The sequence below is a fragment of the Chiloscyllium plagiosum genome, unplaced genomic scaffold (genome assembly GCF_037043375.1).
Source record: "Chiloscyllium plagiosum isolate Xiang-an unplaced genomic scaffold, Cpla_swu_hap1 HiC_scaffold_6, whole genome shotgun sequence".
NCBI lineage: Eukaryota > Metazoa > Chordata > Chondrichthyes > Orectolobiformes > Hemiscylliidae > Chiloscyllium > Chiloscyllium plagiosum.
In genome coordinates, this window is record NW_028270144.1 from 126451091 (window position 1) to 126595269 (window position 144179).

The following is a 144179-nucleotide window of genomic DNA, read 5'->3' on the forward strand; positions in this document are numbered from 1 at the left end:
TGGGTAAATGGCACGAAAGTGATGTTGAGAATGATCAAATCAGCCATGATCTCATTAAATAGTAAAGCAGACTAGATGGACTGAATGGCCACTTTCTATTTCTACATATAATGGTCTTCTTTCTAAAGGATCAAGTCCTGAACTTTTGTTCCAGGTCAAAAATCACACGACAACAGGTTATAGTCCAATAGATTTATTGCTCCAAAAGCTTGTGTTTTCAAATGAACCTGTTGGACTATAACCTGGTGTCATGTGATTTTGGTCCTTGTCCAACTGAGTTCAACACCGCATCTCTACATCTTCTTTAGCCAGTGCAGGACAGTTGTTTTGAACTATATGATAATCTAGGATAAATTAACCATGGATTGTTTCTTAACAATAGGGTGAAGTGACCAAATACTTGGTTAATGAGATTGGCTTTTGGGAATGTCTTAGAGGACACATGCAAAATTAGTGCAAGAGTAGGCCATTTGGCCCATTGACCCTGCTGTGCCATTCACTGTGTTCATTGGTTGATCCAATATCTCAATGCCATATAGCCACTCAATTACTAAACCCCTTGATGCCTTCAATATCTACAGATCGATTTCTTTCTTAAATATAACCCCCCCCCCCCCCCCCCCCCAGCCTGAATTCCACAGAGAATCCCACAGGTTGACCATCCTCAGAGTGAAGAAACGTTTCCTCAGCTCAGTCCTAAGTGGCCGACCATGTATCTGGAGACTGTGACTCCTTGTTCTGGATCCTGGGTAGGGGGGAAACATTATATAATGTTTTATACATTTAGAACAGATTCCCTCACATTCTTCTAAAACCCAACCCGACTAGGACTGCCCGCTTCCCCAAAAAAATCTTATAGATCAAGTAAACTACATTCCCCATTTGTGAAAATATGTTCCATCCTGCCATTCTCCCACAGTTGCACAGTTTGATGCTACCTCAAAACAGCACTTGGGGTTTATAACCGTATCTTAGAGCCATTCAAGGCCTTCATATCCTGAACCTTTCAAATACATTGAATAATACAATTATATTTGACCAATCTTTATACAAAACTAAAAAAGGAAAAAGAAATCTATGGCTGATGGAAATCTGAGATTAAAATGGAAAGTGCTGACAAAACTTAACAGGTCTGGCCACATTTGTGGGCTGGAGTACTTGGTACAGTTAACTCTCATGGACAATTAGGAAGAGCAAAATGATGCTCAGGAACAAAAGAACCAAATCCAGATCTAATTGAGCCGACTTGGCATAATATTTATAGAAACTTACAAGATTTCTGGGGGACTTGATTGCAGTCCTGAGGAAGGATTACACCTAAGACATTCATTTCTGTACCTTATGATGCTGCCTGACTTGCTGTGTTCTTCCAGCCTCCTGCTTATCTACCTTGGATTCCGGCATCTGCAGTTTTTTCGTGTCTCGGACTTGATAGGATGGGTGCAGAAAGGTTGTTTTCCCTGGTGGGAGAGTCTAGGATGACAGGGCATCATCTCAGAGTAACAGTCGCCCATTTAAGACAGAGATGAGGAGGAACAAAAACAGAAACTGCTGGAGAAGCTCAGGAGGTCTGGCAACACCTGACTTCAGTTCGGATGAAGGGTCACTGGTCCCAAACTATTAACTCTGCTTTGTCTCCACAGATGCTGCCAGGCTTGCTGAGCTTTCTCCAACAATTTTAATTTTTGATTCAGATTTCCAGCATCCACAGTTCTTTTTGTTTTATTAGAGATGAGGAGGGATTTCTTCACTCAGAGGGTGGTGAATCTGTGGAATTCTTTACCCCAGACGGTTGTCGTGGCTGGGTCATTAGGTATATTATCCATTTTGGCTGGAAGAATAAAAGAGAAGCATATTATCTAAATCGTGAAAGACTGCAGAGTTTGAAGGGTCTGGGAGTCCCAGCAAATGAATCATAAAGGTTAGTATGCAGGTACAGCAACTAATTTGGAAAGTTAATAGTGTTATCATTTATTGAGGGGAACTGAATACAAAGGAGCAGGTTATGCTTTAGTTACAGAGGCACTGGTGAGAGCACATCTGTTCACAATTTTGTTTTACAATATTCATTCATGGTATGTGGTTAGCTCAAGTTGCTCTTGAGAAGGTTGTGGTGGCGGTGATGTGCTGCCTTCCTGAACTGCTGCAGTCCACAAGCTGTAGGTTAGCTCACAGTGCTTGGGGAGGGGGAGCGGATTTCCAGGATTTTAACCCAGTGACAGTGAAGGTATGGTGATATATTTCCAAGTCAGGATGGTGAATGGCTGGAGGGGAGCTTGCAGGTGGTGTTTCAATATATCTGCTGTCCTTGTCCTTCTAGACACAAGTGATCATGGGCTTGGATGATGCTGTCTAAGGATCTTTGGTGACTTTCTGAAGTGCATCTTTAAATAGTACATACGACTGCTATGGAGCATTGGTGGAGGATGGAGTGGATGTTTGTGGATGCGGTGTGAACCGAGTGGGCTGCTTTGTCCTGGATGGTGTCAAGCTTCTTGAGTGTTGTTGGAGCTGCACCCATCCAGGCAAGTGGGGAGTATTCCATCACACTCCTGACTTGGTCATCTTATTTAAGGAACAATGTAAACGTATTGAAAGCAGTTGGGAGAAGGCTTGTCAGACTAATAGCTGGAACGTAGGGGGGAATGTGCCTCATGGGGAAAGATTGGACAGGTTAGAATGTATCCAATAGAGTTAACTGGAGTTGAGGAGTAAAATGGGACTAGACTGAAACAAAGATCCTGAGGGGTCTTGACAGAGTAGTTGTGCATCTACTCTTCATCTTGTGGGAGAATTTAGACCTAATTAAGACATCAGAACACCCCACCACACCCCAAATTAAGTTCCATTAGCCCCATTTGTACTGTCCTCATGCTCATTATATCATCGCCAAGAATTTGCAGCTCATCAAGTTAATGAGAACAACATTTCTGTGAAAACCATTTGCAATTTATTTGTTTAAAAAAAATAAAATTGGTACAAACTGCACCCACAAAAATAAAACACTTGTTCATTGAAGCCAACTTCGCACTCTGTTCTGGATCTGCCAATGTCTCTGCCTCTTTTTATATGTACTTGGGATCTCACCATGACCCAGTAGTTTAAAAACACAAGTCAGAGTTGAACCTGATGGTTTGAAATATGAAGCTCAAGCCCACATGTGTACATGGGGTAAAACACAAAATGGACTGTTACTGGGCAGTAAAGGATTCGGCAGATTATGAAATGTATAAAGATTCCGAGGGAGATCTACAAGGTGGGTGCTGAGAGAATATTTCCCCTTGTGGGGAGATCTAGCACTCTTAAAAAGCTCTCCCACTCAAGGTGGGGGTATTCTTTCTTCACGTTTGGAATTTTGTTCCCTGGCAGTGTCTGCGTCACTGAATATATTCAAAGCTGAGTTGACAGATTTTTGACCATCAAGGGTTTTGGGAGGCAGGAAAGAAAGTCTAGCTGAGGCCACAATCAGGTGAGGCACAATCCTGTTGAATGGTGGAGTAGACTCGATGGCCCAAATTGCCTATGCCTAGCTCATGTTCCTACGAAGGACTGAAACAGGATTACCAGTCCCAGTTGCTCCAATACCACATTCAACAAATATCTCCTAGTCCCGATAATCTGCATTATACACAGCAGCAGCACTCTAAGCTGGTGCAAGAGGCAGTGGGTCTGCTACACTCCGAGAGTTAACACAATAGTGGCTGCATGGATATTAGGGGTTCCTGCCCCCTAACGCTGGACTATGTTTAAAATTAAGGCACTGTTTTACACCCGGCTGTGATTTCACAAGCATTTACCCATCCAGATGCCATCTCAGTGTCAACTCTCAACTTGGGAGACTACGCTACATGGGAGCCAAGTTGACTAAACTCAGTCTCATCTCCACAAACCGGGAGGGACTGGCAGCAGTGGGCAGTCACTGGATCAAATGCTGGAATCCTGCCTGGAGTTGCTCCCCTTTCCCCCCCAACTCCACTCTGTCTTTGGGGTTGGGGTTCGGACTGCACTGTGGTACCTAGCTTGCGAGGCTCAATTTATTCAATACTGACATGCAACCTTCCAGAAGGATCTGGGCTCCGATCCTGGGCTGTGCTAATCCGTGAATCACAGAAGCAGGGTCATGGAGGCATTACTACGGTCGTCTGGGCCAGCAGGTTCAGAATTGAACCTTGAGCAAATCCTCATGAGAAGGACTGATAAGCCACAAGAATGTAACAGTTCCTGAGTCACGTACCATTCATATTTACCATCTTTGCCTGAACAGTTCAGTGCCTGAAATAGCACAGCACCAAAAAAAAAATTTGACAAGCAGCATGAGAATTCTCTCAGGGTCTGTTGATTCCAGTTGGTTCTGACATTCCCATTTCGCAGTTAGACTGCATGAGTCATGAAGCTGCTCTCCCAGGTTTCAATCCCTGCCACTTTCTGATGTTTTAATTCATGGCTGGGCAACAAACCCTGAGCAGATCCCATCAGCTGGTCTTTTAACCTCCTTCTCCAGCTCGGCTGAATCTTATTCCTCTCTCTCTTGTACCCCGACATTGCTGGTCCTCAGCGCCTGGCTGGTTTGGGCATCAGGTAGACCTTGACGTGTTTGCTGAGATTAATGGTGCCCTCGATGATATTGTCGGTCTGTGGCAGACCGTCCGTGCTGTCACTCCAGGCTGATCTGGAACCTGTAGCCAAACTGCACATTCTGCTTCTACTCGAACTGTAGGCCAGCAGCAGCTGCACCTCAATCTGACAAGGTTCTGGGGGACGGAAGGGAATAAATAAGGTAATCAAAGGCTCACTTTCCTCAAAGTTTTGACAAGACTTTTGATCATCACTCCTATTATCCTTAGACAGAATGCAAAGTTAACGTTTCAAAACCCTCCTTCAGAACTGATGGGTCACTGGACTTAACTGTGTACATAACTGATGCTCCTCATCCCTCAAACCATTCACGGGAAGACAGAAACAACAGTAGGCCATTCAGCCCCTCAAACCTGTTCCACCAATGATCTCACGGTTGATCTGTGGCCTAATTCCATATATCTGCCTTTAGCCTATATCCCTTAATATAGTCAGAGAGATGTACAGCACGGAAACAGACCTCTCGGTTCAACTCATCCATGCCGACCTGATATCCTAACCTAATCTAGTCCCATTTACCAGCACTTGGCCCATATCCCTCTAAACCTTCCTATTCATATACCCCTCCAGATGCCTTTTAAATGATGGATTGTACCAGCCTCCACCACTTCCTGTGGCAGCTCATTCTACACACGTACCACCCTCTGTGCGATAAAGTTTTCCCTTAGGTTCCTTTTAAATGTTTTCCCCTCGCACCCTAAACCTATATCTTCTAGTTTTGGACTCCCCATCCCAGGGAAAAGACTGTCTATTTGTTCTATTAATGCCCCTCCTGATTTTATAAACTTCTATAAGGTCACCCCTCAGCCTCCGACGCTCCAGGGAAAACAGCCCCAGCCTATTCAACCTCTCCCTGTAGCTCAAATCCTCCAACCCTGGCAACATCCTTGTAAAAGAATAACATTTCAATGTTTTTTTCATAGAATCCCTACAGTGTGGAAACAGGCCATTTGACCCAACAAGTCCACACCAACCCTCCGAAGAGTGACCCATCCAGATCCAATCCCCTACCCTAATTACTCTACACTTCACCTGACTAATGCAGCTAACCTATACATCCCTGAACATTATGGGCAATTTAGCACAGTCAATCCATCTAACCTGAGCATCTTTGGATTGTAGGAGGAAACTGGAGCACCCAGAGGAAACCCAGGCAGACATGGGGTAAATGTGCAAGCTCCACACAAACCATTATCTGAGGGTGGAATCGAACCTGGGTCCCTGGCGCTGTGAGGTAGCAGTGCTAACCACAGACACCATGCCGCCTGCTATCTTGCTTAATAAAAATTTATCTATACTCAAAGCGTTCCACAGATGCTGCCAGATCTGCTGAATTTCTCCAGCAAGTTTGGCTTTCCTATCAAAATTCCAGCATCCAAAGATCTTTATTAAATTATCTGAAGAGTTTCACATATTTGATCTGTCAAATTGTTTGATAATGTTTCCTCTAAGGGTCTTGGACCATTTTACAGGCACAAGTTATCATCATCAAGGGCATTAAGAGATGTAAACACACACAGCTTGGGCTTCGAGGGGAGCACCATCTCCACTGGGTAAACCTACTAGGGCTTCAAAGACCGTCTTCAGCACAGGGGACCAGAGGGAACATTGGACATTTTGGGTGAACTATATCAATATCACTGTTTGAATGATATGAACAGTGGGTGGAAATAAATTTCAGCAGAGGGTCAGTGTTTTGGGAAAGGAAGTCAATGACTGAGAAAAATAGCAGAGGACCAAATGACATCGGGTGCAAAAATCTTCAAATCTCTTCTTAGGAGCTTACAGTGTATGTGTCTGGAGTTAATCACAGGAACCAGGCAAGATCCTGCCCATTTGAAAGAAGGGTAGTTCAGAATGGGTAATAAATGCTGGCCCATTTTCAATGATGCTCAGGTCCCATAAAGGAATATAAAACCCAAAAAATGTAACCTCTAAAGTTCTCTTTTTTCTAATCCTGGCACCTTGTGCACCAACCCCTCCCCCACACCATCCCACTGCTGGTCATAGCGTCTTCAGAGCTTTTCTTATTCTTTCATGGGATGTAGGCATTGCTACCACGGAACTGAGCCATTTTGGAGGGCAGTGAAGAGGTGCCCACTTTGCTGTGGGTCTGAAGTCACATGTCAGCCAGACGACAGAAGGAAGGCAGACTTCCTCCCTTGAAATCACTCGTGAACCAGAGGGGCTTTTATCACAACTGATGACAGTATCGTGGTCACCCTCATCGGAGCCAACCAGCAATGCCCAACGCTCCTCAAGAGAGAATTTTTAAAAAGTGTAACCAAGCTTCCAGTCGCTCCCACCTCACATTTCTGACTTTGGCTCAGTGCCCATTCTTTAACATCAGATGAACAGCACCGAAACAGGCCATTCAGTTAAAACAGGTCTCTGCTGGTGGCAACATATCACACAGCCTCCTTCTACCCTTATCTAATTCACTCTACTGAATTCTTTGGGGTGGAGGAGTCCAGAACTAGAGGGAATAGCTTTAAGGTGAGAGGGAAAAGATTTAACAGGGACTTAAGGGACAACTTTTCCATGCAGAGGATGGTGTGTGCATGGAATGATCTGCCAGAGGAAGTGGTGGAGGCTGGTACAATTACAACATTTAATAGGTATCTGGATGGGTATATGAAAAGGAAGAGTTTAGAGGGACATGGGTCAAATGCTGGCAAATGGAACTAGATTAAGTTAGGATATCTGGTTGGCATGGATGAGTTGAACCGAAGGGTCTGTTTCCATGCTGTACATCTCAATGACTCCATTCATGGTGTGAGGGTGCTGCTGGTTTGGCCAGCATTTATTGTCCATCCCTAGGTGCCCCTTGAGAAGATGGGGGTGCCTTCTTAAACATGCAGTCCATGTGGTGTAGGTAGACCCACAATACCATGGGGGAGAGAATTCCAGGATTTTAATTCAGCGATACTGAATGAACGGTGATCTACAAGTGATATGAAATTACCAAACAAGTTGTTCAGTTCAAGGTTAATTCGGGACAGTCAACAAACATTAGCTTTGCCAGTGATGCCCACATCCCAAGAAAGAATAAATGACATCAACATTCAGCCTTCTCTTGGGTGGAGTAAAACCCTAGCTTGTTCTGTTTTTAACAGATATAATCTCTAGTTCTGCTATCATCCTTGTAGCTCCCCTTAAACATTTACTCTGGTGCCAGTATACCTAAGATTCTGGGAAAGACTGTATTTTCTCTATGGTAAAGGCATTATGCTACACTTAGGTTTATGTTGTAGTAAACAGGTTTACCTGTCCAGGCCGTGTGAGAGAGATAGACTTGTGTAATCAATCTGTGTCTTCCGGGCCCAGGATTGCGAAAATCAGCCGGTTTAGGGTGGATTATGTGTGCCTGCCCATCTGGATACATGATCTGCAGGTGACACCAAAGACAACTTCAGTTACATAGCTGCCCTGGTTCCTTGTTTGTAATAGAGCTGCTGACAGACTTGCCGTTTGCACCTGCTCTGCTCATGAAGAGATGGAAGAATTGTAGTATACCTTAAGAGATTAGAATTGACTGAAAAACAAACCTGTTTTGGGGATGAGAAGGGCTTATGCCTGAAACGTCGATTCTCCTGTTCCTTGGATGCTGCCTGACCTGCTGCGCTTTTCCAGCAACACATTTTCAGCTCTGATCTCCAGCATTTGCAGTCCTCACTTTCTCCTTGTTTTGGGGATGAGTCAAGATTAGAGTGGTGCTGGAAAAGCACAGCAGGTCAGACAGCATCTAAGGAGAAGGAAAATCAACAGAGCAGGAAAATCGACGTGATGCTGTCTGACCTGCTGTGCTTTTCCAGCACCACTCTAATCTTCACTCTAATCTCCAGCTTCTACAACCCTCACTTTCACCTTGTTTTGGGGATGATCTGTTTTTTGACAGAGCAAACTTTTGCAATCTGGAATGTGCTGCCTGAGAGATCAGTGGAAACAAATGCAACAGAATTTTTCAAAAAGGGAAAATAAATCTCAATGAGGAGGGACTGAAGAAACTGGACCTGTATTTCCTAGAGTTTTGAAGACTGAGGCACAATCTCTACAAAACTTGCAGATGTTCTTACAGTGTGAGACAGGGTAGATATTGTTGGGATGTTTCCCTTGACAGGTGAGTCTAAAACCAGGAGACAAACTATCAGAATAAAGGGCAGGCCATTTTGGACTGAGGAGGAGGAGGAATTTCTTCACACAAGAGGATGGAGAATCTTTGGAATTCTCTACCCTCAAGGGTTGAGAAGGTTCAGTTGCTGAATATGTTCAAGACAAAGATCGATAGATTTCTTGGCAAGTGGAGAACATTACAAAGAGAGACAATTCAAGCATCTGTCAGATGTCAGGAAGCCCTTCCTCACATTAAGGGGAGTGAGCGCCTGGAACTCTCTCCTATAAAAAGCGGATGAGTGTCCACTGAAAATGTGAAAACAACCATAATCCTTAATTCCCTCAGTATCCAGACATTTACTGACTTCAGCCCCATATGTTCTCAGCAAATGAGCATCCACTGTCCTCTCGGGTTGAGAATTCCGCGGAGATAAAGTGAACTACTGCTAATACGTGTAGTGGATGTCTCATTGGTTTCTGGCCACATACCTGCACCTTGACAGAGTTCTGGGGATCCTGTACATGTTCTAAAGTGGCATCAACATCCAGCGCTACCACCAGGCCAGAGGTGAACCTCAGAGGGTTGTCGGACTCTCCTGTCGGCTCAATGATGGTCGCCGAGGCTCGCTGAACCTACAGAACAAAAGGGTTAGCCCAGTACTGGAAGCAGGTGCATTCCCTGTCCCATTTGATCTCTCCCATCCAGAGTAGCAACTCATGGCTGCAAGACTACATTCATCATCTCCCTATATCAGTCACACCTAGAGGACCACACTGCTGACTGTGCAGCACTCCGTACGCACTGCACAGCAGTGCCAGCCTATGCTATACTGACCTTGTCTGCTGAGCTGAACCCCATCACCACCTGATCACGGTTATCCTGCAAACTGACGTGACACTTACTGAGTATGGATTACTCAGAGCTAGACAATGAAGTTTATAATACCAGAGTAAATACCGTGAGAAGTGTAACAGGCAAGCCTTTAGCCTTCCCTTTTCTAAAGGGAGGATATCCTAGACTGTAACACTCGTGTTCTGCAGCTTCTATGCAGAGCCCTGGACAGCAGTCTTGGGCAATAGCCTGCCACAAACATATTGTGTCTGAAGTGCTGTGGCTCATCCTGACTGCTCACCTTAATTTTCTTTTTAGTTCTGTAGAATCAATATTCCAGCCAAGCTGCGTGGCCGCACAGAGGTCCCGCGCTTGCTGGCCAGTGTATTACACACTGGAAGTTGATGCCATGCACGGTTGGAGGACTGCACACCCAAAGAAAATTAGAGGGAAAATGTAATATTGGCTATTCGTTGGTGAAACTTGTGGTGCCACGGCAATCCAATTGGACAAGTAATTCAGAGCCCCAGGCCAATGCACTCTGAACACGGACTCAAATCCTACCAAAGCAGGTGGAGAACTTTAAATCCAATTCTGGAAAAGAAATCTCATCTTAATGATAGTGACCGTGACAACTATCTTGTAAAAACCCATCTGCTTCATTAATGTTCTTTAGGGAAAAAAATCCTTTGTCCTTTCCTGGTCTGGCTCCAGACCACAGCAGTGTAGTTGACTCTTAACTATAAAGGCAAGGAAGACATCTGTCCAAGGGTAATAAATGCTGGTCTAGGATAGCCACACCAGCCAGCACAGAAATAGGTGATTTGGTCCAACCATCCCACCCTAGAGTCTATCTCCACTCAAACTCACTCCTCTCAGCACATCCTAATCCTCAAAATAAAGAATTGTAGAGTACTGAAAGTCATACTGAACTCAAAACTGCTTTCTCTCCACAGATGCTGCCAGAGCTACCAAGTTTCTGTTCTTACTCCTTCTAATCCTAATGTCACTGAATGTCTAACCAGCTTCTTAAGTGCATTATATCAACTCATTTCAACCACTCCACATGACAAAGTTCCACATTCACACCACTCTCTGGGTGAACATGTTTATCCTGAATTTTGGATAAGGATATCTCTTAATATCTGTTCATGGGCATCACTGGCGAGGCCAGAACTGGCTGCCCTTGAGAAGGTGTTGGGGATGAGCTGCCTTCTTGAACCACTGCAGTCAGTGTGCTGCTGGTAGACCCACAACGCCATTAGTAGGGGAATTCCAGGATTCTAACCCAGGAGCACTGAAGGAATGACAAATATACTTCCAAGTCAGGATGGTGAGTGACTTGGAGGGCAGCTTGGAGGAGATGATGTCCCATGGACTGGGAAGTTGCTGTTAGAGGAACCTTGTTGAGATGTTGCAGTGCATCCTGTAGCTGATACGCACAGCTAGAGGTTTGCTACTTCCCTCAATTAGAAATAAGATCTTTTATCTATTCTACCTTTCACAGTTTGAAAGTCTCAATAGGTAATTTCCTTAGTCTTGTCTTTTCTTGAGAAGAGAGAGACCCAGGATATTTATCCTCACCTGCGAGTTACAAGCTCAGTTTGGGCATCTTCTCAACAAATTCTACACTCCTTCTGTGCCCCTATAACCAGCCTGTTGTACTCTAACCAAGATTCGATGATAGGTTCAGTACAATGTTGCTGCTTTTAATTCTATCCCTCTGGAAGGAAATTCCTAAAGCCTAGGAATGCAAACCTGCTCTGGGAGGGTGAGCAGGAGGAAGCTGCTGTGCCGTAGGGTGGTCTGAAGGATCTTCACCATTTCCTCAGGCTTGCAGGCGACCAGTCTCGGCATAACCTCCAGCAGCTTCTCAATGAAGCTATCCTGTATATAGTGCAGTTCTGACGCAAAGTACCTGGAGGTGGTGAGGAAAACAAAATGATTAAAGTGCACTGTTGAAACAAACTGATGTGACTAGGGGTTTCTGGGGAGGCGGCATCTGGAAAGCTGTGGGGAAATCTGTAAAATCAAATCCAGGTCCAAGAAGCAACAAATCAAAATTAGGGACCCTGCATTTAGAAAAACAGCTTGCCTTAGGTAGCATCTTTAACATCACAAAACACTCCAAGCAGCTTCTCAGGATCATTATTAAAAAATAATTTGACGTTAGTCTCAAATATTTAGAACAAAAAACAATGCAGCACAGGAACCGGCCCTTCGGCCCTCCATGCCTGCGCCAACACATTTTGCCCTTCCATACTGAAACTGTCTTCACTTCCAGGACCCATGGCCCTCGATTTAGTTAAAAAGGCCAGGACAAGACTAAGGGCAAGTGTGAATGAGCAAGACAGAGCATGGTGGGGTGGGGACAAACATTTTAGTTCCCCATTTATTTTTTATTAAAAATGTAATTCAGGTTCTCAAATTGCGGCACTTCTTACCTGGGAAAGGTCTCAATCTCCTGTAGAAACGCCTCGCACATGTTTATGAGGGTTTCCATCCTACAGTGAACAACCGAACAGCAGGAAGTGAGTCATAGAGTCATACAGATGTACAGCACAGAAACAGACCCTTCAGTATAACTCATCCATGTGGACCAGATATTCCAACCCAATCTAGTCCCTCATGACAGTACCTGGTCCATATACCGCCAAACCCTTCCTATTCATATACCCATCCAAATGCCTTTTAAATGTTGCAATTGTACCAGCTTCCACCACATCTTCTGGCAGCTCATTCCATCCACGTACCACCTTCTGCGTGAAAAAGTTGCCCCTTAGGTCTCTTTCCCCTCTCACCCTAAACCTATGCCCTCTAGTTCTGGACTCCCCCACCCCAGGAAAGAGTGCCTGTTTATCCTATCCATGTTTCTCATGATTTTATAAACCTCTGTAAGGTCACCCCTCAGCCTCCGACGCTCCAGGGAAAAACAGCCCCAGCCTATTCAACCTCTCTCTATAGCTCAAATCCTCTAAACCTGGCAACATCCTTGTAAATCTTTTCTGAACCCTTTCAAGTTTCACAACATCTTTCTGATAGGAAGGAGACCAGAATTGCACGCAACATTCCAAAAGTGACCTAACCTGTACAGCCGTAAAATGACCTCCCAATTCCTGTACTCAATACTCTGACCAATAAAGGAAAGCATGCCAAACGCCTTCTTCACTTTAATGAAAATACTCGGGCATCATACAACCGCAGAGTCAAACAAGGCCAGTCAGCAGACAGTGTCTGTATCAGGTGACAGAGCTGTCCAGTCTAATCCCATTTTCCAGCTCTCGGTTCACAGCCCTGAGGGTTATGGTGCTTTAATTCTATTTGACGTGTGATAAGGGTTTCTACTTCTATGTCAGAATGCAAAACATTAGAGTCATAAAGTTGTACAGCACAGAAACTGGCCCCTTGGTCCAACTCACCTGCACCAAACAGATATCCCAATCTGACCATTTACCAGCATTTGGCCCACATGCCCTTAAACCCATCCTATTCACACACCTACCAACATTTTTAATGTTGTAATTGTACCAGCTTCCACTATTTCCTCTGACAGCTCTATCCAATCATGCACCAGCTTCTATGTGGAACAAGTTATCCCTTAGGCCCCTTTTTAAATCTTTCCCCGCTCACCTTAAACTGATAACCTCTAATTTTGGATCCTGCTACCCTGGGAAAAGTCCTTGGCTATTCACCCTATCCATGCCCCTCATGATTTTATGACCCTCTATAAAATGGTCACCCCTCAGCCTCCGACACTTCAGGGAAATAAGTCCCAACCTAATCAGCCTCTCCTCAGAGCTCAAACCCTCCAGTGCTGGCAACATCCTCAAATCTTTTCTGCATTCCTCTCACGTTTAACAACATCCTTCCTACAGAAGGGAGACAAGAACTGTACACAGTATTCCAAAAGTAGCCTTACCAGTGTCCTGTACAGCTGTAATATGACATCTCAATTCCCATATTCAGTGTTCTGACCAATGAAGGCTAGTGTACCAAATGCCACCTTCACCACCCTATCTACCTGCAACTCCACTTTCAAGGAACTATAAACTGCACCCCTAGGTCCCTTTGTTCGACAACACTCCCCAGGGCTCTACCATTAACAGCATAACCTGCCCTGATTTGTCTTCCCAGAATGGAACACCTCACTCTCATCTCAATTAAACTCCATTTGCCACTCTCGGTCCATTGGCCCATCTCGTCAAGATCCCGTTGTACTCTGAGGTAATCTTCTTTAGAGTTCACTCCACCACTTATTCTAGTGTCATCTGCAAACTTACAAACCATACCTCCTATACGTACACCTATTTATATAAAATGGGTACTAAACAAAATATTTATATAAAATGACAAAAAGAAGTGGACGCAACACCAATCCTTGTGGCACACTGCTGGACACAGGTCTCCAGTCTGAAAAACAACTATCACCACCCTCTGTCTCCTACCATCAAGCTAATTTTGGATCCAATTGGGTAGCTCCCCCTGGATCCCATGTGATCTAACTTTACCAACCAGTCTACCATGCAGAACCTTCTCAAACGCTTTGCTGAAGTCCATATATAGATAACCCCCCCAACTCTGCCTTCATCTATCTTCTTTGTCACCTCTTTAGAAAAACTCAATCAGGTTAGTGAGACTTCCTACGCACAAAGCCATCTTGATCCTCCTTAATCAGTCCCTGCCTTTCCAAATGCATGTAAATCCTGTCCAAAAACGTACACACTACAGATATCAGGCTCCCCAGTCAATAGTTCCCCAGCTTTTCCTTACAGCCTTTCTTAAATAATGCCTTGAAACAGGTAAAGGTGGATAAATCCCCAGGACCTGATCAGGTGTACCCTAGAATTCTGTGGGAAGCTAGAGAAGTGATTGCTGGGCCTCTTGCCGAGATACTTGTAACATTGATAGTCACAGGTGAGGTGCTGGAAGACTGGATGTTGGCTAACGTGGAGCTACTGTTTAAGAAGGGTGGTAAGGACAAGCCAGGGACCAATGAGCCTGACCTCGGTGGTGGGCAGGTTGTTGGAGGGAATCCTGAGGGACATGCATTTGGAAAGGCAAGGACTGATTAGGGATAGTCAATATGGCTTTGTGCATGGGAAATCATGCCTCACAAACTTGATTGAGTTTTTTGAGGATGTAACAAAGAGGATTGATGAGGGCACAGCGCGAGATGAGATCTATATGGACTTCAGTAAGGCGTTCGACAAGGTTCCCCATGGGAGACTGATTAGCAAGGTTAGATCTCATGGAATACAGGGAGAACGAGCCATTTGGATACAGAACTGGCTCAAAAAGTAGAAGACAGAGGATGGTGGTGGAGGTTTGTTTTTCAGACTGGAGGCCTGTGACCAGTGGAGTGCCACAAGGATCGGTGCTGGGTCCTCTACTTTTTCTCATTTACATAAATGATTTGGATGCGAGCATAAGAGATACAGTTAGTAAGTTTGCAGATGACACCAAATTTGGAGGTGTAGTGGACAGCGAAGAGGGTTACCTCAGATTACAACAGGATCTGGACCAGATGAGCCAATCGGCTGAGAAGTGGCAGATGGAGTTTAATTCAGATAAATGCGAGGTGCTGCATTTTGGGAAAGCAAATCTTAGCAGGACTTATACAGGTCCTCGGGAGTGTTGCTCAACAAAGAGACCTTGGAGTGCAGGTTCATAGCTCCTTGAAAGTGGAGTCGCAGATAGGTAGGATAGTGAAGAAGGTGTTTGGTATGCTTTCCTTTATTGGTCAGAGTATTGAGTACAGGAGTTGGGAGGCCATGTTACGGCTGTACAGGACATTGGTTAGGCCACTGTTGGAATATTGTGTGAAATTCTGGTCTCCTTCCTATCAGAAAGATGTTGCGAAACTTGAAAGGGTTCAGAAAAGATTTACAAGGATGTTGCCAGGGTTGGAGGATCTGAGCTATAGGGAGAGGCTGAACAGGCTGGGGCTGTTTTCCCTGGAGCATCGGAGGCTGAGGGGTGACCTTATAGAGGTTTACAAAATTATGAGGAGTATGGATAGGATAAATAGACAAAGTCTTTTCCCTGGGGCTGGGGAGTCCAGAACTAGAAGGCATAGGTTTAGGGTGAGGGGGGAAAGATGTAAAAGAGACCAAAGGGGCAACTTTTTCGCACAAAAGGTGGTACGTATATGGAATGAGCTGCCAGAGGAAGTGGTGGAGGCTGGTACAATTGCAACATTTAAGAGGCGTTTAGATGGGTATATGAATAGGAAGGGTTTGGAGGGATATGGGCCGGGTGCTGGCAGGTGGGACTAGATTGGGTTGGGATATCTGGTCGGCATGGACGGGTTTCACCGAAGGGTCTGTTTCCGTAATGTACATCTCTAGGACTCTATGACAACACATTAGTCTTCTGGCACCTCACTCATGGCTAGAGATGACACAAATATCTCAGCAAGTGGCCCAGCAATTACTTCCCTAGCTTCCCACACAGTTCTGGTATTTATCTAACTTTATACGTTTTAAGGCCTTCAGCACCTTCTCTCCTGGAACATGAACTGATTTCAAGACATCTCTATTTATTTCCATAAATACCCTAGCTTTCATGTTTTTCTCCACAGTAAATACGGATGAGACTTACTCATTTAGTATCTCACCCATTGATGATGCATTGAATTTGCTCCATTATTCAAAACGAGCAAGGCTGTAACTGCACCTTTCTCCCTGCTTTCTATATCCCTGGATTCTCTGAGAAACCTGTCTATTCCAGCCTTAAATAGATTCAGCATTGTAGGATCCACAACCCTCTGGGGTAGGTAATTCTAAAAGATTCACAACCCTCAGTGTGAAGTAACTTCACTGCATACCAACACATCAATTAGGTGTAGGAGCAGGTCACTTGGACCCATTGAGCCTGCCCCACCATCCAGTAAGAGCATGACTGATCTGATTACTCTATATTCTCAGCTACCCTTGACAACCTCTCTACTCCCCTGCTGATCAAGAATTGATCTATCTCCACCTTCAAAATATTTGAGGACTCTCTCTGAAAAGGTGGTGGAAGCAGAGTTACAAAGATTCAATGACTCTGAGAAAAACTCTCCCATCTCCGTTTTTAAATGGACGATGCTTTTTTTTTCAAAAAACAGCGACCCTTAGTTCTAAACCCTCCCATAATAGGATACACGCTTCCCATATCCACTTGCAAAGACCCATCATGATCTTACATGCCTCAATCAAGTTGCCTCCTACTCTTCTGAACTTCAGTGGACACAAGCCTAGACATTCCGACCAATCCTCATAAGGATTCTAGGAATAAAATTTCAATCCTGCCCATATCCCGAGACGATCTATCTGTGATTTAGATTTTTCAATCAGTAGAGGCAATCTCTCAGCATTTATCTTTAACAAGCCTCTCAATTTCTGCCAAACTTTCATGCTATTAGTTCCATACCACCCCCCGCTCCCAGCACCCCTTGGGTAGAAACAATTTCTCTCAACTTCCCTCCAATCTCAACAGGTTGATTCAATCAATGTGGCTGAGTAAAGGAAACAAGGGCACGGTGAACAATTGCTAATTTTGGACTGGGACTGGTGTTTCCTGATGAAGGGCTTTTGCCCGAAACCTCGATTTTCCTGCTCCTGGGATGCTGCCTGATCTTTTCCAGCACCACTCTAATCTTGACTCTGATCTCCAGCATCTGCAGTCCTCACTTTCACCTGGTACTAGAGAGAACTACTTTGCTTGTCACAGGGTACTGATGTACCTCAAGGGAACACAGGCGGGAGGAACAGATTGACGTGTGAAAATTATTGCAGTGTGAGGTAAAGGGAATATGAAATTCATTGGATGGAAGTGCAAAGCCAGCATTTGTTACCTGTCTTTAACTGCCCATGACTGATTGGTCCTTGAGAACATTTCAGAGGGTAAGAGTCTACATTATCTCTAGGGGTATGGAGTCACATGTAGGCCAGACCAGGGAAGGACAGCAGATTTCCTTCCCTAAAGGTCATTTGAGAACCACATGGCTTTTTTTTTAAAATGAGACTAACTTTTTTTCTAGATTTATTTTATTCACTCAGTGGATGTGCATGCCCCTGGCCGTGTCAACATTTATTACCAAGACGTATAGCTTTACATTGAGGGATAACAGATATAGGACAGATGACAGGTAGGTCCTTTACCCAGACAGTAGTAAGGGGATGGAATGCCCTGCCTGCAACAGTAATAGACTTGCCAACTTTAAGGGCATTTAAATGGTCATTAGATAAACATATGGATGATAATGGAATAGTGTAGATTAGATGGGCTTCAGATTGGTTTTACAGGTCGCACAACATCAAGGGTTGAAGGGCCTGTACTGCACTGTAATGTTCTATGTTCTAAGATGGTGGGAGTGAGCTGCCTTCTTAAACAGTTACAGTCCATGTGTTGTAGGTAGACCCATAATGCCATTAGGGAGGGAATTCTAGGTTCTTAATCCAGTGACAGTGAAATATTTCCAAATCAGGACGGCGAGTGGCTTGGAGGGGAACATGCATATGGTGATGCTCCTTGGTCATTCTCCTTGTTCACATAATGATGAGAGGTAACCTGACAAATTATGAGCATTCTGGGTAAGAGGCCAGAACCACAGGCACCGATGTAAAGTGATCAGGAAAGTACGTAAGGGAAATTTTGTTTTATTTCTTTTTACAGGTGATGGTTAGGATCTGAACATGTGGTAGAGGCAGATTTAATCAAGGCTTTCAAGAGCGATTTGGAGTGCACCTGAGGAGAAAAGATTAGTATTTTGTAGGGCTACAGGGAAGGGACGAGGAGTGAAATGGCCTCTTCCTGTCCTGTTACCATTTTGTGGCTCAGGTTTTGATGAAAGGTCATGAGCTGAATTATTAATTTTATTTCCTGCTCCACAGATGCTGCCAAGCTCGCTGAGCGATTCCTGTTTTTTTTATTACTTTCTTTGACTCTAATTCTAAGGCTGTGTTCATGGGTCCTAGTCTTCCCGCCTAATGGAAACAACTTCCCAGCATCCACTCTTTCTAAGCCATGCATTATCTTGTAAGTTTTTATTAGATCTTCCCCCAACCTTCTAAATCTAATGAATACAATCCCAGGATCCTCAGCCGTTCCTCGTATGTTAGACCTACCATTCCAGAGATCATCCATGTGAATCTCCGCTGGACACGCTCCAGTGCCAATATGTCCTTCCTGAGGTGTGAGGCCCAAAACTGGATACTGTATTCTAAATGGGGCCTAACTAGAGCTTTATAAAGTCTCAGAAGCACATCGCTGCTTTTACATTCCAACCCTCTTGACATAAATGACAATATTGCATTTGCTTTCTTAATCACGGACTCAACCTGCAAGTTAACCTTAGAGAATACTGGACTAGCACTCCCAGATCCCTTTGTACTTTGACTTTAGGAATTTCTGATCGTTTAGAAAATAGTCCATGGATGTTTTTTTTCCCCAAAGTGCAAAACCTCGCATTTGCTCACACTGAATTTCATCAGCCATTTCCTGGACCACTCTCCTAAACTGTCTAAATCTTTCTGCAGATTCCTCACCTCCTCAGTACTACCTGCCTGTCCACCTAACTTCGTATCATTGGCAAACTTCGCCAGAATGCCCCCAGTCCCTTCATCCAGAACATTAATATATTAAAGTGAACAGCTGCAGCCCCAACACTGAACCCTGCAGGACCCCACTTGTCACCGGCTGCCATTCCAAAAAAGAACTTTTTATCCCAACTCTCTGCCTTCTGTCAGACAGCAAATCCTCAATCCATCCCGGTAGCTCACTTCAAACACCATGAGCCCTCACCTTACTCAGCAGCCTCCCGAGTGGCACCTTATCAAAGGCCTTCTGGAAGTCTAGATAGATAAAATCCACAAGAGCCTCCTCTTTTCCAAAAGGCATGTGGCGTCAATGGCCTAGAGCTGTTTCTGATCAGTGAGCTAGCTGTACATACAGTTAGTAATATTCCTCAGCTAAAGATAGCAACTTGGAAAGAGAAGACAGAAAGGTGACCTGACAGAGGTCTCTATGCTTCTGGAAGGGCTTGACAGCAGAGATTTACACAGGGCAAAAACATCACTAATAAATCTAATCAGGAATCCGGGAGGAAGGCATTTACTCTGACAGAGGAGAGAAAGAGCGAGTGACCACCACACGAAGTTGTGGTGGTTGAGATGAATTGTATCGATACATTTAAGGAGAAGTTCATCAAACACATGAGGGGAGTAGATGTTAAGAGGATTATAAGGAAGAGGGAGTGGCAGGAGGCTCACGAACTAGAAACAGACCTGTTGCATTGGATGACTTGTAAGTTATACTGTAAACACCTATATAATTATGTAAAACACCCATCTCACTTTCATTTTAAATTCACCACAGCCACTCTACTTCATAATAAGCTCCACATTCCAACTAGTCTTTACATGAATACTGCTGAAAAATAGCAATTTGTTGAAGCTTTTTGTCTTGCACAAATCAGACCAATTTGCAGGAATGCTGATGTAAAAGGAAAATAATTTTTATACCGAGTTCAGGAGTATAACTATTCCCCTCCCCATATAATAGCATTTCTTGATAACTGTCCTGCTCAATGCTTTTCCCCCCCGGTAATACTCAAGTTCTGAAGTACCAGAGAACAATCCACCTCTGCAGGCAGATCCTTACCCTCTGGTTGTCCGAGCGGTCAGAATGAGTTGTAGCGCTTTTGCCTGAAGCCTCATGTGGTGGATGATTGCAATGTGTCTACTCTCCAGGCCGCTGTATAGAAACTCCAGCTTATATGTGTGTTCCAGAATCTGTAGGCAGAGAGAGACAGAGGGGAAGACTGGTGTAAAAGGTGTGGCTAAATAGATTTCAGTTTGATAGGGCAGCCTGTGAGGCTCTTAAACAGCTCGGGAATGGCTTCTGCATTTGTATAGCACCCTCTCACACCTAATACCTCAAAAACATTTCAAGTAACATACCACATTTGGAATAAATAATCTCAATTCCATGATGAAGCACAGCAGCTCTCGGTCACTGTTGGTTGCAGCTGAGTGGGTCTTGCTTCAGAGCCTCACTCCAGACTGGATGGGCACTGCCACGGCGTGAGGTGAGAGGGCAAACACTGCCAGTGGCATTGGCATAAAGGGGTGAACGAAGGCAGGGGTGTTTACTGTTGGTGGGGGAGAACAGGTTGTCATTGTTGGGGCTAATAATGATGGAAAAGGGAAGAGGTTGTTCAATATTGGAGTGAGATAGTAACTCCATTTAAATAAAGTGCAAGTCAATGATCTAAGACAGACTTTAATGGGCATGTTTAGTTTACACTGCAAGAAGGGGAGGGAGGACAAGGCTCCATTGGTATGTCACTTACCAGTCAGATTCCCAAACCTTCTTTCCATTGGATTCCTTGTTGGAGCCAAGGCCAAAATGTATAGAGACTCCAGTGTCAAATGGTAAGCCAACAGCTTAAATTGCAGTCAGCTGCTGACCAGAAAATCTTGAGCCAATTATTTTGAGATCTATTCGGTGGTTTTTTTTACAACAACAACTTACATTAATGTAGCACAAAACGTTGTCAAACAAACCTTGACCAAAATCTGTGTCAGTAAACTAGCATTCAGGAGCAGTGAGAGAAACAAGACAGAACTGGAGCTGTGATATGGGAGGGCCGCAGTGCTGGAAGAGGATACAGGAGTTCGGGAGGGATGAGGCCAGGGAGGGATGTAAACACATCATCAATGAATTTTAAGATCGATGCTAGCCAGTCTGTGAGCCAACATGGGTCAGTGAGCACAGTGATAATGGTCACACAGGGCTTGGTGCAAAACTCCTTCTTGCCTGTGACAAAAAGACAGCATACAATGTGCAGCTGACTCCAATCTGAAGGAACGGTGATATTCAGCAACAACTTGCTGAGCAAGTAACTTATCAGGAGAACAATGAGCTTGGAGTGTGAGGTACGCTCCAACTGCTCCCTCTAGTGATCACCTAAAGAACTGTCACCTATAACACAGCAGGGATATTGGGGCGGGATTAGACTATTTGTGCCTGCTCTGCCAGTCTCAAGGATCAAGGCTGATCCACATGAATTCACAATTCGATTTTACTGTGTCCCTGCCCCTGCCACCCCCATTAACACCCTTGACTCTCTTGTCCATCAAAAAAAAGCTATGTAACTCAAACAATGACACAGCCTCCACAGCTTTCTGGAAAAGAAACCTCCACAGGCGAACCACCTTTTGAGAAAATATTTCTCCTCACTTCCATCTCTTCTCATCAAGTTCTGGTCTCCCCCACAAAATGGAAACATTCGACTTGTTTACATTCTTTTGGGCCCCCTCAGGGTTTTATATGCAGGGCTGTCCCTTGGGGGGGGGGGGATGAGAGTCCCAGGGCAAATCACACCCAGTCTCACACTGCCACCGTGGGCAGCACGGTGGCACTGTGGTTAGCACTGCTGTCTCACAGCGCCAGAGACCCGGGTTCAATTCCCGCCTCAGGCGACTGTGTGGAGTTTGCACGTTCTCCCAGTGTCTGCGTGGGTTTCCTCCAGGTGCTCCGGTTTTCTCCCATTGTCCAAAGATGTGCAGGCCAGGTGAACTGGCCATGCTAAATTGCCCATAGTGTTAGGTAAGGGGTAAATGTAGGGGTATGGGTGGGTTACGCTTCGGCGGGTTGGTGTGGACTTGTTGGACCGAAGGGCCTGTTTCCACACTGTAATGTAATGTAATCTAATCTAATCAGTCTCCTGCTCCTCTGCTTTAGGCTCCTTAACCCCAGCTCAGACCACTGCCCTTCCAGCCCCAGGCAGACTGACTCAATGCTGACACTCCCCTTCTCTGTCTGTCCATCCACAGGCTGCTCATCTCCTGCATTTGCTGGACAGAAGCAATCTCTGATTCACAGTTTTGTTTACTGGAGTGAGCTTTCAATGCTTTCAAGGGTAGGTTCACTCCCTGGGCCCTGATGTATTTGAGCATTGGTGCACTGGATCCCAGGTGGGGCCTGGGAGACTCCCCCCAAAGAGCAAGACCCAGGTGCACACTCTGATTCGCCCCATTCTAGGGGCAGATCTGCTTCAACAAGACCTCCTTCTGTTCCTTTAGGCTGCATGCTGACTGAAGCCTGTCATCGCCACCTGATATCATTCACCCAACCTGTGCGTATGCTGACTCAGTACATGTGCTGCTTCTTCAAGTGTATGATTCATAAAACAAAGTGGCTTTTCAACCATCTCCACTCTGATATCCTTACAAAGTTCTTCAGCAGCTCATAGCTGCATTGCTCTCAACAAATCAGGCAGCCCTATCTAAGACCACAAGGCACAGGAGCAGAAATCTGCTCCATCGAATCTGCTCCACCATTCAAAGTAGACAGGCAGGAAACTGGAAGAACACAGCAAGCCAGGCAGCATTAGGTGGAGGAAAAATCGATGTAACCCTTCTTCAGGATGGGGGTGGCTATAGGGGGAGCTGCAGATAAAGGGAGTAGCAGGGGCAGGGTGGTGAAGTGATAAGTTTCTCAACGCCACTCTCCCGCTTTCTCCCTGTAACCCTTGATCCTCAAGAACCTATCTTAGGCTTAAATACACTCAGTGACCTGGCCTCCACAGATTCCATAGATTTACCACTCTCTGGCTGAAGAAGTTTCTCCTTACCTCCTTTCTAAAAGGGTCTTCCCTTTACTCTAAGGCTGTGCCCTCAGTTCTAGTCTCCCCTACAAATGGAAACATCTTCCCAACATCTACTCTGTCCAGGCCATTCAGTATTCTGTAAGTTTCAATTAGATGCCCCCTCATCCTTCTAAACTCCATTCAGTATAGATCCAGAGTTCTCAAACGTTTCTCATACGTTAAGCTTTTCATTACTGGGACCATTCGCGTGAACCTCCTCTGAAGACGCTCCACGGTCAGTATATCCTTCCTGAGATATGGGGCCCAAAACTGTGCACACAGTACTCCAAATGTGATCTGACCAGAGCCTTACACAGCCTCAGAAGTATATCGCTGCTTTTATATTCAAGTTCTCTCAAAATAATGCGATTATTGCATTTTCCTTCCTAACTAATGACTCAACCAGAAAGTTTATCTTGAGAGGATCCTGGATTAGAACTCCCAAGTCTCTTTGCACTTCAGACTTCTGAAGTTTCTCCCGTTGACAAAATAGTCAATGCCTCTATTCTTCCTACCAAAGTGCATGACCTCACACTTTCCCACGTTGTACTCCATCTGCCACCTCTTTGCCCAGTCTCCTCACCTGTCCAAATCCTTCAGCAGCCTCCTCGCCTCCTCAATGCTACCCATCCCTCCACCTACCTTTGTATCATCTGCAATTGAACGACATTCTAATGTGAAATCTGTCATTTGCACTGAGGGGTTGTGGACGACAAGGTGCAAGCGAAGGTGGGGGGTGGGGGGGGGGGGGGGAGGAGGGAAGGTAGTAACACAGAGGGGCAGGAGTGAATGAACCTTACCTGTTTCGCGGCAGCAGCTGCCATGGCATTCTGTTTGAGGTAGAGTGGGGCAGCTACGTTCCACAACTTTTCTTGAAGGGACTGTGGAGGGAGGAAAATGACATTTCCTTTCAGATTCTACTTCATTGTCACAGAATTCACACTTGCGCACAAACATGTATGATAGCTGCTTTCAGCAATAACATACATTTGCCTGAGTAGCACAAAACTGGAATCTTGCTGGATGGGATGTCGCTGAAGGTTCTCATCTCGCTCTCAACAGGACAAGTACAAGAATGCCAAATTTTATGTGATCTCTGAGTAAAAGCCTCTTCTCTCCAAGTGAGGAACTGGAGCATTAAGGAAACCCAGATTGTATTCTCAACTCCATCAAGAGTGGGAATATTGGAGATGTATAGGAAACAGGACGAGTCTAATCTGCCCTGAAAGGATGCTTCACCATTCAATTAGATCGTAGCTGATCTTTACCTTAACCCCACTACTAGCTTTGAGTTCACGACCCTTAATACATGCTCAAGAATAAGATCTATCAATCTCAGTTTTGAAATTTCCAGCTGACCGCCAGTCTCAGCAGCGTTCCAGCAGAGGGAGTTCCCAATTCCTATTACTGTACTCCTCGGGTGAGGTAGCACTTCCTGACATCACTCCTGAATAGGCACAGACTTGTTCAGGACTGTCTCTAGTGAGAGAGAGAGAGAGAGAGAGAAAGAAAGAAAGAGAGAGCGAGATCAAGAGCGAAAATATCCTATCAAATCCTTTCGTTATTCAAACCCTTCATTCCAATTGCCATTTAATCGTCTACACTCAACTGAGTATGAACAATCTTTTACCACTCTACTCACCCTTAGGAATACAAGAAAATGAGAAAAAGTTACAATTAAAACAGGTTATAAATGTTCAAAATCCCCAGATGAGGCCCTACAATACAATGGCAGTATACTGTCAAAAAGACTGACACGATCACAAGGCTTTGCACCTTGCACTCACCAGGACAAATGCAAGAATGCCAAGTTTCAAACAAACACAACTACTTATAATAGGTCAGAAAGGGTGCTGATTGGTTGGCAAGTTTACACTGATTGCATTCTACATGGTAACGCCTTGACCAAAGAGAGACTATAGGCTCCCCAAGCCATTGAGTAATTTAAAAAAAGTAGCAACACTCGAATGTACATCCTTGTACATATCTGACGTTAGAACAGTGCAATGATGGTGGACATTGGATGGAATCTTAAGGGTTTGAGCAACATGGGTGGGACCTGGCTCAGTGGTTAGCACTATTGTCTCACAGTGCCAAAGACCTGGGCTCGATTCCACCCTCGGGTGACTGTCTGTGTGGAGTTTGCACATTCTCCCCATGTCTGCGTGGATTTCTTCTGGGTGCTACTGGTTCCTCCCACAGTCCAAAGATGTGCAGGTTAGGTGAATTGGCCATGCAAAACTGCCCATAGTGTCCAGGAAATGTGTAGATTAGATATTTTACCCATGGAAAATGCAGAGTTAGGGTAGGGGGTGGATCTGGATGGTATGCTGTTTGAAGGGTCAGTGTGGACTCGATGGGTCAAATGGCACGCTTTCACACTTTAGAGATTCTATGACTCAGGATGGTCAGAGTCAGGATGTACACTCTAAGGGGTGGGGAGCTTACTGCCAAGCAGCTCACCATAAATCTTCATTCATTAAGGGAGATGAAAGTTGGTGACACAGCTGTTACTCTCTGTGGAAGTGCCCCAAGTCAATGAGTAGTCAGTGCAGGGGGCATGGTGATCTGGCAGTATTCGAGGATGGAGTGCGGGGTGACATTGCACAAAATAATGTGTCAGAGCATAAGCCTTGGTGGAAGGTGGATAAAGTAGCAGAATTAGAGAGAGTGTTGGGTGAGGAATCAGGCAGAAGATGGTGGCACTTTCCCTGACTGTGGAGAAGGTCACTGATCTTCTTCCTACAATGCTGGGCATTCCTCCAAATTGCTGGGACTGCTCTAAGCCAGGTGGCAACTGCAGAACATGGTGACATGGTCTCATGGCATTGCCTCCACTGCTGAGAGAAGTTAAGTCCTGTGCCAGCACCACCCACATCCAGATCACTGCCTACAAAGCAGGGCGAGGAGATCTTCCATGCCCAGGGCAAACAGGAGACACTGTGCAGGGCACCCCCAGACTGACAGTGCACACCTGGGTGGACAAGGGCTTTTTAAAAGTGATGCCAGTATAAGGGATACCAATTAATTCGAGGATATCAGGGTAGTGGCAAGACAAGGCTGGAATCGGATGTTATGGGTTTGATATGTCGATGCTCAGGTTTGGCAAGAAACTGAGAAAACTTGCTAGGCTTCGGGGTGAGAATCCTTGCAGAAGTATACTCTCATCGCTCATACTGAGCCAAAAAGTGCAAGATTCAGCCCATTGTCTCTGTAGTTTCCTCTGCAGATTAAGGTTCAAATCTCACCTTTAATACTCTTTTTAATCTACAGATTAATTCTGACTGAATTGGATAGCAGAACATTTTCAACAGGCCTCCTCCAGGTCTCAGTAATTAGATTACTTACAGTGTGGAAACAGGCCCTTCGGCCCAACAAGTCCACAGCGACCCGCCGAAGCACAACCCACCCAGACTCCTTCTCCTACATTTATTCCTTCACCTAACACTACAGGCAATTTAGCATGGCCAATTCACCCGAGCTGCACATTTTTGGACTGCGGGAGGAAACCAGAGCACCCGGAGGAAACCCATGCAAACTCCACAGTCAGTTGCCTGAGGCGGGAATTGAACCTGGGTCTCTGGCGCTGTGAGGCAGCAGTGCTAACCACTGTGCCACCGTGCCGGTCCTGCTCAAAGCCCAATGTTACCTCAGTGAATCCTCCAAATTACAGGGCGACACTCATATCCGTGGAATCATTTTCCCCGGTTTCAGTTACCCTCGGATTACCATGCCCCGAACATATTATAGGGGACCGGGCGGTTGCTGGGAAGGTTTGTGCCCCATTGAAATCAATGGGTTTGCTCTTATTCGCGGTTTCGGGCTTCCGCGGTAGGTCCTTGAACACATTCCTATACTATAGTCATATAGTACAGCAAGGAAACAGACCTTTCGGTTCAACACGTCCATGCCAACCAGATATCCTAATTTAATCTAGTCCCATTTGGCTCATATCCCTCTAAACCCTTCCTATTCAAGTTTGAGACAATAATGACCAAGGAGGATTTATTCCACATTTCCCAGCACTTTGGCTGCACCTACACCAGATGAACCACAGTACTTTGAGAAGGTGATTCACAACCATCTTCTCAGGGTAAGCAGAAATGGCAATGAACATCCTCTCCATATCCACACTGATAGAAGACTTTCAGATTATCTCTTAGTCTGCATCCTTTGGTTACTGATCCTCCTGTTAATGGAAACAGATGCCCCCTATTTGTCTACCGTCTCCCTACCAGTTATCCACTGAATTTTTACTAAATGGTTCACTTTGAAGGTCAGTGGGTAGTAAGGTGGAGTTACAATAAAGCAGCATTTTGAACACTGCACATACACTCACCTTCATGAGGAGGAGCTGGCATTCCAGGTAGGTGGCAGAGAACTCTGCTATCCCCGCCAGCTCTGGCTGTAGCTCTCCGAGTCTCTGTAGGTCACTGTTTAAGATTTAAAAAAAGGGAGCATTACTTACACAGTCTCAATGGAATCAATAAAGTCCTGCTCTGAACTTTAACCTTTAGCCACTTTTGCTGGTGGCATTGAGAGTATCCTCAGCAAAGGCCACTAAAACCATTCATCCCTGAAGAAGGCTGTTTGACCCACTATACGTGTGCCAGCTCTTTGAAGGGCTGACCAATTAATCCCTCTCTTGTGCTTTCTGCAAAGCCCTGCAGTTTCCCTTTTTTGAATACTTACAAGAGTCCTTTTTGAAATTTATGATCGAACTTGCTTCCATCGTCCTTTCTGGCAGCACATTCAGATCACACTTAGTGCATAAAATGCCTCTTAATATCCTGCAACTTCTTTTAAAAATTAACTTGGACCTGTGTCCTCTGGTTACTGATCCTTTCAGCAATGCTGAAGTTTCTCTGTATTTATCCTTAATAATTCTGAGCAACTCAATCAAATCTTCACTCCTTTCACATCGTTTGTGCTTTGTCCAACCATCTCAGCCTCTTCATCTAACTGAAGTCCCTCAACTTAGGCTCTGTTCCACCAAATCTCTGAACATTCACATCCTTCCTGCAGTGTGGCAGAGATTGTAAATCTGAGCTAATTTGCAGGCTTTTCTTAATTTTCATCTTTCACGAGATCTCAGAATCCCTGGCAGGGCCAGGATTTGCTGTCCATCCTTAAAAATGTATACACCAATTGTTGTATTATCACAGGTCTAGCAATCCACAGGTCCTGAGGTCATGGGTTCAAAACACACAACAGCAGCTGTTGGGATTTGAATTCAATAAATAAATCTGAAATTGAAAAGTAGTTGCAGTGAAGATGACCATGGAACTATTATCAATTACCATATCATCTGGTTCATTAAGGAAAGTCAGCATGGCTTTGAGTGAGGGAAATCATGTCTCAAACTTGATTTGAGATTTTTGAGGAAGTAACCAAAAAGATTGATGAGGGCAGAGCAGTAGGCACTGTTTATATGGACCGTAGTAAAGCCCTTGACAAGGTTCCACATGGTAGATTAATTACTCAAGTTTGATCACATGGGAGTCAGGGTGAGTTTACCAACTGGGTACAAAATTGGCTTGACACTAGAGAGAGTGCAATGGTGGAGGGTTGTTTTTCAGACTGGAGGCCTGTGACCAGCGGTGTTCCACAGGGATCAGTGCTAGGTCCACACAAACAATTTGAATGAGAATACAGAAGGCATGGTTAGTAAGTTTGCACACGACACCAAAATTGGTGGCATAGTAGAAGTTTATTTAAGATAACAAAGGGATCTTGATCAATTGGGTCAATGAGCTAAGGCATGGTAAATGAGATAAATGCAAGGTATTGCATTTTGGTAAAACAAACAAGGTCAGGACTTTCACAACTAATGGTAGGGCCCTGGCTACTGTTGTAGAAACCTAGGGAGTTTAAGTACATAATTTTCGGAAATTTGCATCACAGATAGACAGTGTGATTAAGAAGGCATTTAGCACGCTTGCCTTCATTGCTCAGACTTTGAGTATACAAATTGGGACATCATTTTGAGATTGCACAGGATGTAGGTGAGGCCTCTTTTGGAGTAGTGTGCAATTCTGTTCACCCTGCTATAGGAAAGAGATTATTAAATTGAAGATGGCTCAGCAAAGATTTACCAGGATGTTGCCAGGAATGGAGGGTTTGAGTTATAAGGAGAGGTGGGATCGCCTGGGACTTTTTCATGAGCATAGGGAAGTTGAGGCGTAACCTTAGAGCTTTTATAAAATCATGAGGGGCATAGGTAAGGTGAATGGTGAGGGTATTTTCCCATGTTGAGGGAATGTAAAACTAGGGGGCATGTTTTTAAGTTGACAGGAGAAAGTTTTAAAAAAAGGACATGAAGGATAACTTTTTTTAAAACAGAGTGGTTCATGTGTGGAATGAACTGCCAGAGAAAGTGGTGGATACAGATGCAACATTTACAAGACATTTGGATAAGTGCATGAATAAGAAAGGTTTGGAGGGATGTGGGCCAAATTCAGGCAGGTGGGACTAGTTTAGTTTGGGTACATGGTTGGCATGGACTGCTTGGATTGAAGGGTCTGTCTCCATGTTGTATGACTCTGAATCTATTAATGTCTTTTCAGGAAGGAAATCTGTCATCCTTACCTGGTGTGATCCAGGTGACTCAAGATCTACATAAAAGGTTGGCTTTTATCTACCTTCTGAAAGGACCTGAAAGATCGATTAGTTCGGGGGCAATTAGGAATGGAAAACAAAAATTGACCCTGCCAGTGACACTCACCGCCAATGTCTTACCAGCCCACAAAGCTGCCTCCCCATTAGGGAGAGACAATTGGCAGTGGCTCATCCTGAGGGTCACCACACCTCAGGCAAAGGGAGAGGTTGAGAAGGTGAATCCTTCTTGGTAACCACAACCAGTACAGGAATTGAACCCACACTCTAGGCATCACAGTGCACATTTACTCAGTTGGCTGGATGGCTGGCTTGCAATGCAGCAACATTCACATCCCATGAAAAGGCACGGTGTTCTCAGTTTTATTAATAGAGGCAAACAGTACAAGAGTAGTAAAGTTGAATTTGTACAAGAGGGGGTTCCAGGAACGAGAAACTTCAGTTATGAGGAGAGGTGGAAGAAGTTGAGACTATTCTCTTTGGAAAGAAGGCTGAGAGGAGACTTGAGAGAAGTTTGCAAAATCATGAGTGGGCTGGGCAGAGTCAACAGGGAGAAACTGTTCCCACTCAAAAGAAAAATAAAATAATGGGACATCGATTTAAAGGGATGGGCAAATGAAGCAAGGGTGTTAAGAAATATCTTTTGTCACACAGCGAGCAGTTAGGGAATGGGATACACAGGGAAGCAAGTTCAACTGAAGCATGTCGAAAGGTTTTTTTGCTCATCCATGGGATGTGGGCATCACTGGCTAGACCAGCATTAACTGCCCATTTCTGAATGCCCAGAGGATAGTCAAGAGCCAATCACATAGCTGCAGGTCTGAAGTCACATATAAGCTAGACCAAGGAAGTGAACCAGAACAGTTTCTCCAACAATGGTTTCATGGTCATCAACAGAATTTTAATTTCAGATCTTTTCTGTCGCTGTCAAGGTGGGATTCAAACCCAGTTCCCCAAGAATCACTGGATTAAATAATTAGATTATATCACAGGGCCATCATTTCCCCACCGGATGGTTATTTGGATGGAAATGGTAAGCAGGAATATGGGGAAAAGACAGGAGATTGACACTCGGGGACAGAACCAATACAGACAACGGGCCGAATGCCCTCCTTCTGCACTGTAACAATGCTATGATTTTGTGACGTTAAAACAATGATGTGACCCAATTGTATAAATAAAACATCATGCAATGTCATCACTGGAAATTCACACCGAATTGTTAACTTTAAAAGATCCTGCGCTCCCTGGGTGTCTAGATGTTGGATACTCTGAACTCGGTCAAGGCTTTGCTGCACAAACTGTCGGGATGAGTCTTCGCTTAACTCTACGCTTGTAGAATCTGAGACAGAGACCATCTTCCTGCCCGGCAACTGCAAAAGAAAAATATAGCTCAGTGATTGGCGATGTTTCAGAGTCTGGGTCAAGCATTGAGAAACTGGAACATCTCATGTACATTTCACTGCAACATTATTTTTGCACAACGCTCATAGTAAATGATCCAGCCTGCTGGCACAGGAAGTTGTGATCACTGTATTTGCATTTATTGTTTCCGGGGTCTAGGTTAGATTAGATTAGATTCCCTACAGTGTGGAAACAGGCCCTTCGGCCCAACCAGTCCACACCGACCCTCCGAAGAGTAACCCACCCAGACCCTTTTCCCTCTGACTAATGCATCTAACACTATGGGCAACTTAGCATAGCCAATTCACCTGAACTGCACATCTTTGGACTGTGGGAGGAAACCGGAGCACCCGGAGGAAACCCACGCAGACACAGGGAGAATGTGCAAACTCCACACAGACAGTCACCCGAGGCTGGAATCGAACCTGGGACCCTGGTGCTGTGAGGCAACTTGTTGTCAGGTTATCTACATGCTCAAACTCCTTTGTTTAAAATTCATAGCTATATAAGTGAGCTAAGCCTTTCAGATGGCATTTAACAATCAAACATGTTGCGGTGGGCCTGGATTCACATGCAGGCCAGGCTTTCTTCATTAATGGACATAATGAATGGTCAAACAAATGGATTTTACAATAGTTGATATATGTTTGCTATTCGGCTGGCTTTTAATTCAAGATTTCCTTCCTAAGTTCAAATTTCACCATTTGCCTTAACGGAACTCAAATCCGTGTTCCCAGAACATGAGCCTGAGGCTCTGGGTTACATGTCTGATGACATTACCACTTGCCCCATGTTGTAGTAAGAAGCAAATTTGGTTTATTAATGTCTAAATATTAATCTTTTATCAATGTCTATTGGGGAAGGAAACCTGCTGCCTTACCCAGTCTGGACCTATTTGCAGCTTCAGTTCCACACCAACTTGCTCAACTCTGAACTGGTCTTTGAGGCAGCCCACTGACAAAACACAGTTGTTGATGTCTACTCTCCATCCTCTCAAGGTCAATAGGGATGGCCAATAAATTCCATCTTGCAAGCATATTCCTAGTACAAATATTGACAGAATGTTCAAATATCTCAAGGTCCTTTCCTGCACTCTTCTCCAGCGTAAACATTTCTAATTTCATTCAAATTCTGCCTTCTTCACGTACCTATTTCAGTGTCTGTTAAACTGCACTCCACAGTGCCCTGACAGCCCATACCCCAGGTCTTCTGTGCTCTACAATTTGAACTGGAAAATCTTTCTAACTGCCTCCTGTCTTACACGTACCTGTAATGGTGGCACCAGGTGAGAGAGGCTATCCCGCAGGTAGGCATAATGTCGGAATGTGTGATCAGAGAAGAGTGCTGACATGGTAGGGCAGGTTTTGGCAGCATTGAATACCAGGACCAGCACAGCAATATCTGGTACAATAGGGAGTTAAGGAAACTCAGGATGACCTTTGTAAACTGCACAGACTCCAGAGACAACAGACCCACCCAGACATGTATTCACTCACACACACTATAATACAAAGCATCATTACCACCTTCATTCATTTTATAAAAACAGATCTAAAGAAAAGTTAATGTTATAAAATGAATACTTCACATAATTTTGGATTACCTTCCTGATTTGAACAGGAGACCCCAGGGTGTCTGGGTCAACAGGCCACTACCTTCTTTTGGAAGGGGAGTACGGTGTACAGCTATGGGCTCCACATTATAGGAAAATTGTGGATGCATTGGAGAGAGTGCAGAAGAAATTTACATAAATGGTTCCAGGAATGAGAAACTTCAGTGTTGAGGAGAGATGAAGACGTTAGGCCAGTTTTCCTTGGAGAAAAGCAACTGAGAGATATTTTTTAAAAATTCACATATGGGACATGGGCCTTGCTGGCTGGGCAGCGTTTATTGCCTGTCCCTAGTTGCCTCTGAACTGAGTGGCTTGCTAGGCCACTTCAAAGGCAGCTAAGAATCAACCACATTGTTGTGAGATCAGGACTCTTCTGTTAGTCAGACAGGTAAGGATGGCAGTTTCCTCCTCTAAAGGGCACTAATGAACCAGATGGTTTGTTTCTGACAATTGACAATGGTCTCATGGTCATCCATAGATTTTTAATTCCAGATTATTATCAAATTGAAATTCCACCATCTGCTGCGGCAGGATTTGAACCCAGGTCTCCCAAACATTAGCTGAGTTTCTGGATTAATAATCTAGAGATAATAGCAGTAGGCCATTGCCCTTGAGTGGATAAGGAGAAAATGGCCTGGCTCTCCCATAAAAGGAAAAAGAAACAGATTTAATGTGATTTGCAAAAGCAGCAAATGTGATGCGCGAATGTTTTTTACACAGCGAGTAGTTAGGGTATGGAAATGTGTGGGAGGCAGGTTGAATTGAAGCATTCAGGAAGATTCTCCAGCTTTTCTTTCAGCAATAAATTCAGGATAAATTCAGCAATTTCGCTTTCCATTCTAAACTTTAAACTTTTGAATCACATCCTAATACTTTATAGCAAAATGATTTTTCCCTACCAACATGCAGTCTCACAAATGACCCATTTGAGGAAAAGTGAAAACTTTTGTTCAGAGAGATAGAACATATCCATCTGTAATCAATCAGCATTAAAAAAAAGTCAGATACATGCTGGGTCATCCATGTCTGGTTCTGGCGTGTCGAAGTATGGGTGTGTGCTGAGCAACTCTGGGACCAGTGGCAACACCAGAGTGGGATGCCTGCTTCCCAGGTACTTGAGACACCTACGAGGAAAAGAATATTCAATTATGAAAATTTCTGTGTATACAGTGCTGCATAAAGAACATCACCATTGCAAAATCTCAGCCCCACCCAAAGCTGCTTGGAGGGGAACTTGCAGGAGGTGGCGTTCCAATAGGAACGCAGGACCTTGAAGCAGAAATAGGCCATCAACAATGGAAGATTCAATAGAAACTTTCAAAAGGAGAACTGGATGAATATTTAGCAGAGAAAAATTTGTATGTCTACTGGCAAAGAACAGGCAGGTGAAGGGCCAGTCATGATGAGCAATGCTTCACACAGTCTTTGTTAACTTGCTAACCAAATAGCATCCTTTTCTCCTGCAGTATAAATTGTTATCATCAGAAATATGGCATGCTTATCCTGATGAATGTAAAATAAATGATAACCTGTCTCACTTTTCACCACAAATGCAAGAATGAGAAGTGGCCATGTAGCCCCCAAACTCCCCTGCCTTTCATTAATAGTAGCTGATCTGTGTCAATGTCCAGCTCACTTTTGCAAGTTAAAAATGATTCTGACTTCACCTCCCTTGTTATTTATTCCGTCACAGGATGACTGGTTAGGTTCAATATTTATTGCCCATCCCTAATTGCCCGGAGGGCAGTTAAAAGTCAACTACATTGCTGTGGGTCTGGAGTCACATGTAGGTCAGACCAGGTAAGGAGGCAGTTTCCTTCCCTAAAGGACATTAGTGAACCAGATAGATTTTTAACCACAATTGACAATGGATTTGTGGTCATCATTAGACTCTTAATTCCAGATTTTTGTTTTTTTTTATTGAATTCAAATTCCATCATCTGCCGTGGTGGGATTCGAACCCAGATTGAATGTTCTGGTGTTACTTCAAAATGGATCTTGATCACATCAAGCCCTACCTATTGAGTTGGGTCAGAGGCCACTGACAACAAAGGCCGACAATTTTTCACATCGCCAGCTGGCGTTTAAGATGATGTGCCTCGGCGTGACCGTGTTAATTCACCACAAGAGACTCCACAAGGCAATTTTCAGGGCACAACACAGAAGGCGTGGTAAACTGAGGTTAAGCCACCTGGTTCCCTACTAGGATCTGAAGGGGTAGACTCATGACAGGGGAGGACAAGGTGTAGGCAAGAATGGCTTCCAGCTGACCCCAAAAGTCAGCACCCCACTAACTCTACCACCTTTGGGAGAGGTGGTAGCAGAGTGGTGATGTCACTGAACTAGTAATGCAGAAAATAATTGTCTGGACTCATGGGTGTGGATCCTACCATGGCAGATGGGACAAACTGAATTCAATAAAATCTGAAATTAGAAGCTAGCCTAATGGACACCATGTAATCATCGTCTTTTTGTTTTAAAAACCCACCTGGGGGTAAAACAAAATCTGGCTTCCTTTTACATGACTCCAGACCGGTTCTAGCCAGCAACACTCATTCATCCATGAATGAATAAAGAAGTCTAAATGTCTTTATCCACATTAAACATCCCTAGATAGAACAGCAGTAAGTAGATTACCACTGGCAATCCAGCAACGCCTCAATCTTAAAAATCTCTCAATAAAAACTGTGGTATGAAAATAAAGAGGTTGAAGTAAGTTTCCTCCTGTTTCAGACAATCACTAGGTACGGTTTAATCACAATGAATTACTCACTTCCAGATAGAATTCCGATCAGTTGGATACTTTGCCAGATTCTTCAGCAGCTCTACTAGTGCCAGGTGGATCCCATCCTTTGTCGACACATTTGTGTAACACAACAGCTCGTGCAAGGCTTCCCGGATGTCACGGGAAGAATCCTGAAAAACAAACGGGTACATGTATTATTTCATTAGTTTTCTTTCTTTATTCTTGTAAGGGATATGTGCATCACTGAGAAAGCCAGCATTGTTTCCCACCCCTATTTGCCCTTGAACTGAGTGACTTACTTTTCATGAGTCCATCACATTGCTGTGCGTCTGGAGTCACATTTAAGCCAGGTAAGGACAGCAGATTTCCTCAAAGAAGGACATTAGTGAACCAAGTGGGTCTCTTTTTACAATAATCAACAGTGATTATAGAGTCACCATTATTGAAACCAAGTTTCAATTCCAAATTTTACTCTTCGAATTTAAATCCCACAAGTTGCTGCAACAGGATTTGAGCTCATATCCTGAAGACATTAGTATGGGACTCTGAATTACCAGTCCAGTCCATCATCTATTCATACAAATAACAATGGAGTGAGCAATTGGATCAGGGAGGGATAACAGATTCCAATTAACTAGTTGAATCTTTTACATTAAAATATACAAGTATTGATATTACAGCATTAAAGTAGCAATATTTTATTACAGTTGTAGAGTGCTAGTGAGACTGCATCTGCAATACTATGCACTATTTTGGTCTTTTTCTTTAAGGAAGGATGTAAATGCAAGATTCACTCAACGGATTCCTGGGAATGAAAGGGTCATCTCATGAGGAAAGGTTGGGACTGTATCCACTGGAGTGTAGAAAAATTAAACATGATCTTACTGAAAGATACAGAACCATGAGGGACTTGACAGAATGTTTCCCACTTTGGGACAGTTCTGGACAATTAAATGGCAAAACAGGCTTGACGGGCTAAATGGCCTTGTTCTGTTCTTTATTCATATCATAGAATCCCTACAATGTGGAAGCAGGTCATTCAGCCCCATTGGACCCATACTGACTTTCCCAACAGCATCACACCCAGACCCACCCCATATCCTATGGCTAATCCCAGGCAATCCACCTAGTCTGCACATCCCTGGACACTATGGGCAATTTAATGAACGTCAGTCCACCTAACCTACAGAACTATGAACTGTGGGAGGAAACCGGAGCATCCAGAGGAAACTCGCAGCAGAAACGGGGAAAGTGTGCAAATTCCATACAGACAATCAGCCCAAGGCTGCAATTGAACCCGGGATCCTGGTGCTGTGAGGCAACACTGCTAACCACTGAGCCACTTTATGTACAACCTAATAATGTTCATGGCCGTTCTTTAGGTCAGGTCCATAAGATCACACATTTATCAACTTTATTCTCAATCGCAATATGCATTTTGGGAGGCAGTGTTACAATAACAATGTCACTGGGCTACTAAATCAAATCTTCAGGTGTTCGAATCACCCAATGGCAGATGATGAATTTTGCATTCGATACAAGTCTGGATCAAAATGTTAGCCTAACAGTGACCATGTAATCATTGTCCATCTTTGTAAAAAGCCTGTGGTTCACTAAAGTCCCTTTCGAGAAGGAAATCTGCCATCCTTAGTTGGTCTGATGTACATCTGACTCCAGATACATAGCAATCTGGTCGACTCTTACTAATGATTAGATTCCCTACAGCGTGGAAACAGGCCCTTCAGCCCAACAAGTCCACACCGACTCGCCGAGGAGTAACCCCACCCAGACGCATTTCCCTCTGACTAATGCACCTAAGAACATGGGTAATTTAGCATGGCCATTTCTCCTGACCTGTACATCTCTGAACTATGGGAGGAAACCGGAGCACCCGGAGGAAACCCACGCAGACACGGGGAGAACGTGCGAAATCCGCACAAACAGTTGCCCGGGGCTGGAATTGAACCTGGGTCCCTGGTGCTGTGAGGCAGCAGTGCTAACCACTGAGCCACCATGCCGTAATGGACAATAAATGTTGGCCCACTCGCGTTTCGTAAATGCATTTTTTAAAATAAAAAACATTCTTTTGCACTTCTAAAACAATTAAAATAACCCAAGATGTTCATCAGGCACATTTTCAACAAAAAAATTGAAGCAGAGTCAAGTTAAGGTGATGAAAGCAACAGGAACTTGGTTAAAGAGGGGTCGGTTTTCAGGACTGTTGAATAAAGAGAGACTTGGAGGGGGGATATAGACTGAAGATTTAATGTTCAGAGGTGACAATAAGATGCATTTTTTTTAATACCTTGAATCATGAAGATTTGGGATGCGCTACTTAAAAAGCAAAGCAGATTCAACAGTAACTTTCAGAGGAGCATTAGATAAATACTTGATGGGAAAAACATGGGTGAAGGGAAAAAAAGTGTACAACTAACTGGACAGCTAGCAGAGAACTGAGGTCCCAATGGTTTCCCTGTGTTGTATCATTTTATGCAACTGTGTGGGGTGCAGAGGACACTTATAAGACACAGAAGCTAAAAAAAAAATCACCTCCAGCACTGCCAGCACAGTGTCCAGCTGATCCTCACGCAGTCGAATGTGACAGGATATTTTACGCAGAGCATGTATTGATCCAAGTCGCACTTCCTCAATTTCATCGTTGAACATGTCGACCAGAAAATCCAGGCACTTCTCAGCAAAAGACGCCGAAGCCCGAGCCAACAGACAGAGCGATTCCACGGCGGCGTTACGGACCTCTGTGGTTCAAAGGGCAACAAAAAAATCTCTTATAAAATGTATTGGGAGTGTGGAAATATTCTGAAAAAAATAGACAATACTTGCTATAGGTACCAGCTGGGTTCAGTGGGTAACACTGTCACTTCAGCAGCAGAAGGTCCAAATCCCACTCCAGAGGTTTGATTCGGAGATGCCGGTGTTGGACTGGGGTGTACAAAGTTAAAAATCACACAACACCAGGTTATAGTCCAACAGGTTTAATTGGAAGCACACTAGCTTTTGGAGCGACGCACCTGACTCACGACAATGTGAATCACCTGATGAAGGAGCGTCGCTCCGACAGCTAGTGTGCTTCCAATTAAACCTGTTGGACTATAACCTGGCGTTGTGTGATTTTTAACTCCAGAGGTTTGAGTATCTAACTGCAACCAATGCCCATTGTGTTGTCAGAGGCACCACCATTTAAATGAAATGATGAATTGAGGGCCTCATTGCTCTCCCAAAAGGTAAAACATCAAAAAAATACTACTTAGGAGAAAAGGAGTATCCAGTCCAATTACTATCCCTCAATGAATATCACTAAAAGAATTGAGTCATCAGTACATTACTGTCTGTTAACCTTCCTGCTGCGCTTGGCTATTGGTTCATGGGATGCGAGTGTTGCATATTGTGCCCATACCTAATTATTGATTAAAGAGCTGAATGGCCAACTCTTATTCCTTGTTGTATGTCATAGATATCTTTGAAGTTGGAAGGACTGCACTGATGAAGGGAAAGAAAGGTATTTCCAAAAAAAAAGGCACTTCCTTGGAATGCAACGTCATAGTGAGATGATCTGCAGCATTCACTAGATGGCACTGTTCAATGTGACTGGCCCATCAGTGCAAAGGATCAAAACAAAATTAAAGCACAAATCAGGTTTCTGTGATCTTTTGCACCAGTTTAGAAAATATTGGGATGGACAGGGGTCCTTGATAACACAAATTGTCAGGGTGAGTTTCATTGCAGCCAACGAGGCATTCAAGACAGCTCATTACAATTAAAGATACCAATGAGCGAGAGCAGCATCTCCATTACAGTGGGAGTGCTACCTCCTGACCTCACCAATAACAACCCAGCTCTAATACAAGGCTTTGCCTCCTTGCCCCGGACTGCAGCTCCCAGCCAAGTAAACAGTTTCTATCTACCCTGCTGAATCTCACAAATAACTTAAACACCTTAGTCAGGTTTATCCCCTAATAATGCTATGGGAATAGAGTTTTAGTTTTTGAACTTTGCTCTCATAATTCAACCTGTTTTAGCCCAGGTCTCATTCTGGTGAAAATTTACTGTACCCGTTCCAAGGTCAATATATTCTTCCCGAGATGCAGCATCCTGAATTTGGAATAGCTGCTCTAAAAGTGCTTTAAATAGAATTTTATAAAACTGTAGCACAGTTTCCATCACTTAATTTTTTTTTCCAATCTTAAAAATGTCTCTAATGATGTCAGTCAGAGGATTAATTTTGTCGCTTTTAAAATATTACAGTCAGTAACACTCTCCAAATCTAATATATTCCTGATGAACACATAGCTAGGATCCACAGAGAGGGTATGAATGAGTAACCAAGTTACTATCCTTAGTGACACAGTTGGAAGACACAAGTTAACCAGATCATGTGATCTTTTACATGTGCTTCGGTTTAGCATGTGAGCCAGCCCTTGGCAGAAACTGATAAATATACAGTCTTTGCATCGCTCTCTGATAATGAGAATTACAAATTGAGGAACTCCACTTTCTTGCCTTTTTCCTAAACTCTCAATTCCCTTAGTGACTAAAGATCTAGCTCGGCCTTCAGTATATTTATGACCCAGTCATTAATGGTACACTAATGACCTTTCGGGAAGGAAACTGCCATCCTTACCTGGTCTGGTCTACATGTGACACCTGACTCACGACAATGTGATTAACTCTTAACTGCCCTCTGGGACTTAGGTACAGGCAATAAATGCAGATATCCCGTGAATGAATAAAAAAAAGGTCACGCCAACCCATTGCAGTAAAGAATTCTACAGACTACCCTCAGAGAAGAAATTCTTCTTTAAATAGGTGACCCCTTACTCTAGATTATGATGTGGAGGTGCTGGTGTTGGACTCAGGTTATGGTGTGATTTTTAACCGAAATTATAGGCTCTGGAATTCTCCTCACAAAGGGAAGTAACCTTTCTGCCTCTATCCTGTCAAGTCTTCTAAGAATCTTGTAGTTTCAAGAAGATCACTTCTTATTCTTCTAAACTTCAACAGGAACAGGCCCAATCTACTCAACTACTTCTCATAATATAACCTGGTGAACCTTCTGTGGACTGCCTCCAATGTCAAGATGATCTTCCTTTAGATAAGGGGCCCAAAACCATTCACAATATTCCAACTGTGGTCTCATTAGTGCCTTGTTTAATTTTAGAAACCTCCCCACCCCTAACTATTTTTATACTCAATTAACATCGTAACAAAGCTGCCTTGCAACTACTTCAGCACAGAACATGATAAAGACATCTTAGAAGCACAAAGATCAGTCCCTGCTCACCGTACATCTCATCCTCCAGCCCATGAACAAAGGCTCCACAGGCCCCCGAGTTGATCAGGTTGACCGTGTAGGTGTCCACTGCTTCCTTAGGGGCATCGTCGCCCCACTTCCGGCCGCTGGAGAACTCACCCGATGTGTAGAGCTCTTTGGCTCGCTCGTGAGCACTCCGCTTTCTCTGTGCAGAGGTGGAGACAAAGTCAGAAAACCACTGATTAGGATCTTGGAAGCTCATGAAATGAAACTTACACAAACTCACGTGCATTTGAATTGCCCTTTCACCTCCTCAGGATGCCCACAAAGCACTGCACAGATAAAAGATTTGCTTTTGAGATTTGTCTTTTCCTATCAATTTATTATTTTATTCCTTCTTGGGATGTGGACGATGCTGGCTGAGTCAGCACTCATTGCTCAACACCAGCTGGCTTTGAGGTGGTGGTCACGAGCTGTCTTCCTCAGTTATTGCAGTCTGCCCCAATGACACTGTCAAAACAGTGATACATTTCCAGTCAACAGAGTGAGTGGCTTGGAAGGGAACTTGCAGGTGGTGTTGTTCTTATGTATCTGCTGCCTTTACCCTCCGAAATGGCAGATAGTACAGGTTTCAAGGTAAAAGCAGCCAAGTGTAATAATATAAATCAGTCTGGGGATGTCTAATTTGTCCACAAGTTTAAAATCTTAGACAAAATAAAAACACTTCAACAAATTACAGGTCGTTCTGCTATAACACACATTTCATCAGTGTGAATTGGTTTTAACGCGATTGACAAATACAGGATGCTATTCCTAAAGCGCAAGCTTTTAATACGAGTGTCAGCTATAATGTGATTAGATTGCCAACATTTTAAGTACTATTTGTATCGTGCAATTCTCATATAGCGCAGGGTCTCACTTGAACAGGACTATCGTGCTATAGAAGAAATTACTGTACAACAATGTATGGAGCACTGGTAATACAACAAACAGCTTCGGTCTCTACTCAGAAGTGTAATTAAGGAAAAGAATCTGACATCGAGTCTCATGCTACAACTGGTGACAGAACATTAGGTCAGAAAGATAGATTTGAATAACCATCATTAACAGAAGGTGACGGTGGGGGTGGCAAAGGTTCATTCTGAATCTTACGGAAGCTCAAGCAGCCGAAGACACGACCACCGACGGTTCAGCAATGGAAATCAATACTGCCCAACAATCTACCCTGTGATCTCAAAAGTTGTAGGAGGCTACCAATAGAGAGGCCAAGGCCATGGAGAGATTTGAAAACAAGGACTGGACCTTTATCAGTAATAAAAAGGCAAATTTATGTAATATACGTTACTGGACAAGTCATACAAAGAAACATAAAATACCTTCAGATCGGACATCAATTTCTTATCAAGAGTTTGTTCCAGAAACTGAACACTGACTTGGTGCATAGATCCCTGGAATAGAACATGACCATCAGCAACAACGTTGTGGGTATGATTATCAGACAAGAAAAAAGGCATTTATATTGCATCTAAAAAAAATCCTCCAAACCTTGTAGAGAAAAGGGAAGAGATGGAGGCATAGTGTTTAATGTCACTACACAAGTAACCCACGTTAGAATCTAAATCTACAAATAGAATGTTAAGCACCAAGGAGTTAAAAAGTATAAAGGTAAACAAGGGGTTGTGAACTAACTGGTTAATTATATTCAAATGTAAATAAAGAAGAATCTTGGGAGTTTTGTGGTGTGTAGTTGATTGAAATAAAATTTTAACCAGAAAGTGCATGCCTAGACTTTGCATAAAAGCATTTAATTTCTAGCAAAGAACAATCCAGAAGTTCTAATGATGTTCTTGAGATATGGATTCAAACATCGCCATGGCAACTGGCAGTATACATTAATAAATCTGGAATTGAAAGCTAGGCCTATTAATGGTGACCATTAAACTATCAATTTTTGTGCAAACCCATTTGGTAATTTCCTTTAGAAAGGAAATCTGTCACCTTTACCTGGTCTGACCTGTCTGTGTGAGCCCAGACCATAGATGTGGTTGACTCTTAACTGTCCTTTAGATTACCCATCTGTTATACAGTTGAAGGGCAATTAGGGATGGGCAACAAATGCTGGTCCAATCAGTAATGGCCACATCCCATACAAGAATAAAAAGACTGCCATTTATATAGAATTCCTCACGGTCTAAAACGTTTGACAGTTAAGTATTTTTTTCAAGTGCAGATATTATTCTAATGTAGGAAATGTGGCAACCAATTTGAGCATAGGAAGCTCCCACAATGTGCTAATTAGATGTTTGGTTGAGGGGGGAATATTAGCCAAGAGGACACAAACTTACCTGCCCTCCAAAACGACAAAATAGGATTTTTTATATCCACTGAGGGGGCAGAATGGGGCTATGGTTTAACATCTCATCCAAAATTTGCTGACAGTGCAGCGCTCTTTCAGTATAACACTGGGAGCATCCGTAGTGAGACGAAAGTGAGGACTGCAGATGCTAGAGATTAGCGTCAAGAGTGTGGTGCTGGAAAAGCACGCAGGTCAGGCAGTATCTGGAGTGAGATCTAACACTGACAGTTTTCTGACTCAGAGAGAGAGCTCTCAACTAAGCCACCACAGAAGCCTTGTTTCTCATGGTTAGAGTATAACACAAGAACTAAGTATAGCACAGGCACAGAACTCAACACAAATGATTATTATCCAGTAGCGCTAAGCAATTAATCACCAAGATAAAACCTACCAACAGCTTGGCTGCTTGTACTCTCACTAGCCAGGATCCGTCATTCACCATGTGACAAACCTTCCCGAATGCATCATCGACGAGGCGAATTTCCTCATTGGATGACGGAATAGGAACTATACTAAAGCAACGGAGACAGTCTTGTGAAGATAGGGACATTGTGTACCAATTCATGCAGGCCGCTGAAAGAACATCCTCAAACCTTCCTTTTACTCCAAGCACCCACTTTCATTAAAAGACACTGACAAATTAACCCCACAAAGAGCAAACAAAGAAACCTACTACCCATACAGTCACTAATCATTCACTTGTACATAAATATTACATAGGGGGTTAGGGACAAGGAGGGTGCCTTGCTTGTGGAGTAGATTCAAAAACCGCAGCTTGTCCCCAGTCAAGCATCTTCTAAGTAGCCGGTTCTTTCATCATTGCAAGGTGAATAGGAAGAACGTTTGGGTGTTGGGGGAGGAATGATCTGTAACTGCATGTTTTCTGGCCCAACACGACAACCATGCCCCACCATCCCAGCTCGCACTTTCCCCCTTTGACAGCAATTACAGTTGGAACATATGTCTTGTCTGATGTACAGTACACCTCTTGTCTGCTGACCATCAACATCGCACAATCCTTTAATCAATGAGACAACATCACATTGGGATTTCAGTTCAAGAGTTGAGTCTAAATCTCCTTCAGATATGCATTAATGAAGTAACACCAACCTGTCAGGGTATAGCTGACTGAGGACCCACACTAGCTGCACGGCCACAGAGCGCACTTGCTCATAGTCGTCTGATAAAGCTTTGCAAGCCTTTGTGAAAGGAAACAAAATAAAGCAAAGCAGTCAGCATCACTCATGTTCAACAGCACATTTTGTTGATGCCTCAGAGGGATGCAATTAGACTGACACAAATTGTCTAATGGCCAAAGATGACGATATTGTAGGTATCTCCTATCTTCTTGACCGAAGGAATGTAGGTAAAGATGTGAAAAGTTGAGTATGATGTGGGAAAATATGAAATTGCTCATTTTAGCAGGAAGAATACAAAAGGAACATGTTAACTAAATGTTGAGAGATTACAGAATCTGAGATAAGGGGGATCCAGGTGTCCTAGTTTATGAATCACAAAAGACTAGTATTTAGGTATAACAAGTAATTGGCAAAGTTAATAGAATGTTATTGTTGATATTCAACAATGGGAAACTGGGATTTGCCAACTATTGAGAAATCGAATACAACAGTAGAAAGATTATGGTTTAGTTATACAGGGCATTGGTGAAACCACATCTGGAGTACTGTGTACTGTACTGGTCTCTATTTAAAAATATATATAACTACATTGAATGCAGTTCAGAGAAGATTTACTATGTTAATGTCTGCAACAAGGAATTTGTCTTGTGAGGTAGATATTTTTAATCAAACTTGTTTAGAGATGTTTTTACACACCTCTGGGACATGAACATAGACTTCCTGTTTCACAGCTTGGGAAACTACCACTATACCAAAACAGCCTGCTGTCACACAAGTTAGGGTTGTCCAGGTTAGGCTTATATCTGTGGGAGTTTAAAAGAGTAAAAGGTACTTTGAATATCCTTAAGTGTCTTCACAGGGTGGATCTGCAGACAATGCTTCCCCTTATGGGAGAATTTAGAACTAGGGGGTCACTGTTCAATAAAAAAGAGGCTTGCCTGTTTAAGACAAGCAAGACAAAATTGTTCTCTTAAGAGGGTCATGAGCTTTTGGAATTCTCTTCCTCAAAGTGCTGGAAGAAGAGTGCTTAAATAAATTTAAGGTAGGGGTGGATAAATCCTTAGAAAGCACGAATCTGAAAGGTTATGAACCTATGAATTAGGAGATGAAATAGGTCATTCACCTTTTGAAGCCTGTCCCACCATTTAGTAGTGGTTTCCATCAGAATTTTATATTTCCATCAACCTCCAATAAATTCTGATTCGTTACTCTAAAACTAAAATTTATCTACGTTCACCTTAAAAGTATTCAATGAACCCACCTCCACACCTTCTGAGACAGAGTGTTTCAGGTCACTCACCCCTCAAAGAAAACATTTCCCAACAGCATCTCCTGCTCTTGGACTCACTCAGAAGGTAATCATTCTTTCCACGTCCATTTTGTCAAGACTATCTAGAATTTTATATACGTCAACCAAAATATGGGGAAAGGGGGAAGGACTGCTGGTGAGTTTAACCCAAAAGACACCATGTCTCAGGCAAGGGGTGGAGTTGAGAAGATCGAACTTTCAGGTAACCTCACCCAGTACAGGACTTGAACCCAAACTTTTGGCATCACTCTGTAGCTTAAACCAGCTGTCTAGCTAACTGAGATAACTGACCCCAATCTAGCAAAGCTCCTCTGAATCCCCTCCAACACATTTACATCCATTCTTAAATAAGGAGACCAAAACTGTACATGATCCAGATATTATAGGGAGTCGATGGAATTATGGGGAAGAGGTTACAATTAGGTCAGTCATGACTACTTTAAAAGTTTCAGGGGCTAAATAGCCTACTCCTGCACCTAATCCTTATGTTTGTATATTTGTACTCTGTTAAAGCCCCTCAAGAAAACCTCTAGCAAATTCCCTTCAATGCTCTCCGCACCAAGGAGAATGATCCACATTCTCCAGAGCCTCCACAGAGTGCCCTCAAGCCTTCTCATAAATCCTTTCTGCACCCTCTCTTTGATGCTTTTGTGTGTGCTTACCTGACAGTAGATGATCTGCTGCAACTTCATTCCCCGCTCATGCAACTGCAACTAGGATAAAGCACAAAAGAAAATGCGCTTATTCTCAGCAGAGTAGCCCGACAAACAGCTCACAGCTGCACTGTAACTACCATGTTATGGCCTGTCTTACCTATCGACAGAAGAGAAGGCAGACTGACCAGTGACCCTGCAGATGAACACTGCTATCACAGACTTGCCACCCACCCTGCCTGTTGAATTTAAACTTGCATAAGAGATCTATATCAAATTTCGGGTCATCGTAAAGCACATCATATCCAATGAAGCAATACTTTTCAAACTGCTGTAATGTAACAAATGCAGTAGCTGGGGTAAGATAGCGGCACAGTGGTAATTCAATTAATCAAATCTCATATCAAACACTAGGTCCACTAATGATAGATCAATATAATAAATCTATAGATTTATGGATATTAAAGATATCAAAGGATATGGGATAATGTGGGAAAGTGATGTTAGGTTGAAAACCAGTTGCGATCTAGTCAAATGTTGGAATAGGCTCGAGGGGCCAGTGGCCTGCTCCTATCTACTGTGTCCCTAAATAAAACACAAACAACCCAGATTTTCTAAGCCACAATTAATACTTTGTTTATTGATTTATTTTGCTGTTGTATGCTATGTGGCAATCATGTAGAACCTCTACAGTGTGGAAACAGGTCATACAGCCCAACAAGTCCACACCGACCCTCCGAAGAGCATCACACACAGACCCATCACCCTACCCTATATTTCCCATAGCTAACACATCTATCCTCCACATCCCTGGACACCACGGGGCAATTTAACATGGTAAATCCACCTAACCTGCACACCTTTGGACTGTGGCAAGAAACCAGAACACCCAGAGGAATCCCATGTAGACACGGGCAGAATGTGCAAATTCCACACAGTCGCCCAAGGCAGGAGTCGAGCTCAGGCCCCTAGTGCTGAGAGACAACAATACGAACCACTGACCCACCGTGCCGCTCACCATGATCCCACTCTCATCCTTCTGAATTTAAATGTTGTGTATGCGTGGTTAGTCAGTCACAAAGCAACTCCCTTTGTTCCCCCAAAAGCTGTTCCCTGGCTCAAAGAGACACTGAACTTGATGTTTTTCAGATAGGCAATAAACTGGGCCAGGCTCCGATCAGTCTGGTTTAGTACAGAGGTGAAAAGGATTTTGAGAGGCCTTTTGTTTATATGTAAACAGATGAGACTACAGGACAAAATGGTAATACTTTAGAAGTGACCTGTATAAAGAGAGGGGTGGGATCAGCTCTCTAGAAGAGTTGAGTTGAGCGGTTTTAGTTCAGTCTTGAACTGGGAAGTTCAACAGGGAGCTGTGTGGAAACTCTCTCTTTTCTGCCCTTCAACTTCAACCTGTAAGCATGTGTTTCATTTATACTGTGTTTTAAAGAGAGTTTGCTTATTGGGACTGTTGTGTATATTCGGAACAGCATAATTAAGTCTAGTTGGATAGGTTGAGTTCTGTTGGGGTTCTTTATTCTATTCTTTATGTTTGATTGCGTTACTTTGTGAATAAATTTTTTGCCTGTTTTAAAATCTAGTAGTCTACCTAGCTATCTTACTCCAGGTAATTTTGACTGTACACTTACCGAAACAAGTTGCAAAATTACGGTCTAGGGCTGCCTGCGTAAGAATGTTTTGAGTGGTCTGGCCTAGTCCATAACAAGTCAGAGAAAACAATCTCATGGCAAACAAGGATTGCCAGTGCAGTGACAATGAGGCAGCTTTAAGGACCACAACAGAGGATCAGCTGCAGCAAAATAAAGTGCTATTGAATATTAGGGGTGTATATTTATATAAAGCAAAATTCTGTGAGATGCTGGAGATTTGAAAGAATCTGAGAAACATCTGAGTCAGATAGGACTCTTCTTCAAAACTGGATTTCCAATATTTCCTGCTTCTCTATCCACTAAAGCTCTATATTTCCAGAAATGTCCTTGTTGCATTTAGATGCTCCACTATTCCAGATGGAATTTAAATTCAACTTTAAAAATCTGGCATTGAAAGCTAGCCTGCCGAGGGAAATCATCAAACTATCACTGATTGTAATATCAGCCTATCTTGTTCACTAATATACTTTAGGGAAGAAAATCTGCCAAGCTTACCTAGGCTGAGTTACTGAGGACTCCAGATCCAATGTAATGACTTTTAACTGCCCTCTGAAATGGCTTAGGAATCCACTTGTTTCAAGGACGAGCAACAAGTGCTGGCCTTGCCTGCAATGCCCACAATGCATGAAGAAATAAAACAAAATAATCTGAAAGCTCCTCAGGCACCTTTGGAATTCAATGGTCTATGCTGTGAACTCTAATCTTTTGCATTTCGCCAACCTCAACCAGTTATCTGAGCCTTGAGATACACAATTCCTTTCCTAATCCCTTCTGCTTTTCACTGCTCCTTTTAAAACACTCCTTAAACATCAACCTCTGATGAGGCTTTCGATCACCTATTATAATATATCCTTACATGGCTCAATGCCACACTCTGCCTGACTCATGGTCCTGTGAAGAATTTTGGGATGCTTTCCTACATTAAACTGATAAAAGCAAGCTGTTGTCTGATATCACAGTAAAAAATGATTGGATCACATATAGCATCTTCAAAGTTTGTGAGAAGATGTGTAGCTCGGGTGCTCATTGTTGTGGTTCTGGGAACAGCCAGGGAATTCCTAGAGGCATGGCACTCATCCACAGATTCAATCAACAAGCACATCGACCTGGACCCAATACACTGGCCACTGCAGCGGACAGCTGGAACTGACAACCGGAAGCGGCAGAGATAAACCACTATAAATGCCGGAGGAAACATCACAGAAGCGCTTCATAGGAGGCTCCCAAGCACTGAGGATGTCACCTAGACAGGGGACGAAACGTCTGCAACACAAATTCCCAGCTCGGCGAACAGAACCACAACATATAGCATCTTCCATAATCACTGGACTTCAGTCAACATAGTGTTGTTTTTGAAGCATAGTCACTGCTGTGATGTTGGAAATGCAGCCTTTTTTTCTTTTACACACACATCAAAAACCCACAAATAGCAATGTGATAATGACTGGATTATGAATTTTGATTGATGTTAAATTTTATGATAATTATTGGTTGAGACACAGGAGAGAAACCTGGTCCTTTGTGTAAATATTGCCAAGAGTTCTTTTACATCATCTGGAAAATTCAGAAGGGTGCTAATTTAATGTTTTGTCAAGAGACAGCTCTTTTAATAAAGCAGCACTCCCTCAGTACCGCACTGGGAGTACCAGTCTAGATTGCGTGCTGAAGTCTCTTTAGTGAATTTGAACCCACAACCTCCTGTGTGCTAATCTGATGGGAATACCTACTGGATAGGCCACAGGCATTAATCCAAACTCACCATTGCTTTCATTGCTGCTGTTCGTACACGGGGATCCTGGTCAGTGAAGGAGTCGCTAATGATTTTCTGCACATCTCTGGCAGCAAGGTTTTCCAGCTCCTTCGTCACCAGCTTATCCAGAGAACCCAGGCAACCGATTAGCTGCAAGCATTTATTCCGCACCATATGTGAGGTGTCTGCTAAGTGCTGAGTATGGTAAAGAAAAACCCTTAGAGTCACACATAAGGTAAAGGTAGAAAGGTTTTCGGTTATATAACATCTTGCTTAACTGTAGGATGTTTCAAGATGCTTTACAGCCAAGGAGATAATTTTTGAATGCTGCAGCTTAGGAATTGTGGTATCCACGCACAACAACTCACACAAACAGCAATCACCAGATAATTTACTTTGTTGGTTGAGGGGTGACTATTGATCAGAACACTGAGCAGGAAATGCTTCAACTTTGGCCAAGATAAGAACACAACAGACTGAAGCTTGAGTAAACCTGGTATCTCTTCCTCAGTAAATTTTTCAGTCTCTCAGCCCACTGAAATCTATGGACCCATCTAATTCTGGCCTTTTGTGTACCTTCAATTTTAAATCGCTCCATCACTGGCAACCTTGGCTTCAACCAAATGGACTGTATTTATGAAATTTTCTCTCAAACCTTTCCACTTCTCTCTTGTCCTTTAGGATGCTGTTTGAAACCTTCACTTTTGATCACACAGTTGTTCAGTTTGCTGAACATCTCCTTGTGTGGCTGAGCATCATATTTTTTTTGATAATGCTCCAGTGAAGTGCCATGAGACATTTTATAACATTGAAGCTGTGATATAAGTGCAGGTGGATTGAGTTTAAGATGGGTGGAGTTAATGAGATTTTCCTGTTCCCAAAATATTTCCAGAGGTAGCCCAAAAGAAATAATTTCCTCTGTTGTTTCGCTGCCCTTACTTGCAAATAAAAATAAAGAGACCTGTTAAAGAGGAAATGGTGCCCAGTTATCCAGAGGCCCAGGACAATGTTCAGATGAGATGCATTCAAATTTCATCCTGGCAACTGGTGAAATTGACATTCAAACAATAAGTTAAATCAATACGCTGGAATGGTCTCAGTAACAATGGCCACGAAACAATCATTGATTGTTGTACAAGTCCACCAGCTTCACTGGTATTCTTTAGTGAAGGGAGTCTGCGGTTTCCCTACCTGGTCTAGACTACATGCGACTCTAGTCCAACAAAGTGCAGTCTGAAATGGCTGAAAATTCCATTCAGCTGCACCAAACAGCTACAGAAAAGTTGAGGAGTTAGGGGTGGGTAACAAATGCTGGTCTTGCAGGTGATTCCCATGATCCATGAAAGAATAAAAATAAATTAACCCATTCTTACCTTACATCCAATCTCAACCAACCGGAAGCTGAGGGGCAGATTGTCCTGAAGCTGAAGGCCAATCACCAGAATAGTGTCCAGTAACTGTGCAAGAACATGGTGAGACTCTGCAACAAGATAGCACATCTAAAAAGAAATATCCCGTAAGACTGGCAATCTACATTCATAATTTGCATTAGCGTCTACAAAGCACAAGTCAGCAATGTAATGGAATACTCTTCACTTGTCTGGATGGCTGCAGCTCCACCAACACTCAAGCAGCTCACAGCTATCCAGGACAAAGCAGCTTGCTTGATTTACATCTCATCTAACATTTTCAACATTCACACTCTCCAGCACTGACACAGGTGGCAGCAGTGCATACTATTTACAAGATGCACTTCAACTCAGAGGGTCCTTAGATAGCACCTTCCAAACTTGCAAGCTCAACGACTTAGAAGGACAAAGGCAACAGCTACATGAGAACATAGCAAGCAGTTAGAAATGCATTAGCACTTGGCCTCCACTGCAAGAGAATTCAAGTACAGGAGCAAGGATATCCTCCTGAAGCTGTCCAGGACCTTGGTAAGATCACACCTGGTGCACTGCCTGCAATTCTGGCTTCTTGCCCAAGAGAAGATGAGCTTGCCATAGAAAGGGTACAGTGAATAACTGAGCGATTTTCAATGAATTGATTTTATTGTCATATGTATTTTACAGTGTGAGAAAAACAGCAAAATACAGTGAAAAGCTTTTAAGTGTTGTTGCAACTTGCAGCTTAAGATACAGCTTAAAGAGAGTCCATCAGTCCTGAGTCAGCCTGCATTGCCATCCCTCCTCACTGTCTACAGCAGACCCAACCAACACCAAAGTTGCCATTCTCCAGGTGTAACCTCTCACTGCTGAGCCGATTCTCCTCCGCTGCCACCTCATCACCACTTGCACTGGACCCACCAACGTCAAAGTGCACATTTTGTCATTGGGCCCACCTCGTTGCGGTTGCTGTGATGTCCTTCCACCACAGCTTCACCGCCGGTTGTCCCAAAAACCAACCAACAATGAAATCACCAATCCTCAGGTGCCATTTTATGCTGCTAGGCCTGTATCGCTGAGGTCATCTCCACTCACCTAGCAGCCGCCAATTCAGTTGCCAGATCCCATGCTCGCCCGGAAAAGTAAGTAAGAGCTCACCGCTATCAGGTGTGCTGGGATCTCTCGCTGCCTTCCAAACTCAGGACAAGAGGTAAGTAAGGGAAAAGAGAGAACAGAAAAAAGAAACAAACAGAAAAGCAGATCAAGTGGACGAGCTCCATGCTCAGGAGCCCTGTTCCGCCGCCATCTCACTCATCAGATTCTTGGATGGCAGGGTTTTCATGAGGAGAGTCTGGGTCAACTGAATCTGAATTCATCGCAGTGTAGAAGAATGAGAGGGGATTTCATTGAAAAGTATAAAATTTTGATAGGGCTGAACAGATCAGATGCAGGGATGATGTTCCCTCTGGGTGGGAGGTCTAGGACAAAGTCATGGTCTCAGGATACAGGGTGAACCACTTCGAATGAAAGGAGAAATTTCTTCACTCAGGTGAAATACCCTGAAACATATAGCAGGAGTCAAGCCACTTAAGCCAAGCCACTGAAGATACTGAAGAAACAAATACATTTTGAGGGGATAAAGCTGTCAAGAGGTATGGTGAAGGCAGGAAGTTGTCAATGAGATGGGGAATCAGCCACGATCATATTGAACAATGGAGCAAGCTCAATAGTCAAAATGGCTCACTTTTTTTTCCTATTTCCTATGTTTCTACTACAACCTGTAATTAGCCCTCCAGGCCAGATGTCATCCTCATTTGGAAATACACTGAGTTTAGGGAGTTATCATTATTGTTGGGTAAGAATCCCGTCACTCCATCCACAACAGCCCTGTGGGGGGTATTGCCACCAAACGGACTGCAGTTGCTTAAGGTGATGGCTCATCACCACCTTCAACATAGCAATTAGGAGTCAGTAATAAATACTGGTCTTGTTAGTGACACCCTCATCGCATAAATGAATAAAAATAACACTTCTTAAATGTTATGAGGATTTCTGCTTCTACCACCCTTACAGACAGTAAGTTCTGGATTCCCACCTCCCTCTGGGCTAAAATGTTTTTCCCTCACATCTCCTGTCCCTTACCTCAAATCTATGCCCCTTGATCACAATACCTCCATCCTTCAAAAGTATTAAAAAGTAACATATTAAATAAAGATCATCTTTTGGATATTTTAGTTTAAGATGTAATAGTGTTCACTAATAAACTGCTTTCAAGACTTACTTTCATTGTTGAGAGCAACGATGACATCGTCTATGATGCAGTCAGCAGCAAAGCCTGGTGTTTTTGACAACAATCCAATCAAAGAAGCAATCTTCAGCCTGACTGAGCTCTCGTTCTCCTGCAATGGAAACACAGAGATCAATAAACAAACATGCATGCCCACAGCCTGCTACACTGGAGGGTTATCTATCAAAACCTGATGCCGAGACATGGAAAGGAGATCATGGCTAAGCATTCACATCCAACTCCAGCTTCCTGACCTACTTTTGAAAAAAAAATTCTTCCATGGCGTGTGGGTGTCACCGGTAATATCATAGTTTGTTGCAGTTCTTAATTGCACCCAAACTGTGTACCTTGGTATGTCATTTCAAAGGGCAATTAAAAGTCAACCACACTGCTTGGAGGGGAACCTATAGGTGGTAGTGTTCCCATGTACCTGCAGCCCTTGTCCTTCCAGATGAAAGTGATCATGGATTTGAAAGGTACTGTTTGGAGAGCTTCGGTGCATTTCTGCAGTGCATCTTGTCAGTGGTACACATGCTGCTACTGAGCATCAGGAACGGAGGCAGTTGATGTTTGTGGATCCAGTTCCAGAGTTTTGGACTCAGGCAACTGAATGGTAACCATCAATGGTGAAGTGATTAAAATATCAATATTTCAGATGCCAGAATTGAAGAATAATGAAGTCTAGGAGGGTTCTAGGCCTGAAGAAAAATACATTAGGAACGAGGTCAGGTCTAAGTGGGATCTGAACATAAAGCTGTGAATTTTAAAATGGAGGACTGCTGGAACGGGAACAAATGTAAGTCAGCGTGAGTAAATAGGACTTGATGCAAAAAAAGCAACTAGCTGCCTGGCTACAGAAGATTGTTCATTATTGGAGGGAATCCTGAGGGACAAGACTTACATGTATTTGGAAAGGCAAGGACTGATTAGGGATAGTCAACATGGCTTTGTGTGTGGGAAATCACGACCTTGACTGAGTTTTTTGAAGAAGCAACAAAGATGTTTGATGAGGGCAGAGCAGTGGATGTGATCTATATGAACTTCAGTAAGGCGTTCGACAAGGTTCCCCATGGGAGACTGGTTAGCAAGGTTAGATCTTATGGAATACAGGGAGATCTAGCCATTTGGATACAGTACTGGCTCAAAGGTAGAAGACAGAGGGTGGTGGTGGAGGGTTGTTTTTCAGACTGGAGGCCTGTGACCAGTGGAGTGCCACAAGAATCGGTGCTTGATCCACTACTTTTTGTCATTTATATAAATGACTTGGATGTCAACTTAGGAGGTATAGTTAATAAATTTGCAGATGACAGCGAAGAAGGTTACCCCAGATTACAACAGGATCTTGATCAGATGAGCCAATGGGCTGAGGAGTGGCAGATGGAGTTTAATTTAGATAAATGCGAGGTGCTGCACTTTAGCAGGACTTATACATTTAATGGTAAGGTCTTGCGGAGTGTTGCTGAACAGAGGGTTAGAAGTAAAGGATCTATCGCAGAATGGCATCCGGTGACGGTGGTGTCCTGCAGGGCTGTGTTGGGGCAACAGCTGCTTACTTTATATGTTAATAATTTGGATGAAGGGACTGGGGCCATTCTGGCGAAGGTTGCCAATGATACGAAGTTAGATGGACAGACAGGTAGTACTGAGGAGGTGGAGAGGCTGCAGAAAGATTCAGACAGTTTAGGAGAGTGGTCCAGGAAATGACTGATGAAATTCAACGTGAGCAAATGTGAGCTCTTGCACTTTGGAAAAAAGAACGCAGGCATGGACTATTTTCTAAACGGCAAGAAAATTCATAAAGCCAAAGTACAAAGGGATGTGGGAGTGCTAGTCCAGGATTCTCTAAAGGTTAACTTGCAGGTTGAGTCCATGATTAAGAAAGCGAATGTAATATTGTCATTTATCTCCAGAGGGTTGGAATATAAATGCAGCAATGTGCTTCTGAGTCTTTATAAAGCTCTAGTTAGGCCCCATTTAGAATACGGTGTCCAATTTTGGGCCCCACACCTCGGGAAGGACATACTGGCACTATAGCATGTCCAGCGGAGATTCACATGGATGATCTCTGGAAAGGTAGGCCTAACATACGATGAATGGTTGAGGATCCTAGGATTGTATTCATTAGAGTTTAGAAGGTTGAGGGGAGATCTAATAGAAACTTACAAGATAATGCATGGCTTAGATAGAGTGAATGCTGGGAAGTTGTTTCCAATAGGCAGGGAGACTAGGACTCGTGGGCACAGCCGTGGGCACAGAGGGGATCAATTTCAAACGGAAATGAGGAGACACGTCTTCAGCCGGAGGGCGGTGGGCCTTGGAATTCATTGCCACGAAATGCAGTGGAGGCCGAGACGTTCAGCGTCTTCAAGGCAGAGATTGATAAATTCTTGAGCTCGCAAGGAATTAAGGGCTATGAGGAGAGTGCAGGTAAGTGGAGTTGAAATGTCCATCAGCCAAGATCAAATGTCAGAGTGGACTTGATGGGCCGAATGGCCTTACTTTCACTTCTATATCTAATGGTCTTACAATCTAACAAAGAGACTTTGGAGTGCAGGTTCATAGCTCCTTTAAAGTAGAGTCACAGGTAGATAGGAGAGTGAAGGCGGCATTTGGTATGCTTTCCTTTATTGGTCAGTGTATTGAAGAGAGGAGTTAGGTAGTCATGTTGCAGCTTTACAGGACGTTGGTGAGGCCACTTTTGGAATACTGCGTGCAATTCTGGAAGGATGTTGTGAAACTTGAAAGGGTTCAGAAAAGATTTACAAGGATGTTGCCGGTGTTGGAGGATTTGAGCTATAGGGAGAGGCTGAACAGGCTGGGCTGTTTTCCCTGGAGCGTCGAAGACCTAGGGGTGACATTATAGAGATTTGTAAAATCATGAAGGGCATGGATAGGGTAAATAGACAAGGTCTTTTCCCTGGGTTGGGGCATAGGTTTAGGGTGAGAGGAGAAAGATATAAAAGAAGCCTAAGGGGCAACTTTGTCATGCAGAGAGTGGTGTGTGTATGGAATGAGCTGCTAGAGGTAGTGGTGGAGGCTCGGACAATTGCAACAATTAAAAGGCATCTGGATGGGTATATGAATAGGAAGGGTTTGGAGGGATATGGGCCGGGTGCTGGCAGGTGGGACTAGATTAGGTTGGGATATCTGTTTGGCATGGACGAGTTGGACCAAAGGGTCTGTTTCTGTGCTCTACATCTCTATGACTCTAAATACAGATGGCGTAGAGTGGTAGTGACCACACCTTATAGTAATGATCCAGGAGAATGCGAACAACTCCCTCCACACTCTCTGCTTCCACTGGCTTCTTGGCAAACTGCAGCAGGTACTGGAGAGCTTCGGTGGGATTTGTGGATTTGCACAAGTCGATGTGGAGGGCAGCCGATTTACTGGGTTTCGTCAGTCGGAGTTTCTTAGCCGGAATCTCTTCATGGGATTGTTGCTACATTTGGAGAGAGAAATAAAAATGAAGAAAATCAATTCAATAAACTCTATAATCATTTTAACATAAGGAACCGAACCAGTTCAGCTTGTCCAGTTTTGTTGGGCCACAGTAATGGTACAACACATTAATTCCATCAGGCATATATCAGCCCTCTGAATAGCTATCCAAATAGTTCAACTCCCTGCTCACTCCCAACAGTCCTGCAATTAATTTATCCAATTTCCCTTTGAAAATTGCTCTCCAAGTTATTCACAATCCCCACTGGGAAGTATATCACCATTCCCTCACTGATACTGGACCATCTCTAACAGCAACACTGACCTTCCATCGAGGCATAAAAGAAAAAGCAAAAAAAAGTTAGTACCAAATCTGTTTCCACTGTCCACAGAGACAGTGCAGCCTGGATTACAGAATTCAAGGTGTAAAATTATTTCCAAATTTCAGCTCATGTACTTTTGCCCATTATCTTAGACACGAATGAAAAAACGACTTTTGCTAATTTCAGAACCAAACTGAAATGCATTTAGCAATTTATCTAATTGCTCGCTTGACCATTTCAGAGGCTGTTAAGAGTCAACCACATTGTTGTGGGTCTGAAATCTCGTAGCCTATATCAAGCAAGGATGGCAGATTTCTTTCCCTAAAGGACATCAGTAAACCAGTTGAGTTGTTACAACAACAACTGACAGCAGTTTCATCATAACGGAGGTCAAAATCACACCTGTTATTGTTATGAGATTTGAAGCCATGCTCCCAGAGCATTAACCTAGATCGCTGGATGAAACAAATGAAACTGCAGGCTCTGAGTGGTCAGCAGCTCCTGGCAGACAGGACTTCTTGAGTCCTGGGGCCTAATTTTAGAGGAAGACCTGCCAGCATTGCAGTACATCTGGTGGACCTTTCTTAAATGACTGCCCTCTTACTGGCTTTCCAGTCAGCAGATAAAACCTATATTGCCAATGCTGAAAATGTGTTGCTGGAAAAGCAACAGTTCCCTGTTCCTTGGATGCTGCCTGACCTGCTGCGCTTTTCCAGCAACACATTTTCAGCTCTGATCTCCAGCATCTGCAGACCTCACTTTCTCCCCTATATTGCCAATGGGCAATTGCACCCACCAAGACTGCAACCTCCTTCAGCCCAACAATCGTCTGAGATCTCAGCTCTGCTCCTACAGCCTGGGTAAAAGACTGACATTGTGGATCAGTCAGCAGTTGTAAAAATAAGAAACAGAGACACTGGTTTAGCTGTGACTGAAAAAGGTTATAGGTTATGGAGGAGTAAGTTTTTTCAAAAAGGGGAACAGCAGCTTCCTATCCTTCCATTCATGCCCCCCTCCCATGATTATATACACCGCTTATACACAATCACACCATCAACAGCACATTAACAGTATATGCTGCTGATACTAAAGTATCAAGTTGCTTTAATATCACTGAGAAAAAGAAATATGCTGTCAACCCTTTTCATCTTACACTCATCAGGTCGTTGTGGTTCTGTTCGCAGAGCTGGGAATGTGTATTGCAGACGTTTCGTCCCCTGTCTAGGTGACATCCTCAGTGTTTGGGAGCCTCCTGTGAAGCGCTTCTGTGATCTTTCCTCCGGCATTTATAGTGGTTTGAATCTGCCACTTCCGGTTGTCAGTTCCAGCTGTCCGTTGCAGTGGTCGGTATATTGGGTCCAGGTCGATGTGCTTATTGATTGAATCTGTGGATGAGTGCCATGCCTCGAGGAATTCCCTGGCTGTTCTCTGTTTGGCTTGTCCTATAATAGTAGTGTTGTCCCAGTCGAATTCATGTTGCTTGTCATCTGTATGTGTGGCTACTAAGGATAGCTGGTCGTGTCGTTTTGTGGCTAGTTGGTGTTCATGGATGCAGATCGTTAGCTGTCTTCCTGTTTGTCCTATATAGTGTTTTGTACAGTCCTTGCATGAGATTTTGTACACTACATTGGTTTTGCATGACCAGCTATCCTTGGTAGACACACACACACACACATGACAAGCAACATGAATGCGACTGGGACAACACTACTATTATAGGACAAGCCAAACAGAGAACAGCCAGGGAATTCCTAGAGGCATGGCACTCATCCACAGATTCAATCAATAAGCACATCGACCTGGACCCAATATACCGGCCACTGCAACGGACAGCTGGAACTGACAACCGGAAGCGGCAGATTCAAACCACTACAAATGCCGGAGGAAAGATCACAGAAGCGCTTCACAGGAGGCTCCCAAACACTGAGGATGTCACCTAGACAGGGGACGAAACGTCTGCAACACAAATTCCAAGCTCGGTGAACAGAACCACAACAATGACCACCCGAGCTACAAATCTTCTCCCAAACTTTGAACTCATCAGGTCAAAGCACCATATCTCAATGGGAAAAACCATTTTGCATTGGAATGAGAAGAAGGTGCATATTGATTGGCAAGTTAATTCTTCCTAATAGCGGAGCTGCTTGAAAAGCGTACGAGGGAACAGTTAAATGCCAAGTTTCTGTTCAAATACTCTTGGTTAGGATGGCTCTTGAGCTCACAATCTCCTGATTGAGGCAAGTGCCTTACCAACTGGGAGAACTTCCTTGCTCTATCACAAATAATTGCATGGGATACTTTTCATCAATCTGCAAATGGCAGATTCAGCCTCGGTTTAAAGTGTGTTGTTTGAACTGTGGAATTTCTGACAATGCAGTATCCCACTGGTATTGCAGCAAATCAGCTGGATGATAAGGACAACGCTCAGTGGACCTTCAATCTACAGTCTTATAGCACAGAAGGATTTAGACAGAGATAAACAATACCATTTCAAGTAACAGTAAAATCAAGCCACATTTTATGGAATTCGCTACTGAAGAGAATTTATGGCATGCGTTCTTGGGGAGTATTCATGGGTCTTGCTGGTCACGGAAAACTATGACTTCATCTGGGGCACTACATTCAGTAGGGAGTACAGATCATCAGCATGGATCTAATGGCCAGCACAGATTCTGCAGAATGACACTACGAATGAAAATGGGAGTAGATGTTTTTCTTTCATTCAGTCTTCGTATGTGCATGTCGCTGGCTTGGCCAGCATTTATTGTCCATCCTAAATTCTATGTGGGACGGCTGCTTTTTTGAAGTGCTGCTGTACTTGGCATATAGATACTCCCACAGTATACTTCCAAGATTTTAATACAGTCATGGTAAAGGCAAGGTATACATTTACAAGTGTGTGGCTTAGAGGAAAATTTGCAGTAGTGGTTTTCCCATGCAGTGCAGCTTGTTGATACACTTTATCTACTGCTGCTGTGTCTTGGTGGCGGAGTGTGCGAAAAGTGAAGATGGTGATTGGCGTGCCAATAAAACGGGTGGCTTTTTTCTGGATGGTATTGAATTTCTTGGTGTTTTTGGATCTGCACTTATCCAGATAAGTGGAGAGTATTCTATCATACGCCTGACTCGTGAAATGTAGATAACGGACAAGTTTCAGTTTCTGGTTAATAGTAGCTCCCAGATGTTGATTGTGGGATATTGAGTGATGGAACGCCAATGAATGCCAAGGGACAATGGTCAGATTCTCTCTTGTTGGAGATGATCATTGCCTGGCATCTGTATGACATGAACTGTAATTGCCATCCACCAGTCCAAGACCAGATGCCTATGCAGATTTTGCTGCAGATGAATATGGACAGTTTTAGTATGGGAGGAGTGGCAAATGGTGCTGAACATTGTCGTACAAACTTAAAATTAAAGTTCAGGCATTCAGGGGTGGACTCAAAGTACTTCTTTGTACAAAAGCTAGAGAAAATCAAGACCTTTCACCCTCAAAATTCTGTTGAGACTGAGACTTATGAGATATGACTCCGAATAAATAGAAAATTTCAAAATAAAAAAAATTTAGTTAACACTACAGATGCAAGAACTTGAAATAAAAACAGAAAATGCTGTGAACAATCAGCAGCTCCAGAAGCATTTGGAGTAAAAACAAGTTACTTTTTGGGTCATCGTGAACTCAAGAAAACTCCCAATTCTTTCCATTCACGGATTTCTGCAGGGCGTGGGTATATTAAAGTGTACGTAACAAAGATGAGTAGATGGATTTAGTGCACAGATCACCAAGGTCTAACTGAATGGTAAACAGGTTTAATAGGCTGAACGGTCTCTTCTTCCTACCAGCTCTGGAAAAGTTGGGGTTTATATGCAGATACATTTGTCTTTGGTAGTTGATTGTTAAGGTGTTCTCAATTGTTTACAAATCAGTAACCACAAACCATGTGCAAAAATATGGAAATTCACATTGATGCAAACTTTTGAAATATTGCACAATTTTTTTTTAAATCGACAATTTTAATAAGTTATACTGTAACAATTGATGGAGGCATAGGGAACAAGAGCAATAGGGTGATGTTGACCTTGTACAAGACACTATTTAGACTTCAGCTGGAGTATTGGGTGCATTGTGGGCACAACATTATAGGGAAGGTACTAATGCATTGGAGAGAGTGCAAAAGCAATTTACATGAATGGTTCTAGGAAGTAGAAAATTCAGTGATGAGGACAGGTAGAAGTAGTGGGAACTGTTATTAGATTAGATTACATTACAGTCTTCAGCCCAACAAGTCCACACCGACCCGCTGAAGCGCAACCCACCCATACCCCTACATTTGCCCCTTACCTAACACTATGGGCAATTTAGCATGGCCAATTCACCTGACCTGCACATCTTTGGACTGTGGGAGGAAACCGGGGCACCCGGAGGAAACCCACGCAGACACGGGGAGAATGTGCAAACTCCACACAGTCAGTCGCCTGAGGCGGGAACTGAACCCGGCTCTACAGGCGCTGTGAGGCAGCAGTGCTAACCACTGTGCCACCGTGCCGCCCACTATGTTTGGAGAGGGGGCAGCTGGGAGGGAAACTGATAAAGGTTTTCAAAATCATGAGTGGGGCAGGAAAGAGTTGATAAGAGTCGCAAAAGGAACAAGAACGTGACAGCACAGATTTGAAGTGATCTGCAAAAGAAGGAAAGATGAAAGGAGAAGAACTTTGTCACCCAGAGAGTAGCTAGAGTCCGGAAATACACTGCCTGGAAATGCGGTGGAGGCAGGTTCAAGATGGGCATGGGATAGTTACTGAATGGAAATAGTTCACAGGGATGTGGGGAAAAGGCAGGTGATTAGATCTGGGTAAAAGAGCCAGTGCAGGTACAATGGGCTGAATGGCCTCCTTAACGGTTTTGTGATAGTGATTTTAGTGCAAATGATGCTTTAAAAAAAACATAAAATCGATGCAAATGTTTTAAAACATCACATCAATACTGTGGAAGATCTGCACGCTTAAATTATATCCCAACCGCGGATTAACTTTTTGAGCAAATATCTATTTTCCACGGTGAAACATTTTCAAAACTCTCAAAACAGTAACTTTAAACCTCTTGCAAAAAAAAATCATTTTTAAGAAAAGTTGTCAAATCCATCTAAAGCTTCAAGATATCGTACCAAGCTGAAAGTTGTACGGTTATGAGAGGTTGCTGCTGAACAAATATCCACGTCCCACATTAAAACAATTTGTCTAAAAGGGGCCTGAGGTTAGGCCTCAAGCCTGAGCAAGAGGCCGTTTTCCTGAGGGCCGCTGCGGGAGGGAGATGGAGCCGAGCGGGGGACTGAGGGAATGGGGGGGGGGGGCAGGGCACAGTAAAGGAAAGCCGCCAGACCTGAACCACTTTGGTGAACTCCTCGTACACCCGCTTCTTGAGGTGCGCCGCCATGGCCGCGGGAGACAGAGCAACGAGAAACCCCCAAAACCGCTCAACAACTCCCGGGAAACCGCTTCTCGGCCCTCAGCGGCTTCCGTAGGCAGCCTGGTGCCTGCTGTCTGGCCCCGCCTTCCCCCGCCTGGCCCCTCCCTTCCCCTCCGGACCCGCCCCTCGTCTGGCCCCTGGCCCATCACCTCACCTATGGCCCCACCCCCTGTCGGTCGTTGGCCCCGCCTCCCCCTCCGAACCCGCCTCCTCCGGCGGCCTCTGGCCCCGCCTTCCCTCCGGACCCGCCCCTCGTCTGGCCCATCACCTAACCTATGGCCCCGCCCCTTGCCGGTCGTTGGCCCCGCCCATTCTCCTCCCACTCCCCCTTCCTCACATTCCCCCTCCCCATCCCTCTTGTCCGCTCACCTCCCTCCCTGTCCCCCAATTTCACACCATTCTCCCTGTTCCCCCATGTCCTTCCATTCTATTTCCTTCTTCCCCCCCATTTCTCCCTATCTCCCCATCGCCTCTTTCCTGCGGTCCCCAGAACCTTCTCCCCTTCCCCACCTCCTCACCCCCACTTTCCCTCCCTGCCCTGCATCCCTTCCCCATTCCCCTCTACTGACCCACCCATTCTTATGCCCTCCCCGTCTCCCATCCTTTCCTCCCCATCCCTTCCAATCCTTCTTCTCCCATCATCTCCTATCCCTTTCCTCTCCAACCATGTCTAATTGCCTCTCCACCAATCCCCTATTCTCCCCCTCCTCCCCCACCCCTAATTTTCACTCCTTCCCATTCCTCCCACTCTCTCGCGGCAGATGATGGAATTTGAATTCAATAGACATCTCGAATTAAGTCTAACAAAGACCAGGCAACCATTGTTGATTTTCGCAAGAACCAATCTGGTTCACTGGTGTCCTTTAGAGAAGGAAACTGCTATCCTTAGTTGATCTGGCCTACATGTAACTCCAGACCCACAATGTGGTTGACTCTTAACACTCACAGGTTGATAAGAATTGTGCAATAAATGGTGGCGAAGCGAACAACTCTCTCATCCCGTGGTGAAAAAGTTTGAAGTTTCTATTCCTGGCGCCATTTTTGTAAACTTCTGTACTGTCTCCAAAGCTCACATCTTTCGTAATGAACACAGTCCTTCAGTTGAGGCGTAACAACCCATTGCCTTCCATGCAAGATCTCCATTGTTTTCACAGGAGATCAGGTGATACAAATGCAAAGAAATGTTAGGTGTATTAGTTGGAGGGAAATGGGTCTGCATGGGTTACTCTTTGGAGGGTCGGTGTGGACGTGATGGGCCGAAGGGCCTGTTTCCACACTAGGTAATCTAATCTAAAAACATCTTTATTTCAGAGAACTGGAAGAAGGACAAAAGGCTGGCTGTTCCTCTGTAACCGTTCAGTGGCCTGACCTGAAGTGAGGTCTTGCTAAAGTAAAGGACCACCGTTGGAATTCTGTGAGGTTTTGGGCCCTTATCTAGGGAAAGATATGCTGTCACTGGGAAGATTCAGAGAAGGTTCACTGGGATGATACCAGGTACAGAGGGCCTGTTTATGAGGAGCGGGTGAGTAGTTCTCATTAGTTTCGAAGAACGAGAGGGAATCTATTTGAAACACAAAAGATTCTAAGGGAATTATTAGGGTCAATGAGGAGAAGATATTTTTATTTGTGGGGTAAGCTCAGACCAGACAGCATAATGTCAGACTATAGACTTATAGACTCCAACATTTTCCCCACCACAGATGTTACTGCAGAGGGCTGTCATGGCTGGTTTGTTAAATGTGTTCAAGCCACCCGACGATTGGAGGAAGAACACTTTATCATCCGCCTTGGGACCCTCCAACCACACGGAATCAACGTCGATTTCACCAGTTTCCTCAACTCCTCCTCCCCCCCCCCACCTTATCCCAGAACCAATCTTCCAACTCGGCTCCGCCCTTTTGAACTTCTCCCACCTGTCCATCTTCCTGCCCACCTATCCACTCCACCCTCCACTCTGACCTATCACCATCACCCCCCACCTTCATCTACCTATCGCATTCCTAGCTACCTTCCCCCCAGCCCACCCCCCCATCCCCCTCAGCCCCCTCGACTTCCTTCAAAGGGAAGGTAATCCAAAGGGTACATCCCACCAGCTGCTGTGGATGTTAATAAAATCTGGCACTAAGGCATAGTCTAGTGAAGACCATGGAACCAGGATTAATTATTGTAGAAATTCCTCTGGTTCACTAATGTTCTTAAAGAAATCTGCTGTTTTAAATTGATCTGGTCTATATATGATTCCAGACCAAGTATAGACTGCAGATTTCCTTAAGGACATTAGTGGGCTAGAAGAATTCTTACCACAGTTTCTAGTGTGTCATTCAATGTACATATTGTGAAACGCCAGATCACTCACGTTATTGAGCAATAATCAATTAATATAGACCTATGTGTGCATTGCCCAGATTTGTAACGTCATGTTAATGCATCTCACACAATGCTGTCAAACTGGTTGTGTGTCTGCATGTTACACATACCAGTCAGAGACAGTGAATGTAATGCTTTGAAGAAATGACGAATGGAGTGACAGCTCCAGATTCTGTTTGTCGTTAGACTGCACGGTACTGCATGGTATTTCCGAAGTGTTTCAGAGGCTTTGTTTCTATAGTCATACTGTGGAATCTGGCATTGAATTTCAACATCAAACCTCTGCTACTCACTGCACTAACTTGCATCAGGTCCTACTCATCTATCAGGTTGATGGACTATGTTGTCCAGCATATCGCATTCTGAGCTATCTTCCCCCCAGCCTCACTCCCCCATCTCAGCCCCCTTGACCTCTCCCACCCTCCCCACATTTCCTGATGAAGATCTTATGCCCGAAACGTCCACTCTCCTGCTCCTCGGATGCTGTCTGACCGGTTGTCCTTTTCCAGTGCTACACTTCTTGACTCATATTCAAGGTTCAGACTTCTAATCAGTAAGGAAATCAATGGTTAAGGGGAAAAAAGAGAGGAAACTGGAGTTGGATCAGCGAAACATGATTAAAACATCAAAATATTTTCAACTCTTTGTTCAAATTCCTCAATGGCCTCATGCCTAAGCTTTAACAACTCTCTGAGATCTCGATGTTCCACCAATTCCATCCTCCTGAGCATCCCAGTTTTAATCAGTGCACTCTTGACAGATATTTCCGCTTTAAGCTCTGGAACTCCCTCCCTAAAGCTTCTACCTCTCTATCCTCCTTTAAGACAATGTTTCAAATGTATTCCTTTAACCTACTTGTTGTCTGCCTGTCCATAACCGCTTCATATGCCTCAGTGTCAAATTCTGTCCGATAACCTTCCTGTAAAGTGTACTGGATAGTTCATAGTGTGATATAATAGGTGCTTTGTGAATGCAATTGTTGTTGTTGTTCAAAGCAACATAGTGAATAGTGGTGAAAGAGCTCTTGGGCAAAACTTTGCCAAAGGCTTGCTGTTTTGAATTGCATCCTTTCCTAAGTTGCGGGCATCACTGACCAAGCCAGCATTTGTTACCCTTCCCTAATTGCCCCTGAACTGAGCGACTTGCTGAGCCATTTCAGAGGGCAATTAAAACATGTGGCTGTGGGTTTGGAGTCACCTGTAGGCCAGGCTATGCCATGTTGTCAGATTTCCTTCCCTAAAATGCATTAGTGAACTGGATGGCTTTCTTTTTGACAATCAGTAACAACTTCATTTAAGGCATAAGATATAGGAGCAGGAGTAGAGTTTTCAGCCCATCAAGTCTGCTCATCATTCAGTATGATCGTGGACTGATTTTGAGTTTAATTCCACTTTCCTACCCACTTCCCCAATCCCTCGATACCCTGAAAATCCAAAACTCTGTCTGTCCAAGCCTTAAGTGTAATCAATAATAGAACATCCACAAACAGCTCGTAAAGAATTCCACAGATTCACAGCCCACTGAGTGTACCAATCTTTCCTCATCTCAGTCCAAATTGATCGGGCCCTTATCCTAAGACTTCACCCCACCCTGGTCACCGGAGTGATTGGAATCAGGTGGATCTTATTGACTTTGAGATCCTTGACTGGGTCAGAAGTCATGCCAGATTGATCGAGTCGGAGCCAGGACCCCGTCAGTTGGTGTCCAGCGTCGGGGAGATGTGGGATCCATGCAGCATGACCGCCTCCAGCTCGGATGGGGCGGACACGGGAGTGACGACACCAGTGGCAGCAGAAAAGGAGCACGTTGCCCGGACGATGTCAGATGGCGGGGGCTGGAGGGGCAGAGAGGGTCTCAGTTACAGAGAGGGAAAGACGAACCTTTGAAGCTGTTTCCGTTTTAGTAATATCAATTTAATCTTAATTCATTCAGTATTGTACAATTTATAAAATTTATTAGGTCGAGGCGATGGCATAGTGGTAGCGAGTTTGGAGAAGTGGCATAGTGATATTATCACTGGGCTATTAATCCAGAGATGGAAATGTGTTGCTGGAAAAGCGCAGCATCCAAGGAACAGGAGAATCGACGTTTCAGACATAAGCCCTTCTTCCAATTAATCCAGAGACCCAGGTAATATTCTGGGGACCCTGGTTTGAATGGCAGATGGAAGAATTTAAATTCAGTAAAAATCTGGAGTTAAGAGTCTAATAATGACCATGAATTGATTGTCAGGAAAACCCATCTGATTCACTAATGTCATATAGGGAAGGAACTGCCATTCTTATGTGGTCTGGCCTTCATGTGACTCCAGGCCCACAGCAATGCAGTTGACTCTCAATTGCCGTTTGGGCAATAAATGCTGACCTAGGCAGTGATGCCTTCATCCTGTGAATAAAGAAAAAGAAATTGATTCTGTAATCCAAGAGTTGGATGATCAGCTAAGATTGTGATGAACAGCAGAGCAGGCTAAAAGGGCCGAATGGCCTCCTCGTGCTCCTATCTTCTATGTTTCTAAGATGGTGCTGGAACGTGGTGACATTATCTATATTTCACTGTACCTGGTACAAGTGACAATATTAAATAAATCTAAATCTAAATCATGTTTTGGTTGATAATGGTCCTGTGAAGCATCTTGAGAGATTTTACTCATGGTTTCTCAGAGCAGGATGGTGCCTGGGGCTGAGCTGACCAACAAACCTTTTCCTACCATCTTTGTGACATGTCCCATTGTAGGGTTGCTGCTGTTCTCGATCAGGTTTGATTTTCGTAATCCTGGCTTCCCTAATTCCCAGTGACACCCAGAGAATAAACAGAGGAGGGTGAGTTAGGAAAAGGAGAAAGTGAGGTCTGCAGATGCTGGAGATCAGAGATGGAAATGTGTTGCTGGAAAAGCGCAGCAGGTCAGGCAGCATCTAGGGAACAGGAGAATCGACGTTTCGGGCATTAGCCTTTAGAAGGGCTAATGCCCGAAACGTCGATTCTCCTGTTCCCTAGATGCTGCCTGACCTGCTGCGCTTTTCCAGCAACACATTTCCATCTCTGAGTTAGGAAAAGGCATTGCTACATAACAGGACCGCACAAACATTTGTATCTGTCTTGAAGGCAAAAACAAAAAGATTTTTGACACCACAACTCTGCAGTTCGAAATCGTAGAAGGTTCCAGTGCCACAGGTGGCCATTATTTCCTTATGGATCAGCACAGAAACCTTCAGCTTGTCCCAATCTCCAGCTCTTGCTCTACATTCCAAAGATTATGGCACTTCAGCTCCATCTCCAAATACTTTTAAAATGTTGTCACAGTATTGTTCAAGTGCAGGAGAGGGCCACTCAGCCCATGGTGCCTGTACTGGTTCTCTTACATAGTGCCAATCTCCTGCCTTTTCCCCATATCCTTCCACACCATCGAAAGTCCCCCTCTTGAATGCCTCAATTGAAGCTGCCTCCACCACATTTCCAGCAGTGCCATCCTGACCCTGACTACTCCCTGACTGAAAACGTTTGCTCCAACCCTGCCTGCTTTGTTAGCACATCACTATAAAGCTATGCTGTCATGTTATTTTGAACACGTTAAGAATTGGCCACATTGCTGTGGGTCTGGAGTCACATGTGGACCAGACCAGGTAAGGATGGCAGTTTCCTTCCCTAAAGCACATTAATGAAACAGATGGGTTTTCCCCCCAACAACTGACTTTGGTTACACCTTCAACATTAGACTCTTAACTGATTGAATTTAATTTGTTTTTATTGAACCCAAATTCACTATCTGCCATGGTGGGATTGAACACCAAGTCCCCAGAACATTACCTGGGTCTGTGGTCTAGTGATAATACCACTAGGCCACCATCTTCCCAAAAGAAGATCAGTCCACGATCATACTTTAATCTAGATTCTGATATAAAACAAATATTAGTATTTATTTTTAGAATAATAGATTTGTGAAGTGAAAACATTTACACTAAATTTATAATTTGAACTTTGGTCAGACAACACCTGGTGTACTGTGTACAATTGCAATTCTACGAAAAAACAATTACTAGGTTGACACTAGGAATGCAAGTCATATCTATAAAACCATAATTGGGCTAAATTTCTTTTCCCTTGGAAACAGAAAATCAAGGGCTGAGCTTATAGAGGACGTTAAAATGATGCAAGCTTTCAATAGAGTGCAGGCAGACAGAATGTTCCCTTCTGTGAGGGAAAAGCTAGAAATTGAAAATATATGAAATGGTAATGGTCACGAAATAATCCAATTTGCTAGGAGTGTCTTTGCCAAGCAAGTAGAGACAATGTAGAACTTGCTACCACATGGACTAGTTGAAATGAATCGTGTAGATAAACCCATGAGGGAAAAGGGGAAACAGGATTCTGCTGTTAGACTTCAATGAGGAAAGCTGAGAAGGGAAGGGCTCAAGTGGAGAATAAATGCTATCATGGATTGGTTGGGCTGAATAGCCTGCTTTGGGCAGTGCGGGGTGGAGTAAGACTGGGGAATACGGCAGCGTGGATGGAACTGGGGAAGTGACAATATCCCAGATTCTTTGTGAATGCAAATAGACCCAAAGATTTCAAAAACAAATAAACCATTTGAGGGGAGGAGTGTTAATATATGTTGTGTCTATTTAGGTAAACCTTTGCAATTTAAATAAGCACACAAGTGGATTTAGTACAACAGGTTGTATGTTGTCCTTAGAACACTGTAAGTAATCTAATCTAAGTAATCTAATCTAATCTAATCTAAAACACATGTTCCCATATTTTCTATTCCTATTGTGCATCAATTTCGATGCCTCGCGAGTTTATCTCCATCACTGGTTTCAGCTTCATGATAAAACAAAAGGCCAAGGGGTGTCTTATACTTTGGAGTTTTGTTTTGCCCAATTTCCTCAAGAAAGTGCAAAATAAAATAAATACAAAGGTGGTATGCTGTACAGTGGTCCCTCGAAAGGAGGACGATACTTTTTTTAAAAATGTGTTTGTAGGACAAGGGCATCACTGGCCAGGCCTGCATTTATTACCCATCCATAATTGCCCAGAGGGCAGTTAAGAATCAATCATACTGCTGTGAGTCTGGAGTCACATGTAGGCTAGATCAGGTAAGGATGGCAGATATCCTTCGCTAAAGGACATTAGCGAACCAGATGAGTTTTTGCTGATTATTAATAATGTTTTCATCTTCATCATTAGACTCATAACTGCAGAATTTTATTGACTTCAGATTCTGGTTGGATTTGAATCTGGGTCCTCTGGATTAACAATCTGGCAATTATACGACTAGACTATCACCGCCCCTTGCTTATGGTGAAGACCTATACATGGAATTTCTTTTTAAAATGGGGAGGCTGTTTTGTTGCAGCTCTGATTCACATCATTCTCTCTAACTAGGAAACTATCCTATTTTAATAGCTGCTGCAGATATATCAGAAGGATTTACATGGGGTGGGTCAGTGGTTAACACTGCTGCCTCACTGTGCCAGGGACCCGGATTCAATTCCACCCTTGGGCGACTGTCTGTGTGGAGTTTGCATGTTCTCCCTATGTCTGCGTGGGTTTCCTCCGGGTGCTCCGGTTGGATGGATTGGCCATGCAAACTTGCACGCGATGTCCAGGGATGTGCAGATTGGTTGGATTAGCCATGGGAAATGCAGGGTTAGAGGGATAGGGTGGATCTGAATGGGATGCTGTTCAGAGGGTTAGAATGGGCTGAATAGCCAGCTTCCACACTATAGGGATTCTATGATGATAATCAGGCCACGTTTGCACGTGGTGATTATGAAGCACCATTCACCACCATCGAGCCCTGAGGTGATGCTTGACCGCAGAGCCTAAACTACCCATCACACCACAAGACCACCCATAGTCTGTACTGATGCAATTAAAATAAAAATAGAGAACTGCAGATGCTGGAAATCTGAAGTAAAAACAGTAGTCAGTTCTAGTTATCCACAGCTGCAGGAATGATAACAAATTCCATTCTTGCCAAAATTTGCATTGTCAAAGAAACATATAATACTCCACAGGGGTGGTCAATAGAATACTTATCATTCTTTAATAGATTTAGCAACAGACATATTTAGCAGATTACCCAATCTGATTCCTCAAACCTAGACCAACCACGCAGAGTACACCACACCCAACTGCAATTGGAGAATGCATCATTGCTCCGAGTTTCACTGTGACATAATTAAATGTCTTTCTGATCAGAGGCAGGGCTTGACTGCAGGGGCACAGCTGACCCACAGGTAGAACATGCCTGGTCCTGCAGCGAGGCAGCTCAGCCCATTTCGAGGCCGACATCTTGCCACTACAGAACGTGGCAAGCTGAGGGCTGATGTCAGTCCAGGAGCAGCTGTGAAGGTAAACGGGCCAATCGTGACTCTCCTCTTACAAACCATCCAATTCCCATTTCTGTCGACTTCCATGTTGATTGGCCATTCGTCCATTTGTGTCAATTCAAGCCATTGCCCACTTGTTTAGATATTTTTACGTGCGATATGGGCCTCAATGGCAAGGTCAATTTTTGTTGCCCATCCCTAAGTGCCCTCTTACTGGGCTATTTCAGAGGGGCAGTTAAGAGTCAATCCCATAGCTGTGAGTCTGGAGTCACATATAGACCAGACCAGGTAAGGACAGAAGAATACCTTCCGTAAAAAGGGATTAGTGAACCAGAAGGGGTTTTACAACAATTGATGATAGGAGTGGAGACCATGAAACTAAGACCAACATTTCATTCCAGTTTTATTCACTGTATTTAAGTTCATTTGAATAAGATTTGAACCTACATCTACAAAACATTAGCCTGTAACCCTGGATTACTAGTTTAATAACATCATCACCATCTCCCATTCATTCATGAGCCATAACTCATTAGCAATGCACTTAGTGCATTTCCCCATGTTGTGATGATGTTGCTCCTTTAACAAGGTTATGTTGTCCTTGGGTTTTTTTTTAGGAGGTTGTAAAGACGCAGGTTCTGAAATGCCTGGAGTTGATCTACCTGTTTTGAAAATAAAACACTTATTCAACAAAAGGGGAGTGGTCAGATCTCCCAGCTGAGCTTTTCTCTGGTTTGGTTTGGGTTTTAGTAGTCTGGCTATTCAGAGAAAGCAGTCAGTCAGTTTTGAGGCTGCTGGTCAAAGATACAGCTACATGAAACAAGGTGTTCCTCGCTGAATCTCCCTGCCAACTTAATGGTGCTGTTCCAAATACTTGCAACAATCCCCATATTTGGAACAGCACCATTAAGTTGGCATAATCTGTTGGGTTTTTGGAGAGGTTACATTATTCCGTATTCTGTTCTCTTCTGTTTGTGTTTCATTCGGTAATCTTGCAAATAAATTTGGTTTTGTTTAAAACTAAGTGGTTGGGCCAGCTGCACCACTCCTGGAATATCTACTGTACACCTACTTAAAACAATCAGCAAAGTTAGGGTCTGGGCTAATGTCTTGCAATGTTTTGAGGCAGTCTGGCTTGGTCCATAACAGATTGGGAGCTCTTTGCGGGATTTGTTCCATAGTTCCTATTTGGGATTAGGGTTGCTGGACTGGAAGGCAGCGAGTGGTGGATGTTAATGCCTTTTGTTCTCGGTGTTGAATTCAGTTGGTTTAAACAGTGCTTGGGTTGTGCCCCGTTCTTTCAGTCACCAAGAGTTTTCTGGGGAGGGGAAGAAGTGACTTTGGGGGCCCTGGAAAAGGTGAATAAAACCAAGCTACTGGAATTAGCAGACAATCTAGAGTTGGAGCTGCCTCTTTCTGTGAGGAAAGGAGAGATAATTATAGCAATAGCTCAGCATTTAAGTTTACTGGTAACACCATCAGAATCTTTGGAGATGACTAAAATTTAATTGAAAATGAAGCAGCTTGAGTTAGAGGCAAAAGACAAGGAAAGGGCAACAGGAATGAAATGGTTTGAATTACAATTAAAGGCAGAGAAAAGAGAGAAGCAAGAGAAAAGGAGAGAGAGCAAATTTAGGGTCCAGGCTACTTTCTTGAAATATTTTGAGGAGGTATGGCCTAGTCCATAACGATGTCGCCTTGCTAAACTTAAAATAATTTTTGAATGAAGGCAAAATACCATGGATGCTAGAAATCTAAATCAGCAACGTTCCTGCGCACCTTCTCTTGTGTGCATTAGTTGCTAACTCCAATGAACTCCCCCTCCCGTTTTCCTAACTGGGTGAATTTCACTCTCCGTCTCTGCCACGGCAGAGGCAGTTGGAAGATGATTGAAAGTCTAATAAAATATTGCTTTTAAAAATGTGCAAAGTGCTTTAAATTCCATGGAGGATCAACATGAGTGATAATTGTACATATAGGAATCCAGGGTGTCAACGGATAATGACCGAGAGGCACACCTGCTACTGTGCGCCGTAATGTCTGAGAACAAATTAAATAAACAATGAAAGATTCTCTAGTCATATGGGTTTGAGTACTGCTGTGATGAAGCAGATATCTGTGGATAGATATGTCTGGGTCGAAGGTGTTTAAACACCTTGTATGTCAGATTAAATAAATCAGATTGGAGATCGTTCCTAGAGCTCCCTTAAGGGCCGTATAGTCCCTCATTTCCCTGAGTTGTCCTTGTGTGTTGGAAATTAAAAAGAAAGAACACAGGGTCCATTTAATAGTACAACAGCATTACAGCTGAAGAAAGTAACAGTGCAGATAGACATGCTGGTACAGGATGTAGTTAGTTTGGAGCCACACTGTATTTTCAGTGGCAGGTCTGTCAGTACCAATGAGCCCAAATTTACAGTCAGTGGATGGGATGTTTGGTGAGTTGTCATGATCTGGAACATGACGTGTGTAAAGATGGTGGATCCAGATTGAACAGTAGTTTTCAAAAGGGAATTGGGTAAACATTCAAAAAGGAGAAATTTTTAGGACTATGGGGAAGTGTTGGAGATTTGTCGGACAGCTCTTCCGAAGAGCTGACACAGACATTACAGACAGAATGGCCTTGTGTGCTTTATCATTCTGTGATTCTCGTTTAGCTTCAAAATGCAACATCCTCGCTTCACACATACAATTGCACAATATTCTGATTGTCCTATGCCTCCTAGGTAGGCGATGTGGTCATACATTGAGTATTACCACCACGTAAAGGTGAATTTGTAGAGGAATTCGCAAGGTCGAACAAGGAACCCTTTCCCTATCTCATGAGGCCTGTAGGAGGCACTGTAGCCTTTGCTTTCGATGTCCAATTTGATGCAGTAGAGTAGGTCAGAGATGGATGGAGATGCTTTCCAGGGTCCGAATCTCACCACCGACTCCTTGTCTGTGTCCAGGCCATTCACTGCCTCGTGGCATTTGGCTGCATCCTCCTCGTTTCTGACCACGCACACTGTTACAGTGGACTGGCGAGAAGCCACAGCCTCCGCCCTGGCCACCCGCACCATCACCTCAATGTTCTCCTGGTAATTGGGCACCCTGGCCAGGAACTGCCTCCGGCCCACCATCTCGCCGAAGATCTTGGGTGAGTCCTCCAGCAGCTTGACCAAGGGCTCGATGCCATAGAACAAGGCTTCCTGGTAGACCACCTGGGCCAGACTGGGCACGGGGTCTTGGCCCCGGAGGAAGTCAAGCACGTGCTTGAAGTGAGTCCCATCCCGGTCGATGAAGTACCTCCCTTCCGAGTCCACCTTGGGTCTGGACGGGCCGCTGAACATCTCGGCCAGCTTGGACCGTGGATACTTGAGCAGAGTTCCAAGAGCAGTGGAGTAAATGTGACCCCCAACGTTCAGGTTGATCACTGACGAAGCCTAGAGAAACAATACAAGAAGAATGAACCTGGAGAAGTTACAATCCTGTCTTTCTGCACCCCCCACACTCTTCATTCATCCTGGCTCATGGATCCCAAGGTCCCCACCTCACCAAATAGCCATTCCTCAGGAGTGACTCTAATCCCCAGCAGTACCCACTTCTGCCTATTCCTCAGGAGTGACTGTGAACTCAAAGCATTGGGAATCAACAAATCCGGACCGAATGCAAATTCAATTAATGAATCTGGAATATTACAGCTTTCCAAATTACAGATGACAAAGTAGGCAACCATTGTACTAATCAAATTAATTAGAATTTTAAAAATAAAATTTCATTCATTCAGGATGTGAATCACTGGCAGGGCCAACATTTATTGCCCTTAGTAATTGCAATTAAGAGTCAACCATGTTACTGTGGGTTTGAAGTCACATGTAGGCCAAATACACTAAGGACGACAGATTTCCTTCCCTAAAAGACATTAAATGGGTTTTTACGTGAAGTTAGCTTTATAAAATTGAATTTGATTTCCTCTCCTGTGTGGGATTTGAACTTGCATCCCCAGGATATTACCCTGGGATTCTGGATTCCTACTTCAGTGACATTATCACTACCCTAGTCCTTTTATTGATGGTCTGTTAAGACTGCGATACTCTCATTGTGTTAGCAGTGGGGAACTTCCTGTAAATGCTTGTTGGCTGAGTCATCCTGAGGTAAAGGCACAGCCCAAACATTCCATTTCCATTTGGAGATGACAATTGTTAGTTGTTCAAACATTGCAATGCTCACATTGGTCAGCTCAGCAATGTTTGAGCAATATGAAATATTGTTACAGCAACATAGGAACAGGCATTGGCCATTCAGTCCCTCGAGACTGTTTCATGCCACTAAATGATAACTGAATCACCTAAATCCATCTCCTCACCTCGGTTCCAAAATCTAACAATTTTTAATCAATCTAGCCCCAACTTATTTATTTTTGGAGGTGAACATTCCAGGTTTTTGCTACCAGGCTAGCAAGTCAAAAGTTGTGAATTCAAATGAGAAGAGGTGAAATTGAGTTCAATGAATAGGGTAGTTTGAAGATTGGTGTGAAAAACAGTTCCTTAAGGGTGCAGCTAGAGTGCCTTTGCTAAGTCTGATCCTGGATATTAACTAATTCCCTTAGTGGCCAGCGGCTCAGTGGATCACCCATGGACTAAGGAATCAATTTGGTGAGGGACCCAACATGCAAGACTGACCTCCTTGATGAAAGCCACACCAGCCTTCCTGTCACAGACACATCTGTCCATGGTGACTCCGATAAGAATGACCACAGTCCATTAGGCCATGCCTGAACATGCAGACTGAGGGACGCGGACAAGGACAATTCCACTGTACTAGGAATTAGATAGTAGAGCCACGACCTGTGAGATGGTGGCAGAATGGTAATGTTGCTGGACTACAATCCAATGCCATGGAGTTCAAATCCACCACAGCAGCTGCTGTAGTTTAAGTTCAGTGCATGCATTTTGAATCACAAGCTATTGGGCAGCAGCAGACTGGCTCAATAGTTAGCAATGCTGCCTCACAGGACCTGGGTTCAATTCCACCCTCGGGTGAGTGTCTTTGCGGAGTTTGCCTGTGTTTGTGTGGGTGCTCTGCTTTCCTTCCACAGTCCAAAGGTGTGCTGGTTAGATGGATTGGCCTTGGGAAATACAGGGGTAGGAGGGTCAGGTCTGTGGGGTATGCTCTTTGGTGAATTGCTGTGAATAGGCCGAAATGCCTGCCCCCACATTGTAGGGACCCTAGTGATGGTGAGTGTGGAATTATCAGTCTTTGTAAAAACCCACCTGGTTCACTAGTGCCCTTTAAGGAAGGAAATCTGCCATCCTTACCTCGTCTGGCCTAAATGCATGTACTAACTTGCTGAAATTGTCAAGAATGTTACTTAGTTCAAGGGAAGTAGGGATGGACTGGAATCAGCCAGTAATACTCACCCCCATTGAAAAGAGTACAATGCCCTTCAATCACTAGTAATGTCGTTACATTCAATGGGAGTAGGCCCTTCAATAAAGGTGTTTTGATACAACAAAGGAGTAACAGTTTCTGCTGAAATAAAGGCCAAAAATCAGGAGACAAATTTAATGTTTGGGTAAAAAAAGATCTAGAAACCTTTTGTTACACAGGAGTTGATGAGATCTGGAATGCATTGTTAGAAATGGGATGGATGTTTCCACAGTAAGGGGTAAAAGAACCTAAAGAATTGCAGCTGCTGGAAATCAGAAACAAAAACAGAAATAATTAGGAGAACACAGCAGGCCTGGTAGCATCTGTGGAGAGTGAAAGCAGAGTTAACTTTTCAGGTCTAGTTCTGAAGATAGGTCACTGGACATGAAATGTTTACTCTGCTTTCTCTCCACAGATGCTGTCAGACCTGCTGAGTTCTCCTAATTATTTCTGTTTTTATTTGCTCTTTTATCCATTAAAGGAATTGGATATATATTTAGAACATAAGAATTCATTTTTGGAGTAGGCCATTCAGCCCATTGAGTTTGCTCCGCCATACAGTCATGGTGAATAAGTTTCTCAACTCCATTCTCCTGCCGTCAGTGCATAACCCTTGATTCCCTTGACAATCAAGAACTTATCTATCTTAAATATACTCAGTGACCTGGCCTCCACAGCCTTCTGTGGCAGTGAATTCAATAGATTCACCACTCTCTGGATGAAGACGTTTCTCCTTATCTCTGTTCTAAAAGATCTTTCGTTTACTCTAAGGCTGTGCCCTCAGGTCCTAGTCTGTCCTACCAATGGAACAACTTCCCAACATCTACTCTGTCCACGCCTTTCAGTATTCTGATAGCTTCAATTAGACCCACTCCCCTCATCCTTCTAAACTCCATTGAGTATAAATCCAGAGTCCTCAAACTTTCCTCATATGTTAAGCTTTTCATTCCTGGGATCAGTCTTGTGAACCTCCTCTGATCATGCTCCAGGGTCAGTACACCCTTCTGGAGATATGGGGCCCAAAATTGCACACAATATTCCAAATGCGGTCTGACCAGAGCCTTATAGTGCTTCAGAAACACATCCCTGCTTTTATATTCAAGTACTCTCAAAATAAATGTCATCATTGCATTTGCCTTCCTAACTACTGACTCAACCTGCAAGTTGACCTGGAGCGAATCCTGGACTAGAACTCCCAAGTCTTTGCACTGTGATAGCCTACAATGTCAAGACAGCATTTAGCTAAGTGGTCTGGGCAGAACGTGGGACCGATATAGAACTACACAATCCCTACAGAATGAAAGCAGGCTATTTGGCCCATCGAGTCCACACCGACCCTCTGAAGAGCATTCCACCCAGACCCACCCCCTACACTATCCCTGTAACCCTGCATTTCCCATAGTTAACCCACCCAGCCTGCATATCCCTGGTAGTATGGGGCAATTTAGCATGACCAATCTGCAAGTCTTTGGACTGTGCGAGGAAACCAGACCGTCCAAATGGAACCCACACAAACATGGGGAGAATGTGCAAGCTTCACACAGACAGTCACCCAAAGATGGAATCAAACTAGGATCCCTGGCGCTGTGAGGTAGCAGTGCTAACCACTGAGCCACTGTGCCATGGAGCAAAAGGAAAATACCCAACAGGGTCTGCACTCAGGTCTGGCACAAAGGGAGAGAATTTGGCTCCTTGGATGTCAACCATCCCTCAAATTGCCTGAAGAAAGACTCCTTATCCTAACATGGAAATTGATGTTGACCAACGTTCCTGGGTTGGAGGTTTCACCGGATGGTCTCCAACCTCCCTTCATTCCTCCCCCTACTCTCCACGCCTTTGGCTGTGGTTTAGGGCGGAACAATGAGAATGAATATACCAAGAAACTAATCAGAAAGTGAATGGATTATCTTGACCTGATTAGATAGAGTTGCAGAGTTTTTACAGCATGGAAGGAGGCCCTTCAGCCCATTGTGTCCATGCTGGTCATTAATCATTCATCTATTTCAATCCCATTTTCCAGCCCTTAGCCTATGTCTTGTATGCTATAGTGTTTTAAAGTGCTGATCTAAACACTTCTTAAATATCTTGAGGGTTCTCACCTCTCCTGGCCTTTTAAGCAGGGATTTCCAGGAAACCACCAGCCCCTAGGTGAAATTATTTGCCCTCAAAAACCCTCTAAACCTCCTGCTCCTTGCTTTAAAACTGTGCTCTCCCCACCCCAGTTATTGACCTCCTCCTACAAAAGGGAAATGTTTCATCCCATCTATTTCCCCAGATATATTCCATCCAGATCCATTCAACCTTCTCAGCTCTAAGGAAGACAACCCCAGTATACCCAGCCTCTCTCCACTGCTGAAATGCTCCATCCTGGGCAGCATACTGGTGGATCTCCTCTGCACCCCCTCCAGTGCAATCACATCCCTTCTATAGAGCTGCACGCTGTACTCCAGCTGTGGCCTCACCAAAGTCCTATAGAGCTCCAACATAACCTCCCTGCTCTTAAATTCTATGCCTTGATTGATAAAGACAAGCTTCCCATCAGGGGAGAGTCAGATGCAAGGGGAGAGACATGGCTTTCAGAAGCCACCAGACTGAGGCCATTGGAAGACACCTCTCTTGACCTGATAAATAGGTCACCACAATTTCCAAGTCAGGAAGCTAGGCATCTTGTCTGTCTGCAGAGATCAGCATATTAAAGCCCTCAGATGTCAATTAATGCGTGAAGGGCTTTAGCTTGAGAAAGGTGCCCATTGAACCTCTTACTCAGAACGTTTTGTGAGTTGGCAAGAAGGGGGATTGACATTCTTGCTACGGTCAACTTGCCCAATTTCATCCCTTCCTCATCAGAGTGGGAAACATTGGGGTGGTAATGGCCTATTGATATTATCACAGGTCTGGGCAAAAGTGAGGACTGCAGATGCTGGAAATCAGAGTTTAGATCAGAGTGGTGCTGGAAGAGCACAGCAGGTCAGGCAGCATCCGAGGAGCAGGAAAATTGACGTTTCGGGCAAATGTCCTTCATCAGGAATGGAGGCAAGGAGCCTCCGGGATGGAGAGATAAACGGGAGGGTGGGGCTGGGGAGAAGGTAGCAAAGAGTACAATAGCTGAATGGGGGTGGGGATGGAGGTGATATGTCAGGGAGGAGGATGGAACGGATAGGTGGGAAGGGAGATTTGCAGGTGGGTCAGGTTATGAGGACAGTGCTGAGCTAGAAGGTTGGAACTGGGGTAAGGTGGGGAGAGGGGAAATGAGTAAACTGGTTAAGTCCACATTGATGTGCTAGGGTTGAAGTGTTAGGGTTGAAGTGTTCCAAGGCAGAAGATGAGGCAATCTTCCTCCAGGTGTCGGGTGGTGAGGGAGCGGCAGTGGTGGAGGCCCAGGACCTGCATGTCCTCAGCAGAGTGGGAGGGGGAGTTAAAATATTGGGCCGCGGGGCGGTGTGGTTGATTGATGCGGGTGTCCCAGAGATGTTCCCCTAAAGCGCTCTGCGAGGAGGCGTCCAGTCTCCCCAATGTAGAGGAGACTGCATCAGGAGCAACGGATACAATAAATGATATTGGTGGATGAGCAGGTGAAACTTTGATGGATGTGGAAGGCTCCTTTGGGGCCTTGGATGGAGGTGAGGGAGGAGGTGTGGGTGTAGGTTTTGCAATTCCTGTGGTGGCAGGGGAGAGTGCCAGGATGGGAGGGTGGGTTGTAGGAGGGGCATGGATCTGACCAGGTAGTCACGGAGGGAACAGTCTTTGAGGAAAGCAGAAAGGGGTAGGGAGGGAAATATACCCCTGGTGGTGGGGTCCGTTTAAAGGTGGCGGAAATGTCGGCAGATGATGTGGTTAATGCGAAGGTTGGTAGGGTGCAAAGTGAGGACCGGGGGGGGGGGGGTGTTCTGTCCTTGTTACGGTTGGAGGGGTGGGGTTTGAGGGCGGAGGTGTGGGATGTGGATGAGATGTGTTGAAGGGCATCTTTAACCATGTGGAAAGGGAAATTGCAGTCTCTAAAGAAGGAGGCCATCTGGTGTGTTCTGTGGTGGATCTGGTCCTCCTGGGAGCAGATATGGCGGAGGTGGAGGAATTTGGAATACGGGACGGCATTTTTGCAGGAGGTAGGATGGGAAGAGGTGTAATCCAGGTAGCTGTGGGAGTCGGTGGGATTGTAAAAAATGTCAGTGTCAAGTCGGTTGTCATTAATGGAGAGGTCCAGGAAGGGGAGGGAGGTCTCAGAGATGGTTCAGGTGAATTTAAGGTCGGGGTGGAATGTGTTGGTGAAGTTGATGAATTGCTCAACCTCCTCACGGGAGCACGAGGTGGTGCCGATCACAAACCAGCCATCCAGCCAACTGAAAAGGTATGCATGGAGAAAGCAGGAACAGGGGACTGAATTGGGATCAACACGATCATGTGAAATGGCAAAGCAGGCTCGAAGGGCCGAATGGCCTATTTCTGTTCCCACTTTCAATGTTCGACCACCTTTTCAAGAAGAGAGTTTCTAGGAATCACTATCCTCAGAAAACAAATTCTCCGCATCTTTGTCATAAATAGATAATGTCTGATTTTTAAACAATGAGCTCTTAAAACTAAATTCCCCCATAAAGGGAAACATCCCTGCCACATGCACCCTGTTAAAACCCCTCAAGATCATGTATGACTCAATCAAGTCACATCTTAATCTTCTCAACTCTAACAGACACAACTCTAAACAGTCTCTAAACAGTCTTAGCCTTTCCCTCCAAGACAACCCATCATTCCAGATGTTAGTCTGGGAAACCTTCTCTGATCTGTTTCCGATGCATGTACATCCTTCTTAAGTAAGGAGAGCAGATAAATGCCAGCATGCAGCTGTGGGGTCAAATGGCCTGTTTCTGTGTTGTAATTTTGTGTAACTCTAGAGCAACCCTCAGAGTCCCCTGGACAGATAAAATATAATGGTTCGAATATTGCTAATGAAGAAGTTGATTCCAGTTGCTGGACAGTCAGTGTTTTCCCAGTTGGTGACTATTCACATTATTTGGTCATCAGCTGGCTATTATTGATTACAAAGAAACTGGATTTTCAAAGCCGAGAAAATAGATATCAATTGTTCCTTATCTATCCACCTGTTAAAGCCTCTCCCATCCAGAACATTTAAAAATTCAACAAAATGATTTTTTATTGGAATGTGGACATCCCTAATGTCTTGAACTGAATGGCCCTTTTAGAGGGTGGTTGAGCGTCAAGCACATTGCTGTGGGTCTGGAGTCACATAGCAACAGACCAGCTAAGAATGGAAGAATGCCGTTCCTACAGGACATTAGTGAACCAGACGAGTTTTTTTCCAAAAAAATCACCACCAGACTTGCTTTTAACTCCAGACTCAGTAAATCCAAATAGAAATTGTTGGGGAAAAAACTCAGCCGGTCTGGCAACATCTGTGAAGAGTTAACCTTTCAGGTCCAGTGAAAATCAGGGTCAGTTCTCAAGAAATGTCACTGGATCTGAAGTGTTAACTCTGCCTTCTCTCCACAGATACTGCCAGACCTGTTGAGTTTCTCCTGCAATTTCTGTTTTTTGTTTCTGATTTCCAGCATCTATGGTTCTTTTTGATTTTGGTTAAACTCAATCTGCCACAGTGGGATTTAAACACTCATCTCTTAACTATTATTCTGGAGCTCTGGATTGCTAGTCTGGTGACGTTATCTCAACACCACCACCATCACCACATAAGAACATAAATAGGTGCAGGAGTAGGCCATCTGGCCCCCTCAAGCCTTCTCTGCCATTCAATATGTTTCATGGCCGATTTTTTTGTGGATTCAGCTCCACTTACCAACCTGCTCACCATGACCCTTAATTCCTCGACTGTTCACAAATCTTTGCCTTAAAAACATTCAGCGAGATAGTCTCAACTGTTTCACTGAGCAAGGAATTCCACAGATTTACGACCCTTCGGGTGAAAAATTCTTCTTCAACTCAGTCCGAAATCTGCTCCCCTTTATTTTGAGGCTATGCCCCTTGTGCTAGTTTCACCTGCCAGTGGATACAGCCTCCCTGCTTCTATCTTACCTATTAACTTCATAATTTTATATGTTTCTATAAGACCTCACCTCATGCTTCTAGATTCTAATAAGGATAGTCCCAGTCTTCCCAATCTCGTGTCATAATCTCGTGAGGAATTGGTTTAGGAGTGTCGAACTTTGAAATCAGCCCTCCCGGATCCACTATATACCAGTGACCCACACTGAGACAGAGATCCCTCTACCTCCACTGCACTCCAGAATGGAAAAGGGAGGAGCTTTTTAACAAAACAGTGACAGTCATCTGTACCCATCCCCCACACTGTGCAAAAACACAGCTGCTACCAGAGAGACAGCAAGATAGTAAGGGTGACAGTAAGAGTAAAGGAGAGAGAGCAAGACGGAATAACACAAAACGAGGAAAAGGAAAGAAAAGCAGAGTGGGTAAAAAGAGGTGAAGTGATCAGAGAGAAAGAGGGAGAGAGAAAGGGAGAAACAGAGAGTAGAGGAGGGAAAGCGGAGCAATTGAAAACAGGGGACAGAGAAAAAGAGGGAGAAAAGAAGGGATAGGAGAGAAAGAGAGGGGGACATAGGGAGAGGAAAGAGAGAAGAGGAGATAAGGAGAGAGAGAGAGAGAAGGAAGTAACAATCTAGAAACTATCCATTACAGAATTAGTAACTTTTCAACCAGAGACAGAGGTTGAAACTTACATTTTGGGGGCTGCCCATGTTGGGTTTCACAGAGGTTCCTCTGGAGCCTGTGGAACTCATTCTGTCTGTCTGTCCGTCTGTGTGTGTGTGTTCCAGCTGCTCAGCAATACAGGACTAGAGGCACCTGCTGAAGGAATTCACACGTAAACAGTCAGGTGGAATAGGGCGGGCCAGCATTGTCATTCAGCACAGTCAAAGACACGAATACAATCCTGCCAGAGAGGAAGCAAGGCAAGAATTTAAAGTCACAGTCCACACACTGTGCTGTTTATTCAACGTGGAATGGAACCCGCCCAATTAAAGAAATGTACAAAGCATATCCACATACAAGTCCATAACTCCCTTAAAGTGGCCACGCAAGTAGATAAGGTGGTAAAGAGGTATATGGCGTGCCTGCCTTTATTGTTCAGGGAACTGAGTTCAAGAGTCAGGGTGTCATGTTGCAGCTTTATAAGACTTTGGTTAGACCCCACTTAGAGTATCGTGTTCAATCCTGGTCACCACATTACAGGAAGGATGTGGAGGCTTTGGAGAGGGTGCAGAAGAGGTTGACCAGGATGCTGCCTGGATTAGAGGGTATGAGCTATAAGGAGAGGCTAGAAAAATGCAGGTTGTTTCCTCTGGAGCAGCGGAGGTTGAGGGGACACGACAGAAATTTATAAAATTATGAGAGGCATAAATAGAATTGATGGTCAGAATCATTTCCCCAGAATTGAAATGTCTAATACTGGAGGGCATGCATTTAAGATGAGAGGGAGAAAATTCAAAGGAGATGTGAGAGACAAGTTTTTTACACAGAGTGGGAGGTGGCTGGAACACACTGCCAGGGGTGGTGGTGGAGGTAGATACAATAGGGACATTTAAGGAACTTCTAAATGGAAGTGGTCTTGGAGTTGGAAGGTACTGCCTGAGGATCTTTGGTGAATTTCTGCAGTGTGTCTTGGAGATAGTACACACTGCTGCTATTGAGCATCAGTGATGGACTGGGTGTTTGTGGATGTGGTTCCAATCAAGTGGTTGCTTTGTCCTGGATGGTGTCAAGCTTCTTTTGTGTTGTTGGAGCTGCACCCATCCAGGCAAGTGACGAGTATTCCATCACACTCCTGACCTGTGCCTTGTAGATGGTAGCCAGATTTTGGGGAGTCAGGAGGTGAGTTACTCGCCGCAGTATTCCTAGCCTGTGACCTGCTCTTGTGTTTATTTGGTGAGTCTAGTTGAGTTTCTGGTCAATGATAACCCCCAGAAAGTTAACAGTGGGAATTCAGTGATGGTAACACCATTGAATGTCAAGGGGCAGTAATTAGCTTGTCTCTTATTGGAGATCGGCATAGCCTGGCATTTGTGTGGCGTGAATGTTTCTTGCCACTTGCCAGTCCAAGCCTTGATAATGTCCAGATTTTGTTGCATTTGAACACGGACTGCTTCAGTATCAGAAGAATCACAACTGGTGCTGAACATTGTGCAATCAACAGCAAACATCCCCACTTCTGACCTTATGATAGAGGGAAGGTCATTGATAAAGCAGCTGGAGACAGTTGGGCCTAAGACATGACCCTGAGAAACTCCTGCAGAGATGGCTCAGTGGTTAACACTGCTACATCACAGCGCCAGAGACCTGGGTTCGATTCCAGCTTCAGGCAACTGAATGTGTGGAGTTTGCACATTCTCCCTTTAGCTACATGGGTTTCCTCTGTGTGATCCAGTTTCCTCCCATAGTCCAAAGGTGTGCAGGTTAGGTGAATTGACAGTGCTAAATTGTCCATGATGTTCAAGGATGTGTAGGTTAGATGCATCAGGTAGGGGAATGGGTTTGGGTGGATTACTCTTCGGAGGGTCAATGTGGTTCGGCCAAATGGCTTGTTTCCACAGTGTAGGGTTTCTATGAGATGTCCTGAAGCTGAGATCACTGATCTCCAACAACCACAACTATCTGCTATGTGTCAGGCATGACTCCAACCAGCACAGAGTTTTCCCCCAATACCCATTGAATCTAGTTTAACTCGGACTCTTTGATGCCACACTCAGTTGAATGCAGCCTTGATGTCAAGAGCTGTCACTCTCCCCTCCCCTCTGGAATTTAGCTTTTTTTCCATGAGGTCAGGAGCTGAGTGACCCTGGTGGAACCCCAACTGGGTAGATATAGCACTGTTGATGACACCTTCCATTATTTTACTGACGACCGAGAATAGACTGTTGAGGTGGTAATTGGCCAGGTTGGATTTGTCCTGCTTTTCATGTATAAGACACACCTGGGCAGTTTTCCATGTTGTTGGGTAGATGTCAGTGTTGTAACTGTACTGGAGCAACTTGACTTGGGGAGTGGAAAATTCTGGAGACAGAATGTTGTCAGGGCCCATAGCCTTTGCAGTATCCAGTGTCTCCAACTGTTTCTTGATATTATGTGGAGTGAATCGAACTAGCTGGAGACTGGTATCTGTAACGTTAGGGATCACTGGGAGAGGACGAGATGGATCATCCACTCGGCACTTCTGGCTGAAGATTGCTGTGAAAGCTTCAGCCTAATTTTTTGTACAGATGTGATGGACTCTTCCATCATTGAGGATGGGGATATTTGTGGAGCTTCCTCCTCCAGTGAGTTGTTTAATTGTCCAACGATTCACGATTGGATGTGGCAGGCCTGTAGAACTTGGATATGATCCATTGATTGTGGGCTTGCTTTAACTCTGTCTACCACTTGCTGTTTATGTCGTTTGGCATGACTGATAGCTTCACTAGGTTGGCACTTCATCTTCAATTATGCCTAGTGTTGCCCCTGGCAAGCCCTCTTGCACTCTTCATTAAACTAAGGTTGATCCCCTGGCTTGATGGTAATGGTTGAGTGGGGGAATATGCCAGGCCGTGAGGTTACAGATTGTGCTCGAGTATAATTCTGCTGCTGTTGATGGTTCACAGCGTGTCATGGATGCCCAGTCTTGAGTTGCTAGATCTGATTGAAGTCTGTTCCATTTAGCACAGTGATAATGCCACACAACATGATGGAGTTTATTCTCAATGTGAAGGTGGGACTTTGTCTCTGCAAGGACAGTGCGGTGGTCACTCTTACCAATACTGTCATGGACAGATACATCTGCAGCTGGCAGACAGGTAAGGATGAGGTCAAATATGTTTATCCCTCTTGTTGGTTTCCTCACTACCTGCTGCAGACCCAGTCTGGCAGCTATGTCCTTTACGAACCAACCAACTCAATCAGTAGTGCTACTGCCGAGCCACTCTTGGTGGTGGACATTGAGATCCCCCACCCAGAGAACATTTTGTGTCCTTGTCACTCGCAGTGCTTCCTCCAAGTGCTGTTCAACATGGAGGAATACTGATTCATCAGCTGAGGGAGGACAGTACGCTATAACCAGTGGGAAGTTTCCTTGTCCATGTTTAACCTAAAGCCACGAGGTTCAAAGTCAATGTTGAGAACTCCTAGCGCAACTCCATCCTGACTCTATACCATTGTGCCACCACCTCTGCTGGGTATGTCCTGCCAGTGGGAACAGGACATATCCAGGGATGGTGATGATGGTGTCTGCAACATTGTCTGTAAGGTATGAATCTGTGACTACGTCAGGCTGCTGCAAAATTCTTCCACTTTTGGCACTAGCCCCCAAATGTTAGTGAGGAGAACTTTGAAGAGTCAACAGGGCTGTTGTCTTTCCTGGTGGCCAGGTCGGTGCCAGGTGATCCATCCAGTTTCATTTCTTTGAGACGCTGTTGCAGTTGGTACAACCAAATGACTTGCTAGGCCATTTCAGAGTCAACCACATTTCTGTAGGTCTGGAGTCAATGTAGGCCAGACCAGGTAAGGATGGCAGTTTCTTTCCCTAAAGGACATTAATGAAACAGATGGATTTTTCGATCAATCATTAATGGCTTCATAGTCATCAGTACATATTTAATTCCAGATTTTTTTCCCATGGTGGGATTTGAACGCACGTTCCCAGAACCCTAGCTGAGTTCTGGACTAACAGTCTTGCAATAATACCACTAGGCCATCGCTTCCCCACAATTTGGCCACGGATCAGTCAAGACCTCATTGAATGCTGGAACAGGCGTGAGGGGCAGAATGGCTATCTCACGTACCTACATCTTAACTCTGTCTGCCCTACTGAGAGTTGATTTACTGCTACAATGAGAAAGAAGGAAATACAAAGGGAGATGAACGTGGTTGGCATAGCTGATTTTGCCCATGCAAGTGGGGAGGTGTCCCGAGTGAGTGCATTTGGAGCGCAGAGTTAGTAATGTCAGGGATTGGGTGAGTGAGAATGAGTGACTTTAGATTTATATTCGGCTGAATATTTCAGTTCATTGATATCTTTGTCGGAACGTAGGAACAAGCGTAGTCCATTCAGACCCTTGAGCCTGTCCCACCATTGAATGAGATTATGGTTGATCTGTGACCAACTTTAGCCCATATCCCTTAATATCTTTGCTCAACAAAAATATATCTATGTCAGATTTAAAATGAGGAGCTGATCCAGCATCCAATACCATTTATGGAAGAGCATTCCAAACCTCTTTGTATGTAAAAGTGCTTCCTTACATCTGTCCTGAGTGGTCTGGTTCTAACTTGTTTGTACAAATTTTATTTTTATAGCTTTTCTATTTCACTTTTATACTCCTTTTGAAAATGGTGCTTTTTTGCAGCGAACACAGTGAATGTTTTAATAGCAGGATGCACACGCCAGGGAGATGTTTTGTCTCCAATGTATTGGTAATGTTTCCTGCCCTCTTGTGGCTATCCTATTTTTCTTGTGTTTATTTTAATGTCTTGAAGAAATAGCAAAATTCTGTCAATCTCTTGGAGCCAATATTGTCTTCTCCTCTGAGGTTTGATATGTTCTGCTTCCCTTGTATGGCTTTCTCCTGAATGAGGTCTTCTTTAGTCTGAGATAAATCTTTTAAAGACTCATCAACAGTATCTATAGTAATGTAATCTCTGACTAATTCTGTTTTCAAAGCTCCTTACTCAGATTTCATAACTAATCTGAAGCTGTACTTAATAAAATCACTTGTTGATTCATCAAAATTCTGAACTCTTCACTTGAATGTTGCTCTTGTAGGATGGAGAACCTGTCTAATTTAATTGAACTTTTTGAAAATGTGACTAAATAAGGGTAGTACAGTTGATATGGGTTGCATGGGCTTCAGTAAGACCTTTGACAAGTCCCACATGAAAGGCTGGACCAAAGCATAAGAGCCCATGGGATTTCAGGCAAGTTGGCAAATTGGCTTACAAATGGAAGGCAAAGGGTAATGTTGGAGTGTTGTTTTTATGGTCAGAAACCTGTGTCCAGGGATTGGTGATGGGACCCTTGTTGTTTGTTAAGTACATTAGCGATTTCAATATGAATGTGGTAAGATTGCAGATGATACAAAAATTGGTGATGATGTTGATAGTGAGGAGGATGTCCTCAGGCTACATTATTGATCAGCTGGTAAATTGAGCAGAGCAATGACAGCTGGAACTTCCGATAATCTGCATTTTAGGAGGTCTGATAAGGAAAGTGTTTACACAATAAATGGTAGGGAGAACTGACAATCAAAGGGATGTTGAGATACAATTCTATAGACCCCTGAAGGTGTCAGCACAGATAGCTGGGATGGTGAAGAAGGCATATAGATGCTTGCCTACATTAGCCAGGGCATTGAATATAGGAACAAGGAAGTTACAACTTTTTAGTACATTGATTAGGCCATTGTGTGCAGTTCTGTTCACCTCACTATAGGAAGGATGTGATTGCACTGGAGAGGGTGCAGAGGAGATTCACCAGGATGTTGCCTGGGATGGAAAGTCTCAGTTATGAGGAGAGACTGGACACAATGAGTGGTTTTCCCTGGAGCAGAGGAGACTGAGGGGGGATCTGATTGAGGAACACAAAATTATGACAGAGCATATGCAGAGTGAATATAAGATTCTTTTTACCGTGGCTGATGTGTCTAAAACCAGAGTGCATACATTTAAGATGAGGAATAAGTTCTTTAGAGGAAATGTGAGGAAATAATTTTTCATTTCAGAGAGTGGTAGAAGTGTGGAATATATTCTCATAGCATTCAAGAAACATCTGGATGAGCACTTAAAATGACAGGGAAGAGCAGTCTAATGACCATGTGCAGGTAAATGGGATTAGTGTAGTTTAGTGTATGTTGGTAAGCATAGATGGACTAAAGCATCTGTTTTTAGGTTGCATAACTTTATGACCAATTATATTATTTCAGAGATTAATATATTAATCGAAAGCTTTTAAAACTTCATTCAATTTGTCTGATGCTTCATTAGAACCTTGTCAAGCAATTACAATATCTGCTGTTTACAATGGAATACATCAGTAATGTTGTCTAATTTTAAAGCATTTTTGAATCCTAAGAATTGTCATTTGCATGATTCTCAATTCTCTGTTTCAGTTGATACATCGCTGTACTTAAATCTTCCTGGCACTAACAATTTAGACGCTATGTCTTTTGTGCTTGCTAGGGGTCTTATTCCTTGTGTTAAGGTATCTTGGTCTCATGGAAGTTTTCCATCTCAAATTCGCTCTGCTGGACCAGTTTTCAAACTTCAAATAAGACCATAAGACTTGGATCAGAAATAGGATTCTGGATTAGTGGTGCTGGAAGAGCACAGCAGTTCAGGCAGCATCCAAGGAGCAGCGAAATCGACGTTTCGGGCAAAAGCCCTTCATCAGGAATAAAGGCAGAGAGCCTGAAGCGTGGAGAGATAAGCTAGAGGAGGGTGGGGGTGGGGGGAAAATGGCATAGAGTACAATAGGTGAGTGGGGGAGGGGATGAAGGTGATAGGTCAGGGAGGAGAGGGTGGAGTGGATAGGAGATAGGCAGGTAGGACAAGTCCGGAAAAGTCATGGGGACAGTGCTGAGCTGGAAGTTTGGAACTAGGGTGAGGTGGGGGAAGGGGAAATGAGGAAACTGTTGAAGTCCACATTGATGCCCTGGGGTTGAAGTGTTCCGAGGCGGAAGATGAGGCGTTCTTCCTCCAGACGTCTGGTGGTGAGGGAGCGGCGGTGAAGGTGGCCCAGGACCTCCATGTCCTCGGCAGAGTGGGAGGGGGATGTTGAAATGTTGGGCCACGGGGTGGTGTGGTTGATTGGTGCGGGTGTCCTGGAGATGTTCCCTAAAGCGCTCTGCTAGGAGGCGCCCAGTCTCCCCAATGTAGAGGAGACCACATTGGGAGCAACGGACACAATAAATGATATTGGTGGATGTGCAGGTAAAACTCTAATGGATGTGGAAGGCTCCTTTAGGGCCTTGGATAGAGGTGAGAGAGGAGGTGTGGGCGCAGGTTTTACAGTTCCTGTGGTGGCAGGGGAAGGTGCCAGGATGGGACGGTGGGTTGTAGGGTGGCGTGGACCTGACCAAGTAGTCACGGAGGGAACAGTCTTTGCGGAAAGTGGAAAGGGGTGGGGAGGGAAATATATCCCTGGTGGTGGGGTCTGTTTAGAGGTGGCAGAAATGTCGGTGGATGATTTGGTTTATGCGAAGGTTGGTAGGGTGGAAGGTGAGCACCAGGGGCGTTCTGTTCTTGTTACAGTTGGAGGGGTGGGGTCTGAGGGCGGAGGTGCAGGATGTGGACTAGATGCGTTGAAGGGCATCTTTAACCACGTGGGAAGGGGAATTGCGGTCTCTAAAGAAGGAGGCCATCTGGTGTGTTCTGTGGTGGAACTGGTCCTCCTGGGAGCAGATACGGCGGAGGCGGAGGAATTGGGAATACGGGATGTCATTTTTGCAAGAGGTAGGTTGGGAAGAGGTGTAATCCAGGTTGCTGTGGGAGTCGGTGGGTTTGTTAATAATGTCAGTGTCAAGTCGGTCGTCGTTAATGGAGATGGAGAGGTCCAGGAAGGGGAGGGAGGTGTCAGAGATGGTCCAGGTAAATTTAAGGTCAGGGTGGAATGTGTTGGTGAAGTTGATGAATTGCTCAACCTCCTCGCGGGAGCACGAGGTGGCGCCAATGCAGTCATCAATGTAGCGGAGGAAGAGGTGGGGAGTGGTGCCGGTGTAATTACAGAAGATCAACTGTTCTACGTAGCCAACAAAGAGGCAGGCATAGCTGGGGCCCATATGTGTGCCCATGGCTACCCCTTTGGTCTGGAGGAAGTGGGAGGATTCGAAGGAGAAATTGCTAAGGGTGAGGACCAGTTCGGCCAAACGAATGAGAGTGTCGGTGGAAGGGTACTGTTGGGGACGTCTGGATCAGAAATAGGCCATTTGACCCACAGAGTCAGCTCAACCATTCTGGTTGAGATCATGGCTGATCCGATCATCCTCAAATCCACTTTCCTGCCTTTTCCCCAGAGTCCTGATTCCCTTCCTGATTAAAATTCTTAGCTGTAAGAACCTTGAAAACAACTCAAAACCGCTCAGCGTAACTTCCCAAATGATCATTCCTTTGGGATCATGCTATTATTTGCTGTATTATTCCAATGAAGCACAACACAACTTCGAGGAATAGCATTTCATTTTTCAGTTACTTTCTAGCTTCGAATTCAATAACTTCAGTGCTGGACCGCATTATGTCTGTTCCATCCACTTTTCTTGCATTCTCTCGCCACCGCGCCCCCCTCCCCAACCATCCCCCTCCACAACAACCTTGTCTTGTGAATGTTGTGTTTACTTTGGTTAATAGAGAGGACTCATTCCCTCCCTTTCACACCTTAACTCACACGCACTTCACATCATTTTTACTCTTTCTCCACCATCCACATCCCTTTGTCTTTGGAACTGGGCCTCTGCCTGAATTTCCCTGATGCAGTTTTTAATGTCCTTGAGGCAACTACAGAGCTCACTTCCCCTTAGCTTCAATCTATGTCCTCTAGTCATTGATCCTTCCATCAAGAGGAAATGTTTCTTCATGTCCATCCTGGCTATGCTCCTCATAATTTTACCCATCTCCATCATGTCCCTTCTCAATCTGCTCTGCTCTAAGGAAAACCACTCCTGTCTGTCTAGTTTCTCTTCATAATTGAAACTCTCCAGCCCAGGTATAACGAGGTCAGGCAGCTGGACCTCATAGAATATGAGTTCCCCGGTTGACGCAGTTAATCTAGTCCAATCAGGGAGCCCTGGCTGACATGTAAAAATGTGAGTGTTAGAGATATTGACACTCTGGTATCTGACTCTGAATGAGGCAGCGCTAAAGCCAAGGGCTGTTCATGGGTAAATAAGGGTGATTTGGTGATGGGATACCAGCCTCTGTGGAGTTATTTCAGTGGACATAAGATTATAGCACGCTTCTGAAGAAACCCACTCACAACAGTTGTCTTTGAGTTGGGGTAAGCATTTCCTACATCATGTGTTTGTTTGGGAAGTTGACTCATTTAACCCTTCCATCGAGGATAGGGCCCAGTATGTGGAAGGAATGTGCGTTTTTTTTCTGGGCATATGACATTGTGGCAGATGAGAAACGTTGAGTAATTCTCCTGATAGCCTGTGGAGCCGAAGCTTTTTCTGTTAGTATGAGCCTGACTTGCCCTCAGGTACCAGGTACTGAAATCTTTTAAATTGATGGACATAGTTAAGGAATATTACAACCCTGGGTCTCCTCTAATTCTGAATGCTATTGCTTTTGCTCAGCAATTCAAGAACAAGGGGAATTCATATCAGGATTTTTGACTAGGTTAAGACAAGTGGCAGAAGTCAGTAACTTTGGTTTAACCCTTAGTGAAAGACTTAGAGACCATTTGGAATGTGGATTTAATGATCTAACCATGCAAACATGCTACTAGCTAAGCCCAAATGAACTTCAAACTGGCACTACAACAGGCTTTATCATTGGAAAATTTGACAAGTGGAGTATATGAGTTGCAGAGTATTCTGACAGAAGTAGGCACCGTCACCAGTCTGACTGAGCTTGGGGAACACCATTTGAGTGAAGGCAATTGCATCATCTCACTCAGGACAAATCCTGAGCAGAGAGACTTTAAGTCAGCCCACAGCAAAACTCCAAAACAAAACCAAGCCTCAGTCAAGCGATTATACTTTTCTTCAGGATTTGGACCAGTAGCCAAGCCATTGTAGTTGTGTCGTTATGCAGACTCAAGACAGAAGAAGAGTCCTACTAGACCTAAACTGTGTAAGAGAACTTATAGGCTGTTATCCAGGAGAGTTCATAAACTGGAAGGTCCACCTACATCTGGTTTGGAACAGTTACTGGCTGAACTCCACCAGGGCCATCCACGAGTCTCCAAAATGAAGATGTTGGCAAGAAGTTATGTCTGGGGTCAGGCCTAGATGCAGACATCACTGTGTTAGGGGGCAGTGCCCAGAGTACCTACAAGTACAAAAGTTACCACCAGCAGCTTCCCAACATTTATGGGAATAGCCATGCAAACCCTGGACTCAGTTACACATTGACAATACAGGTCCTTTCATGGGCTCAATTGTTATGTTATGATGCTGTGGGTGTACAATACCTTTAAGAGAGTAAAAGCTAGTAGTGACAACACCAAGTGTTCTCAGTAAGACACAATGTAACATGTGCTTCAGCTACTGGGGAAGCTGGTTGCCTGGAAATGACAAAAGAGATTCGAATTAGGCGAATCAGTTTAAATTATACCCTGAAAAATACCAAATTTCAATCAAGTTTGAATTGAGTATGTTGACAATCTTTGAAAGCCAATGATACAATCCGATGTTTTGGGGAAGACCGGGGAAAATTGAACAGTTGGAAGGAGAACTGCCATTAGACTAACAGATGTAGACTGCTAGTCAGAACTCTCTGAGAGGTACATGTCTAGAAAAGGAGCTTGCTCAGGGATAAACCTCAACGCTGGCCTGGAGAGCCAATCTACCGACGAAGTTAAAGAGAAGATTCGACCACTGGCTGGTTTTAAAATTTGAATTTTTCTGTAAATCTTAATTGGGGGTTTTATTGGACTAGTATTATAGAAGGGAAAGTAAAGCGAGGTTAGAGAAACGAGTTGTAAATAGTTGTTAGTTAATTATTCTCTGTTTTACTTTAAGAAATAAAGTTGCTAATTTTTACTTTAACTGGTTCTTGGCCTATCAAATTTTCACAGATTTCTGCACAGGATAAATCTTTTCTGTGTTGCTGGTTTCTAAATTAAGCAGAAGAGTTTACCCTGTGTCATAACACAATGTACTTAGTCATTATAGATACCCACTCAAAGTGATTAGACGTGCATGGAATTCATTCATGAAACACGGGGACCAACCGAGAAAAACTGTGCATCTGTTTCCACACAGAGAATCCCGGAGGTGTTGGTCACAGGTAATGGGCCATAGTTTACCAGCAGGGAATGAGTGTTTCCTCAAGTCGAATGGGATTCAACTGTAAGGATGGCTCCATACCACCCATTAGCCAGAAACTTTGAAGGCAGGCTTGAAGAAACAGCCTGCAGCTTTGGGCTATATACCGAGTTGTCATGGTTCTTACTTGATTACAGGACCACCCTGCCTATAACTGCAGGGTTAGCGCCGTCAGGGTTGTTAATGGATAGAAGACTCCACATCAGGTTAAGTCTGATCTTCCCAGACCTGAAGGGGAGGGCAAAATGGCACCAGGAACACCAATGCTGGACACAAGTCTCCACCAAGCGAGAGAGACGGTTTGATACAGGGATAACATTTGATGTAAGAATCACAGAAGTGACCTTGCGTGAGTAAGAGACAAGGTTGATAAGAAGTCCGGATCAGTGATAGTTGTGACAGTTCTGAATAAGCGTAGACCATATGAAACTGTGAATTTGCAAACGCTGCAGAAGTAAAATGTGCTCAGCTCCTTGGAACAGTCGGACAGGCTGAGGAACCCTGTCAAGTCCTCAGAATGAGAGATGGATGTGGCAGGTGTAGCCGCACTGTCACCTTTGTCACCAGAAAAAGCAAAAGAAGTTCTCCCAAGGTGCTCCTGATGCAAGAGGAGAGCTCCCATCCGATACACGCCGCCCGTATTGCACACTGAGCCAGAGGAACCTGACCCAGTGCTAAAACGGCTCAGGAGATTCTCCAAAAAGAAAGGACTGGCCTATGTCCTCAGACTCAGGGGGAGAGGGACATAATGATTGTAACAAGATCAGCCAGATAGACCCAATAGGATATGGGTTCCCTGATTGGGGCTGACAGATAAAAAGTGTGGCTGTCGGAGAAACTAATGATCCGTTACCTGACTCTGGATGAAGGGTGTGTTGGTGACAGATATTTCAGACCAGACCAGACTAGACACTCACCCAACCTCATGGACCCCCTCCCCCCCATTCTACCCCCACTATCCCCCACCCATATATAGTAAGGACGTAGCCTGGACACTAACTTTTTAATATTTATTTAAAGACGAGTGTAAGGTGTTGTGTTCCAAGTATAATTCAATTGATCCACCACTAGATTTTACTCAAAATGCACTTTATTCAAACAACACAGTTAAAATACAAATGAAGAAGGAAGAAATGACACAACTTTAATTCTACTGAAATACTTGATATGATTTAACCACTAATCATCAACTGTTTCAATATTGACAACAGCTCATTAACACACACTTGGCAGTTTAGCAAAATTCAGTTTTATTCTCGCATGCTGTCTTTCTTCAGTCCAGCAGAATGAAATACTGAATCAGGGAATAGCCTGCTTATTTTTTATCTCTCTGAGCACGTATCTCATCTAAGACTCCAGCAGCACAGAACTCAATCTTTTAGCTGTTATCGCATGGACTGAGATACAGCTAGAGATGTTGTTTTTACATAATATACAGGCAGATTAAATCATATAAAGTGCATCACAGCAGAGTGCAGAATATAGTGTTGCAGCTGCAGACAAGGTGTACAGAGAGAGAGAGAGATCAGAATTAACATTTGAGGTCAAAAGTCTGATAGCAGTGGGGAAGAAGCTGTTCTTGAATCTATAGTCATTTTTCTGGACATCTGGCTGAGTAAAGGTAAAGTCAGCATATTTCCGGCTGACCGCACTCTCATTACAGGGAGAGGGGATGGGTTGTGGTTCAGTCTGAGGGTCACCACACCTCAGACCAGGGGCATGGTTGAAAAGGTGATTGGTTCCATGCTGAGAGCATCATTTTACTTTATAAACCAACCACCCAACCAACTGAGCTAAATGGTCTGAATCACTAATCCACTGACAATGCCGCTACATTTTTACTCCTTCCTTCCTCGTTTATTTAAATGAATCCTGTCAGTGTTTGTCTACATTTTCCTCTATTGTTCTGGAGAGGCCGCAGTGCTGTATACCAAACAGCAGAGGGAGCCACTGGCTTTCTTTCCACTCGACTATTTGAACTCAGTATCATGGAGATCGATAAAGTTAAAAATCATACAACACCAGGTTATAGTCCAACAGGTTTAATTGGGAGCACACTAGCTTTCGGAGCGACGCTCCTTCATCAGGTGGTTGTGGAGGGCTCGATCGTAACACAGAATTTATAGCAAAAATTTGCAGTGTGATATAACTGAAATTATACATTGGAAAATTGATTGTCTGTTAAGCCTTTCATCTGTTCGAATACAGTGATAGTTTCACTTCTTTCATGTGTAAATCGCAAAACCTTGTTTTAAAAGTTGCTTTCTCGGGTTAGCTGTTAACAATGGTGATAGCTAGACAATATGTTGAAGGTGTTAGCTCCCTGTGTTCCCTGCCTATGACCTGATGTTTAGATTGATTCTAATCTAAAAAGTGAGATAACAGAGTTTTACATGAATTCATGCAGTTTTTGAGCAAAGTACAATGTAACCCTGCAAGTACAAATTCACCCCACACAAAATATATGTGTGCATGTGGGTCTTTGTCTGTCTGTATGTGTGTGTCTGTCTGGGGTGGGGGTTGTGAGTGTGAGAAAGTGTGTGTGTGTGTGTGTGTGTGTAGTGAGTGCAGAGTGTCTTAAGTCTGTGAGGGGGTGCATGTGTGAGTGTGGGAGTGTGTGTATCTATAAGGGTGTGTGTGGGTGTCTGTGTGCACGTCTGTGTGTACCTGTGTCCGTGTGTATGTGAGAGTGTGTGTGTGTGTAGGAATATCTGTGTGTGTGTGTGTAGTGCAATGGTGATCACCTGTAATGTGACATGAACCCAAGATCCTGGTTGAGACCCTCCCTATGGGTACCGAACTTAGCTATCAATCTCTGCTCGGCCACTTTCCTCTGCTGCCTGTCCCGAAGTCCACCTTGGAGGATGGTCACCCGAAGGTCCGAGGCTGAATGTCCTGGACCACTGTAGTGTTCCCCAACTGGGAGGGAACCCTCCTGTCTGTTGATTGTTGTGCGGTGCCCATTCATCCGTTGTTGTAGCCTTTGCTCGGTTTCCCCAATGTATCATGCCTCCAGGCATCCCTGCCTGCAACATTTAAGATAGACAACGTTGGCTAAGTCACATGAGTACCTGCCATGTACAAGATGGGAGGTGTTCCCACGCATAATAATGGTATCTATGTTCACAATCTGACACATTTTGCAGCGTCCACCGTGACAGGGTTGTATGGAGTTGTCCTGAGAGCCGGGCAGCTTGCTACGAACAATGATCTGTTTGAGGTTTGGCGGTTGTTTAAAGGCAAGTAGTGGAGGTGTGGGGAAGGTCTTGGTGAGGTGCTCATCCTCATTGATAATGTGTTGTAGGTCACGAAGAACATGGCGTAATTTTCAGCTCCTGGGAAATACTGAACAACGAAGGGTACCCTGTCGGTTGCAGCCCGTGTCTGTCTCCTGAGGAGGTCATTACGGTTCCTTGCTGTGGCACATCGGAACTAGCGGTCGATGAGTTGAGCATCATACCCCGTTCTTGTGAGGGCATTCTTGAGTACTTCCAGGTGTCCGTCACGTTCCTCCTCATCTGAGCAGATCCGGTGAATGAATTGCATGAATTTATGTAAAACTCTGTTATCCCACTTTTTAGATTAGAATCAATCTAAACATCATGGCATAGACAGAGAACACAGGGGGCTAACACCTTCAACATATTGTCTAGCTGTCACCATTGTTAACAGCTAACCCGAGAATGCAACATTAAAAAAAAGATTTTGTGATTTACACATGAAAGAAGTGAAACTATCGCTGTATTCTAACAGATGAAAGGCTTAACAGACAATCAATTTTTCAATGTATAATTTCAGTTACATCACACTGTAAATTTTTGCTATAAATTCTGTGTTACGATCGAGCCCTCCACTATCACCTGATGAAGGAGCGTCACTCCGAAAGCTAGTGTGCTTCCAATTAAACCTGTTGGACTATAACCTGGTGTTGTGTGATTTTTAACTTTGTACACCCCAGTCCAACACCGGCATCTCCAAATCATGGAGATCTATGGCACAGTAAAAGACCCTTCGGCCCATCGAGTCCATGTCAGCTAATAGCAACCACCTTACTATTTTATTTTAATCCAATTTTCACAGCACCTGGCTTTGTACGCTATGAATTGAATGATATGAATTGAATTGAATGATTTATAATTGTGCTGTGCATTTTACAGTGAATAATACTGTAATATGCAGTGAATAGTTTCCACTGTCACCACATTCTAGCGCCATTTTGTATAGTTTAAGAATAAAAAGATATAACTGAGTCTGTCTTCATCCCTGCTGACTCTCGTGTGAACCCTGAGCCTACTTAGCAGCGACACCATGCGTTGCCACCTGTCCTCCACCGCCTCACCGCCACCTTTGCTGGACTCACCAACGTAGCAGTCACCACGCTTTAGGTGCCAACTCTTCACTACTAGGCCCATCATGCCAACACTGCCACCAAAGGCAGGTTCCACCTCTCAACGCTGGGAGGAGCCGCGTCTGCTGTTCCCGTCTCTGACCGCTGGGAGGCTGCTGCCTTTCTGCACACTGCCCACTCCCCCTACCGTCTCTGACCGCTGGGAGGCTGCTGCCTTTCTGCACACTGCCCGCTCCCCCTACCGTCTCTGACCACTGGGAGGCTGCTGCCATTCTGCACACTGCCCACTCCCTCTACCGTCTCTGACCGCTGGGAGGCTGCTGCCTTTCTGCACACTGCCCACTCCCCCTACCGTCTCTGACCGCTGGGAGGCTGCTGCCTTTCTGCACACTGCCCACTCCCCCTACCGTCTCTGACCGCTGGGAGGCTGCTGCCTTTCTGCACACTGCCCACTCCCCCTACTGTCTCTGACCACTGGGAGGCAGCTGCCTTTCTGCACACTGCCCACTCCCCCTACCGTCTCTGACCACTGGGAGGCTGCTGCCTTTCTGCACACTGCCCACTCCCTCTACTGTCTCTGACCACTGGGAGGCTGCTGCCGTTCCGCGCACTGCCCGCTCCCACAGCCGTGCTGTCGATGAACCTGCCACAAAAGGCTTCAAAGAAAAGAATAACAAATGAAGAAAATGGATGAAAGAAAAGAAGAAGAACAGAAGTGAAAACAAAAATGAATGAAATAAGGCCAACAGAAATGAATGGAACCCGAGCTAAGGAGCCTGCAAGGAAGTGATAAGGTAAGGGAACTGTGGTTTACATCAGAAATTGCATCTCTTGTTGTGAAGAAGAAGGAGGCTTATGTGTTGATGAGGCAAGATGGTTCAGATGAGGTGATGGAGAGTTACAGATCAGCTCGGAAGGATTTAAAGAGAGAGTTAAGAAGAGAGGACACAAGCAGTCTTTAGCAAATAGAATAAAGGAGAACCCTAAAGCTTTCTATAGGTATGTGAGGAATAAAAGGACGATTAGGGTAGGAATAGGGTCAGTCAAAGACAGAAGTGAAGAAGGCATATGGCGTACTGGCTTTTATTGGTAGAGGAATTGAGTTCCGGAGTACTGAGGTCATGTTGCAGTTGTATAAGACTCTGGTGCGGCCACATCTGGAGTATTGTGTGCAGTTTTGGTTGCCATACTATAGGAAGGATGTGGAGGCACTGGAACGGGTGCAGAGGAGGTTTACCAGGATGTTGCCTGGTATGGTAGGAAGATCGTATGAGGAAAGGCTGAGGCACTTGGGGTTGTTTTCATTGGAGAAAAGAAGGTTTAGGGGTGACTTGATAGAGGTGTATAAGATGATTAGGGGTTTAGATAGGGTCGACAGTGAGAATCTTTTTCCACGTATGGAGTCAGCTATTACAAGGGGGCATAGCTTTAAATTAAGGGGGGGGTAGGTATAGGACAGATGTTAGGGGTAGGTTCTTTACTCAGCGAGTTGTGAGTTCATGGAATGCCCTGCCAGTATTAGTGGTGGACTCTCCCTCATTATGGGCATTTAAGCGGGCATTGGATAGGCATATGGAGGATAGTGGGCTAGTGTAGGTTAGGTGGGCTTGAATCGGCGCAACACTGAGGGCCGAAGGGCCTGTACTGCGCTGTATTCTTCTATGTTCTATGTTCTAAGTGGGAAGTTGAGTGTGGACCCTGTGGAGATCGGAGAGGTGCTAAATGAACATCTCTCATCGGTTTTCACTCAGGAAAAGGAGAATATTGTAGAGGAGACGAATGAGATACGAGATATTAAACTAGAAAGAATCGAGGTTAGTTACGAACAGGTGTTATCAATTCTAGAAGGAGTGAAAGTAGACCAGTCCCTGGGCCGGATGGGATTTATCCGAGGATTCTCTGGGAAGCTAGGGAGGAGGTAGCACAGCCTTTGGCTTTGATATTTGAGTCATCATTGTCTACAGGTTTGGTACCAGAGGACTGGAGGATTGCAAATGTTGTGCCCTTGTTCAAGAAGGGCAGCAGAGATGACCCAGGTAATTATAGACCAGTGAGCCTTCCTTCTGTTGTAGGAAAGGTTTTGGAAAGGATTATAAGAGATAAGATTTATAATCATCTAGCAAGCAACAATTTGATTTCAGATAGTCAACATGGTTTCGTCAAGGGCAGGTCGTATCTCACAAACCTAACTGAGTTTTTTGAGAAGGTGACCAAGCATGTAGATGAGGGTAGGGTAGTTGGCGTGGTATACATGGACTTCAGTAAAGCCTTTCATAAGGCTCCACATGGTAGGCTGTAGGAGAAAATGGAGAGGTGTGGATTTGAGGGTGATTTGGCAGTTTGGATTAGAAACTGGCTTTCTGAAAGAAGGCAGTGATTGATGGAAAATATTCAGCCTGGAGTCCGGTTACTAGTGGTGTGCCACAAGGATCTGTTTTGGGACCAGTGCTGTTTGTCATTTTTATAAATGACTTAAACGCAGGCATAGGTGGATGGATTAGTAAATTTGCAGATGACACTGTGCCACTGTGCCACCATGGGCAGCATGGTGGCACAATGGTTAGCACTGCTGCCTCACAGCGCCAGAGACCTGAATTCAACTCCTGCCTCAGGCGAATCTCTGTGTGGAGTTTGCACATTCTCCCCGTGTCTGCGTGGGTTTCCTCCGGGTGCTCCAGTTTCCTCCCACAATCCAAACATGTGCAGGTTAGGTGAATTGGCCATGCTAAATTGCCCGTAGTGTTAAATGAAGGGGTAAATGTAGGGGAATGGGTCTGGGTGGGTTGCGCTTCGGCGGGTCGGTGTGGACTTAGAACATAGAACATAGAACAGTACAACACAGAACAGGCCCTTCAGCCCACGATGTTGTTCCGACCACTGATCTTCATGTATGCACCCTCAAATTTCTGTGACCATATGCATGTCCAGTAGTCTCTTAAATGTCCCCAATGACCTTGCTTCCACAACTGCTGCTGGCAACGCATTCCATGCTCTCACAACTCTCTGTGTAAAGAACCCACCTCTGACATTCCCTCTATACTTTCCTCCAACCAGCTTAAAACTATGACCCCTCATGTTAGTCATTTCTGTCCTGGGAAATAGTCTCTGGCTATCGACTCCATCTATGCCTCTCATTGTCTTGTATACCTCAATTAGGTCCCCTCTCCTCCTCCTTTTCTCCAATGAAAAAAGTCCAAGCTCAGTCAACCTCTCTTCATAAGGTAAGCCCTCCAGTCCAGGCAGCATCCTGGTAAACCTCCTCTGAACCCTCTCCAAAGCATCCACAACTTTCCTGTAATAGGACGACCAGAACTGGATACAGTATTCCAAGTGTGGTCTAACCAAAGTTTTATAGAGCTGCAACAAGATCTCATGACTCTTAAACTCAATCCCCCTGTTAATGAAAGTCAAAACACCATATGCTTTCTTAACAACCCTGTCCACTTGGGTGGCCATTTTAAGGGATCTATGTACCTGCACACCAAGATCCCTCTGTTCCTCCACGCTGCCAAGAATCCTTTTCTTAATCCTGTATTCAGCTTTCAAATTCGACCTTCCAAAATGCATCACCTCGCATTTATCCAGGTTGAACTCCATCTACCACCTTTCAGCACATCTCTGCATCCTGTCAATGTCCAGCTGCAGCCTAAAACAGCCTTCTATACTGTCAACGACACCTCCAACCTTTGTGTCGTTTGCAAACTTGCTAACCCATCCTTCAATCTCCTCATTCAAGTCATTAATAAAAATTACAAACAGTAGAGGCCCAAGGACAGAGCCCTGTGGAACACCACTCACCACAGACTTCCAGGCAGAATAATTTCCTTCTACTACCACTCGTTGTCTTCTGTTGGCCAGCCAATTCTGTATCCAGACAGCTAAGTTCCCCTGTATCCCATTCCTCCTGACCTTCTGAATGAGCCTACCATGGGGAACCTTATCAAATGCCTTGCTGAAGTCCATATACACCACATCCACAGCTCGACCCTCATCAACTTTTCTAGTCACATCCTCAAAGAACTCGATAAGGTTTGTGAGGCATGACCTGCCCCTCACAAAGCCGTGTTGAATGCATTTAATCAAGCCATGCTCTTCCAGATGGTCATAAATCCTATCCCTCAGAATCCTTTCTAACACCTTGCAGACGACAGACGTGAGACTTACTGGTCTGTAATTGCCGGGGATTTCCCTATTTCCTTTCTTGAAGAGAGGAATTACATTTGCCTCTCTCCAGTCCTCAGGTACGACTCTAGTGGTGAGTGAGGATACAAAGATCTTCGCCAGTGGCGAAGCAATTGCATTTCTCGTTTCCCAAAGCAGCCGAGGACAAATCTGGTCCGGGCCTGGTGACTTGTCAATCTTAATGTTTGACAAAATTTTCAGCACATCAGCTTTCTCTATCTCTATCCATTTCAGCATGCACACCAGCTCTTCAAAGGTTTCATTCACTACAAAGTTTGTTTCTTTCGTAAAGACAGAAGCAAAAAACTAATTTAGGGCTTCCCCTACCTCCTCAGACTCCACACACAAATTCCCTATGCTATCCCTGATCGGCCCTACTCTTTCTTTGACCATTCTCTTATTCCTCACAGAAGTGTAAAATGCCTTTGTGTTCTCCATAATCCGTTCTGCCAAGTCTTTCTTGTGCCCTCTCCTGGCTCTCCTCAGACCATTTTTGAGCTCCTTCCTTGCCTGCCTGTAATCCTCTAGAGCTGAGCTTGACCCTAGCTTCCTCCACCTTATGTAAGCTACCTTTTTCCTTTTGACGAGAAGCTCCACCGCTCTCGTCATCCAAGGTTCCTTTATCTTACCCCTTACCTGTCTCAGAGGGATATATTTATTCATCACTTGCAACTACTGTTCCTTAAACAGTCTCCACATGTCTATAGTGCCTTTACCATGGAACAATTGCTCCCAGTCCATGCTTCCTAACTCATGTCTAATCGCATCACATTTCCTCTTCCCCAATTAAATATCCTCCCATTTTGCCTAATCCTCTCCTTCTCCTTAGCTATGTAGAATGTGAGGCAGTTGTGGTCACTATCACCAAAATGCTCTCCCACCACAAGATCTGATACCTGCTCCGGCTCGTTTCCGAGCACCAAGTCTAGAATGGCCTCTCCCCTCGTCGGCCTGTCAACGTACTGAGTTAGGAAACCCTCCTGAACACACCTTACAAAAACAGCTCCATCCAAATCGTCTGCTCGAAGGAGGTTCCAATCAATATTGGGAAAGTTAAAGTCACCCATTACAACAACCCTACTACATCCACACTTTTCCAAAATCTGCCGACCTATGCTTTCTTCCATCTCCCTGCTGCTATAGTAAACCCCTAACGAAGTGACTGCTCCCTTGCTGTTCCTAATTTCCACCCATACTGACTCGGTAGGCAGATCTTCCTCGACAATGGAAGCTTCTGTAGCTGTGATACCCTCTCTGATTCGTAGTGCTACACCCCCTCCTCTTTTCCCCCCCCCTCCCTATTCTTTTTAAATGCTCTAAACCCTGGAACCTCCAGCAACCATTCCTGCCCCTGAGAAACCCATGTCTCTGTTATGGCCACAACATCATAGCACCAGGTACTGATGTTGGGCCGAAGGGCCTGTTTCCACACTGTAAGTAATCTAATCTAATCTAATCTAAAGTCGGTGGAGTAGTGGACAGTGTGGAAGAATGTTACAGGTTGCAGGGGAACTTGGATAAACTGCAGAATTGGGCTGAGAGGTAGCAAATGGAGTTCAATGCAGCTAAATGTGAGGTGATTCACTTTGGGAAGAATAACAGGAAGGCAGAGTACTGGGTCAATAGAAAGTTTCTTGGTAGTGTGCATGTTCAGAGGGATCTTGGAGTTCATGTACATAGATCCCTGAAAGTTGCCACCCAGGTGGATAGTGCTGTTAAGAAGGCATGTCGTGTGTTAGGTTTCATTCATAGAGGGATTGAGTTCCGGAGCCGCAATATCATGCTGCAACTATACAAAACTATGGTGCGGCCACACTTGGAATATTGTGTTCAGTTCTGGTCCCCATATTTCGCGAACAATGTGGAAGCATTGGAAAAGGTGCAGAGGAGATTTACCAGGATGTTGCCTGGTCTGAATGGAAGGTCTTATGAGGAAAGACTGAGAGACTTCAACCTGTTCTTATTGGCAAGAAGAAGGCTAAGAGGGGATTTGATAGAGACATACAAGATGATCAGAGGATTAGATAGGGTAGACAGTGAAAGTCTTTTTCCTAGGATGATGATGTCAGCATGTACGAGAGGGCATAACTACAAATTAAAGGGGTGATAGATTTAAGACAGAGGTCAGAGGCATGTTCTTTACGCAGAGAGTGGTAAGGGCGTGGAATGTCCTACCTGCTAATGTAGTCGACTCAGCTACATTAGGGAGATTTAAACAATCCTTAGATAAGCACATGGATGATTTTGGGAAAGTGTAGGGGGAATGAGCTGAGAATAGTTCACAGGTCGGCGCAACATCGAGGGCTGAAGGGCCTGTTCTGCGCTGTATTGTTCTATGTTCTATGAGCTAGAATTGGCATCGCAAGTGCACATCTAAGTGCTACTTCAATGTGATGAGGGTTTCTGCCTCTCCCACCCTTACAGGCAGCGAGTTCCGGATTCCCACCGCCCTCTGTAGGTTTTGTGGATGAGCGCTTTCACCTCGGAGATGAAATAGCTGGAAGAATCCAGAGAGTGAGGAACCTTCTGACAAAATATGTGGGTTAATAAGCAGTGCCTGGCTAAGATTGTCTTTGACTACCCCAATTCTCTGATTGATGTAAAGGGTCAGAATTTGAAGCATGCAGAGATCCCAGAGGGGGCCAGGCCTCAGTTATAATCGGGTTAGGAACTGAGAGGTCACTTCTCCTGATGGGAGAGTCATGAACATGGTCGAAATCATTGTGTTGTACTGTTTGGGAGTGCAGTTGCAAAGTACCTGCCCAGGGGAGAAATGCAAACCTCTGTCCTCCCCCACCTCAAATCATGTTCCCCTCCGTGCTCCCCCGCAACCCCCCCCCCCACCCCACACACACATCCCATCCACCAACCCCATCACCCACTCTCTCCCTAGTCTGTACATCCCTGGACACTATAGAAATTAGCTTGGCCAATCCACTTAATCTGCACATCTTTGGAGGTAACCAGAGTACCTGGAGGAAACACACACTGAGAATGTGCAAATTCCACACAGACAGTCAACTGAGAGTGAAATCAAACCCAGGTCTCAGTTGTGAGGCAACAGTGCAAATCACTGAGCCATTGTGCAATCATCAGCTGACATCCCCCCCCCCCCCCCCCCCCACTTCTGACCTACCTGTCTGGTTCACCAATGTCTTGTAAGGAAGGAAACCTGCCATCCTATCCAGGTCTGGCCTACATATGACAATGTGGCTAACTCCTAATTGTCCTCCGAAACGACCGAGTAACGTACTTAGGAGAGAGTGAGGACTGCAGATGCTGGAGATCAGAGTCGAGAATGTAGTGCTGGAAAAGCACAGCAGGTTAGGCAGCATCCAAGGAGCAGGAGAATCGACGTTTTGGGCATAAACCCTTCATCAGGAATCCTGAAATCCGATCAGGAACCCTGCTTGATGAAGGGCTTATACCCAAAACGTCGGAGTAACGTACTTAGCTGTGTTCAAGCATTTCATAACTACCTTCTCAACACCAATTAGAAATAGGTGCTGAATGCTGCCCTTCAGCCCATAAACAGTATGTAAATAATTGAGAATCTAATTAATGCGATCTGACAACATTTGGACTTTAATACAAAATGCAGACTGTAATAGACCTCTTGTTTTAATTCCATAAATGAAAAAAGTGAATTAAAAGTCAATTTGCAATTTATTATAACAATTTGCCAACTGAAGTGCTCATACTTTTGCAATTGTTTCCTTAGTTTGATGTTTAGTGTTTATTTTAACAATGTTCTATGCATTATGAATTATGATTCCTGATGAAGGGTTTATGCCCGAAACATCGATTCTCCTGCTCCTCGGATGTTGCCCGACCTGCTGTGCTTTTCCAGTGCCACACCTTTTGACTATGAATTACAATATCACTTACACCGACTGCCATTGCAATTTAGCACCTGTTATCAGGATACATTTTATATTTTCAATAAACCAACTGTGGAAACTTAAAAGTAATCTCCTTCTTTTGGCAGCATGCTAACTAAATGGTCCATTGACTGGCACATTTGAACTGCCTACATCTGTTACTCTGTACAATGCCGATATTGTTAGTCTGAAGTAATCTTAACAGAAACAGTTGAAGGTTGAAATCTTTATCTCCCAGTGCTTAAAAAAAATTCACAGTCTCTACCAGTTGCAGTAAACATCCTCTGACACACTTTCCAAACTACTCCAAGGTCAGCAGATGCAGGGGAACACTGTAACCTGCAAGTTCCCCTTTAAGCTTCTCACCATCCTGAGTTGGCTCTATGGGCACAATCTTCCCAGGCGTGGGGGGCGGTTGATGAGAAAGTTGTGAAAAAAGTTGTGAGATATCAACAGTGAGACATGGGGAGCAAAACATCCAATTTTTCAACCAAGGTGAGATGAGATTCCAGCCATTGAGCAGCAAGGGGCCTATTTGCTTCTCATTATTAGTTCATCTCACCTCATTGATATGTGATTTCCCATTCTCCCAGACATTGGATAGAAACAAGGTGGAGATGATTCCTAACATTAAGGTTTGAGCAGCCAAACTCCAGCTGGTAGTTTGCTCCTCCAACCCTCCATCTTGGGCACCTACAATCCTGGTCTCACTCCTTCTGAGGTTACTGTACACAATGGACATGGTGAAATAACTCCACAAAGGCCGGTGTCCAATCACCAAGTCACACTTTATTTACATGTGGAGAACCCTTGACACGGATCCCTCAGAGACGGCTCTCAGATTGAACAGATCCTCTGACACCCCTGTTTATACCGGGGCCGGGGCTCCCTGATTGAACCAGACTAACAGCCCCACTCAGGGAACTCAGATTCTATGAGGTCCACCTGGCTGACCCCGTTACAATCACTACGCATGGCACCAACCATATACCAGCCTCACCACACCTTCATGGCACACCTCCCATCCACTTAAAAACTCACAATATAGGGCAAAAGCAGACCATTCAGCCTATCAGGTTTGCTCCACTATTCAATGAGATGCTCAACTCCACTTTCTTGACTTTTCCCCATAATCCTTGATTCCCTTACAGATTAAAAGTCCCTCTCTCTTAGCCTTGAACATACTCAATAACCCAGCTTCGACAGCTCTCTGTGGTAAAGAATTTCACAGATTCACTCCCCACTGAGGGAAGAAATTCCTCCTCATCTCTGTCTTAAATGTGCAACTCCTTACTCTGAGCTGATGCCCTCTGGCCCTAGACTTCCCCACAACAGGAAACAACCTTATCGCAGTTTGAAATAACTGCACAGATGCGGGGTTCCTGTCACAGAGTTGCCTTTCCTTTACACATGAAAGGGCTCACAGAGTTTTGATGAAAGAAGTCCCAAGCCACGACCCAAGCTGCCTAAAGGAATCCCAGGCCAGGCCAGACTAACCATACCACCGCAAAGACCCTGCGGAAGCCTCAAGGACAACCCAGGCCCGTAGTCACCTGGTCTTCAGCCACCGCCAAAGCAGCCAAGAGGAATGGCTGGATCGACGCCAGAGTGTCTGTTGCAGCAGCCTCCCAGAACCTCCTTCCTCACCCAAAAGAAAGGAAGATGAACTCGAAGTAGGGCCAGCACGAGGATCACCTTGACAACGTTGAAGCCAGTGGGAACCCAATGTCGCTGTCACGAGAACTGCACTGCTGGGCTTACTCATCACCGTCAACGCCATTACTGCGACTGAGCTCTTCATCAAGATTTAAGTAAGATAAAAGAGAACAAGACGAGAGAAGAGAGAAAAAGGTAGAAGAGAAATGAAAAGTAAGCTAGATAAAGTGGACAAGCCCTGAGCTCAGAAGCCCTACTCCTCCTATGTCCGGTTGGATTTTTTTTCTGTATTAGCTGGGGTCTTTGGATTTTTGGCCAGTGACCTTACCACTTGTTATGGACCAGGCCAGACCACCTCAACTTAATTTAAGAAGATAGCCTAGACCCCAAACTTTTTCTTATTTTAAAGACAGATGTGAGGTGAATATTCTAGGAGTCATGCAACTGGTCAAACCACTTGACTTTAAGCAAAACAGAATTTATTTAAACACTACAGTTGAAACACGAATAAAAGAAAACAGAATTTAGAATAACTCAACTATTGGAAAACTCAACTGACCCGACACAGTAACCTCACGAAGGAGCTGTTCCAATTCCCATAACATCCCATAATATCCCATATCAGTCAAGAATCATCTGTTGAAGCATAGGACTTTTCTCTGGACTGCAGCAGCTTCTCATTCCTGAAGAAGGGCCTGTGCCCGAAACGTCGAATCTCCTGTTCCCTGGATGCTGCTTGACCTGCTGTGCTGTTCCAGCAATAAAGTTTCAACTGCAGCAGCTTCTTACAACTAAACCAAAGTAGAAAAATCCTGAACTGGGAGAACTTGCCACGTGTCTTTTTTAAAGTAGACATTTCCAGACAGTTTGGCACCTCTGCCTTTACGACCTCTCTTGAAAAACAACCCAAGGACAAAATAATCTTGTTAAAGTGACAGTATCGTCACACACTACACCACCTCACCTTCCAAACCCATGATAATTTCCATGTAGAAGGACATGGGCAGCAAATATAATAACAAAGAACAAGGATAATACAGCACAGGAACAGGCCCTTCGGCCATCTAAACCTGCGCTGACACATTTTGCCCTTCCATACTAAAACTGTCTCCACTTACAGGATCCATATCCCACTATTCCCATCCTGTTCACCTATTCGTCCAGGTGCTTCTTGAATGCTGCTATCATGTCTGCTTCCACCAACTCCTCTGGCAGCACATTCCAGGAACTCACCATCCTTTTTGTGACAAACCTGACTCGCACATCTCCCCCTCGCATCTTGAACCTATGTCCCTTAATAATTGACCCCACCACCCTGGAGAAAAACCTCATACTTCCCATTCTATCCATGCCATCCACAATCTTATTAACTTCTATCAGGTTGCTCCTCAACCAACGTTCCAGTGAAAACAAACCCAGTCTATCCAACCTTTCTTCATAACTAAACCCCCCCCCCCATATCAGGCAAGTACCCTCTGTGCCATCTCCAAAGCACCCATATCATTCTGGTAGTGTGGTGACCATAACTGTATGCAATATTCCAAGTGTGGCCTCACTAAAGTTCTATAAAGCTGCAGCATAACTTGTTTATCCTTATACACAATGTCCCTTCCATTTAATGATTTGGAGATGCCCTTTAAGGCAAGCATGCTGTAAGTTATTTTTACTACCTTGTCTACCTGTGCTGCCACCTTCAGTGATTCTGTGGACCTGCACAGCCAGATCCCTCTGCATTTCAATACTCCTAAGGGCTCTTCCATTCACTGTATAATTTCCCCCATACTTAATTTTCCAAAATGCATCACCTCACATTTGTCTGGATTAAACTCCATCTGCCATTTTTTCTGCCCATGCTTCCAACTGGGGAGTTGGGGAGTATGCTGTTAGATCCTCTGACAATCTTCCTCACTGTCTCCAACTCCACCAATCTTTGTTTCTCACCATCCTGAGTTGGAAATTCTCCAGTGTCACTGGGTCAAAAACCTGGAATTCACTCCCTAAGGGTATTGTTGGTATACCTACAGCATATTGACTACAACAGTTCAGGAAGGCAGCTCACCCCACCTTCTCAAAGAGAAACTAGGGACAGCCAATAACTGCTGGGCCCAACCAGTGACACCCACATCCCATTAATAAGAATGAATGAATACAGCAAAATTAAACTTTCAAATGCTATTAGTGGTTCAATCACTGAATATCTGATAATAACTAATAACCTCCCACAAAAATCTTTTAAGTATAAAAGGCCTTTTATTAATCTAAACAACTATTGCTGTATAGTTACCTTCCTAATACTGAGTGAACAATATAGTTTAACATCCATGGACAAATATGTTTAATAGTAGCTTTATTAATGTTTGCATTCAATTGCGAAACAACTAAACATTAGGTGAGATAAGAGTGCAACAGTCCAACTTGAATCCAATTATATGATTGTCAAATGTTTGCATTGTAAGCAATTAATTGGTGTGAGGAAAAACAGATGGGTTGGTTAAATACACACTGAAAGGATGATGTGGAAGACGGGAATTGTGATTCATGAGGAACGGGCATCAGCACTGCAAAGAGAGAGAGCTGTTCTACTGGGAAATATTCTATATAAAATAGGCTTGGCCCAGTGACTTGATAACTAGAGTGGGAGATAGAGCTTTAAACTGATGTTAATGTAGCAAGGAGGTGACAGCCTGATAGTGTTATTTCTGGGAGAGTAATCTATCAGCCCAGTTCAAATCTTCAACATGGCAGTTTGAATTCAGTAAAAATCTGGAGTCCAACAATGATCATGCAAATGGTTCTGATGAAGAGTTGCTGGACCTGAAATGTTAACTCTGCTACTGAGTTTCTCCAGCAATTTCCAATTCTGTTTTTGATTTCCAGCATCCTCAGGTCTTTGTTTCAGTTACGATTATGAAACTGTTGTTGATTGTCAGAAAAACACATCTGGTTCAGTAATATCCTTTAGGGAAGGATATTTGCTGTTCTTACCTGGTCTGGCCTACATGTGACTTCAGATGGGGTGGTTGACTCTGAACTGCCCTCCAGGCAACTAGAGATGAGCAGTTTTGGTCCCCATATCTAAGGTAATATGTGATGGCTTGGAGGGGTTCCAAATGATATTTACAGAATGATCCTAGGGTTGAAGGTCTTGTCATATGAGGATCAGGTGAGGACTCTGGGTGTGTACTCGAGTTCAGCAGGATGAGGAGGGAATCTGATTGAAACTTACAGGATACTGAGATACTGGTTAGAATGGCTGTGGAGAAGATGTTTCCACCAGTAGGAGAGACTAGGACACGAGAGCACAGCCTCAGGGTGAAGGGATGACCCTTTAGAACTGAGATGAGGAGGAATTTCTTCAGCCAGAGGGTGGGGAATCTGTGGGATTCATTATCACAAAGGGCTACGGAGGCCAAGTCATTGAGTGTATTTAAGACAGAGATAGATAGGTTCCTGATTAGTACTGGTTCAAGAGTTATGGAGAGAAGGTGGGAGAATGGGGTTGAGAAACAAATCAATTGTGACCGAATGGTGGAGCAGACTTGATGAGATAAATGGGCTAACTCTACTCCTGTACCTTATGGTCTTAGTTTGTGGCTAGTTACACACAAATCCTGTGAATGAATATAAAAATGCCTAAACTGACATATTGATCTGGGTAAAAGTAAGCAGAGTTGGCCAGGAAGGGACAAAGGTCTTGACAGCATTAATTGGACACTGGGGACTAAGGTGACACCAGACAACAACACAAAAACATTACAACTGGAGACACTATATCTGATTTTGTGGAGCTGTCTTAACAAATTAGATGAATTCAAAATGCAGATCGAAATAAATAGGTTGGTATAACAGCAGTGATGAAGACCTGATTGCAGAGTTCAAGGTTGGGAACTAAAGTTATAACTTGAGATTTGCTGAAATAGGAACACATTTTGCCAAATCTTTTTATCCTGCTCTCATTCAGGACTATTTGCAAGAAATACCAATGTAAGGGGAACAATATTTTTACACTGGATGAGACAAGAATGCTGATTTGTTGACACCATTGATTTATCAATGATAATTTCCTTCAATTCCATCCTCTCACTAGATCCTTGGTTTCCTAACATTTTTGGGATTCCCTAAAGATCTCTCATTCTAGATTTTTTCCATATGGGGAAACATTGCCAATCTACTTTAGCATCTTACATACCTTAATTAGATCGCCTCTCAGTCTTCTAAACCCTGGTGAGTATAGGCTCAATTGTTCGATCTCTGTTCATATGACAAGCCTTTCATCTTGCATCAAGCAGTCTTGCTGCGTTTTCTGGCAATTTTATGTTTTCCCTTTGGATCTAATCCCGTCCCTAAGATCTTTTGCAAGCTATTGTTGAACCACTTTTCCTCTTTCATTTTTGTGTCAGACAGGAATGTATAATTGTTACAAGCTATGCACATGTTCTTTAGACATAAATTATTGCCAGTCCATTATTAATCATTTCAGTAAAGTTCCCCAATCCATTGACAGTGGATTCACGATCGTCATTACATTCTTAATTCCAGATGTTTATTGATTTCAAATCCACCATTTGTTGGGGCAGGATTTGAACCCAGGTCCCCAAAACATTACCTAGATCTCAGGATTAACAGTCCAGTGATAATACCATCTGGCCATTACTTCCCCTATTGAGTCACTTTAATAGTACTTTTCTCTTGCAGTTACATTAAAAATATTACCCTTTGGATCTCAATCCTCTGTTAATGCAATCTAATTGTTCACCTGATTAGTTCAAAGAGACTAGTATCTTTTCCATTTTGGGATAAGCAATGTTTCAGAATCCAATGTCAAAGTTGTAAAAAGCTAAAACCCTCTGCAAGTACCTTGCCTGTGTATAAATTGACCTTCGAGGAGAAAGTGAGGACTGCAGATGCTGGAGATCAGAGCTGAAAATGTGTGGCTGGAAAAGCGCAGCAGGTCAGGCAGCATCCAGGGAACAGGAGAATCGACGTTTCGGGCATAAGCCTGAAGAACGGCTTATGCCCAAAACGTCGATTCTCCTGTTCCTTGGATGCTGCCTGACCTGCTGCGCTTTTCCAGCAACACATTTTCAGCTATAAATTGACCGTCAAAGCCTCAAAGAGTCCCTGTAACAATGGGGTTGGCCTGTATACCAAGTATAAAAGTGAACAAGCGTTGTGAGTGTGGATATTGGCATCCAACAGAAAGAGTGGCGCATCTTAAATGTTGGTGAACTTTGGAAACAAAGCTTATACCATGTGCTGAATCTCTTGCTCTCAGTTATAAGTTACATGTACTTGGGACATGAAAAATGGAGGCTGGACGTTGGTGAGAGCATGGCACGTCATGGCAAAAAGGGACTCAAAAACATGACTCATTGGGCCGGAGACATGGAGCTTTCCTATATATTGACTGGATATATATGCCACAATTTATGGTCATACTATAAATACATTAAAATGTAGGAGCATGAATGAATAAACTTTATCCACATTCACTATTACAATTTGAAAACTTAGATGCAGAAGCTTAATCCTATATATAATGCATTCCTTTTCAATGATCTGAGTGAAATCTACAAAATTGTTACAGTAGGGGGTGACAAGGTAAAGGTGGATGATGTGGACCTCCTTGGCTAGACAGTCTCAGAGCAAGGATTTAATCTCAGAATATTCTGGGTAACTACAGACCAGTGAGCCTGACATCAGTGATGGGAAAGTTGCTGGAGAAGGTACTGAGGGATAAAATCTATTTAAATTTAGAAAAGAATGGACTTATCAGTGGTAGGCAACATGGTTTTGTGCGGGGGAGATCGTGCCTTACCAAATTAACAGAATTCTTTGAGGAAGTGACCAAGTTGTTAGATGAAGGAAGGGTTGTAGATGTCATATACATGGACTTTAGTAAGGTGTTTGATAAGGATCCCCATGGTAAACTAATAGAGAAAGTGAAGTCACATGGTGTGCAGGGTGTACTAGCTAGGTGGATAAAGAACTGGTTGAGCAACAGGAGACAGAGAATAATAGTTGAAGGGAGTTTCTTGAAATGGAGAAAAATGACCAGTGGTGTTCCACAGGGATCAGTGCTGGGGCCACTGTTGTTTGTGATATACATAAACCATCTGGACGAGGGCACTGTTGGTATGATCAGCAAGTTTGCAGATGACATGAAGATTGGAGGAGTAGCAGAAATCTTAGGGGACTGTCAAAGAATACAGGAGAATATAGATAGACTGGAGAGTTGGGCAGAGAAGTGGCAGATTGAGTTCAATCCAGGCAAATGTGAGATGATGCATTTTGGGAAGTCTAATTCTAGAGCAAATTATACAGTAAACAGAAGAGCCTTGGGAAAAGTTGATGAACAGAGAGATCTGGGAGTTCAGGTCCATTGTACCCTGAAGGTGACTGTGCAGGTGGATAGAGTGGTCAAGAAGGCATTTGGTATGCTTACCTTCATCAGACGGCGTACTGAGTATAAGAGCTGGCAGGTCATGTTAAAATTATACACGATGTTGGTTCGGCTGCATTTAGAATACTGTGTACAGTTCTGGTCACCACATTACCAAAAGGATGTGGACGCTTTGGAGAGAGTGCAGAGAAGGTTTACGTGGATGTTGCCTGGTATGGAAGGTGCTAGCTATGAAGAGAGGTTGAGTAGGTTAGGTTTGTTTTCATTAGAAAAAAGGAGATTGAGGGGGCACCTGATTGAGGTTTACAAAATCATGAAGGGTATAGACAGGGTAGATAGAGATAAGTTTTTTCCCAGGGTGAAGGTTTCAATAACGAGAGATCACACTTTCAAGGTGAGAGGTGAAAAGTTTAAGGGGGATATATGCGGCAAGTTCTTTACACAGAGGGTGGTGGGCATTTGGAATGCGTTGCCAGCAGAGGTGGTAGAGGCAGGCACGGTAGATTCATTTAAGATGCGTCTGGATAGATGCACGAGTAGGTGGGAAGCAGAGGAATACAGATGCTTAGGAATTGAGGGACAGGTTTAGACAGTAGATTTGGATCAGCTCAGGCTGGGGGGGGGGAGGGGGGGGAAAACGGAAGGACCTGTTCCTGGGCTGTAAATTTTCTTTGTTCTTTTGTTCTTTATAAAGGACGGGCCATTTATGTTGTAGATGAGGAAGAATCCCTTCACCCAGAGGGTGGTGAAGCTTTGGAATTCTCAACTCCCCAAGAGCTATTGAATCATAGAATCCCTACAGTGTGGAAACAGGCCATCTGAAGAGTAACCCACCCACACCCATTTCCCAACCCTAATATTTTACATTTTCCCTGACTAATGCACCTAACTCACACATCCCTGGACACTATGGGCATTTTAGCATAACCAATTCACCTAACCTGCACATCCTTGGACTATGGGAGGAAACCCATGCAGACACAGGGAGAATGTGCAAATTCCACACTGACGGTTGCCCGAAGCTGGAATCAAACCTGGGTCCCTGGCACTATAAGGCAGCAGTGCTAACCATTGAGCTACTGTGTCATTGAATAGATTCAAACTCTGGATTAGTAGATTTCTGGAAACCAATGCTGACAAATGACAAATGTAGCGGGATATGACTTTGAGGTAGATGATCAGTCATAATCTTAGTGAATGACATGCAAGGTTCAATGGGATGAATGGCCTTCGCCTGTTTCCTACGTTTTCCTTGTTTGAGATTTGTATTGAAATGCAGTGTTTAGTTTGGCTCAAAAATGAAGAAGGGCTTATGCCCGAAACGTCGATTCTCCTGTTCCCTGGATGCTGCCTGACCTGCTGCGCTTTTCCAGCAACACATCTCTGGCTCTGATCTCCAGCATCTGCAGACCTCACTTTCTCCTCAAAAATGAACAGATTTGATTTCTTCTGTATTTTACAATAGTTTTATTTCATGTCTTATTTCACAGCCAATTGTGTTCCATGTATACCTCACAACTAATCCGATCTTTAAAGTAAGTCTTGCAGAAAGAATTCTCTACAACTCATGTTCCTACAGGAATTTTATTTCACATGCGTTTGTCTTTTCTGTTGACTTACCATAAACCCATAAGACCAGAATATTAAGGAACAGAATTGGGCCATTTGACCCATCGAGTCTGCTCCACCATTCGATCATGTATATGTTTCTCAATGCCATTCTCCTCCTATCTCCTTGTAACTTTTGAACCCCTTACTAATCAAAGTCTATCTACCTCTGTCTTAAGTACACTCAATGACTTGGCCTCCACAGCCCTCTGCAGCAATGAGTTCCACTGATTCACCACCCTCTGGCTGAAGAAATTCCTCCTCATCTCGGTTCTAAAGGGTCGTGTCTTCACTCTGAGGCTGTGCCCTTAGGCCCTGGTCTCTCCAAATAATGGAAACATCTTCTTCACATCCATTCTAACCAGGCCTCTCAGTATTCTGTGAGTTTCAATCAGATTCCCTCCTCATCCTTCTAAACGCTCTCAAATACAGACCCAGAGTCCTCACCTGCTCCTCATAATGACAAGCCCTTCGTTCCTGGGATCATTCTTCTAAACCTTCTATGGATCCCTCCACGGCCAATACATCCTTTCTTAGATACGGAGCCCAAAACTGCTCGCAATATTACAAATGAGGTCTGATGACAGCCTTAAGCAGCCTCAGCAGTACATCCTGAAATGAACATTAATATTGCATTTGCCTTCCTAATTGATGACTGAACATGTTTGTTAACCTCAAGAGAATCCTGAACAAGGATTCTCAAATCGCCATTGTACTTCAGATTTCTGAAATCTTTCTCCATTTGGAACACCTCAATTCTTCCTACCAAAGTGCATAACCTCACACTTTGCCACACTGTACTCCATCTACCTTTTCTTTGCCCACTCTCCTAGCCTGTCCAAGTCAATCTGTAGCCCTCCACTTCCTCTGCACTACCCCCCTGTCCCTCTACCTATCTTTGTGTCATCTGCAAACTTAGCAACAAAGCCCTCAGCTCCTTCATGCCGTCGTTAATGTAAAACGTGAATAGTTGTGGTTTCAACACTGACCCCTGTGGACCTCCTGGCTGCCATCCTGAAAAAGACCTTTTTATCCCCACACTATGTCTTCTGCCAGTCAGCCAATCCTTTAACCATGCCAGTACCTTGCCCCTAATACCATGGGGTCTTATCTCTGTGTTCTGGTGCTGTGAAGTTTGAACCTCTTGTTTTCAAGCACAGTTCCTGAAGACCACTCACACGTAGGCACCAGTGAAGAGATAAGTCTAGGGTTTTGGCACATTGTTCTCCCACTTTCACCTCTGTCCTTTTCATATATTTACATGATTGCGTTTGTATTCTAGTTGCATTCATTCCTTTCAGGTGTAATAATTAGTCTGACAGGCAGGTTTTCTGACCACAGGATGCACTGTTCCTGAACTCATTTCAGACTTGGTCCAAACAAAACTGAACTTGAGATGAACAAATGCAGGGAATACTGGAGAAACTCAGCAGGTCTGGCCACATCTGTGGAGAGACAAACAGAGTGAATAAATCAAGTTTGGAACAATTCTGAAAAAGAGTCATACTGGTTGTGAAACGTGAAGGAGATGAAAACTAGGGGACATAGTTTATGAGTAAGGGGTCTCCCATTTAAGAAAAAGATGAGGAGATTTCATGTTCTCTCAGAGGGTCACTCATATGTGGAGTTACTGTGGTCTGGGTCTTTAAGTTAATTCAAGGCTGATATTGATACATTTTAGATTTGAATGTTATTTTTGGGAGGGAGGATAGTCCAAAAAGTGGAAATGAGACCTCACACAGATAAGCTAGGACCTTATTGAATAGTGCAGCACGCTTGATGGGCCAAATGGCCTACAATTGTTTCTAAATCTTATGTTCCTTATTTCAAACTGGGGACTGAAGAAAATCAGACAGGTTGACACCCCCATCCCTCCAACATTGCTGAATCTGAAGGTCACTCTCGTTCAGTGCCCAACGTCACTGCAGACAGGCCATTTAAGAGCAGTGTTTTCTTTATTCATTTATAGGATGTAGGTATCACTGGCCAGGCCAGCATTTATTGCTCATTGCTAATTGCCCCAAAAGCAGTAGAAACATCATTCATGCTGTTATGGGTCTGGAGTCACATGTAAGCCAGACCAAATGAGGGCAATACATAACCTTCACTAAAAGTTATTAGTTATCCGTATGGTTTTCCCCCATAATCTCAGTGCTTTTATTCCTGAATTCAAATTCCAGACTTGAACCCCAATCCACAGAGCATTACCTCGGACTCTAGATCAATAGTCTAACAATAATACCACTCGGCCCTTATTTGAACTCATTCATGATCCGTCTGTAACTCTCCTTCTTCCCAGCAGCTTGAGGAAGCTATTCCTGATTTCCTTTGTCCTCACACCATAGATGATGGGATTGAAGATGGGTTGGAAGATAGCAAAGGTGACAGCCACTACAAAGTGCAGTTCGGAAGAGAAGATGCTGGGGACCAGGTACATGGTGAACTCGAAGAGAGCGCTGGTGTAGAACAGCATCAGGACACAACAGTGGCTGGTGCAGGTATTGAGTGCTTTGCTGCGCGCTTCTCCCTGGCCGGCATGGAAGGCCACTTTGAAAATCTTGAAGTAAGAGAAGATGATGAGGGAGCTGTCCGGTAAGGTGATGAGGAAGGACAGGGGGTAGGTGATGGCATCACTTACTGTCACGCCTTGGCAGGCCAGCTTGGAGAGAGAGCCATAATTGCAGTAGCAATTCTGGATAAAATTGGAGCGGCAGTAAGTAGCTTGGGTCAGTAAGGCTGCCACTGCAACAAACAACATGGCTCGGAGGAAAATAATCAGGGCCACAGCAGACAGGACATAGCGGAGCTTCAGCTTGTGGTAGTTAAATGGATGGCAAATGGCCACATATCGGTCATAGGCCATAGCCACCAGAAGCGTCGATTCACTTAATGCTGTGCAGTAGACAAAAAACATCTGGGTGACACACGCCTCCAGCGATATAATCTTGGATTGCAATGAATACATGGCTAAAATCTTGGGGATGGTCACACTACTGAGGATGATGTCAATGCCAGCAAGGATGCAGAGCAGGTAATACATGGGACTGTGGAGATTGGACTCAGTCTTCACCAGGAACATGATGGTCAGGTTGGCTACAATGATGACAATATACACCAAGAGAAAGGAGATGAATATCACGAGGTCATGCCCATCACCATTAGGGACACCTTGCAGGATGAACTCAGTATGCCTCAAGGCGCTATGATTCATTTTCTGCCAAGTCCTGGCTCCTCACCGTCATCCAGAGGGATCTGGAATTGAGATTGAACAAAGGGTTGTGACTGTACTTTCCCCACTTACTGATTAAACATTGCTCATAAAGGGCATGCACTCAGAAGTCTGAACACACGCACGTACACACACACACACACACACACACACACACACACACACACACACACACACACACACACACACACACACACACACACACACACACACACACGTCAGGAACAGCTTCTCTCTCTCATTATCAGACTGATGAATGGACTCACTAACTTCAAATAATGCTAATTTTGTTAATGTTGATCCTGTCTAAAGCATGTCCTGTGTGGTGTAACTTATATGCCTTACTCTGTCCACGTTTGTTTTTCACCCTGTAATCTGGATGTCCTTGCTTCCTAGGGTCTGCCTGTACTGCTCACAAACAAAGCTTTTCACTGTATTTAGTTACACATGACAATAAATCAAATCACAGCTTTTCATCTTAGAATTACCAGGACTAAGACATATGAAATTAAATGCATATAAAGGATAGGTAAAGATAAACTAAATCCACTAGTTGTGGACTCTGAAACTAAAGGGCTTAGTTTGAGGATTAGGGCCAGACTGTTCAGGAGAGATGTTAGGAAGCATTTCAACACACAAAGGGTGGTGGAAGTTTGGAACTCTCTTCCATAAAAGGCAGTGGATGCTGGATCAGCTGTTAATTTGAAATCTGAGATAGATACATTTTTTTGTTAAGCAAAGGTATTAAGGTGTATAGAGTTAGGCCACAGATCAGCCATGATCACTTTGAATGGCAGAACGGGCTCGAGGGGGTAAACGCTTTACTCCTGTTCCTAAAATCAGAAGCAGGTGTCTTTTTTTAAATTGAATTCAAATTCCTTCTCCTGCCACAAAGTTAGACAGGGAATGTCATTTAATGTATCCATTGCACCCGATGTGGTCTCCTTTACATTGAGGAGACAGGATGCCAACTTGTGGATCATTTGAGAGTACATCTCCGGGACACCCGCACCAACCATCCCCATCACCCTGTGGCTCAACACTTCAACTCCCCCTCCCACTCCATGAAGGACATGCAGGTCCTAGGCCTCCTCCATCACCAAACCCTAACCACCCGACACCTGGAGGAAGAATGCCTCATATTCCGCCTTGGGATCCTACAACTACATGGGATCAATGTGGATTTCACCAGTTGCCTCATTTCCTGTCCCCCCATCTTATCCCAGTCCCAAACCTCCAACTCAGCACCGCCCTCTTGAACTGTCCTAGCTGTTCATCTTCCTTCCCACCTATCCCCTCCACCCTCCTCTCCAACCTGTCACCTTCTCCCTCACCTTCATCTACCGACTGCAATCTCAGCTAGCTTCCATTTATCTCTCAGACCCCCGGCCCACAAGCCTCATTTGTGATGAAGGGCTTTTGCCCAAAATATTGAATTTCCTGCTCCTTGGATACTGCCTGACCTGCTGTGCTTTTCTAGCACCGCACTCTTGACTTTGATCTCCAGCATCTGCAGTCCTCACTTTCTCCCAATGTTAGCTAGGGCTCAAGCTTACTAGCCCAATGACTTTACCAAAGAACAAGTGAGGCCATTCTGCCTTTGGAGCATGCTTGTCCATTCAATAAAATAATGGCTGATCTGATTTTAACTTCAGCTCTACATTCCTACGTATCCCCTGGTAATCTTTCAACTCCTTGGCAGTTATTTGTCACTGGTGCAGACTCAATGGGCTGAAGGGCCTTTTTCTGTGGATCTCTCTGACTTTATGATTATATGATTCAGCAACATGTACCATACACACCTTTCCCAGTTTACGACTTACCCAATAACCAGAAGGTAAGCCTTCAATTTATTTTTGTGAGATCAAGATGAACACTGAGTTTAGGATCAGGTGCCACTCGAGGACTTGAGTTCAAAGGTTGAGGATAAGACTCCAGTGCAGCGCTGAGGGAGTACGACACTGTCAGAAGTAACATTAAATCACATTCCTATTTGCCTGCTCATGAAATATTCCAGAGAAACAGACATTGCTGGAAATAGTCTCATCCATGCTGCCAGACCTGCTGAGTTTTTCTGTTTCTGATTTCCAGCATCCGCAATTCTATGGTTTGTTTGGTTAGGGGTTTGGTGTGGGAGCGAGCTTCACCAATCGGCAGTTGCATTTCCCAGATTGCAACAGTGAAAACAAAGAGACGTCACTGGCTGTAAATTGCGTTGAGGCGTTTGCTGATTGCGAGAAGTGCTAAATAAATGCATCCGTTTCCTCTGATGTCCACAAAATTAACGTTATCCACTGACGCACTGCTTCCTCTCTCTCCAGGGACAGGAAACGTACGCCAGCATCCACTACCCCTATTTTTAAAAATAGACTTCTTCCCATTTCAATCCACAACCAAACATACAGAAAAATGAACAGATATGGTCTTTGCAATAAATCTTCCTACAAAGAAGCAGGCCATTTGGCCCATTGCGCCTGTGATGGCTCTTTGAAAGAGTAAATCAATTACTTGACACTCCTTTTTCATTAACGCCCTGTTTTACTTCCTTTTCCAATATGTAGTCGATGTTCTTTCGAAAGTTCCAACTGATTCTGCTTCCACTGCCCTTTGCAGGCACTGTGTTCCAGATCACGATAATTTACTGCATCAAAAACTTGACCTTACAAATAAGAGTTACCCTTCGAGTCTGCCCCGCCATTCAATAAGATCATAGCCAGTCTGATTTTAACCTCAGCGCTACATTCCTATACCATCCCCTAATAATCTTTCATCCCCTTGGTCATCAAGAATCTATCTGTCTCTGCCTTAAAGAATAATTAAAGGTTCTGCACCCACTAACTTTTGAAGAAGGAAATTTCAAACACTCAACCTTTTAAGAGAATTTCTTTTTCCTCTTCTCTGTCTTATATGGTTGACCCTTATTGTCAAACTCTGATCCCCTTAGTTTTCGATTTTCCCAGAAGAGGAAGCATCCTTTCCATTTCCATCCGGTCAAATCCCTTCAGGATCTTATATGTTTTAATTAAGCTGCCTCTGACTGTTTTAAACTCCAGAGGGTACAGGCTCAGCCTGTCTAGCCCTTCCACAGAAGGCAGTCCACTCATCCTAGGGTTAACTTAATAAAACTAAGAACTGCAGTTTTTAGAAATCTGGAACAGAAATTTCTGAAGGAAGGGCACCGGATTCAACCTTCCTCAAACTTAACTCTACCTACCCTCCATAAATGCTGTCAGACCTGCCGGGTTTCCCCTGCAGGGTCTAATAAACTTTCCCTGAACTGTTTCCAATACTTTAACATCCTTCTGTAAGTATGGGGGCCAGTGCAGGGTCTCACAAATGCCCTGTATAATTGAAGCACAAAATCCCTACTCTTGCATTTGATTCCACCTCACAACAAACCCCACCATTTCTGATTACTTGCTGTACCTGCACACCCACCTTCTGTGAGTCATGCACTGGCACACCCAGATCCCTCTGTGCCTCAGAGCTCTGCGACCTCTCACCGTTTAGATAATATGTTACTTTGTTATACTCTCCGCTAAAATGAGCAATTGTACACTTCCCACTATACTTCAAAACTTTCCTCCCTCTCACAACCTATCCATACCCCTTTATAGGTATCTTATGTTCCCAAAGAACAGCAAGGAGGCCATTCAGCCTGTCATGTCAATACCAGCTCTTGAGATGAGCAAGCCACCTATTGCCACCCTTCTGAGGACCCATGACAGAAATATCACAGAAAGTCAGATTTGGCACAATGGGAAGCCATTTGGCTGATTGTGCTGACTTTCTGAATGGAAAAGTGTGGCACTGAAAAAGCACAGCGGGTCAGGCAGCATCCCAGGAGCAGGAAAGTCAACATTCCGGACATGAGTCCTTCTTCAGGAATGATTATGCCCTCTCCTGCTCCTCGGATGCTGCCTGACCTGCTGTGCTTTTCCAGCACCATCCTTTTTGACTCTCCAGCACCTGCAGTCCTCATTTTCTCCTGACTCTGAATAACCAGCCCACTTAGTGCCATTCACCTACCTTCTCCCTCCAATCCTGAACATCACTCCTCTTTCAGTCTATTCCTTTTGGAAATCCTGGAGTGAACCTGTCTCCCCCACACTCTCAGGCACTACATTCCAGACCTGAACATCTCATTGCACTATAAAGTTTTCTCCTGCTGTAAATTCTGCTTCTGTTACTAATTGCTTCAAATCTGTGGCTTTCCCTTCTCAATCCTTCCACCAATGAACGGACCCTCTCCTCGGTCCCTACCCTTGAACACTACTCAGGGTAAACTCTCCCAAATTCTCAAGTCTCTGGATTACACCAGATCCGATGCAAAGCTCTCCATTAGTCTGTAACATCAAAAGTATCTAAATGATCAAAAGCAAACCGCACCCTCTACAGAAACGCAATGAGGATAAACTGCAAGTTTAGCTCCTATATGTTCCCAAATCCAGGGACCAACATCCCATCTCTGCAACCAGCCAGCGGACATATCCCAGTAAGTTGACAGGGGATTTCTAGTACTGCACGGTGATTTCCTGTGGGGACAGTAAATAAAAGAGCCTTAACCAAAAAAAAATTCGTCCTGTGACTTGTTAAAGTTGTTCAGACATTTCATCGGCCAATTGCATTTGATAAACGCCGAGCATGCAATGAAAACCTGCAATATTAACCGTCTGACTGGATCGAAAGAAATATTACAGAGGGTTTAATACCTGGGGAGAAATCTGTCAGCCCAGCCCGTCTCGCCTGCCATCCCCCAGGCTCCTGGGTCAGTAGTTATTGGAGCGGCCCCGAGGCTAATTATTTAACCTCTGATCGCTTTGGATTCTCACCTTGCCAATTTTTACGCTTCGAAATGAGAGTTGGGACGGTCCTGGCTCACTCCCTGGCATCCAGCATGGCACAGAGTGAGAGGGATCAGAGACAAACATGAAACTGGATCTTGGGCCGTGCCTGTCTTCAGTGACACACCGGGACCTTCGGTCATTATGCGAGGCGGGCTATTTATTGTTAACACGGCAGGACTCCAGAGCATTGAGCACATTTTTTTCCCCCTGTTTAAATATGTATCTGTCCAGGGTGCTGAAGAATTCTATTGGCTGCAAGCCTGTGTATGAAGAAGTTCGCCAGTGTGGGGAGTGACTGGGTGTGTGTTTCCTGGAGCAGTGATGATTAAGGGGAGGTTTTACACAGGGTTTTCAAACACACAATTGCTAAGGCACAGAAAGTAGCTGTTTGGCCCATCATGCCTGTTCTATCCCCAAGTGTCAATCTGCTTTCCCCCACACCCCCATATCCCTCGACCTATTTCCATCCAAATAACAATCCAATGCCCCTCTTGAATGCCTCAGATGAAGCTGCCTCCACCACATTTCCAGGCAATGTATTCCAGACCCTAACTACTCATTGTGTGGGAAAGCTTTTTTTTTCTCATATCCCCCTTGCTTCATTTGCGCACCACTTTAAATCTATGCCCTCATTTTTTTGTTCTTTTACAAGCTATTTACTCTATCCATCCTGCTCATGATGTTGAAACATCTCTAACTAATCTTCTCTTTGCCTTCTTCCCTCTAAGGAGAACAGAGCTAACATCTCTGGTCTATCCTCATCACTGAATCATAGAATCCCTACAGTGTGGGAACGGGCCATTCAGCCCATTGAGTCTACACTGACCCTCCAAAGTGCATCCCACCCAGATCCATCACCCTACCCCATCCCTGTAACCTTGTATTTCCCACAACTAACTCATCTAGCCTCACATTCCTTGACCCTATGGGCAATTTAGCGTGGCCAATCCACCTAACCTAGACTGTGGGAAGAAACTGGAGCACCCACAGGAAACCCACGCAAACAAGGGGAGAATGTGCAAACTCCACATATAAAGTCACCCAAGGGTGGAATTGAAGGTCCCTGGCACTGTGGGGCAGCAGTGCTAACCACTGAGCCACCATACAACCCAGAGCGTTTCACATTCCTGGAAACATTCTTGTAGATCACTTCTGCACTCTCCCCAATGTATTTATGGTTTTCCTACAGTTAGGATAAAGGATCACAAACTTAAAACAGAGATGAGGAGAAATTACTTCTCTCAAAGGGTCATGAACCTGTGGAACTCACACTCCCAAGAGTGTGGTGGATGCTGGGACAATGAGTAAATGTAAGGAGGAGATAGACAAAGTTTTAATGAGTAATGGTCTGAAGGGTTATAGAGAGTGGGCATGAATGTGGAGTTGAGGCTGAGATGAGATCAGCCATGATCATAACGAATGGTGGAACAGGCTCGAGGGGCTGAATGGCCTACTCCTGCTCCTAGTTCTTATGTTCTTATCATGTGGTGTCCTCAACTGTACACAACATCCCAACTGAGATCTAACAAATGTTTTGTGCAAGTTCAGCATCACTCTTGTATTCCATGACCCATGAATGAAGCTGAGAACACTGCATGCTTTATTAACAGCTCTCTCCACATACTCTGCCACCTTCAATGGTCTGTGCAAATAATCAGAGGTTTTGACTAAATGAACAGTGAGGTGCCATTTGCACTGATTATAGGGCATGTGTTGAGTGTACAAGACTGAAGACAGTTGACAAGCAAATTAATGAGACTGGGATCCTGAGAGGCCTTGGCAAGATGAAGACTGAGGAAATGTTTCCTTGTGTCCAAGGCTTAAAAATTGGGAATCTCCCATTTAGATTGAGATGAGGAGAGTTTATTTCTCTCAGAGGGCAGTGAAGTTTTGGGGAAAGACTGCAGAAAGAGGGATTTGGGAATCTTTGTCATAAATCACAAAATAACAGCATCCATGTTCAGTGGCTAACAGGGAACACAAATGGGATGTTGGCCTTTATTTTAAACAGAATGGAGTATAAAAGTAGGGAGGTTTTGCTAAAACCATATATGGCACTAATCAGTCCATGGTTGGAATAGGGTGAGCAGTTTTGATGCCCTTATCTAAGGAAAGATACATTGACATTGGAGAAGTTTGACTGGATTGATTCTGGATGTGGAGGGATTTTCTTATGGGAAGAGTTGTAGAATCATAGAGTCATAAAACATGGAAACAGACTTTTCTGTCCAACCAGTTCATTCTGACCATAATCCCAAACTAACCTACTCCCACCTGCCTGCTTCTGGCCCATATCTCTCCAAACATTTCCTTTTCATGTATTTATCCAAATATCTTTAAACTTTGTAACTGTACCCACATCCACCATTTCCACTGGAAGTTCATTCCACACGCAAACCACTCTCTGTGTAAAACATGCCCCTCATGTCATTTTTAAATCTTTCTCCTGTCACCTTAAAAATATACCTCCTAATCTTGAAATCCCCTGCCCTAAGGAAAAAGACACTACCTTATCCATGCCCCTCATGATTTTATTAACCACTATAAGGTCACTTCTCAACCTCATGCGCTCCAGTCAAACAGTCCCAGCCTATCCAGCCTCTCCTTATAACTCAAACCCTCCATTCCCAGCAAGGGCCTGGTAAATCTCTTCTGGGCGGCACGGTGGCACAGTGGTTAGCACTGCTGCCTCACAGCGCCAGAGACCCGGGTTCAATTCCCGCCTCAGGCGACTGACTGTGTGGAGTTTGCACGTTCTCCCCGTGTCTGCGTGGGTTTCCTCCGGGTACTCCAGTTTCCTCCCACAGTCCAAAGATGTGCAGGGTCAGGTGAATTGGCCATACTAAATTGCCCGTAGTGTTAGGTATGGGGTAAATGTAGGGATATGGGTGGGTTTCGCTTCGGCGGCTCGGTGTGGACTTGTTGGGCCGAAGGGCCTGTTTCCACACTGTAATCTAATCTAATCTGAACCCCCTCCAGTTTAATAATATCCTTACAATAACAAGGCGATCAGAACTGGATACAGTACTTCAGTAGAGACCTCACCAACGTCCTGTACAATCTCAACATGACATCCCAACTCCTTTATTCAAAGGTCTGAGCAATGAAGGCAAGCATGCTAAATGCCTTCTTAACCACCCTGTACACATATGATACAAAGTTTAAAGAATTATGTACCTGACCCCTCGGTCTCTCTGTTTTACAACACAATCCTAAGTCCTATTTTTAATTGTATAACTCCTGCCCTTATTTGTTTTACCAGAATGAAATATCTCACATTTATCCAAATTAAATTCTTCAGCCCATTGGCCCAATAGATCAAGACCTCTTTGTAATCTTAGATAACCCTCTTCACTGTCCACTACACCACAAGTTTTGGTGTTATCTGCAAACTTACTAACCATGCCTGCTATATTCTCATCAAAATCATTTATAAAAATGAAAAACAAAAGTGGACCCAGCACAGATCCCTGTGGAACACAGCTGGTTACAGGCCTCCAGTCCGAAAACAACCCTTCACATCAGTCTCAGTCTCCAAGTGTCAAGCCAATTTTGAATCCAATTTGAAAACTCACCCTGAATCCCATGTGATCTAACTTTACTAATTAGTCCATCATGCAGAACCCTGTCAAAGATTTTACTGAAGTCATATAAACAACATCTACCGCTCTGCTGTCATCAAACTTCTTGGTAACTTCCTCAGAGTGTTGAGTAAATTGAGCTAGTGCTCATTGGGGTTTGGAAGAATGAGAGGTGACATTATTTAAAAATTCAAGATTCTTAGGACTTGACAGAGTGCATGCGGAAAGATTGCCTCCCCCTGTGCAAGAGTCTAAGGGCCTCACCCGTTTAAGACAGAGATGAGGAGGAATTTCCTCTCTCAGAGAGTGGTGAACCTATAGAAGTTTTGACGGGAGAAGATGGGTTATTAAATATGTTCAAGGCTGAGATAAGCAGATTTTTAATCAGTGGGGGAATCAAGGGCTATGGGGACAAGGCAGAAGGGTGGAATTGAAGATTATCGGATCAGCTGTAATTTCATTGAATGGCAGAGCAGATTCAAGGGGCTGAATGGCCTACTTCTGATCCTTTGTCTTATCGATTTCTGGTATTCGCAACTCTCTTCCTCACAGCATTATGGATTGTGACCGTTGAATATTACTGAGGTGGAGGTAAATAGATTCTTGATTAACAAGGAAGCCAAAGTTTATTGATAACAACAGTGGATGACAGAATTGTTAGGTCAGGCAGAGGCCATTCAGCCCATTATTTATGTCTAGGCAGACTCTCTGAATGAGCAATCACTTAATGGCATTCTCTGCCTTCTCTCCATAATGCTGCAAGTTCATCCTTTTCAATTAGTGGTCTAATTCTTTTTTGAATGCCTTATTTGAACTATCTCCAAATCACTCCCAGACCTCGAGCATGTGAAGAAAAGATTTCTCTGTTGGTCTCCAATTACATTGAGTTTCTCTGCCCAGAAATGTGGGTCTGGCGTCATAGTCAAATCAACCTTGATTTTATTGAATGGCAGAGCATTTTATTCCTACTGTTTATGTTTGTCAGAAGTCACATGACACCAGGGTATAGTCCAACAAGTTTATTTGAAATCACAAACTTTCAGAGTCGCTTCACCTGATGAAGGAGCAGCGCTCCAAAAGCTTCTGGTTTCAAATAAACCACTTGGTCTATAACCTGGAGTCGTGTGACACCTGACTTTGCCCAGTCCAGTGCAAAACCAGTACCTCCACATCATGGTTATGTTTATAGATGAGGAGTTAATCAAAGGGAGGGAGATATAAAGCAGGAAACTACAGGCCAGTTAGCTTAACATTTGTCAGAGTGGAAATGTTAGAAGCTCTTGTTGATGATGATCTTGGACAAATTCAAGGTATCAAGCAGAGCAAACAGGGTCCTTTACAAAGGGAAATCATGTTTAACTACATTGTTGGAATATTTAGAAGAAGGAATCTGTGCTGTGGTTAACGGGGAACCAGTGGGTGCATTGCGTTTAGATTTCCAGAAGGCATTTGGTAAGGTGCCAGAACAAGAGGTTATTGTGGAAAATGAAAGCTCATGCTGTTGGGGTTTGATACAATGGCATCGATAGAGGATTGACTCACTAACATGAGGCAGAGAGGAAAAATGAATGGATCTTTTTCAGGCTGGAGGGATTGTCACCAATGGTGTGCCACAGGGGTCAGTGGTGGGGCCTTAGCTCTTTACAATGTATAGAAATGATTTGGATGAAAGGACACAAGGTATGGGAGCTAAACTTTCTGATGACACTAAGAAAGATAGGAAAGTAAGTTGTGAAGAGGATATATGGACCCCATAAAGGGATAAGAAGCAGTTAAGAGAGTGGGCAAAGATCTGGCAAATGGTGTATAATGTGGGAATGTGTGAAATTATCTGTTCTGGCAGAAAGAAAAGAAAGAGACACATTATCTAAATGATGAGAGGTTGCAGAGCTTTGAGATGCAGAGGGATCTGGATGTCCTAGTGCATGAATAATAGAGGTGAGTATGCAGCTACAGCAGATGGAAATGTGTTGCTGGAAAAGCACAGCAGGTCAGGCAGCATCTAGGGAACAGGAGAATCGACGTTTCGGGCATTAGCCCTTCTTCAGCCCTTCTTCAGCCCTTCTTCAGCCCTTCTTGCAGCTACAGCAAGTGATCAGAAAAGTTCAGAGAATGTTATGATTTATTGCGAGGAGAATTGAATACAAGAATAGGGAGGTTAGACTTCAGTTATACAGGGCATTGGTGTGACCAAATCTGGAGAACTGCATACAGCACTGTCCACTATACTTACAGAAGTAGGTTAGTGTGTTGGAAGCAGTTCAGAGAAGTTACTAGCTTAATCCCCGGAATAAGCAGTTGCCTTATGAGCAAAGACCAAACAGGCTGGACCTGTATCCTCTGGATTTAAGAAGATTCAGAGATGACTTAATGGAAACACAGAAGATTCTGAGGGAACTTGACCGGGTGGATGTGGAAAGGATGCTTTCCCCTGTGGAAGAATCTAGAACTAGGGGGTCAGGGTTTAAACATAAAGGGTTAGTCACTTAAAACAGCGATAAGCACAAAACTCTCACAAAATGTTGAAATTTTAGAATTCCCTTCCTGAGAAGTGGATGGAGAATCTAAATTATTTTTAAGGCTGAGGGAGATAGATTCTTGATGACCTGGGGATGAAAGATTATCGGGATGGTACAGGCATGTAGAGTTGAGGTTAAAATCAGACCGGCCACAAATTTGTTGAATGGCAGGGGCAGGCTCAAAGGGCCAAATGGCCTACTCTTGTTTGTATGATTGAGTTTTTGATGCAGTAAATTATTGTGATCTGGAACATGGTGCCTGAAAAGGGCAGTGGAAACAGATTCAATTGGAACTTTCGAAAGAACATCAACTAAATATTGGAAAACGAAATAAAACAGGGCATTAGTGAAAAAAGAAATGTCAAGAAAATGATTTGCTCTTTCAAAGAGCCAGCACAGGAACAATGGGTCGAATTGCCTCCTTCTTTGTAGTAAGATTTACTGCAAAGACCATATATTTTCATTTTTCTGTATTTTTGGTTGTGAATTGAAATGGGAAGAAGTCTATTTTTAAAAATGGGGAAGTAGGTGCAAGTTCCCTGTCCCAGGAGATGGGGAAAGCAGTGCGTCAGTGGATAAGGTTAATCTTGTGGTTGTTAGAGGAAACTGCTGCATTTATTTAACACTTTTCGCAATCAGCAAATGTCTCAACGCAATTTACAGCCAGTGACGTTCCTTTGTTTTTACTGTTGCAATTGGGGAAATGTAACTGCCAATTGGTGAAGCTCGCTCCAACACGCAGCAATGTGACAACCTGTGATTTGATACATTGCTGATTTCAGGATAAACATTGACCGGGAGACCAAAGATAACCACCTTGTTATCTACTCCAGATATGAGATCTTTCATAAAAACCCCTAACCAAACAAACCATAGAATTGCAGATTCTGGAAATCAGAAACAAAAACAGATGTTGCTGGATTGGAAAAACTCAGCAGGATGAGAGTTTTGCCAGCAATTTCAGTTTCTCTGGAATATTTCATATCCCCAATTTGATTTAATGTTCCTTCTGACAGTGCCATACTCCCTCAGTGCTATCACAAGTGCCCATCTCTAAATGCTTCTTCAATGCGACAAATGTTTCTGCCTCTCCCACCCTTACAGGCAGCGAGCTCCGGAATCCCACCACCCTCTGGGTGAAAACATTTTTCCTCACATCTGCTCTGAACCTTCAACCTCTTAGCCTAAATCTATGCCTCCAGGTCACTGATGCCTCCATCAAGGGGAGAAGTTTCTTCCTGTCTTACCCTGTTTATGCGGCTCATAATTTTACATATCATGTCTCCTCTGTTCCCAGGAAAACAATCCCAGTCTGAGCAATCTCTCTTCTTAACTGAAACTCTCCAGCCCCGGTACAGAGCTGCATGATCAGACCCATTGTTTCTCCCTGTTCCTGCACCTCAGAACTTATTTTTTCCCACTTTGAGGCGATCCTTTTCTCCCCTTTTCCAGTCCCTTCCCACTGGTATTCTTCTGACACTTCACATCGTTTTCAACATATCCAGATTGCGGTCACCAGTGTCTACTTTTTGCCATGGCCATTAAATCCTATTACACCTCCATCCCTCCAGGCCTTCTTCCTGGAAAAAAGGCTTAAACAGGCCCCACCCACCACCTCCTCTGCCTGGCCGAGCTTACCCTCTGAACAGCTTCTCTTTTAACACCTCTCACTTTCTTCAGATCAGTAGTGTGGCCATTGATACCCACATGGCTCCCAGTTCTGTCTGTCTCTTTGTGGGGTACATGGAATATTCCTTGTTCCAGTCCTACTCTGGACCCCACCCACAACTCTCTCTCCGGTACATCAATGACATCATCTGTGCTGCTTCCCTGTCTTGTCTGGAATTGGAAAAATGTTGCTTCCAATTTCCAACTCGCTCTCATCTTCACCTGGTCCATCTCGGACTCCTCCCTTCCCTTCCTCGACATCTCTGTTTCCATCTCTGGGGAAAGGCTGGCCACCAACATCCACTACAAACCCACCAACTCCCGCAGTTACCTTGACTATACATCCTCACACTCCGCTTCCTGAAAAGACTTTATTCCATGTTCCCAGTTCCTCCATCTCCATCATATATGTTCTGATGTTGTCAACTTCAATAAGGAAGCCTCAGAAATATCCACCTTTTCCCTCAGCTAAGGATTCCCCAGCACTGTTGTTGATTGGGCTCTAAGCCAGATCTGACCCACTCATGCACTTTTGCCCTCACCCTCTCTCTTCCCTCCCACAGTAGTGATAAGGTCCTCCCTGTTCTCACTTACCAGTCCACCAACCTCCACATCCAAAGGATTGGGTCTGCCACCTCCAGTGGGGTACCACCACCAGACACACATACATCCTTCCCTTGACAACCTTCCACAGGGACCATCCCCTCCAGGACACCCTGGTCCATTTCTCCTTCATTTCCCTCCCGTAGCCCCACAGCACCTTTCCCTGCAATCATAGAAGGTGTAACACCAGCCCGCTTTACTTCCTCCCTCCTCACCATCCAAGACCCCAGATACACCTTCCTGGTAAAACAGCACCTTACCTGAACTCCACTCAATTTTGTCTACTGTATTCACTGCTCATAAAGTGGTCTCCTCTACATTGGGAAAACTAAATGCACTGGGTGAACACTTTGTGGAACACTCTGCACCATTCTGTCCATAGAAATGATCCTGATGAAGGGCTCCGGCCTGAAATATTGATTTTCCTGCTCTTCGGATGCTGCCTCACCTGCTGTGCTTTTCCAGCAACACACTCTCAACTCTGACCTCCAGCATCTGCAGACCTCACTGTTTCCACGGCTATGTCTGCATCCTAGTCAGGCCATTGGACATAACTCCACAACCATATCTTCATTTAGAAACCCCTGGATAGTCCTGGTGGAGTTCACCCGGTATTTGGTAATGACCTTTGCTCAGTGCAATCGCTCTGGCTCCCCAAAAATGTAGTTGCAACGACCCTTTGGTTTCCCCACTGAAGACCAATTATTTCAGTTTGGAATTGTTGGATCTTTCATGTCCATAGTCTAATGTTGTCAGCTGTGACTGGGACTGACACGGAAAGTTCAATGTCATGACCAACTATTTCATTGTGGGTACCATAGATGGCGTATCTGCTGATTCAAGGCGGTGCCATGCATCTGTATTTGTTACTTGACCTCCTGGAGGGTGTTCCACCTTGTAATTATAAGCACTTAGTATTAGAGCCTATTGCTGAATGTAGCGCAAAGCTATGAGCAGCACTGCCTTGTCGTCTTTAAGCAGACCAATTTGGGGTTTGTGTCTGTGATTATCATAAACTTTTGCCCATAGAGGTACTGATGAACTTTCTGACTCTAAATATGACTGCCAATCCTCCTTTCTCCATCTGGGAGTATCTACACTGTGCTTTAGCCAAAGTCCTGAATACATAAGCTACTGCAGAAAATACGGAGATATGGCATTGAGGGTGAGTTGGAGGTTTGGATTAGGAATTGGCTGGATGGAAGAAGACAGAGGGTAGTAGTTGATGGCAAAGTTTCTTCATGGAGTGCCGTCACTAGCGGTGTTCCGCAAGGATCTGTTTTGGGACCATTGCTGTTTGTCATTTTTATAAATGACCTGGAGGAGGGGTTAGAAGGTTGGGTGAGCAAGTTTGCGGATGATACGAAAGTCGGAGGAGTTGTTGACAGTGAGGAAGGATGTGGCAGGTTACAGCAGGATATAGAGAAGCTGCAGAGCTGGGCAGAAAGGTGGCAAATGGAATTCAATGTAGCTAAGTGTGAGGTGATTCACTTTGGGAAGAATAACAAAAAGATGGGGTACTGGGCTAATGGTCGGATACTTGGTAGTGTGGATGAGCAGAGGGATCTTGGTGTCCATGTACACAGATCTCTGAAAGTTGCCACCCAGGTAAATAGTGCGGTGAGGAAGGCATATGGCGTACTGGCTTTTATTGGTAGAGGAATTGAGTTCCGGAGTCCTGAGGTCATGATGCAGTTGTATAAAACTCTGGTGCGGCCGCATCTGGAATATTGTGTGCAGTTTTGGTCGCCATACTATAGGAAGGATGTGGAGGCACTGGAACGGGTGCAGAGGAGGTTTACCAGGATGTTGCCTGGTATGGAAGGAAGATCGTATGAGGATAGACTGAGACACTTGGGGCTGTTTTCATTAGAGAAAAGAAGGTTTAGGGGTGACTTGATTGAGGTGTACAAGATGATTAGGGGGTTAGATAGGGTTGACAGTGTGAATCTTTTCCCGCGTATGGAGTCGGGTATTACAAGGGGGCATAGCTTTAAATTAAGGGGGGGGTAGGTATAGGACTGAAGTTAGGGGTAGGTTCTTCACTCAGCGAGTCGTAAGTTCATGGAATGCCCTGCCAGCAGCAGTGGTGGACTCTCCCTCTTTATGGGCATTTAAGCGGGCATTGGATAGGTATATGGAGGATAGTGGGTTAGTATAGGTTAGGTGGGCTTGGATCGGCGCAACATCGAGGGCCAAAGGGCCTGTACTGCGCTGTATTCTTCTATGTTCTATGGGAGTTTCTCTCCAGTGGGCCATCTATGAGCTAGTACCATACAGATGTCAGACGGATGTCTTTCTTGGGATCCTAGTGTGTCAACACATTAAGGATGATAATTGTTTCTATACTTCATCGAAAGCTGGGGCCTGTCTATGAGACAATTTCTAGGGCTGACCCTTTTTGTTAGGAGTTGTTGCAAAGCTGCCAGGATGGGTGCCAGATTATTTCCAGAATCATTTACCAGACCCAGAAATGACCTCAGCTCTGGTACAGATGTGGGAGTTGGGGCATCTTTGATCACCCTCACTTTATCTTCCAATTGGCGTAACCCTGTCTAGTCGACTCTGTAGCCCAAGTAGGTCACCTGGGAGGTTTGGATCACACATTTTTCTCTTCTTAGGTGTATGCCTGCCTCAGGAAGGTGCCTTAGGCCTCCCCTGTGTTTCTCTAAGTGTTCCTTATTAGGTTTCCCTGTTATCAGGATGTCAGCTGGATAAATGGTGACCTGACGTAGATCTTGCAAAATGTTCTCCATTGTCTGCTGAAAAATTGGCCAGTCTGGTGATGTGCGGAATGGTAGTCTCATATACTGGTACAAGCCCTTATGGGTATTAATTGTAGCATGCTTCTAGGAAGCCTGGTTTAAACCCAAATGCAAGTAAACGTGGCTCATATCCAGTTTCATGAAGAACAAACCTCTTACTGCTTTGCATATAAATCCTCTATCTGAGGGATTGGGTGTTTATCCAGCTGTGAAAAATGGTTTACCACTTGTTTAAAATCCCCACAAAAGCGAACTGACCTGTTGGGATTCAAAATTGATATGACTGGTGCTGCCCCATTCTGCAAATTGGTCTGATTTGGTGATTGCTTCACTTTCCAGTCTCTGAGTTCTGTTTTTACTTTTGCCTGTAAGGTGGATGGCACTAGGCAAGCCTTGCAGAATCATGGGATTGCTTCCTGCTCAATATGCAAAGTGGCCTTGGCTCCTTTGATAGCCCCTCAACCTTCCTGAAAAAATTCCATGTATTTAATTAGGACTGCACTCAAGCAGCTATTTTTTAATCAAAAAATGTTCAACCGCTCCAACGAACAGTGTAGTCAAGATTTGGTCAATTCATTGGCTAAGTGCCAGAGAAATTTCTGGAAGTGAGCACATCTTGGGATAAAATAGCAGAACACAAGGATTTTGCAGCAGGGAACCTTTGGGACCAACACACAAGAAGCATGTGCCCTGAAGTCATTGTCAGAGAAGACATAAATCCACGAGGAACAATCACATGGGGTGGCATGTTGGCTCAGTGGTTAACACTGCTGCCTAGGTGCATTAGTCAGGAGGAATGGCTCTGAGTGGGTTACTCTTCAGTGGGTTGGTGTGGACTTGTTGGGCTGAAGGTCCTGTTTTCACACTGTAGGGAATCTATGATCTATCTACAGCAAGAGCAGAGTTGGCCAATTCGGAGTTGGCCAATTCAAATCAGAGTTGGCCAATTCAAATCAGAGTTGGCCAATTCAAATCAGAGTGGTATTTGTTTCAAGCCAAACTTACAGAGTTACAATTAGATTTAGGGTTCAATGTGAGTTAGATTAAAGTAAGGTAAAGTGAAGTTAAATAGAGTGAGTTAAAGTTGAAGTAAAAAGTAATGTTGCAACGAATGTATGTTTTATGATGAGTATCAGTACCTAAAAGGTTAAATAAGGAAGGTTTTGTTTAATTAAAGTTTTGAGTTGACTCCCTGCCTTTTGTCTGTGACACAAGGGAAGAATCACGGGTAAAAGTATTCCCTTCGGGCAACAATTTGAACTCTGGAATGTGGAATTGCCAGACCTGCCCTTCTCTCAATCACTTTCTCAACCACCGTTCGGTTTCTTCACATGCTTTCCTTTTTGTTATTCATCCATAAAGCATGAGATGATCAAAGATGGCACCAAGTGAAAACTCACACAACACCAGGTTATAATCCAACAGGTTTAATTGGAAGCACTGGCTTTCGGAGTGACGCTCCTTCATCAAGGATTGCACTAGTTGACCATCTCTCACTTTCCCTTGAGAAGGTGGGGATGAACTGCCCTCTTGAACTGTTTCAGTCTGTGTGCTGTAGGTAGACCCGCAATGACCTTCGGGGGAGAATTCCAGGCTTGTGACCCAGCGGCACTGAAGGAACAATGATATATTTCCAAGTCAGAATGATGCCAAGGAGAAATTTGGAACAGATAGTGTTCCCATTGTGCTCTAAGAATAATAAAAGCAACACAACTCAATAATGAGTTAAGGCACAATTATTTAAAAAGTATCATTTCTACTTGGATTTGAATCAAGAAATTGTCAGAATTTCGCATTCCTACGATTATACAAAAAGTTGCCATAGTCTAGCTTTCATTAACGAGAGACAATAGGTGGTGAGCTGAATCTAAGGGAGACCATGCCTCAGGCAAGGGCTGGGGTTGAAGAGGAGAAGTCTTTATAGTAACCTCAGATAGTGCAGGAACTGAACCCGTCCTGTTGGCCTCACTTGGCATTGAAAACCGGACATCCAGCCAACTGACCAAACTGACCCCCTACAGCCCATGAGCAAATTAATGTACATACAAACACACAAATTAGGAACATGAAAGTTAAAGCTGTGATTTGGTGAATTTTTATATTTCCTAACTTAGAAAGTGCATTGTTTTTACTGAAAGACCCCATTACATAAGCTGTTCCAATATTGCCAATTAACAGAGTTTTTTTTATTAAACACAGAGACATGAAACTGGTCATCAACAGCTAATTTGATTACAATTTAGATTTCTCTTTTGGAAGATGCGTGTGGAAAGAGTCGATAATCATTTCATGCATCAAACAAGGTTAGCTCCCAGGAGGAATGATCAACTTTATTGATGCTTTCTTTTCCTTTCTGATAATCAAAGCTCCCTAATCTGCCTCTCAGAAGAAGTGGTTAATGAGTACATTCACCCATGATTCACCTTTTGTGGTCACTAGCACTGGAATACCAATCTGATAAACCTCCCCTGTGACGACAGCAAGTTTCCAATGAGCTCAGTCATCAAGATCTAGAGCAGACAGAGGCCCATTGAGCTTGCACCACTCAAAAATAGAATTCCAGTTAAAGTAGCAGTGTTTGTCTTTTCTGCTGGTAGTTCAAATATCTAAATATTGGAATTCCATATTTTTAAGATGACGTGAATGTACAGACAGCTTTAAGCACAGGACTGTTTAGCCTGGTTTAGGCAGAATGACTAAATAAATTTTTTTTATTTCAAAAATATACTTTATTCATAAATAATTTGATGGTCTGTACAATTGGTCATGCCATACGTATGTAAACATTTACATACAGAGATCAAAACTTATCACTTTTATACATGTCTGTACATTTATGCCCATATAATTAACTGAGGTGTAAGCAGAGCCAAAATGACTGCATGGGCCCCCTGTTCTTCGTTAGGCAGGCAGATGTTACACAGAGGTCTTTCCCCACCGCGCCTTGGCGGCAGCTGCCCCAAGCTTCAGCGCGTCCCTCAACACGTAGTCCTGGACCTTGGAATGTGCCAGTCTGCAGCACTCAGTCGGGGTCAACTCCTTCAGCTGGAAGATCAGCAAGTTTCGGACCACCCAGAGAGGGTCCTTCACCGAGTTGATGATCCTCCAGGCACAGTTGATGTTCGTCTCGGTGTGCGTCCCGGGGAACAGACCGTAGAGCACGGAGTCCCGCGTCACGGCGCTGCTCGGGATGAACCTCGACAAACACCACTGCATTCCTCTCCAGACTTCCTCTGCATAGGCACATTCCAGAAGGAAGTGTGTGACAGTCTCGTCCCCCCCGCAGCCGCTTCGAGGGCAGCGTGCGGTGCGGCTGAGAGTCCGGGCGTGCATAAAGGATCTCACAGGCAGAGCCCTTCTTACCACCAGCCAAGCCATGTCTTGGTGCTTGTTGGAAAGTTCTGGCGATGAGGCATTCTGCCAAATGGCTTTGACAGTCTGCTCAGGGAACCGCTCGATAGGATCCGCTCTCTCCTTTTCCCGAAGGGTCTCAAGGACACTACGTGCTGACCACTTCCTAATGGACTTGTAGTCAAAGGTGTTTGTCTTCATAAATTTCTCCACGAAGGACAGGTGATATGGAACGGTCCAACTACTCGGAGCGTTCCGCGGCAGCGAGGCCAGGCCCATCCTTCGCAACACCGGGGACAGGTAGAACCTCAGTACGTAGTGACACTTGGTGTTTGCGTACCGGGGATCCACACACAGCTTGATGCAGTCACACACAAAGGTGGCCATCAGGGTGAGGGTGGCATTGGGTGTATTTTTTCCCCCGTTGCCCAGATCTTTATACAGTGAGTCCCTTCGGACCCGGTCCTAAATAAATTACTCTACATTTTGAGTCCACTGGTCTGAGTGCTCAGACACTTCTTCAATGGACAAAGGAAAGGCTTAAACTTTTATACCACTACTGAGGCAGGGTTGTCGGACCTGAAGCATTAATTTTGATTTTTCTTCACATGTGCTGCCAGACCTGCTGAGCTTTTTCAGCAACTTCTGTTATGTTACACATTTATTGGATTTGTTTTCAACCAGCCTTTGACAATTGCAAACCACCCATATTATTAATTGATTACATACATCCAATCAGGTTAATCATGTGACTGCATGCTCAATGATGGACAACTTAGTGCACAATCCTGAGCCTTCCCATGATCTCCTGATGTTTGCCAGACTCCCTTATCACCTTTCCTTGGACTTTCATCATGTGTCATATTCCAATCCTGCTGACTGTACACCTGCTATTCAACCCTCTCTATTAGCAGGATGGGAGCATCTCACTACTGTCCAGGGCTGTCTATCCAGAGGAGTTCAGTTAAACTTCTTAACATTATATTTTTGGTCACATTTAGAATTACAGCATACCTATATAAATGTATATGATAAATAGTGATAATTACCTAAAGACACCTAATTACAGTGGGATCAACATTTTCTTCTAATCTTTACTACATTACAAACTTTGAAAAAGGAGTCTCTATCAAGGTTTTTCAAGAGGATTCCTGATCAAGACAGTCTTCAGTGTCTAAAGCTGACTCGTTTCAGGAATCCAATTAAATCCCTTGACATTGAATACATTAAAGTTACTATTATGTAGATATATTATGTATATGTGTTTACAATCACTTTAAGGGTCTTAACTATTGTGCTTTCCTTATCAGAGCTGCCTTAGTGTAAATAATAGCTATATTTTTTACTTTCTCTTTAATAAGACCTTATTGTGTGATTTCTGTGAGACACTATATTATTTTACCTGGTTGCTAGGAGTACAAAGACCACAATTCTGACTGTGTAAATTACTGCTTCAGCTAGCAATCTTCCGCCATTTTTTGTCAACTAAAAAACCACAGGCAGCCATTTTATGTTAGCTAAGAACCATGGGTAACCCTAACACTTACAAAGGGGAGAGTAAAAGTGACAGCAATGAGGGATATGTTAATGTCTGGGGAGGAACATATCTGCGGTTACAAGCTTTCAGAATGGCAGTAGTCTCTTTATTAAAACATATTCCTCACAGATTTTATTTTATTTTTACCCTAATAGCCCAGGTCAAATGTAACACAGTGTGAAACCAGATAAGATCATAAATGGTAGGAGCGGGAGGTGGCATGTCGTCCCATAGGCCTGAGCTTGCCATTCAGGGCTAATCTGATTGTGGCCTCAATTTGACATTCCAGTCCCCTGCCCATAATCTTCAATCTCTTGTGGCTCAAGAATTTGCTACTTCTGCCTGAGGAACATTCAATGACTCTTCCGCACCATTGTCTGGGGAAGAGAGTTCCAAAGACTCAAAATACAATGAGATAGAAGAAAACTCCTCATCTCCACCTTAACTGGGAGATCCCTCTTCATTGAACAGTGTAACAATGAGGTAATGCACTGAAAAACAAGCTGCACTGTCCTAGGAATCATGAGAAATGTAAGGATTTAACAAAAACACCAAGAATCCCAACTTGCATCTGACTGACTCTCATCCAAGATAAAGGAAACCACACCAGATTCCTTCAGTTTATTCAAAACAACCCTTAACTTTAACAAGGACAGTAAAATAATAGGATTTCTAATTTAAATGTTACACGTTTGAAACTTCATATACACAGACACACACACACAGAGAAAACAAACACAAATATTATGCAATATGCAAAAACAGATGTTGCTGGCGAAATTCAGCAGTTCTGGCAGTATCTGTGGAGAGAGAGAAAGAGGCAATTAACATTTTGAGTCCATTGACCCAGAGTAGTCAGAGTAGAGTGTTACCAGTCAAAGAACATGTGGGGCTGTGGAATATCTTCAAATTCCGTTGCTGTTTTCAATTATGTATTTTTTAAATTTGTTCATACATCATGGACATTGCAGGCTGGGTCAGCTTTTATTGCCCATCCCTAATCAAGTGGGCACTTGTAAACTACTTTTTTGAACTGTTTCAGTCCACCATGCGCTATAGGCAGATCCACAATGCCATACAGGAGGGAGTTCCAGGATTGTGACTCGGAGAAAGTGAAGAAACAGAGATATATTTCCAAGTCAGGATGGTGAGTGGCTTGGAGGGGAACTTGCAGGGATTGGTGTTCCCATGTATCTGCTGCCCTTGTCCTTCTAGATGGAAGGCATCATGGGTTTGGAGGGTGCTATTTTAAGAGCTTTGGTGAACTTCTGCAGTACCTCTTGTAGATGGTATGTACCATTGCTACTGAGCATCGGTAGTGGAGGGAGTGGATGTTTGTGGATGTGTTGCAAATCAAAGCAGGCTGCTTTATCCTGAATGGTGTTGAGCTTCTTGAATGGTGTTGGAGCTGCACCCATTCAGGACAAGTGGGAAGTATTCCACCACACTCCATTGTGCTGTATGGACAGGCTTTAGGAGTCAGGAGGTGAGATATTTGCTGTTGTCTTCCCAACTTTTGGCCTGCTCTTGTAGCCACAGTATTTATATGGTGGGTTCAGTTCCATTTCTGGTCAATGGTAGCTAACAAACCTCTGTGAGAAAATGCCTCTTCTCATGTTTGTTTTAAATCAGAGGATCCTTATTTTTATGTTACATTTATTAGTTCTAGACTCCCTCATGAGAGGAAATGTCCTCTCAGCAAATGCTCTCAGAATCTTAGGTTTCAATAAGATAACCCTCTCATTAATGATGGGAAGAGTATGGATTAGATAGCACCATTTAATCAGAATTAGAGATGTCTCCGCATAGATGTTTGAGTTGAGAATTTGAAAAAAAAAACATGGAGGCTCCTATTCTTTATTAATCCCATTCTGGAATACTAAAGTAGGACATTAGGCTAAATTTTTATCAAGCACTGTTTAGTGTAATGATTGGAACATGGTCAGCTAGGTGGACCACATAGAATCTGAGTTCCCTGATTGGGACTGTTACCTGGTCCAATCAGGGAGCCCTGGTGGACAGATAGAAACAGGAGTGTCAGACATCCTTACTCTCTTGGAGTTGACTCTGACAAGGCTCTACCAGAGTCAAAGACTTTCCAAGTGTAAATAAAGGATGACTTGTTGACAGGATACTGGCCTTTATGGAGTTACTTGAATGAGGCCCCTGCTGAACCTGTGTCCAGTCCAGGGCACTGTACTTTAGGAAGGACATCAAGGTTTTGGAATGGGTGACACTGAGCTTTACTGGAATGGTGCCAGCGATAAGGGACTTTCTGTTTTATGGAGAAATTGAGTTTGTGCTTCTTAGAGCAAAGACGGTTAAGGTAATGTTTGGAAAATTAAGTAAGTAGAAGTGGGTTCCAATGCCAGAGAGTCAGAACCCAGACGATACAGATTTAAGTTTATTGGCAAAAAAAAAAGAAGAATGAAGGGATTTTCTTTGAGCAGAGCCATTTTGCGATGTGGAAATCATTGGCTGAAAGGGTAGTGGAAACCATTTCAGTAAGAACTTATAAAAGAAAATGGAATGTTGGCTTGAAGACAACTGTCCATAAGGAAAGAGTACTGGGAGAGGAGCTAGCACTGGCATAACAGGCCGAATGGCGACCCTGGTGTATCATTTTATAATTTGATGGAAGTCCATGTGATTCCATTGGAGGAGGTGCAGAGGACCAGGATGTTCCCTGTAATGGAGTATTTCATCAATGAAGAGAGGCTAGGTAAGTTTGGGTTGTTTTCTTTGGAGCAGAGAATGTTGCGGGGGAGGGGGGGTACCTGATAGAGGGGTATAAGATTATGAGGAGCGTGGATAGGGTGGATAGAGAGCAGCCATTGGCTGAAGGGGGAATAACAAGGGCGCACAATTTTAAGGCAAAAGGCAGGCGCTTTAGAGGGAATTTGAGGAATTGAGAAGGTGGTGGGGATCTGGAATACATTGTGTGGGAGGGTAGTTGAGGACAGTCATCTCAGAAACTTTAAAAAGTACTTGGATAAGGACATGAAGTGCTGCAGTGCAGGGAAGTGGACCTAGTGTTGCTAATAGTTTATATTTGGTGTACAGTCTTAAAGGAGAGAAGGGCCTCTCGTGTACTGTATGATTCTATGCAGCCGGACCAGCATTCACTAAATGACAATACAGCAATTGAAGCGTCCAATGCATTGGGTGATGTTGGACTTGGGGTAATGTCAATGAGTTAGAAACCTGGAGCACACCGTTAGAGAGTCCTGGGTTCAGATCTCACCATGGTAACTGGTGAAGTTT

General features: G+C 44.1%; 3 protein-coding genes across 7 annotated transcripts; all 3 read right to left on the reverse strand.

Moving 5' to 3' along the window:
* Window positions 1-2927: 2927 nt before the first annotated feature.
* On the reverse strand, window positions 2928-62690 carry ints4 (integrator complex subunit 4). The gene is made up of 23 exons (XM_043692496.2): window positions 62553-62690; window positions 56653-56850; window positions 53403-53520; window positions 51110-51216; window positions 49746-49931; window positions 46329-46379; window positions 44329-44417; window positions 43610-43730; window positions 42239-42310; window positions 40893-41067; window positions 38144-38349; window positions 35621-35763; window positions 33856-33971; window positions 32503-32636; window positions 31047-31204; window positions 27556-27649; window positions 24017-24097; window positions 20225-20355; window positions 12025-12084; window positions 11339-11498; window positions 9238-9381; window positions 7903-8023; window positions 2928-4751 (listed from the first exon to the last, which is right to left on the reverse strand). The coding sequence occupies exons 1-23, from the start codon at window positions 62604-62606 to the stop codon at window positions 4552-4554; spliced, it is 2919 nt and encodes a 972-aa protein (XP_043548431.1). The 5' UTR covers window positions 62607-62690; the 3' UTR covers window positions 2928-4551.
* Window positions 62691-71029: 8339 nt separating this feature from the next.
* On the reverse strand, window positions 71030-83558 carry kctd14 (potassium channel tetramerization domain containing 14). Its single transcript, XM_043692812.2, has 2 exons — window positions 83452-83558; window positions 71030-74763 (listed from the first exon to the last, which is right to left on the reverse strand). The coding sequence occupies exons 1-2, from the start codon at window positions 83509-83511 to the stop codon at window positions 74092-74094; spliced, it is 732 nt and encodes a 243-aa protein (XP_043548747.1). The 5' UTR covers window positions 83512-83558; the 3' UTR covers window positions 71030-74091.
* Window positions 83559-116628: 33070 nt separating this feature from the next.
* Window positions 116629-125082, reverse strand: LOC122550958 (olfactory receptor 52E2-like). Of its 5 annotated transcripts, none has more exons than XM_043692503.2 (3): window positions 124877-125082; window positions 124434-124579; window positions 116629-120067 (listed from the first exon to the last, which is right to left on the reverse strand). In XM_043692503.2, the coding sequence occupies exon 3, from the start codon at window positions 120024-120026 to the stop codon at window positions 119082-119084; it is 945 nt and encodes a 314-aa protein (XP_043548438.1). In that variant the 5' UTR covers window positions 120027-120067; window positions 124434-124579; window positions 124877-125082; the 3' UTR covers window positions 116629-119081. The 5 variants fall into 5 exon arrangements, with proteins under 5 accessions (XP_043548438.1, XP_043548436.1, XP_043548439.1 ...); XM_043692501.2 differs by having other exon boundaries at window positions 124757-125082; XM_043692504.2 differs by lacking the exon at window positions 124434-124579.
* Between the last annotated feature and the right edge of the window lie 19097 nt (window positions 125083-144179).

Coding starts and splice junctions, on each gene's coding strand:
- ints4 (XM_043692496.2), bottom strand. CDS start 62,606: ATGGCGGCGCACCTCAAGAAGCGGGTGTACGAGGAGTTCACCAAAGTG. Junction 53,521..56,652: donor TCCTGGATCATTACTATAAG/GTGTGGTCACTA, acceptor TTTCCATTGCAG/GAGAACGAGAGCTCAGTCAG. Junction 41,068..42,238: donor AATTGATGTCCGATCTGAAG/GTATTTTATGTT, acceptor ACCTCTGCACAG/AGAAAGCGGAGTGCTCACGA.
- kctd14 (XM_043692812.2), bottom strand. CDS start 83,511: ATGAGTTCCACAGGCTCCAGAGGAACCTCTGTGAAACCCAACATGGGC. Junction 74,764..83,451: donor ACATGGGCAGCCCCCAAAAT/GTAAGTTTCAAC, acceptor TTGTTTCTCTAG/GCTTCGTCAGTGATCAACCT.
- LOC122550958 (XM_043692504.2), bottom strand. CDS start 120,026: ATGAATCATAGCGCCTTGAGGCATACTGAGTTCATCCTGCAAGGTGTC.